Raw genomic sequence first — 142,807 nt, 5'->3', positions numbered from 1 at the left:
TTTTTGGGTCCTAAGTCATGTAAGGGTTTAAATTGAGCTTAACAGCTGTCAGTTTGCCCTGAAAAAGATGCAAGAACAATAAACAAAAACACACAATCTTTTCAGTGCTGAAAAATCAACAAGCATTGTGAATTTTTTATGTTATAGAGTTACGTACTTTGATGAAAGGAGTTTTTGATATATAGTGGTGGCACTGTGGTCTAGCCTCTTGGGCTTGCTGAAAGGTTGGCAGTTCGAATCCCGGCAACGGGGTGAGCTCCTGTTGCTCAGTCCCTGCTCCTGCCAACCTAGCAGTTCGAAAGCACACCACAAAGTGCAAGTAGATAAATAGGTACTGCTCCAGCGGGAAGATAAACGGCGTTTCTGTGCGCTGCTCTGGTTTCACCAGAAGCGGCTGTCATGCTCGCCACATGACCCGGAAAAACTGTCTACAGACAAACGCCAGCTCCCTCGGCCTGTAAAGCGAGATGAGCGCCGCAACCCCAGAGTCGTCTGCAACTGGATTTAACTGTCAGGGGTCCTTTACCTTTACTTTTTTTTTTTTTTTTACATTGGCACTGGGACTGGGTTTGACCTTTCTAAATTCCAGATTTCAGCATGTTTAAACAACAGTGAGGATGCTATCATGGTAAGTTAGGTCAACATGTTGGGAGGCAGGTTGAGGGATGATAAATGTCCATCTTTGGCTATAACAAATCTTTGCCATGTCAGTCTCTGGTCCTTTATACTGACCAAACTGGCTAAGAACCAGAAAGAGCTGGCAAGATATGCCAATTTAAAATAAGGCAAGACTAGGCTGACACAAGGAGGCTCCGAATCATCAGCCAGCACAAAGAATCAGGTTCACCCTCTTCTCCGAAACATGTTTTCTGTTCCCTATATATCCCTTAATTTAATCTTTTGTTAAACATGCCCAAATACTGTGCAACAGTAATAGTCTAATTGGTATTCACACAAACCCAAATTATAGGGCTGGCTGCAGCATGTGGCTTCTTTTTGCCAATGCCGATATTATTTATGTATTGTTTAAAAGGAAAGGGGGGAAAACAAGGAACTATTAATTTTTATACAATAGAGTGAACACTGGCAGTGTCACTTGGACTCCTGCTGGATTTTCTTGAGAATGCTTTCAAAATGTGCAAGCCAAATAAAAAACTGTACAGCTGCCATAAGCTTTGGAGCCAATTAAAATTCTTTTTTAAAAAACCACATACACTAGATACTACAAACATGAATCTTTGTACTGATTAAAGAAATGATTGGCTGGAAGTATTTTGCATTATTTTAAAAGGTGCATTAGCTTCTTGATGAGAATGTTAAGCGATATTATTACGATCTAAATTCCTGTCTTATTTGCATATAAATTTGACAGGCAGGATATGTGCATCCATAGTCTGCACAAGAGCTACATACCATTTTATTTTACTATTTCATTCTAATATTTGCTAAAAGAGGATTATTATTTTTTCCTTTTTAAAGGGATGAGTTGTGAACTGCCAGGGAAATTCAGCATTTTAAGTTTATGTTGCAGTTTATTTAGGTCTGAGTTAACCTTATTGATACTACTCTGTACAGTGGTAACTCTGGTTGCGAACAGGATCCGTTCCGGAGCCCCGTTCGCAACATGAGCAACACATAACTTGAAGTGCCGCATCTGCGCGACGCGATTTGGCGCTTCTGTGCATGTGCGAACCGCCAAACCTGGAAGTAACCCGTTCCAGCACTTCCGGTTTTGGCACGTTCGTGACGAATGCAACCTGAAGCAATCATAACCAGAGGTACGACTGTATTACTTTCATATTGTTATTTTGCAAATGAACCAATCTAATCTAATACGCAAGAGCTGGCTTCCATGTGCCATCACAACTAGACACATTTCAAGTGACATGCTAAAAAGTCAAATCTGCCTGTGGCAGCAAAGGCACACAACCAGTTCCTTATGGGCATGTGTCTGTCTGTATAGGCAAGCCTTTCCACCCACTATCTCATGCCCACTGGTTGTGCAAAAAGGCATTAAGTACCAGTTATTTCAATGGAAATCACATTAAAATGTGAACCAGACTGAATCCGTCTCAGCCATCATAGCCAATGATCGAGGATGATGAGAGTTGACCAACTGATGTGCTAATTGTGTTCATTTCTTTGGCCCCTCCAACAGGATGGCTAGTCTTACTCAGGCTCAAGTACCCTGAACTAGCTGAGGCACAGGATTGCTACTGGTGGTGCATGGTTTGGTCTAGTTATCTTCTCCAAATTATGTAAGAAAGGCATTCTGAGGAGGGGACCAAAGAAAGAAAATGCTGAAGGTGGCATTAAAAAACAACACTTTATGGAGTGAATTAAAAGTTCCCACCTTTTCCCCAACAACCCAGCCTTCCAGGTCATACCAGCTTACCAAGATTTTATAGTAGTAGTAGTAGTAGTAATAATAATAATAATAATAATTTATTATTTATACCCCGCCCATCTGGCTGGGTCTCCCCGGCCACTCTGGGCGGCCTCCAACAAATACTAAAATACAATACAAAGTCACAAATTAAAAACTTCCCTAAACAGGGCTGCCTTCAGGTATTTTCTAAATGACAGGTAGTTGTTTATCTCTCTGACCCCTGATGGGAGGGCGTTCCACAGGGCGGGTGCCACTACCGAGCAGGCCCTCTGTCTGGTTCCCTGTAGCTTTGCTTCTTGCAGTGAGGGAACCGCCAGAAGGCCCTCGGTGCTGGATCTCAGTGTCAGGGCTGAACGATGGGGGTGGAGACGCTCCTTCAGGTATACAGGACCAAGGCCGTTTAGGGCTTTAAAGGTCAACACCAACACTTTGAATTGTGCTCGGAAACGTACTGGGAGCCAATGCAGATCTCTCAGGACCGGTGTTATGTGGTCCCGGCGGCCTCTAGGATAGAGGATATAGGATAGAGTGCAATTGCTGAAACCCAAAAGGAAGAAGACAACTGTTGTAGTCTGCACTAGCCCAGAAGACAAGAATTTAAGGGTGTTTGTTATGTTAGCTTTGTAGCTTTATGCAGTAACATTCCCTCTTCCAAACACCTTTTAACTTTTACCTACTATGAATGTTAGGCAAACAAGACAGGCACAAAAGGAAAAAAAACTGCATGTTGACTGAAGGAAATTGTCATACACATTTCTGTTTGACTTAGTATGTAGTTTTATTTGTTAGTATCCAGTGCTATCATTTTGAGTATGTGGAAAGTTGCCAAGGTGCAATTTTTAAATATTATTTTAAGTATTCTCTCTTTCCGGAGTTGATAAATTTTCAAGTAAAATTCAATGCCATGCTTATTTTCAGTTTCCCTTTAATCACTCACCACCTATCCTTTCAAACACTTTGTTACCCAAATCACAGTTCTTTTGAAATCCACTCCTAAATGTTTGCAGAGACAAAAACTGCATCTTCGGGGTGGGTGGGTGAATACCCATCAATTTACCAGTTGCACCTTGGTTCTTCAAGGTGCCATGGAAAGAGTGCTTATGTGGAGGTGGTACAAGGGTCAGTGAAGAAGTGGGGTGAGGAAGTAGTTTGCCACTTGTTTGTTCATTTGAAGACAATTCCTGCTTGGACTGGGTAGTCTCAACCTGCACCTCTCTGCTGAAATGAACAGAGGCTATGCTATGCTGGGTCCAGTGCTTATTGGATGAGGCTGTAATCCTCTCATTCTATTCTTTGTCTTAAGGACCTGATTGGACAAACTGCTCTGAAGACCACAGGTATATCCGGGAAGAGCGCTGGCCCCTTCAGGTCCTCAATAACTTCTGAGAAATGCAGGCCTCTTAACACAGGTGCGTAAAAGTCTTTGTTCTTAGGTAAGGTTTCCAGAAAACCAAGTGTAGATTAAAGATGGAAAGGGTATGTCTTCCTGTTGTCATAATTGATTGGGAACAGAAAAATATAGAAAGTTAAATATCTCCCAGACTAGAAATATAGTCACTTGCCACTCAAAAACACAGATTGGAAATGGGGGGGTGAGGAATGCTCTGTCACAAATGATGAAGGGTTTATAGAACTGGCTGATAATTTTCTACCCTTTCCAGAAGTGCTTCAGAATATCCAGGGGAATAATATCTGAAAGAGAAGCAAGGGTGCCTTGATTAAAAACTCATCATGCTAAACACCAAACTACCATTGAACACCAAATTAAGCATACTTAAACCTGCTGAAAGAAATCAGTGGGATTAAGTGCATTTCACTCTGTGCTGGGTCATGGCCAAAGATGACACATGATACATACCAGCACCTTTATGAGGAATAAATCAAAGAGTTAGGATTTCATCTTAAGCAATTATGCAAATATTAGGGCATCAGTCTTTAGTTAATTAATTGGTTGGCTCTATCAGCTAGAACATTTTAAATTAAAAAGCGGGTGCCCCCAATATATTGGCCCACAAATTATTATTTTTTAAAATCAAAACAACTATTTAGAAAAACTGTAAATGGGAAGAACTATCTTAGAAGGGAATTCCTCTTAATGTAGGATGGGAGAGGTGGACTCTATGTGGAACGTCAACAAGGACTTTCTTTTCTCTGCCTTGAAGTTCCCACCACTCAGTTTCATTGGATGACTCTGGCTTTAAGTATTATGCAAGAGCGTGAGAAACATCTCTCTATCCAGTTTCTCCACATCATACATCACTTCATATACTGCTATCATGCACCCCTTGTTACCCACCTTTTTCCCCAAAGTAAAAAACCTTGTTGCTGGCTGTGAAGGCTCCCCATAACAGTTCAAGCTTCAGGGCCACCCCAAAATAGGCCCGCCACTGCTCAAACCTTGTAACTTTATATTGCAGAATCGATCAGATGTCTACCAGATATTAACAAGACAAGTCTATATATGTCTACTCAGAAGTAAGTCCCAATGAGTTCAAGAGAATTTGCAACACAATCCTAACTACCACCTATTCAATGGAATTTATCCTCAAGATTAGGATTGCAGCCTATGTTGGGTTTTTTTCACCTTCCATATCTTCTGTGCTGTGTATTATGGTCCTAGTAATTTGCAATTTGATGTTACTGCCTAGGAAATGGAACCATATGTTTGGGCCTGACTAGTTCTAAAGACATTTTAAGCTGGTCACTGTGTGTCTCAATCCCTCCCTCCACTGCCCCAACTCTGCTTGTCCTGGTATAATATGTCAAGAAAAAGAATTACACATTCCCCTTCACCATTTGGTGAGGACAGATGTGAGTCTTCAGGATAATCACTAATAATAAATAATAAGAATACTATACTGCCCTCCATCCAATGATCACAGGGCAGTTTACAAATATATCTGAGGTGATTGTGAGGCATACATAGTATTCACACCATTAAAAAAAAACCAATTTGTCATTCGGTCTTTCTATCCAAAAAGAGGCCTTTGACCCTTGCTGTGAATCTTGCTCTCCTCCATTCTCACTGAAACCTGAAATTGTACCCTCTGTTCTATTACTGCTTTGCTTAGAGATGACAAAGAAAAACACAAGCATCCAAAGCCTTCCCTCTGGAGAATTTGCTTAATGTTGTTTGGATCCCTTAAAGATTTTACTTGGAGGAATTTACTGCTGTCTAACGATTCCCTCTTGGGCATGCAATCAAAGTATAAAAATGTGTCCCAGCTTCCCTTAGATCCCAGCACAAAGGTCAGATTTAAAAGCAGTGTGTGGCATTTAAGACAAAACAAAAATCAACAGACAGTAAGAAACTGCAAAGCAAGAACCAGGGCAGAAACTAGTTTCTTAATGTTTCAAATGGCACTACTGTTGCCTTTTCCTAGACAAAGAGTAAATAATTTATGAATGCAAAAATGAACAATACCCTTAACTTCTCTAGGTGAAACTGCAAGGAAGTAGAAATATAAAATAAACAAGATGATATTTCAGTGGACCAACATCTGTTGGTGTGGGAGTATGCAAAGCTTTGAGTAACAGAGAACGCTAATACTGTCTGAGTGCTATGTAAACAGAGAGCTTGCATAATTTCCCCCTTTCTGCTAGCAAAATGATGATGTTCTCTCAATGAAACTACAATTCTATGCACACTTTCTTGGGAGTAAATCCCACTGAAACCAACAGGATTACTTCAGACTAAAAATTGATGGGCTCAGAATATGTGCTTAACCCCCCCCCCCCCGGTTAATATTATACATCTTAAATCTTGAACACCAGATTAAAATAGACTGGCACATTGATCTAGCACAAGGGTGGGGAAACCTATGACCCTCCAGATGTTGTTGGACTCCCATCCTCCCCAGCCAGCTTGGCCAATGGTCAGGAATGTTCCGAGTTGCAGTTCAGCAACATCTGGAAGGCCACACATACCTCTAGCACATCTGCCTACCAGGCCAGCATAATAAAATCCCTGACATCCACTTAATGATGTGCTCCGGTTTGGTGACAGAGGTTTAAGACACTGAACTATTGAAGGAATTTTCTTTTATGGGGAAATTCCAGATCATTTAATTTTATTCAGTTTGCAGGTGAAACTTTCCCAGCTCCAATAGGACTAAGTTACAGCAGGCTATGGAAAATGCAGATGACCAGCAGAGGGAGTGCAATTGCATGGCATCTTAACAATCTGGAAGGAGCAATGGCCTGGCATAGGGATGGCCAACTTCTTCCCTCTTTGTTAGCACACAGCTGATTGGGAGCCCATTCAATTAGGCCTTCCTGGAGGAAGCAACTATTGGAGCACTATGGTTCCATTCCACTTTAGGAGCTTATGACTCAGACAGGCAGGAACTTTGGAGGCTACGAAGTCCAGAAACTAAGAGGAACGGGCTACAGTCATGTCCTTTACATCCTACTCATCTCAATTTTCCTTTGTGGACAGGATAAAATCATATTGACAGCCAGACACTACACGCTATCTGTAGCCTAGCAAATCTAAAATCCTGGAGGGCTGTTCCATCTGCTCTGAGTGGATTTGCAACTGGAGTCCATTCCTCACATTTTCATTAGTGTCAAAAGCTACCCTCTCTCTACTGGAATTGGCTATCCGGACAGAGTCCCTTTTAAAAAACAAACAAGTAAATAAATAAATAAATAAATAAATACACATAACCGAATACAAATGAAGGAGTCCAGTTACTTTGTTGTGTCCCTAACCCAATGTCAGACTGAAAGAGAAAGTCACATAGGAATTTAAATTATATTTATAAATCTCTTGCATTTTGATAGTGCTTTGAGGACAGCATAAATGAAACAGCAGCATTGTTTCCCACCCTTACCTGACTATTTCCTCCGGATAACAATTGTTAATTGTGTAGATATACTCTTGAAGAAGTGACCCAGCCTCTGCTTTTATCTCCTGAACCTTTTTAAGGCCTCCACTCGTTACAAAAAGGCGCCGTGCTTTGGAATCATGGGGCAGAACCTATTTAAAATGAAGCATATAATTGTAAGAAATTCAGCATTTCTTTGCAAAGGTTATTATCTCCTGTGAAGTTTTAGTATTAAAAACAAAATTGAGGGACACCAAGAGCACGATCTAACAGAACATTCTCCTCTGCAAGCCTCGCTGAGACAAAATGGAGGAGGGAAAGGGAACAACAGCAAAGGCACTTGTTGCCCAGAGAGTGTGAAGAAGAACTGCAGACTCACACTGCTCAGGGCACTTTCATTAACAAGCAGGAGGCACAAAGCAGTTTTTGCACAAATCGATTTGTACACGAATGCAAAACCTGCAATGGTCAGCATGCACATCTGAATTACAAATGCCTCTCTTCTGCTTCCTGTTCCACATTAGCAATCCTGATCCTATGTGCACATTAATAGCAGGAAGAAGGTACAAAGGCAACTTCAGCTTTGCAGATAAAAATTTCCCCAATCGGATGCAAAATATTCTGTTTTTTAAACTTGACATTCTCTTGACTAGCCTTCCCCAACCTAGTGCTGTCCAGATGTTTTCCAGTACTCTAAATCTCCTGTCTCTGGTGGCTGACCATGTTGGCTGGTACTGATGGGAGTTGGAGTCCAACAACATCTGGAAGCATCGGGTTGGAGAAGGCTGCTCTGGACAGAAAGCCCCCATCAGGATCTTAATGTCCTTAGCAGCAATACAACCCATCATTTCGGTAGAAGCTTCTTTAAACTCAAACTGTTTTGTTCTGCTTAGCATGCACTTATACTAGCTTTTCCTCTTGAACTGATTTATGCCGTAACCCTCCTAATAAAATCTTAAAAGCACAAAGGTTATCCTTTATTTCACCTTCGCCTTTGTGATTATTTCTAATAGTTTAAGGTCCACTGAGTATTGACACCAACGTGTATCACTCAACAGAAAGACAGATTCAGCTGAGGCTAGGGGTAAGCTGCAGCATGGAATGTGGCAGGGAATGTATGCCAGAGTTTTTTCGGCCCTGCTTCCCCCCAAAAAGCATCCTTGCCACATAGCAGAGAGCAAGGGACTGCATAGGCGTCGAAAGGGGGAAGCTCTCAAAATAAAGGGTGGCCCTTAAAACAAGAGTGATATGGTAAACTATGGAACAGGGCTCCACTGGACTCTAATAAGTGTGCTGTTTCCAGTGCAGGCTTTCCACTGTGTGTGGAATTTCTCATATTAAGAAACTAGGCCTGTCAAACTCAAGAGATCATGCCATAAACAACTGTAGCTGCTGGAGCCAACTTATTTTGCAAGACTCAGGGCTCATCTATACTTCCATTTGTGTGCTGTGGTGAGAAAGCACAGGTCCGAGTGGTTTTCCCCTTGCCCCACTCCTTTCCAAGGGAAAGCCCACTCTTTAGTAATAGATCAGAGCACATGTTAATCCAGGGGGAACCCCAATTGCCATTTGCTCCGATTGAGCGCTAAAGAGCGGTTTTCTCTGGGGAAAAGGACAAGAGGAAGTGTGGATAAGCGCTCAGAGCTCTATTTGGGTTAAGCAGTCTCAAGTGAAAATCTTGCCCTCATTTCTTTAAAAACTGCAAGAAGAACAAAGAAAAGTGGCTTGATTTCTTTCTTTTACATTTTTAATAATAATAAAAATAGGAAGGGTAAAACATAGTAGACAATATGTTTTTGAGCAATAGCCCTGAAAAGTTACTGCATTATTAATATAAGCAGACAGTTTATTGCAGTAAGATATATAGGGCTGAATTCTATTAGAGTTCCAAAAACTGATGAAGGGAGCCCCTTTTCTTATACATTTATTGGCTTGAGGTTTGCAGAGACAACTAACAAAATATATTGTGGCTGGATTTCTTGTTTCCTGCATTTCCTAACTTCAGTTTATTCTAGAAAAACATTGACTATTCGTTCCATTTGAGGCATAAAACCATGGAGTATGATATAAAAGAAACATGTTAAAGAAGAGGGGACATTGGTTGTCAGGGACTCCAGGGCTTGGCCTAAGGAACTGAACAACCAGAACCTAGACTCAGGAGTTATGCGCAGTGATCTCGGGTTGCAGGGGGTGAAAGACCCATAACTAGTTCTGCAGCAGGGTCCCTATCTCTAGCATCCTATTGGCATGATATGGGAGCTTTTTAGCAACTGAGAAATCTTCCCATTCTTTGTGCTGACTGGAGCCAATCAGAGTGAAAGGAGGGGAGTCAGAATACATCCCTAGTTATTATTTTATAAGATTACTGCACAATCTTAGAAGGGAAAAGGTGGAGCTGTGAGAGGCCATGGCTGAGACTATTATGAAGGGGCCCTGTACTTCTGAATTTGTCACTACACTACTAGTTATGTGAGCATGGGCCTGAGAGGGCAGGTTCGTGCAAACACTGCCCCTTGCACCTGGCAGGCAGTATGAAGCCTATGGATTAGACAGGCCAGCATATATAGCAAACTTATTTCTCCTTCTTCCCTTGGCTTGATCCACAGAGCAAAGCCTTTTTCCTGCTGCACTCTTGGCTGTTCCCAGAAAGTGATTTCAAGGGTCCTCAACAAAACACTCGAGAACTGGATTCAGGTACAGCTGCCTGCACAGATGCACAACAACAAGACCAAAAGCAGCTGTAACAAGCATCCCAACACAGAAAGAAAGCAGCAGCACAGAATGGCCTTTATTCCCCAAGTGTTAAGACCAACCTATGCCACTGTTGTTGTTGTTGTTGTTGTTGTTTGTGTGGAACAGCTGCCCTTGGCCCCGAGAGTGCTAATGTGCTCATCAAGCTACCCAGTTTGGTTTTAGAAATGTTGGCCATGTATGGAGCCTTTAAGAAGTGTAAGCAAATGCTAATTTACCTTACTGAACTGGCCGACTATGTGCTTCAGGATGTTTGGAGGAGCATCATGCAATAAGGGTTCGAGTGCTGGCAGATGAGTGCACTTCTGCAGGATGTTCTTTAAAGCTTTCTTAGTCTATCAAAACACAAAACATTTTCAGTAAGGCATTGGGCTGACAATCATCAAAAAGAAGTTACCAAGTCCGCTTGAAAAAACCCAGCCTTGTGTTATTTCTATAATGCATAAACTTTTAAGTATCCTTTCTAAATCCAGGAATCTTGAAAATGTTTCTTGTGCATCAAGTCTGATTTATTTTGGAAGGCAGTAAGTTTAAAAATAAGCAGATGCACACTTAAAAAAAAAAAAAGCCACAACCTAGTGAACTGTTCTGTGTTCTGTTATATCCCAATGCAATCAATGAGATTTAAACATGTGTATCTTTCAACTTGTGTCAGATTGTGGGTGTTAAGTATTGCAGCCCCAATGGAAATAGAGGAGGAAGACAAGGCACCAACTGAAATGAAAGGCCATGATGTGTAAAACATGTTGTGTAAAACAGGTACCATTTAGTGTAACGTGCAGCCTACAGGTTTGTTCAAATGGATCTTAACTCGGCATGGCATGAGGCAAGGAATTCATTGGCATTTGCTAGCTGCAATATTGTAAAAGTTGTCTAATGCAGATATGACCTAACTGAAATTCTCAAGGTCTGGTCCATGGATCACTGGTAGTCTGCAAGCTCCGTTCAGGTGATCCATGGAAAGGTTAGAGAACAAATGAAAAATACTTGTGCTTAACCCAGCACAATTTGTTTTGGGTTTTTTTTCCTGATGATCAAGGCTGTTTTGATCAGAGACGGATTTATTGGACAGACTAGTAAGGCTCTGATCTAAGACCTACAATTTTCATAATGCAGCCATGGTGCATTTCCTCCCTAGAAATTTGCAATTTAAGGTGGCCAGTCTCAGCAGCCTGGCACCTGTGATTTTCATAATTTGCTGCTGCTTTTGACAATGGATTCAGTGGGGGGGTGTATTAAGTGGTCTGCTGAGACCCCCAGCAATTTTCAAGTGGTCTGAAGTCAGCAAAAAGGTTGAGAGCAGCTGACCTAACGTGTACTTTGTCTCCTGCAACTCTACACATTCAGTATGCATTTCTGTAGTCCAAAATGGATCTTCTGTATCCTGCCGGGATACCTGTCTCTCCCTTGTGACTACCTGAGGCTCTACTAACCTCAAATGTAATTAGATAATGACATGATATTCTATCCTTCTGTACTAATGTTGCAAGTAGATTAAAATGCTACAGTGACTAACAGCTTGTATCCAGCTTCCCATTCAAGGAGTTTTAAAGGCAGACACACCATGGCTGGGTGTTTAAGCCCTTTGTGTGGTTAACTAACATTCACCATTCAATTAAACGAGAATGCTGTATTTGAATTGAGAGACATGAATTCAAAATACATCAAGGAAACAGACAGCCAATCCAAACCATAATTTTAGATGGCTGGGGGAGTGCTGTAGGTCGGCGGTAATAGAGCACGCACACACAAATTTAAGATTCAGGGTTCAATAATAGAATTACAGAATTGTAGAGTTGGATAGGACCTCGAGGGTCATCTAGTCCAACGCCTGTCCACAGCTGTCCCTGGGTGGGTTCAAACTACCAACCTTCTGGTTAACAGCTAGATGCACTGACCCATTGCATCACAGACCAATCCCTAGGTAGTGACTACTGGTCAGATTAGACAGTCCTGCAATAGATATACTAATGGTCTTGTAAGGCAATTCCATATATTCATATATCCTTGTGCCACAACAGTTCAAGCAGCATCATATGCAACACTGAGACCGAGTGACATCACTCTGCTCCTATTTGCCTCTCCCAGCCTTGCTGCACCAATTTGTCAGGGAGGCTTGCACCAATGTTATCAGGATAGACCCACCTACCTAACCCCTCTCTCTATATCCCCTCTCTGCCTTTTGCAATAGACATCTGTATGTACTCAAATTCCCACAAATTATCAGGAATACCTCGTTTTCTAGTCCTTGTTGCTATTTTCAACTTAAAAGTTAGTATGAGTTTCTGGAGATGTCATTCTACAGGTTTTTGCTCCTTCCCGAGGATCTGTGAAAACTTAGAATTTCTGAGAGCGATGGCTGGATGCATCTCTAGTGCCTATCAGATTCTACCAGTCTCCACCCATAAACTCAAACCAGCATTTCTGAAATCAAAACTTGGCAGCACCAGTCAGCACTGAATGACCATCCAACTGTCATTCTAAGCATGTACATGATCACCAAGGGCCAAAATAGATAAATGTGAAATACACAGATATATAGATATATATTTTAAAAAAACTAAATAGCATTGCAGCCAACCCTGCCCATAATCAGGATCTGAACAGTGGCATGGAGGAATGAGATTTTAACTCTGCCCCTGCCCAAGTCCTGCAGTTCCAATTAAAATCCCTCCTTAAGCTGCTATTTGTTGCAAGAGGGGTGGGTCAATAGCTCATACTTGGCATGCAGAAGATTACAGATTAAATAATGAATGTTTTCAGGTAAAAGGGTTATGCAGAAGGTGGTGGGGAAGTTTTCTGCTTGATCCCTGAAGACTGCTGTTAGTCAGAATAAACAATACTGCGCCAGAGGGAGAAAGGATCTGACCAGGCATAAGGCGATTTCCGAAGCTGCCTTTGACATCAGTGGCAACTTCATCCTCCCAGGTGGAATAGTAGCTTCAGGGGAGGGTATTATTCATCAGGATTGCAGTACTGGGGTGGGGTGGGGCGGGTGGGGGTTGATGTCCTCTCCCAGTGTGCCATGGCCTCAATGCTGAGATCCGTGAAATGCATTCACACCTTTCACAAACGGAAAGGCACTGTGCTGGGCACAGTCTGCCATTTCACATACTGCAGCTGCTGACACATATTTTGAACTTCTGGCATATTGTAATAGAGTTACGTTTTTCTTTAAGCAAACACATCCTTGGCTTATTTATAAGACAGGCTACGACAAAGTAAACGAACACAGCATGCGGTAGGTGGAGGAGAGCCTTTTCCAGTGATAAAGCAGGGGTGCGGGGAGAGGACTCAGATCCTTGGTATAGGAGCTGACAAGTTATAAACATATACCTTTTTTTAAGCTGCAAAACACTGGCAAGAATGTGTTGCTCGAGTGCTGATGCAGCAGTGCCAATAGCTGACACCAAGAGGCATGGCCAATGCCCAGCTTTGCAGGGCCAAATGATTTCCCTTGCATTAAACAGACTAGCATCCAGTCCCATGTGCTTTTGCACAGTGCAGCGCAGCATCACAGCTTGTAAACAAGCTTACATATGGATTAGGGTGCAGAGAACTTTCAAATTACCTAAGCATGTAAATGCATCAAGGCCTGGGTTAGTCCCCTCTACCCTGCGGGTGATATGATGCTTACTTGGTCACCAAGAAACTCCTGAGAAAAATGGACAGCCCTGATCTGTACAGATTCCAGCAGTCAGCATGGGCAGGTGGCACTGACCCTCCCCTTCTCCTCCATTGCCCCCTGAAGTGGTGCATGCTGCAAACAGTGATGGCCTGGGCACAGTGTGTCATGCAACCTCAAGACTGGATTACTGCAATGAACTCTATGTTAGGGCTATCCTTGGGACATGGTCTGGGAGCTCCTGCTAGTGCAAAATGCTGTGGATAGGCTGCTGGTGAGGAGAGACTACCATATGTTACCAGGCCAAGTTCAAGGGTCCCATATTAATTTACAAGGGTCTTAACAACTTGGGTCTAGGATACCTTAAGGAACACCTGGTTCCTTATATCCCAGCCCAATCACTGAGATCAGTGAAGGCTCTTGTTAGTGGTCCCCCATGGTTCAGATGCATGGCTTGTGTCCACTAGAAAGCATGCATTCCGTATTATGGGCCTGATTCTGTGGAGATCAGATGCTTGACATAGACCTTTCTATTCCAGCAGGCATTTAAGGAAGTTTCATCTTTTTCTAATTAATTTCAATTTATTCTAGTCACTGTAAGGTTTTTTTCCATTTTATATACACCGCTTAGAAACTTCAGTGGTTATGTAGTATATAAAAAGCTGGAATAAAATGAATAGAAATAATTAGCTACCACAACTGACAGGCAGCTACCCCAAAAAGCAGCTAGAAGCTGTGCTCTGAACAGGTTTATCCCATGCCACAGCCCCAGCTGTGGAAAAGGCCAAGAATATCCAGGAAACCCTTGCTGTAATAAGAGATTTCCCCTCATGGTTCTCCTATGCTTGGAATGAATTATGACTCCTGGTTTCAGAGAGGCATGATTTGTAGCTCCTTGGATGGCTGACCATCTGGGAAGGTATGTGTGCACAAACCTACAGTAGCAAATGGAGCTTAAGAAAGGCAGAGCCAGAAGAGAGAAACAGGAGGGAGGAGGAGAACAGATTGGTGGACTCTTGCTTGTGTGGCTCTGAATGCTTCCTGCATGAGAGTGCAACTTATGCTCTTTGTTACTTTCCATGTGTCACTCTCCAGCCTGCACACTTCTAAGTAAGTTGATTTACACTTTACACTCCCAGCTGCTATCCTCAAAAGGAAGCAAAAACCTAGAGAGGCCCCAAAACTTTCCATGACTCAGACAATATTAGGTCATATCCTGTACAGCAGAAACAGTAAATATGAAAGCTCTGATCTTAACTAAAAAAAATCTTGGAGGTAAGGCCCAATTGGTATGCTACTGAAACACTGGGGGGAGCCACTTCCATATAGCTTCTCTGGCAATGTCCTGGCCTATGCACAAAGCAGAACAAAGGTGGTGGAATCCTGATAGAACAGAATGGGCTGTACCATTTCAGATTACAGGTGGGGGGAATGACATTTCTGAATGTTCTCTGAAATACCATTTTCTGAAGTTTAAAACAAATCACTTTCAAGCAGAAAGCAAGCACAACTGAAGTTTTCTTCCTGGTACACTAGTTTTCCATCTGCAAGGAGTTTTGTTTTCACATAGTCTGAAGTGGTAATCTACTCTTAACACCTCAGGACTCTTACCACCTCATTCTAAGGCATATGTAGTGCACACCAATGGAGGAACAAGATGGCTGAACCAAACAATGTGCTTCCTTTACATGTAAACACCACCTTTGGAGGTCTAGGAGATGCTCACGTCAAAAGAAACTATGTTATGTGGCCCACTCATATTAAAGTTGCATGGGAAGCAGCCATGGGGAAATGGCTCTTCCACTGCTGCACTAATGTATAAATCGGCCATGTCCCACTGAGTGGGTGGGACTGCAACTCAGTAGAAGAGCACCTGGCTCCAGCATCCCTAGTTAAGAGGATAAGGTAGCAGGTGATGCTTGCCTAAGACCCTAGGGAGAAGCTGCCAATCACAACAGACAATACTGGGCCAGATGAGCAAATAAACTGACTTTCTGTAACTACAGCAGGTTCCTATTTCATAGTGATACTTGCTTTCACATATGTAGTTTGAATCACAGCCTATGGGGATGGTATGGTTGAACCAGAAGGTCTCTAAATGAGAATACTGTATTGTACCTTTAAAACAGCCTGGCACATCCACCAATTGTAGTTTGATAAAATGATAAATTGTGCTAACGGATGTATGCAATTTAGCAGCAGCCATCTGGCTTACTATATATTCCCAGGCAGGGTGAGCAAATTGCCACCCATTCCCAGAAATCTACTACTTATTACCTTAGCACCAAACTGGTTGCTAACCCATAATCTAACCTTATTTGTTTTCTAGCCCACCCTTTCTCAAAGTGTCAGGCAAATCTACTTACTTTGACTTGAAGATCTTCTGAACTTTCAGTTGACATATACAGGGAAAGCAACACAGGCAAGACATTTGCTACCGCAACAGCACGGGCGTGTTCCGGAGTGTGTCTCCCAATCTGTCCCAAAGACCAGGCAGCTGCTGCCTTAATATGATCTTCTGGCTCTTCTGACAAGCACACTGCCAGCTGTGGAACCCCCTGTGGTATTAATCAAAAGCACAAAACACTATGAATCCAGGCTGGGTTTGGAGAACCTTGCAAAGATTGCTGGGGAGGGAGGGGACAGAATAAAAAGCTTCTCCCTTTCTCTGTATTTATACATTCTCAACTCAAAGCACCTATGATGACTGTCACTTGCACCATCTGCAAGGATTACTCCTGAACGCTACATATTTAAGCATCAGAAGAATATTAAATCTGCAAATTTCTCCAAGATAAGGGCTGTTAGAGCTGACACATTTATTGCTTTCCAAAGGATTCAGAGAGCAGGTGCCACAGTTCAGGCAGAAAGCAGAAAGCAAAGCTGGCGCTTTTATCAGGCACTGAAATTCCAGGGTTTCAGGTTTCTTTCCCAGGTTTCCTGGAAAGCAACCAAGCACTGCCTCTGTGCCCCCTCTGTTCATTTCAGTAAGACTTGCACGAGGCTGCCACACAAGCCTCACATAAATGAATGGATGGGGGATAGCCATAATGCTTGGAGAGAGCAGGGTTGTTTCTTCCACCAATCCAAGCAGGAATCATTTAGATATTTAGGTCCTTTTTACTTGCTTTTCTTCATTTGCTCCACACAATGCAGTTAAATACAACTAACAAGTTATTATTAATGTGAGCGTTGACCCTTACAGATGTATATTGGAACTTTCATCAGTCAGATTGCCTTTTAGTCCTGAAAATTTTATAATTAGAAAGCTTTGTTTAAAAAAACAAACAAACATCAATACATTCTACTATCCACCAGGAACCATTTGATACATTTTTTAAGGCAGAGGGAAACACAATAGCATCAATATCTATATTGCTCACAATGCAGTGAAATACTACATTTTCTTCCTCACTGTCAGGTTATCTAGCAACCCTCATCTCAGACACAAAAGCTTGCTTAGCAGTCTGGCCATTTCAAATAAAGCAATGCAGGAAAACCAAAATAGAAGAGCATTCACAAGGATTCAAAACAGCAAGTCATTTCATGATGGAACAGAGCATAAATATGTTTCACTTTTTTGCAGCATTTAGTTCCCCACCACCACCACACACACTTTAAATGTACCGCAGCAGGAGCAAAGCAGGTATATGTTTGTTTTATATATTCTTATTTTGAAAAAAATTAAAGTGAGACATCAAATATTTATTCTAAGAAGCCATTTGCCAATTTTGTTTCTACCATTTGGAAAAACTCAATTAGCATCTCATGAAAATGCAAGACTGTGCTAGCAAACTATTCCATAACCTTTCTTAAAACAAAAAACAAAACCCAAGGCCCTGCTATTCCATTGCATTCCAGGCACAATGAGTAAGAGCATAACTCTGGTTATAGAAAACAAATTAATACATTCAAGTGATTTTTATGCTTTAGAAACACAAACACCCTACCTTTAAGTAGACATAGTTACCATATTTCAATGGCATTTTTAACACTGAATTTCTTTGTGATTTCTTTAATGCTCCCCAAATAACTCTGAACATCATTATCTCTATGGTATTTTTAAAAAGAATTATGGAAGTTATTAAATAAACAAAGGCACAATCCAGCCAAATGTAGACACTGATTTCACACACACACACACACACACACTCAAACACATGTGGGGCGGGGAGAGAGTGAGAGAGATAGAGAGAATTAAATATGTGCATAACTCTCCCTTTGAAATCAACGGGATTTAGAAATGTTTAACTCTGGAAGAATTGTGCTAAAAATATTCTTTCTAAATTGGGATTAAACAAACACCTTTTTTCTAAAGATTTTACATATAATCTTTTAAATACAATTTAGAATTTTTATGAATAGGTTATAAAGGTAAAGGTAAAGGGACCCCTCACCATTAGGTCCAGTCGTGTCCAACTCTGGGGTTGCAGTGCTCATCTCACATTACTGGCCAAGGGAGCCGGCGTACAGCTTCCGGGTCATGTGGCCAGCATGACTTAAGCCGCTTCTGGCGAACCAGAGCAGCACACGGAAATGCCGTTTACCTTCCCGCTGGAGCGGTACCTATTTATCTACTTGCACTTTGACATGCTTTCGAACTGCTAGGTGGGCAGGAGCAGGGAACCAGCAATGAGAGCTCACCCTGTCACGGGGTCTCAAACCGCCGAACCTCTGATCAGCAAGCCCTGGGTTTAACCCACAGTGCCACCCGCGTCCCAAATAGGTTATAAGTGGGATACAAAGTTCTATCTTTTGGAAGTAAGAGCCATTGAAACCAGCAAGGCTGGTATCTAATTGTGTTTAGATTACATAATGAAAGAACAATTCCAGTTGAAGTGTGAAATGTTATTTTCATCCCTGTCCTACAGGTCATGAAAAACATCCAAAATGTTTGAATCAGTAGCTAGCCCATATTCAGTTGCTTTTCCAATTGGTTTACAGCAGGGGTCAGCAAACTTTTTCAGCAGGGGGCCGGTCCACTGTCCCTCAGACCTTGGGGGGGGGCAGGACTATATTTTGAAAACAAATATGAACGAATTCCTATGCCCCACAAATAACCCAGAGATGAATTTTAAATAAAAGGACACATTCTACTCATGTAAAAACACACTGATTCCCGGACCGTCCGCAGGCCGGATTTAGAAGTCGATTGGGCTGCATCCGGCCCCCGGGCCTTAGTTAAGGGACCCCTGGTTTACAGTGTCAAGAGGGTACATGAGATTTATGTTTGTTTTGTTTGTTTGTTTGTTTGTTTGTTTGTTTACATTGGGCTGCATCCTATGGCGGCTTTGCCTTAGCAGACAGGGCTTCCAATTGTACAATCCAGATTTTTGCCAACCTCACCTATCCAACATAATCCTCTGCAACATATCCCATACTGTTCTGGAGGGTCCCTGATTCTTCAGAAGCAGCTTTTCAGGTGGAACTTACCATAAGTGGAAAGGGAGTGATAGGCAAAAATTGGGTGTTCCACCTTAACTGAAAGGAAGCATCTTCCACCAAGATAAAACCACCATTGGATGCAAGCCATTCATAGCCCACCTTTCCTTCAAGGGGCTCCAAACAGTGCATGTGGGCTACCTAAGAGATAGTGACTAGCCCAAAGACACCCAATGAGCTTCATGGCTACCAGGGGATCAAAATGTTTATGAAAAACAAACTTGCATTCTTTGTCTTCAGCATCCTCACAAGTCTGATGAACACATTGTTGTGACACCAAGCCTGCACAGCCACGTGCATATGCATCATATTCTCAGAATCTCATTATGATTATAGCAACCAGCAAGAACTAACCTTTGAAATGATCACTGCCATGGCCAGGTTCTCTGAATGAGCTGCCACATAGCCCAGCATCATGATACCAGGAAGTCTAACATTTCCTTTGCAGCAACCAACACAGTCAATGACAGCAGCAACTCCCCCTGCATTCACTATGAGTTGTGAAAGCTGAAAACAGATAAATCAGAAAGGATTTCAAGTAACTGTCAAACAGTGCAGTCAAGCAGTCTATGGCCAAGTGACTCTATCCCTATTGATGATGCACACACATTTTTTTTTAAATCAGCCATTCTATTCATATGGATATAATTGAGCTGAAGAAGCCCCTAGTGGTTAATCAGCCACATTATATGCTAAACAGATGCTTACAGATGTATTCAAATTAGCAAAGTATAATACAATGCAGTCTTCCACTGAAGGGATGGAGAAACTGCGGCCCTCCAAATGTTACTGAACTATAACTCCCATCATCCCTGACTATTGGCCATAGGGCTGAATTCACAATATCAGGAGTGGAACAGGTTCATCATCCCTGTTCTACTGGCCCTAGCAACCAGGGCAAACCCATTTTGCTCCACAGAAATCTTAGGGTGCAGCTGAAGACAAGGAGCTTACTAGTAAGCATTGGGATGTATTGATTTGTAAGTGAACAGCTAGATTTGATTATTCTCGTGGATTCAGAGGTTTTGGTCTTCAGTGGAAGAGCAGTGCTGCACACACAAAAGGGGTGTATATGTAAATACACTGCTACATATGCAACACGCATAAGGAGTTATGGCGTAGGGTGTAAACCACTGTCACCCACAGGCGTATAGATGCCCCTTCTGTTCAAGATATGTGCATAAGCGATGACCTATATGAATATTGGTTCATCTAGGTCAGTGCTGTCTACAGTGACTGGCAGCACTTCTCCAGAGTTTCAGACAGGAATCTTGCCCAGCGCTATCTGGACATGTCAGGAGTTGAACCTGGGATATTTGACATGCAAAGCATATGCTCTACCACTGAGCTATGGAAGTGCTTGGTATACTTCCTAATAAAGAGTAAGGCAAGCCTAAATTTATTTCAGTGGGATTAAGCACATTCAAACATTTAGGACTATGCCTATACAGCGGTACCTCAGGTTACATACGCTTCAGGTTACATACTCCGCTAATCCAGAAATAATGCTTCAGGTTAAGAACTTTGCTTCAGGATAAGAGGATAAGAACAGAAATTGTGCTCTGGTGGCGCAGCGGCAGCAGGAGGTCCCATTAGCTAAAGTGGTGCTTCAGGTTAAGAACAGTTTCAGGTTAAGAACGGACCTCCAGAACGAATTAAGTTCTTAATCCGAGGTACCACTGTACACTAAATGCAGGCCTGTTCACATTCCTGGGTGTCTACATGTGCACTGTGCAGTGTAAAATGTAAACTTTGAAAGTTTCCAGCTCTTATCAAGCAAAGTTTGAAAATTATATTGTCTGTGGAATTAAAGCAGAGCTATGGAAAAAGCTTGTGTGGGAATAGGATCCCGAGGATCCTATTCTTTCTCTCACTGACCTGCTCTTTAGTGTCATCTCTTTCTTGCCACAACTTCTTTCCAAATTATTTTTTTCAAAAAGACATAGCCAATCAGGGATGGGAAGGATTAAGTCAAATTTATCATGGACAAATGAATGAAAAGCTGAACATTCTGAGCACAGAATGAATGCTCTTGGTTCAGCATTCAGAGCCTTGCTTCCTTTTAAAGGGTGAACATTCCCAAGAACCCTGGTAAGCGAAGGTGTGTTGAATCACCACTGGAGTCCTAAGAAAACTGGATGAGGATTATTTAAACTCAATATGTTACTCATTTAGCATTTTTAGTTTTTGATTTTCATCCCCACCTGAAAGGTTCAGCGTTAATCCCAAGAGAGAACTCACTCAATAGTAATCTTGACCTTTAAATTAGCCTAAATATGATCTTGCCCCCCACCCCAAATACTTCCAGAAAATATTCATTGTCTGGCTTTGGCATGTATCCAAGAGGAGGTAATTGGAAAGAGGCCATCAAGAATATGCTTTCATCACACAGACAGAATTGCCAGCTTTAATTTATCACATTGCCACCCTGCCTTTTTTCTAAGGAGCTCAACGTGACATCCACAGAGTTTCTCAATTTTGTATTTACAACAATCCTACCAGGTAGGTTAGGCAATGAGACCAAAAGCCACATATGTGAATTTCACAGCCATCTGGGAGCTTGAACCCAGCTCTCCAAGCATGCATTCTCCTTCTAACTTAAATTATAACAAAACTAGGAGAGGAAACTATAGACATAGCTGTCTGGAACTGTTTAATCCAAGACCTTATAGGTTAAAACCAGCACCTTAAAGTGTGCTTGCAAAGCAAACCAAAAGCCATCAGAGCTTTTGGATCAGTGATGCAATGCGTCCCCAGCAACTGTGTTCTCTTTTTTCAAAACAGTCTCTAAAAGCAGAACACTGTAGCAGTTAGCGAACATGTTTCACCACTGAGAAATGATACTCAACATGGGGTGTAGACAGGATTTATTTTAGAAGGGGCCGGCTTTATGGGGGGTGGGGCAGAATTGAGTTATCTGCGACAGATTTGGTCAGTTAAGTATTTTAATGGCCTACTTGATGGGGGGGGGGGTTGAAGCAGCTACACCCATGATATTCATGGAAGCTTAGCCTGCAGAAATTTACTTAAAGTTCCACTGAAATCCATGGACTTGTACACACATAACTGTGCAGGACTGCATCCTTAATGGATTTTTAAAATATGCTTTCCCAAGAGTCTGCTTATGCTAGTACTTCTCAAGACTATACTCTTATCACAGTGAAGAATCCTTCAAACAGACATTTTTAAAAAACCCATCTGCACATATGTCTGTCTATCTAAAATGAGAGCCTCATCAGAGATCCTTTTCTGGGGTACCCTGCCCATCCTGTTTTGTGGATGGCTAATGGGGAAAGGGTCTTTTCATTGGAGGTGCTCCGATTGCAGAATTCTGTCCCCAGGAAGGCTCACCTCCGGAAGGGTGCCAGGTTTGTAGGGGTTCTGGGCAGTGCTAAGGTTGGGCACCCGCGAACTTACCTGACAGCAGCAGTGGCACAGAAAGCAGTGGAGTGTGGGAGCAACAGAGAAACATCAGGTGAGGCATCTGCAGCTACCACCAGCTTAATTTCCCTAGAAATTTCCCCAGAATGTCTCTGGAGTCTGGACCCCACCTCAGAAGCTGGAGGGATTCTGGGGATATTAATATGGTGGCTACAGCTTCCTCACCTCATGGTTCTTTTGCAGAGTGCTGGGCTGTGCTAATTTTTTTTATATAAGGAAGCTGATGTCAGCAGCAGTGGACCTGGCATTTGCCTCACCATGCTGGGGGCTGACACCAGACCTATTTGCCTGACACCTATACTGATGTCATTTGGGCACCAGGCAAAGAATTTTTAAATTTTATTTTACTTTTTGTTTTGTGTTTTATATTGGTGGGGCTTATGGGTTTCATACTGCTCCTGTTGATTTTACTGTTTTAGTATATTTTAAAACTTGTACATTTTGAATTTATTTTGCCGCATTTCTAAATTTTGTAACTGCCCGCAGAATTTTATGGCAGGGCGGGTTATAAATCCCTCAGATAAATAAATAAAGCCATTTTTTTCCCTATTTCGAGGGCTATTTACCAGAGCAACTCAGCTGAAGACAAATAAATCTGCTTTCCAATATTTAATATCCGCCTCTCCGGCTCGCATTTAAAGTCAAACAAGGGCTGTGCACTGCTTTAATTTTTAACAAGACCAGCCAGCCTGACAAATGAAAGCAAAACAGTGAAACTAATACTGTTCGTTGTTTCAATTTGGCTTCATCATTTGATGCCAATTTTGTTCGCTGAATCGCTTTGGAAAACTAACTGTGTATATGTAGTACACTATCCTTTGAAGAACAAGTATCAACAGGACTCTCTCAAGATCAAATCCTACATCTGAGAAAAGGCCTGGTGAGAAATAAATCCTCAGCACTGGAGCGCAATACCAGATTCATCTACAGAGGCTGCTCCAGCCTGCAACCCAACCAGCCCCTCCCCCTCCCAATCCTCTGCTTCAAATGCATGAGCTTTGAGAAGCAGAGCGAGGACTCCTGTGGAGATTGTGCTTCTGTGGCACAAAGGAAGTTTTGACTACAGCAAGGATTCCCCAAATCCTTCCTCCTCCCCCAGCAGCACCAGAGCTAAGGAAAGCAGCACCTCTCACATTATCCCTGTGGCATCTGGGGGGTTTTCCCTAAAGCCCCAGAGCACCTGAAATAATGAGAATATCGGATTTCAACGTGGGGTTTTGTGGCTTAAATTAATAAAAAGCTCTCAATAATGAGACCCTCGTGTGCTCTAAATGTTCACAAACCACAAGAGGTGGGAGCTCCCCCCCCCCCAGTTTCTTTATAACCTTCTCAGCCTAGTTGATAATATTTGAACACTGGAGGGTTTTTAAGTCAAGTTTTGGAGCATTTTGGGGTATTGAGGTTCCGCAACGTTTGCAGAAGAAATGTAAGGAGTAATGTCCCAAACCTGACATGTGGAGCCCCACTTTTGTTTCAGAGGGAATCTGTGTGAGACAATTATGCAGTATGTGATTCACTGTATTTAGTTCAGTGGAGGTAGATGAATCTCACTCAGTTATCAGTTTATTTTTCACTTTAATTCATCGTCCATGCATTGAGCTTAACTCCGATTTGCTCAAAAACATGATGTAGAATTCAGAGATTTTCACATCAGTATAAAATAAGCATTTTAAAGGTAATGTAAGTATTAGTATCTTGCTAGGGCAGCACATTTAAAAATGGATTTCACACTGATTGGACATCCTGAAGGGGCCACGTCGCAAAAACTGAGGGGCCACAATTCAACGCACCCTGAAACATGCATAAATCTATTGATTTGAGGGATCTTAACAGCACTTATCTGTGCATTGAATGGTGGTTTAAGAAAAAAACGCACTTCATAATTGCCTTCCCTACACTCTCCTTTGTGTCTTAAACGTTAAGAATACTCTCCATAATGAAACCCACAAGCAAGGAAAGCCTATTTTGCCCATTTCCCTATTTGTATTCCAAACACATTCAATAACAGCAACAAACATTTCCTCTTTTTTTCCCCCACCACTGGAAATTCCACAGAGCTTTTCACTTTGCCTAATGACAGAATAATACTGGGAATTTTTAACATTTATTTAAAGTATACACACTAATAACATGACCTTGTATTTGCATTCTCAAGGTTTTACCTCAGGCGTATGCCTTGCTATCTCTCTAATTAGAGTTGCAGCATTTTTCTTGACATATTCATCCGAGTCCTTCAGGCATGTGAGTACAACAGGGAAAATTTCTGCTTCAACCACCATTTCTGCCAGATCCACAGAATGCTTTGCTATCTGGCTGAGAGCTGAGAGCACCTGACGCTGGTAAATAGGAAGGATTGTTTTATAAATGGCTTATTGGGCAAACACTTTACAGAGGCAGAAACACACATATATAGAACAATAAAAAAGAAAGAAAACTTCCTCTCATGCTGTGAAAGAATGAAACCACCCACAACTTTTACAAAACTCACAGTCCTCCTAGTGTAACAGCAACAAACAAAATATAATTCTCAAGAAAAACACATTTACTTAAAGAAAGTCTCATTAAGTTCAGAGGGGTTAGTTTCGAATAAATAAAATATGGAATCAGAGTGGAAGAAAATGCACTCATACTACAAGAAATTCAAAACAGAAGACATGCAGTTTATTGGTCTCAGTTAAAAGCATTACACATGAAGTAAATGCTTTTTTCCTTTTAAGTTACGAAGTACAGACCCCACAATTTCTCATCAGCTGTTATAATTTAAATTTTAATATCTGAAATAACAATATTTTTAATTAAAACTATTTTAATTAAACATGCATGTGGAAACTGCCATTTGCTGTTAATTGGCATAAAATACCATATTATTAAAAAGACAAAGGAAGTTGAGGTCCTTTAAATAACTATCTAGTTTATTGTGTCATGATTTTCTGTAGAAAATAGCTATGAAATTAAACAGTAAAAAGAAAACATATATATTATGAGAAACCTACAGTCCTGTACCAAGTTTCTCAGCTGATTTAGTAGGAACCAAGTACAACTAAAAGAAATGAAACTATAACCAAATGCATGTGCTTAAGAATGCAGAATTGCCATTTTAAGAACACCATTACAACACTTCACACTACATATTAGACCTATTGAATCAATGTTAGGAAGGTTTCAAATGTAAAGAAAATACCACTATACCTTGGACTAGCCCTTGAGATACTTATCAATATGTACTGCTGATTAGAAACCAAATAATCTCAACATTTAAAGGTGAGCGGGTTCACTCCTTTCCCACCAGTTATTTCCACTATGTATACAGAAGTCACATTAAAAGCAGCCGGATCTCTACTTTGTTACCAATAGTCAAGTTAGCATTGTGTCTTTTGGGATAAGAGTCCTTTAGAATCCAACGTTTAGATTAATACATTTTTTTTCTCAACACACCATCACAGCTGAAAATGGGTTCCATGTCGTGGGAAGGGGGAAATAGTTTGAAAAGTACCTTTAGTTTGGCATCGGGGTTCAGGATCATCTGAGCCAAGTGAGCAATTGCCCCGGCATCCACAACCGTCTGTGCTAACTCCGGAGAATGCTTTGAAACATCACTGAGCGCGGAAGCAGCAATCCTTCTCAAAGCAATCTCTGGCTCCTGGATACAGAGGACTAAGAGAGGAATGGCTCCAGCATCCACCACAGCCTGTGACAGTTCTGTTGGTCCAATGAAAGTAATTAAGCGAGTATGGGTGACTGACCCTTGTGCAAGCCATTTTTCACCCTGACAGATACAGCAGGAGGGGGAGAGGGGAGGGTGTACTTCAGTGCCTTGACATCTGCATTTCAAATCAGCCCTCCTAGTTTCATAAACCATGTGGACCAATCCTTGGCTGAAAAGAACACAGGTCAATAGATGGACCTCCATTTACATGTACACATTTGAGGTAGATTAGGCTGAAATGCTTTCGTTACTCTCTGTGTCTGTGTGTGTGTGTGTGTGTGTGTGTGTGTGTGTGTTTAAAAAGAGTAAGCAGATGTCAGCTGTTTAAGCCCTGACTGTTGGGGCACTGATCAATAGGCAAGCAGTTTCTGCACAGCTAACAATAAAGAAAAGCCAAAATGCCAAAACGTGTCCCCCTCTCCCACACAGCTAATTTAGATGGCATTAATCCCCACTCGTATACGAAGCAAAAATATATATATGCCTAAATAAATGCACTCGGTTTTTAAAAAGAAGAAGAAATCTATATATAATAGTATACTCCACTGCAAAATCTGGCTTGCTAATTTTGGGCATCAAAATGCTTGCTTTCTTTCTTTCTTTCTTTCTTTCTTTCTTTCAACAGCGCATTCCTCATCAGTAAACTACCAATAACCGTCTTTCCCTACATTAAATCACTGCAACAGACAGTTGCATTAAGCTGCCATGGCCAGTTGCTTGCATCTTAACCCAAGAACCCACAATTAACTGATATAGTCAGCGTACTGTTATAGCAGAAATTCATTACCCTCCCTCCACATATTTGTCATTAGCTTCAGTACTGAAGTAGAAAATTGCGGGATAGCAAATGCATGGAATAGAACAAGAGCTATTTTTGGAGATGATGAAAAATGAACACAAACCCCATTAATTTCAAATGGGCTATTATAGGTCCTTAAATAAGGTTTTGTTAGGTCCTCTCCTTGTTATGCACATACTCTCTTATCTTTAACATTTAACCTGCCTTACACTGCCATGGCAACAAATAGCTGTTGTAATTCAAGGATTCAACTTTGATTTTGCATTTACAGTCCATCAATCAAAGCCTTCAGTGGAACTTTCCCAATCACCGTGTTATAACCACAAACTTGGATTCTCCACTGATGTGCTTGCTCATGGCATAATTTATATATTTTATTATTATATAGATAGTTACTAAAGAGCACCATTCAGCTAACTGATGGTATTGTATTTTGCACCTATAATGACACAAAAACAGTATTCTTAATTTGCTGTTAAATTTAGTTGACCATAGTTACTGCTCTTATGGGCTGAAGTACGAAAGTCTACTGCACTATATTCAGTTTCGTACTTAAGATCAAATACATAGGTTTTTCAATATGAAGCCTGCATTTTATTTACAACATACTTGACTATAATAGTAACAAATGCATGTGCTGTGTAGTAATTTTGCATTTGTCATAAAACTCAAAATATTTTTCTATTGCCTGATATTGCAATAGATGCATATTAGTCTGTTTGCTTTTATAGCATAACTTACTGAAAAATGCAACATTCTGAACAACCTATCATAGTCTAGTCCTAAGACTTAACAGTGAATGGATGCTGGTAAGGAAAGTTCATAAATAAAACAAAACATTCTACTGAAATATTTTCCCCACTTCTCAGAAACTACATTTTGCATTGAACAAGGAGAAGTAGTAGGTTTGGAACTTAAATATGATACCTATACAACAACGAACCTGAACAATCCAAACAAAAATCTAAAAGGGATCTTAAGCTAATAGGCCAGTGCATTTAATTAACAGGCCTTTGCTTGAATTGTTGCTCTTTTGGTATGTTGCTGTTAAATACCGGTACTATAGGGTTATCTGAAGAGATGTCTGACTTGTGACTTCCCTCTTTTCCCTGTGTGCCAAGCCAACTTGTAGATAAAATATAATGAGTATGATCTCATCTTAATACAGAATATTGAAAATATTCTTGTTTACATTTTCAGATTTGAAGAGCTCTGTCATAAATTTAGGTACATGCATGTTTATGTATAAAAGCTTCTTTTCCCTTTCTCAGAAAATGAATACTATATAGATTTTGCATTGTTTATCACACTCCAGAAACAACACAATTTCACTCCAACACCCACAACCTAGATGAAGAAGGGGGTGGTGGTGGTGGTGGAGGGACTTTAAAAAAAGAATTAGGCTATGGGAATTAATTCTAGTTCCAGGGAAAGGCACAGAAGGGTTCTGAACAAAGAATGTTAAGTTTAAATAAAGGGAGCAGATGTGAGGTGATATGAGGGAAATATATATATTATAAATCAGACTGTATCATTCCCCGTAAGAATGAATTTAGGAGGTCAAATGCCTGTCAGAAAGTGAAATGGGGTCATGCAAGAGTAGGGCAGCAATTTTTTATATATTAAAAACCCTGGCTTTGTAGAAATATATAAATGTGTAAGTTAAAATTTAAAACAAACATTGTCTGATTAGGATCTACAAGCTTCCAGGATGTACATAATGTTTATGTGTCAGTGAAGGAAAAACATGTAATCTGGTCTGGAGGTGGAAGGAGGAAGACGAGCATGTTCAAGCTCTTAAGAATTTATAGTAAAAATCTTGGAGGAGTGGATTAGGCTTAGTATGATCTGTGCTGGGAGGTTAAAAATCTCCCCTCCTTGAAACACACAGGAATTTTCTCTAGAACTTCACCCACTGCTATGTAATGCTCAGGTCTGGAGCTTGCAGTGAACCCTAAACCTGATCCCTCCAATGCTATATAGCACAATAGGGAAGACCTCAATATGGTGGAAATGGGGGAAATGTACAGTATCCTATTCTCCTATTCCCCTCCTGAAAATCTTCCTACTCCCCCACAGCTAAGAATGAGACCACTGTTCCAGGCTGGCTGAGGAGGCACACCAGGAATAGACTGCAACATTTGTTGCAGGTTCCCCTGATTTTATTGTATCAGCAAAACTGTGGCCATCTTGGATTTCCATCTTGCATGCTAAAATCAACATCAGTTAAGAAGATTGGGAAATACATACGAAGATGGTCAAGATGCATCTGGAAACCCCTTAACACCCATTGTAAAGGTCTTCCTTTAAACTCCAAGGTATGCCCTTACTGCCCACTAGGATTCCAGTACCACTGATTGTACTGGTCAGATTTCAGTTTGCATATCGATTGTCCACTGTTAATTGGAGCACTTCAAAAAAGTGGTTTGTGGTTTGGCTCAGCCCCACTAGGTCTGATGTCATTCAGAATCAAAGACTGTGATCCGTATGAGAGAGAGGATTTCCTGATCGGCTGTGTGGTCCATTTTGTTTGCTATGTATTACTGTTTCCATGGACACAAGTTCTCTGCGTGTCTGAATCTACAATTGCTTCATGAGAGGAGAAGAGGCATAGCTCTCTAGAAGCATGCTCTGGTAATTTACGAACTCTTTTTAACAAGTATTTTCCCCTGTCTTCTAGTCTTCACTGTCTAAACTAGGATAGTGTACATGTTAGAAATCTATTCAACATTTCCTTTATTTTCCTATATGTCTGGTTTTTCCTAAATAAATCTTGCTCTCTTTTTTCTTTTTCATAAGTCATTATTTTCCCTCCAGTTTATTCAGGAGCTTTGTTCTGCAAGCTTCCTGTAATTATGAAAACAAATTAGTTCCGATAATTTAGTGGAAGATTTGAAAAATATGGCCAAGGACGTAAGTATAATTCTACACTTAAAAAAAAATCACTTGGTTGTTTCTGGTTTCTAAACATACTTAAAAGGAAGTTGGCAGAGAGGAAACAGGGAGCACAAGTCTCATATATATGGATATTTGCTAGCTATTAGCATATTGTTCTACAAAGTGCTAATTCTAGGCTTGGGAGGGGGATCCTTGGGACACCTTTCTGGGTAGGCCCACCTACTCCTTGCTTCCAGCCCCACTGCCAATTGACATGCCCTCTCCCTCTAAGCCAATTCCACACAACCACCCCAAAGGGAAAGCACAGGATAGGGGATGTTGCTGCTTCACCTCCTCACTCTTGTCTCTGCATAGAATCATAGAATCATAGAGTTGGAAGAGACCACAAGGGCCATCCAGTCCAACCCCCTGCCAAGCAGGAAACACCATCAAAGCATTCCTGACAGATGGCTGTCAAGCCTCTGCTTAAAGACCTCCAAAGGAGACTCCACCACACTCCTTGGTAGCAAATTCCACTGCCGAACAGCTCTCACTGTCAGGAAGTTCTTCCTAATGTTTAGGTGGAGAGGGCTTGGAGAGGGCAGGTGAACAGGCAATGAGAACAAGCAGGAGGAACAGCAGCTCCCCAGGGATCCAGGGATCTGTATTGGGACCGTTAGAGATGTGAAGGCCCACAAAAAAACCGAAAAAAATCAGGGAAAAACAATTTTTTCCTGTTTTTTCCCTGAATCCTTTTTTGTTTTTTTTTCCGAAAAATTGGAAAAATTGGAAAAAATAAAAAATAGGTTATGGAGTGTTTTATTTTAACATGCTGAATGAAATATTTTAAGATAAGGGGTTCAAATATTTTATAAATCACTTCTCAAAAATATGTATGGTATCAGATTATTCTAATTTCTGTGAGGACAAGCAAGTCCTAGGTTACAAACTGAACTCTCTAATGCAAGAACAAGATACATTTCTTCCTTTAGGAGGTGCTGTTGTCACCAGGAAAGAAAAAGGTTTCAGTTTTGTTTTTGCATGCGTGTGGTATGCATTGGTTCTGTTCCTCTTCACTAGGCCTCAAAGTACTGGAAGAAAATATACAGCAACAAAAAGGGCTTGAAAGTATATACTTAATTACAGCTGAGAAAATGATTCTGAATAAATTTCATGCCCATTCATTGAAACTTAGTCCCACTTCCTTCTTCAGTTCTTTTTATTATAATGTTTTTTTAAATACTGTGGAGAGGAAATATGAATAATTGTTACTTCTGGATTTTTTAAAATTGTTTTGTGGCTTTTTTTGTTCCACATAAACTAGTAAATAGTTCAGGAGATTGTTGCTCCATTTGTTACAAATACAAATAAATATTATTTTAAAAGTAAATTCTGTTTGTAATAATTGTTTGGATACACTATATTTTTAATATGCTAGTTGTGATCATTTTATGCCCATTAAAATTGTCCATAGTTATATTTTTGGTTTCTAAAGTAACAGAATGACTTTCAATCTGGAAAAGAAAAAAGAAATGCTAATGCTTTTTTTTCAATTTTTCTGAATTTTTTTTGTTTTTTTCCAAAAAAAACGGTTTTTTCTCCGAGCTTCAAAATTTCCGGAAATTTTACATCTCTAGGGCCCCTGAATGGGGTATGGGCTTTTACAAGCCCCCCAAACCAGATAGATGCTGTCATCATTTAGATGTCAGGTGATTGACAGGTGGCTGGCCCTTGTCCTGTATGGGGGTGGTAGTGGGGAAGATAAGAATCTGGACCACAAACCAGATCCAGTTCTCTACCTCTGCTGTATATTCTACGGTAGCATTAATATTATTTGCGAGTTAGCAGTTTATAAATATTATTGCAAATACATAAATAAATATGGCCTAGAAACTCTATAACAAAGCAGATTTGTGATTATGGGCAGATCCACACCATACATTTAAAGCACTGGACTCCTCTCCAAAGAGTCATGGGAACTGTAATTACGCCTTGACCACAGAGCTACAATCACTAGATACAAGTGGGAGATTTAAGAAGTAGTGCTTGTGGTTTCATTACTGCTTCCCTTAATTCTTCCCTCACTCCTGATTTATATGGCAATTTTTTGAGTGTTCAAATAATTTTGCATGCATTAACTCTGTGTTCCTGCCAACAATTCTGTAAGGTGGGTCAGCACTAATATCCCCATATTCAATTTTAAGGCAAAATTGGAACTGGGGACTCTCTTATCCGTTATGCTGCAACAGCTCTTAACTGCTAACATCGCATCTGAGACATGCTATCCCATGAAGCTACAATGGATGTTGTGTGGCCTGTTACCTGCTTATTTGGCAATAAAGGAGCTGTGACCATGCTGCTTTCTGTGTTCCCTCTGACAGTTGTCACCATGTTAGCACACACAAAAACATTCTCAAATGTTAGGAATGCTGTTACCTGCATTGTGTCTCGCTATATAGCCAAGGGCCCAGGACGCAGCTTCCTTTACTCCAGGGTCAAAATCCTCCAAGCAGATGACCAGCGTGTCTAGTGCTCCACAGTCAACTATCGCCTGGGCTAGCTGGGGAGAATGTTTTCCAACTGCTCGCAATACAAACGCAGCTGCTTTCTTGTAGAAACGCTGCAGAAGCATCAGGGAGAGGAGAATACACTGCAATTATCTGAGGGTTTTTCTAAGGTCTTGCAAGACAGAAAAACTTTGCACTAAATGATTTTATACAAGTTGAGCAATTTGTTCCTATCACACCAGGGCATGAGGGAGGGGCTTTCTGGCATATTTTTCACTGTGAGAATACTGTATATACAAAGGGAGTATATTTGGGAAAGGGCGATAGGTCAGGGGCAGAGTAGCTGCTTTGCATGCAGAAGGTCCCCATTTCAATCCCCAGCATCTCCAGCTGGGCTGGGAGAAACTCCAGTCTAAAATCCTGGAGGGTAGACAATACTGAGTTTGAGGGAAGGCAGATTCCTATGTAGGAAATTTTACAGCATGCTCTTGCGAGGTCTCTAGAGATACATTCGATATGCAGCAGATGACTAAACTGGTCTTTGAACGTCCTAGCAGGTTAGGAAACTTTAAGCTAAAAGTGCAGCCCTGCTTCCCCCAGCATGCTACATTGTGGTTTGCCCTGTAGAAGCCAAGCAGAACTTCTCTCTCCCTTCCCACAAGCCACAGTCATGTCCGTATACTTTATTTCAGTCAAGCAATATGCCCCAAGCAGCAACCCACCTGTGCTTTGAGGGGACTATCCAACAGACTGTTCGTTCTCAGGACCCATCTGTAACTCGGAGTAAAAGTATGAACAAACTGCTGGTTTGAAGTAAAGCACTGGCGGTGTTTTTAAAGGAAAACAGATACTCAGGAGTCAGAAACTCCAGTTCTTTCGTGTGCTGGGGGAGCAAACACAAGCTCCTCCAGACCACTCAACTGGACATCCCGTTTTTTTTGGGGGGGGGGCTGTGCTCTTGCATAAGAGCATGGTGCCCCAAAATGAACATTTTGGGGGTGTCATGCTCTCGAACAGGTCGTGTGACTCACTCATTGAGTGAGCCCCAGAAGATGGGCATTCCAGTTTCTCACTGCAACACATTGGAGGGTATGACTCCTCCCTTCCACCAGTTGTCTAAAATGATGCGTACTGTGGGGGAACCACAAGGCCTCTGGAGGCAAAAGTCCATTTCATGGTTGGGGCCAGTTGTATTGTGCCTGAACCAGGGCAAAGTCACAGCTGACTTCCCCTGTCATCCTGCTATAGAGTCATACCTCAGCTCCCGAACACCATGGGAGTCGAACGTTCCAGCTCCTGAACGATCAAAAACCAGAAGTGAGTGTTCTGGTTTTTGAACGTTCTTTTGGAAGCCAAATGTCCAAAGGGGCTTCAGAGGCCTCTGATTGGCTGCAGGAGCTTCTGTTTCGGAAGTCGAATGGACTTCTGGAATGGATTCGTTCAACTTCCTAGGTACGACTATATTGGAAATCTGTGTGGTAAAAGGTGGACAAGCTCCACCATTTTATCGCAGGCCCATGCAAAGCTTGCTTGAGGTGGGAGTCTTGTTAGAATAAAGTTATGAACTCAAACAAAAAAGCAGCCCATCCTCACGGGGGAACCTGGCCAGCTTAGCCCTCCAAGGCCTGGGGCAAGTGTACCCAGCTACATTCCCCTCTCTGCACAGGCCTGTTTCAACAGATGCATACACAAGAGGTGAGAATGACTAAAAGGATGGAACCCACTTTACAGATTGTGAGGGCTGAACCAGGAAAGCGAGAGGGTGTGATTTTGAGGTTGTGGCACAACTAGGCCTCAGCAAGTCATTAGCACCCCTAAATGATTTGCCTAGCTGCTGTCCATGCACACAAATTGCACAGAATTGTGCAAGGCTTGCATATGAGAGAGATACTATCTAAATAAGACTCCTATTTTAAAAATAATGAGAAATACCATGAGAATGGTCAGTGTGAACAGACCTTGATCTTGAAACAGGAAAAAATAAACCCTGTCAGCAATTGCTGCATGCCAAACACCAATTCTACAAAGACTGGCTATAAAATATTGCAAAATGTTGATGGCTGCTCAGAGGACAACAGTTTAATAGTGCCAGCATTATTATTAGCAAGTACTTGTATGTGCATCAGAGCATACATATTATTACTTTCAAATAATTATGTTTTAAGCAGGAGGCTGTGTTTCAAAGGCTTTTTAATATTGGTTGGTAAAATCTGCAGGGAGGCCCATCTATGCAATTCCCATTCATTTCACTGGTGCCTGCACAGCTAAACTCCCAAAGGACTGCATCCATTATTATTATTCAAAATGAACTACTTCTGAAATAATACACATTGCAAAGAGTCACAGACCCAGGGGCTGATGTCACTGCACCAACATGCTTCACACACTCAGAGCCAGCTCAGGGATAACTTTTTAGCATTGGAGAAAAAATAAGACTAACCAAATTTCACATCAGTGCTGAGACTTTAATAGCTGCCACTCCGCTGCCACATTTTATGCCAAACCATGAAGAAATGCCCAAGTAGCTGGTACTGATGTAAAGTCTGTGCACCCCTTTTTCAGTGTCTGTTTACCATAGAGAGATTTTTAATCTCACCAGCTATCTTCCTAGGGAACCATTTATCTGCGTAGCAAGCAGAAGAAAAGATTCACTTGTGAGAAATTTTGAACAGCTCAGGGCAAAACTGAGCATTTTTGGCAGGGAAAAGATTTTACAGAAAAACAGAAGACAACATAAAATCAGACAATAAACACCAAAGCAGCACACAAATTTAGCTGAAACACTGCAGGGATGTGAGAAATACCATGTTCAGTACTTCATTCATTCTAGAGTATTCTTGGTTCCAAAAGGAAGTTATTAGTTCATTGATAGGAAAATAAGTATAGCCAGAAAGCACAGCTTACATATGGAATTGTGGATTCCAAAGAGGCATCCCTCCTGTCCAACAAAGGAGGGTCCTTGTTTAAAGAAGAAGAGAGCAGGAACAAGCAGGATTCTATGTGTATTGCTATGCAAGCAGCAAAAGGGGGAGGATGAGAAAACCAAGGACTGTACAGGCAAGATGGTAGCTGCCCTGCCTGATGCTTTGCTGGTGATTTTAAAAGACATGGCATCCAACACCAAGTTGCAACCTGGAAACCATAAGACTACAACTCCTATCATCCCTGATTATTGGCCTTACCAACTGGAGCTAATGTGAGTTGAAGTGCAACAAGATCTGGAGGGTGCAAGGCTGGGAAAGATTGTAATAGGTCCTTAAAGTCCCTTTTCTGTCAACTTCATTGAGTTGGTCTTTTAAAAAAGAAATAGCCGGAGGATGCATGTACCCTAGCAATCTGGTGCAAGACCTACAGCATGTCACAAATGCCATGCATGTTGTACACTATTTCAACAAGATCAAAATGAATGAACAACTTGACTATATAATACAATCTATTTATCAGCAAATAGAAAAGTTTTAAAAAATATTTTGCTACTCAAACACAAATACATTTGACATTACAATGCTAGGGGTTTCTAGACTCTCATGTGTTGTGGTATCATTTATGCTACAAAATTTAGTCTTACGTGCATTTTACTAAGTCACCGTTAACAAATAGCTAATTACTGGGGGGTCCCAATTATTTCATTTGTAAAACAGCCTTCTCCATGCCATCACTTCATTAAACAGTTCAGGAAATAAAATTACCAGTAATATACTTCAGCTAATGACCTAAGAATAAAATCTTTTCCCTTTCCTTTTTTTTAAAAGGGTCATTAAATTACAATTATGGACACCTTCTATCAAGAGGAATCAATGAACTAAGCATGTATGTTGTGGCAATGACAAAACATGAATCTACAGAGTCTTATTAAATATCTAATTAAGACAGAATAGTTTTTCATTAAAAAACAATGTATACAATCTATAAAATATACATAACACAGGCACATATATTAAACATAAATATAAGGCAGAAGATTTTAACCCCATATGGCAGTGAGAAAAGATTTTAACCCCATATGGCTTCTTTAAGAAAATAATAGTTCCTTACATTCTGCTCAGCCAATGAATACACGAGCTGCGGAAGAATATCTCCCTTAACTACAGCTTCTGCCAGGTCATCATTATAATTGGCAAGTCTCCCAAGGGCCAAAGCAGCTGTCTGTTGAATATTTGGAACCACATCCAATAGGAGCGGCCTCAGCAGAGCCATTACACCTGAGTTATGAGAAAGGAGGGAAAGTCCACACAGTAATTAGAGAAACGAATCAAATGCTACTTTTAAAAGAGAAAAATAAAATAAAATAAAACACACTGAATGCTAACGTTAAGGAAATCTGCTGCAAGTAAACCTAAGCTCTGTGTTAAGAACCATTCCTGTAGTACACATTTTACCCATCCAAAGTGGGCGACACCATTAGGAATCGGGGAGAAATTCAATTCAGTTCACATTTAAAGGCCAACCTACCTAATTTGCCCTTCTTGAAGCAATATGAGAACCAAAACAATATGAGAACCATCCTCTGAAATCCTTATTTCCTCAGAATTTGTGATGCTTGTCCCCAAACAATGTTTACAAGGATGCATATATTAGGGGAAAGTGTGTGTTAGCATGAATATAATGATAAAAAACAAACAAAAATGCAAAGACACAGTGATCACAAACTATGATACAGTTTTATACTGCTAAATTATTAAACTAATTTTCTGAGATATTCATACTCTACTAATGTGGCTTGTTGATATTGCACAAATGCAGCTGGTGAAGCAAAAGAGACCACCTGATGATGTTCTTGCAGGCTTCCCATAGGCATCTGATTGACCACTGTGAAGTGTAGTGGTTAGAGTGTTGTACTAAGACCAAAGACCAGGATTAACATCTCCACTCAGTCATGAAGCTCACCAGGTGACCTTGAGCCAGTCACACAACTGTTATGAGGAAAAAACAGGGAAGGGGAATAATATGTGCCACCCTGAGCTCCCTGGAGGAAGTGTGGGGTATAAATTGAATAATAAACAAACAAACAAACTCAACCTATACCACATTCTTCAAATCCAGCAAAACTTCCAACCGCTTAAGTCAGCTTTTTAGTCATTATGAAGAACACTTTTTCAGCACAGTCTGTTTGTAGTTTTTCACTGGCCAGTGATTCATTTCTAGAAAAGGAGATGCGCCAGATCTAATCTCTTCCTGTAAAGTCACATTCTGGGACACAGAGACCCGTCACCTAATCTCAGATAAGGTTTCAACTACTCATAGTGAAAGGAGGGCGCCCGTGGGGAAGTTTCCTCCAAAGCAAATGCCACCTTCAGTGTTGGAACTACAGTACTGCAGTCCCAATAATGGGGCAGTCTCCTCCCTTTATTGATGCTACTTGCCTTAGGAAAAGAGTTGAAGAAATCCACACATCACCTCACAAAAATCAGTTTCCACTGGGTACACCACAGTGGTCTGAAATTTGCCTGTGCCCGCTTCCTGCCCATGGCCACCTGGTGGTGTGCAGCTGCTGACACATGCAAAACTCAACTCTTTGGCACACAGCTGCAAATTTCTTGGGGCACCCAAGAAAGGTCACCACTTCCCATGGCTCCTGCTGAACACAACCAGCTGGCTCTGGATAGGGAGCTGCCACGTAGGAATTTCAAACAGCTTTGTGCAATATCAGCTTGAGTGGGTAGACTACTATCCTCTGAGAGAGCCCTTGTCTGAATCTGTTGTTGAATGACAACCTCTATTGTCAATCAGCAAGATGCTCACCCTCCCCTCCCCCAAACACACTGTATTTGAATGACAGGTGTAAGATTTAAAATGTTCAGAAGCAGAAATAACTAACTTAAAATCATTGGGGGCGGGGAAAGAAGAGGATTAGAAAAACTGAGATCTCAAAATGGAGATCTGCATTATCTCAAGAGGATTACAGCTGGTTCTTGTATGAGAAGAGGAGGCTATCTGCTTTTTCTCTGTGGTCGGAACAGAAATGTTTTCATGTGGGAAGAGTTGGCACCATGGTGACTTTCCATGCCAATACTACATTTTTGTCTGGGAATAAGGAGCAATGTCCCATGTGAATTTCACGTCCTAATGTCAGCAGAGCATTATAGGATGGAGTCAAAAGGAAGTAGTAACCACATTGCTCCCAGAATGAAAGTACTGCCCTTTCAAAACAATGTAATTTAATCAGCAATTTTGGTCTTATTGACCTCCGCCTTCTTTTTTTGCTCTAGTCTTTTGTAAAGTAAGCCTGTACTTACCGGCTTACTCAAATAAATTGTATCTGTTTTAAGCATTCCCATCCCACCCATCCAAAAAACATTCCCAGGACAGTTCGTAATAAAATATACAAAATAATGTAAAATACAACAACAACATTCAGTAAAATATTAAGAAAATAATAAAGCACAGGTGTTCTAAGGACACATGTACCCGAAATGCATAAGACTGCACCGTTGTACATTGTTGTAATTAATCTGGAATAAGTATGACATTCCAGTTGTACTCACATGCAAGTCTAAATTCCCACCTTACCCACCCACAAACAAAAGGGTGAGAAAATTTGTCCTTTAATGATTTTAAAGGGCAGTTCATTTGTGTTAACAGTCTTAAATATGAGCCCACCAATTTACCTGAGCTATCTTGCAGCCACTACTCTAAAATAACCTAGTTTACCTAACCACGATGGGCCATGAGCTGCTTAGCAGTTTATGATAAATTACAGGAAACCAATGTAAAATGACTTTGTTCACAGAAAACATGTCAATGGGCTTAGGTAAGGAGCACTAAGCCCTAAACAAAGGTTGTCACTGAACTATCTGGAGATGTTCCAAGGACATGTGAGACCTGTTGTAACATCATGATTTCAGTTTTTTTTTAATGTTAAGCTTCTAGATCTCAGCATTACACTGAATATTTTGAAAACAGAAACAGTGCATGTCTCAAAAAACAAAATTTAAAATTTAAAATAACTAATATCTTATAATTTAATGGGAATTTTAAAAAAATGCAATTCCCTTCATTATCTCAAAAAAGACCTGCAGTTGGTGTCTGTGGTGTGCAAATATGTTTAATTCAAACTGATAAATGAATTAATTAATTAAAGGGCATATGATCAATAAAAATAATTTAATTGGTTGTGCAGACCTAGTTAATTTAGGAAACCTAAAAACAGAATAGTACTCACCTCATCTCACTGTGGTGATAACAGTATTTGAAATATCTAAATGATTTTTAAAAGGTGGTCTAATTCTGTATAGAAACATATGCAAATATGTTTCAATTACATCAAAGAAGAAATGCAAATACCCATTTTAAAAATTCCATTGTGCGGTCCAAAACTTAAGTATGTGTCGTATCAGCCCATCAGAATGTCCTAAAGGAATAACACCACATTGTGCTACATATATGAGAAACAACTTAACTGGGGAACAACCTCTATAATCTGTTCCCTTCGGGTAGCAATTATAAGCAACCCTCAGCGACTCTTGTTTATTTATATACTTAATTACAGTAGCTCTCATAGCACTTGTGCTGAGTCAAAGCTAGACAATGGCACAGTCCCTGTGTAAAAGATTTAGCATATGCCTCCTGTGTGATGCAAGGTTTTTTGAAGCAGTATGTTCCGTAGATAAGTGAAACTATCCAGAGAAAATACCAGGTACCAAAATTACTCAATGGTAGTGTTCAGCCACAGTTTGACACGTACTTCTGATTTTCTTTTTATTAAAAAAAAAAAAAACCCTACTGAGCAGGAAAAAATAAGTCACTTGAATGAAAATAACAAATATGAACTAAAGCTTGAGTTTATGTGCATAATCAAGTGCCATGATAGCAATTTATGAAGTTATGAACAGTATGAAATCTTTCTCTCTCTGTCATAACACAGGAACTCAGGTCACCCAATGAAGTCAATTTACAGTAGATTCAGGGCAGAAAAAAGAAAATGCTTCTTCACACTACACATAATAAACTTAGAGAATTCACACACACACACACACACACCAAATATATGATGATGGCCGTTGGATTAAATGACTTTTGAAATGATTAAACAAAACTCCTGGCGGCTGGGCCTATCAACAACTAGCTAAATATAATCTCCATCTACAAACGCCGAAAACCCGGAAGTGTTCCAGTTTTTGAACGTTTTTTGGAAGCCGAACGTCTGATGTAGCTGTTGTCTATTGTTTCCAGGGTGCCTGCACCAATCAGAAGCCACACCTTGGTTTTCGAACGTTTCGGAAGTCGAACGGACTTCCAGAATAGATTATGTTCGAGAACCAAGCTACCACTGTACTGAATCAGACCACTGGTCCTTCTAGCTCAGTATTATCTACACTGACTGTCACCTTCTGCATGCAAAGTGGAAGGGTATTCTGTATTCTGAGAGTAATCTTATATTCTCAGGAGGAGGATAAAATCCCAGTGGCACTTGTGGACTCTAAGAAACAGGGGGCTCTAAAACTCCCCTACGGTTGATTGGGGGAAGAGAGTATAGAGATAGTTTCAGAGAGATTAAATGCAAGCAAGGATACGCTGCTGGAAATGTGCCTGCAATCAGTGCTGACTGGCTCAGAAGAGATACTTCACCACCCCCATTTTAAAAGGCCTGGCCACCAGCTGCCTGTAATGATGCATATTGAGACCAAACCTCCAGATCTGAAACTGCCAAAAGGATATAGATATTCTTAAAAGGCAATGCCTGAAAGAAAATATTAAATGCAGAAACAGACCTGGAACATAAATCACAGCAAGGCAGAAATAAAAAGTTGATGGGCAAATTGCTTGCCAATATTTTAGCAGAATTTTCATTAGAAGAAGTGCTTCTCCCCACCCCCACGCCACCTCCATGTCGGGACCTGAGCATCCAACATCTGCAGCCTTTCATCGGGCTGAAGAGTAGCACTCCCAAGAGAACACAAGGGAAAGTCTACATAGGAGGATAAGGTGGCAAAAGTGCTTCTAAACTAAAGGCATCACATTCTCCCACATACGACATAATGCTCCCCCCAAGAGGAGCTCTTTCCTTGAAGGCTGCATGCATGCCGTTGCCAGCTGTGCAACACGGAGACATTCAGCAAGGATGCCTGCTTTTACTGCCGCAATGGGATGGGAGATGACTTGCTGACTTTTCACCGCTACAAAGCAAAGGAACTAGACTACCTTTCCTTCAGGTGTTGACAACTCCACACAAATGAAATGGTCAAAATTGATCCCCAAAGCCTTTTTTAATCATTATTCAAATTACAGGGGGGACAGTAATTTTGTGGTGCCCTCCCAGCTACCATTTTTAGAAGGTGGGGTATGATTTAGCTAATACTGAGAGGAGGGACAGGGGATGGAATATGGATTTCACTAAAGTGCCCCCTCCTTTACTCCTAGAATTCAAGCATTGGTTTTATTCACTGTGGTTCTGCCAGAAATGACAGTGTGCTAGGGATTAAGCCACAGCTGAGGATCTTCCCCTGGAAACTTAGCAAAGACCAAACCTGAACACTGGGCCGGGAAGGGGGGGGTGAGACTTAAATCAACATTGGGGTTATTTAAATTCCCATGTTGTATTGTGGCATGTTGACTCATATTTTACTTACAGATTTGAATCTTCGTTTTAGTATAGCAGCCTGCCCAAACCTCTAGGGATAGGTGGGCAAGTAGTCTAGAACAGTAGATTGATAAAGGAATATATAGATAATCAGTCTTCCCCCTTCCTCTTCCTCTTCCTTCTGTAACATGGAACCCAAACCACATAGAAAGGATCTCTGCATATGTTTGCATTTACTGTAAAAGTGCAGAGACCTGTCTGTGCACGGCAACTGGAGGCAACTTGGGCTATTCTATTTTTAAATTCGGTTAGTACCATATATCTGTTATCACAACTGCCAACTGTTACTGAAGGAGCAGAACAGATCCACAGCAGGATCCAAGATTAGTATCCCAAGAAACATAGCAGAGAATCCAATTGCCTGTGCAGTGCAGCTTCGAAACTGATGGGCAGTAAATTTTACTCAGAGTAGACCCACTGAAATTAATGGACCTAACATAGTCACATTCATTAATTTCAGCAGGACTACTTGGAGTAAAACTTAGTTGAATACTGCGTATATATTTATTGCGCTTATATTTTTTTATTACTTCTCCAAGGAGCTCAAGGTAGCCTACATGGTTTTCCCCCTCCTCAATTAATCCCCACAACAAGACTATGAGGCTGGTTAGGCTGCAACAATGACTGACCCAAAGTCATCCAGTGAGCTTCGTGGCTAAGGGGGGATTTGAACCCTGGTTTCCCAGGTTCTACACTCTGACCTCTACACCACACTTGGCTCTCAGTATTGTTACACCGCCTTTCTGAAAATTACCAAGGTGGCATAGGCAGATCAAGGTCAAATAAAAGCATTACAGTGAACAACAACATCACAGAAAAATTAAAAGGTCAAATTTAAAACATGTGCCTATACCTTTTCTAAAAACAGTTGAACTCCAAATAAACATGCTGGTCTCTTTCTCACTGGGGATAGTCGTGTTCCAGCCCCTACACCAAATGATTGGTTCGTTGTACTCTTGTGCTGGGATTCCTTTATTTGATAATGAGCACATCAGCACACCATTTTATATCCTACTTCCAATCTTAAGGGAAACCAAAACAACAGTGACAAGCCCAAGAGAGGGAAGAACCAGCAGACTTGGGGAAAACCCCAAGGTTTTCAGAAGCACCAAAAAAAAAAAAAGTATGGGGGGAAAACCTAAAGGAGGGGAATCCCGAAACAACCCAGTGAGGGACTATACACACTCAGTGGGGACAAAATGTGTACTGATTGCTGGGGGAAAACAGAAACCAAATGCTAAGAAAGAAGAGCTAAAAAGGGAGGAAGAGACAAACAGATATAAAAAAGCTTAGACAGACCAATCTCATTGTCTGGATATGTCATTTTCTGGCTCACACTGAGAAGCTATTTTTACATGTCCTCAGGGATGGAAATGAGAGCTGCCTATGGTAATTGACGGAGAAATTCAATATTTTAATATAGCTACGATTGGGCACCAGTGTGTCCACGCCACACACACACACACACAGAGCAGCAGCAAAGAGAAGACTTCCCACTCTTTCTAACACAGTTCTTATTTAGTACAGAATATTAAAAGAATGCTACAAATTCCAAGCAAATGCAATTCATGGTCCATTTTCCAAAATGGCTTATGACAGACAAGTAATGTGTAGTTTACGCTGCATACTAGGCTCTGACTGGTTCACAACAGCCCTGCAGTGTTGTCCAGTGATATTAGATCCCCTACTGCTCATGGGGAGTTGAACAGAAGCTGAGAGATTGTAACAACCCTTGCTTTTGTTCCCCACACTGCAGGCTGGGCAGTAGTAAACAACAACTCTCCAGTATAACTCACTGCTTTACTCCTATCATTGAAAGTAGCTTACAGCAGCCCAGCAACGTAGCCCAGTGTGAACACTGCAGGGCAGAAATGAGGCTAAGGCTGTCTTGCACTTCCCATCATGAGTCTCACATATCTCTCAGGTTGCAGCAAAGGTCATTCTACTTACATTGCCCTCCCTCCAAGCCAAATCAAGCACTCAACTGCATGCCACAACCTTAAGCTGTACTGAATGGATGCAGACTGGTTACACTTTTTAAATGTTCAAAAACTTTTTTTTTTTGCAGATGGTTTAAAACCCAAGTTAAAGCACTCTCTTTCTTGATAGTAATTTCTGCTTGTTTTCAATCCCCTCAGCCACAGGATCAGGTCACACACACACACACACCAGGGACACAATACAACATTTTGTTGTGTGGCCCTACTTGTTGCCTCTGATAATGAAGTTCCAAGGACTTCGACAAAGCTGAGGATGTTAAAAGAGGCCAGAGACCATCTTGGCTGTGAGCCCTGGAAGATCTGCTCCCTGCCTTTCTGGCCTGACAGACTGACTCCTGCTACAAAAGCTGCTAGACAATTCTTGTGGTATTGTTTAGGCTGTTTTGTTGGGGGTTGTTGTTGTTAACTTATGCATATTCATTTTTAGATATTATTAGGATTTATGTGGAAATGATTTCAATTTGACTGTGTACTTTTTGATGTGGTTTATTTTTTGTTTATGGCTTTTGTTACGTTTGTAATATGTAAAGCTTATCACCTTGTAAGCCATCTTGAGCATGGTTTTAACTATGGAAAGGCAGCATACAAATAAAATGAACATGATGATGTTTTATTCCTCCTGTAGCCAAAGCAACAAAAACCACACACAAGAGGGATGTATCAGCAGACTGGGAGGGGGGGGACATCAAGGGTTTGTAGGAAGAAGAAGAAGAAGCCTCAAAAATTGGTTCAGTCAGGTCTGAACATGTTCAGTGGCCCAGTGGGGAACAGAAAACTGGGTGAAGAGGGGAATGGAATGGAGGAGAGCATGGCTGGCAGGCTGAAAAGCTGAAGAGGACCATGGCACTCCATCTTGTTAATGTTAAAGCAAATTCAACTGAAAAACCAGTATATTAGATTAGAATTGGGTCTTATGCAACCATGCACTTCAGGTATGTATCGGTAAGACAGCACAGATTTATTCTGTTATGGGGTAAGCTCTGGTTCCAAATTAATCATGGATGACCCCCATGCTGTGCTCAGGCTCCCCTCCCTCTCCCAGTGCATGGTATGCTTATCTGATTTAATGCTTACCTGGCACTTTGATATAACCACTTTGATATAGGGTGTGTGTTTTAGCTTATATACAGTCATACCTCGTGTTGCGTATGCTCCGTGTTGCGTACGTTCGAGTTACGCACCTCTGCGACCCAGAAGTCCTCCGCAGAGCGCACGCGACACACAGGTGTGCAGAAGCGCAAAACCCCACCAACTTCCAGGGTTTTTTTTGTTCATTTTTGTTACATACGCCTGGGTTACGTGGCGCGACCCGCAACAGATCACGTACGTAACACGGGGTACCACTGTACTGCTCCAGGCGACAGAACAGGAAATGATTTCATGACTGTTAGAAGGCCAGTCAATCTGCACAACCAGCAGAATCAGGGGCGTGCCTTCCACTAGGCTAGGCGAGGAGGCAACCTTAGGTAGTAGCAGCGAGGTGTTGGCAGTTGTTTTATGTGCCACGTGGCCTACTCTGCACCAGCTGCTGCCCTCAGGTGCAACTGAAGACACGCTCCCATCACTAGCATTTCATTAAGATTCAATTGCCAATTTGCCTGCCATGGAAATGGGGGTGAAGGTGCATCTCCCCTGCCTCAGGCAGCAAAATATATTGGGCCAACCCTGGGAAGAGGCAGTTGCTCCTGAGCTCAGTTCTCTTGGTTGTATGGGAAAGCTCTTAGTGATAGATAAGCTGATAGCAGAAGGAGATAATCACAATTAGAAGGATTTCAGTGATGGTGTGCACTATTTTCAGGGCTGGAACAAAGGTTCTTTTTAGAGAAACAGTTTTTTCAAGTTTAAATTTTTTTCATTGTTATTTCTACACTGGATATTGCACCCTTAAATCGTGATTTGCTGTTATTGAAGAAAACACCTTCATTATGTTTTTTTTATTTAAAAAAAACTCCTCAATGAAGGTTACACACATTACAGTCTTGTTCTGAAACCTCTTATCCACAAGAGTATAATGCACAAAATTATAGCATTTTAAGTTAGGTTCTTACACTAGGTTATAAAGGTGACAGCTATTTGGGGGGGGGTTGTCACCTTCAAAGCCCATCTTAAGAACATATCTTAACATGCTATAATTTTAACACAAAACCCATTGATATGAAAATGTGTTTCTTTCTTCTTCCTTTTCCCAGGGCACTTCGTGATAAAAGCTCAATTTGAAAAGATACATCTTACAAAACTGAAGAGACATATTACCAGCTCAAGAATTTTTGTAAGCTTACTGATATGGGGGGCAAAAAGAACTAGGGTAGGAATTTACTAACAACAGGGTAAATGTTGATAGTAGGAAAACGGAAGGATTGGTTGGGGAAATCCTGAAAGGTTGCAAAATGCATAAACTCACAAAATTTGCATGGTTGACTTATGGCAGACAAAAGATGAAAGGATTTCAGGAGTTAGTAGCTTCAACTGATTAAATTTATGAAAGTCAGATATAAGTTGAATATTGACAAATATATAATGAACATGAAAGGGTCCAAGAGCTCTTACATCGCTCTTGTAAGTCATCCTCTATATGCAGGGATTTTTTTATTATTTTGTATTGAGGAGTATTCAATCATGTCAGCTGCTGTTTGTGAATACTATGCCATGAATAGTCAATATGGAAGAAATCAAGCACGTGAGATTTCACTCACACACACAAGGCTGCAAGTACAAATCATGTCACTATTTATAAACTACAGAACAGATCACCTAAATTAAAAGAACGTGCATTTTTATATTTGGTGAAGTTCTTAGGGTTGTTTTAGCATCACCATCGTATGAATGTGGGGGTTTTTCAGAAGTAGCCCGGCCCCCACTATATTCAGGGACATGGGACTGTAGCCTAGCAGAACAATCCGATGCATATTTACTTGGAAGTAAGTCCTAAGGGGACATGGGTGGTGCTGTGGTCTAAACCACAGAGCCTAGGGCTTGCCGATCAGAAGGTCAGCGGTTCGAATCCCTGCAAGGGGGTGAGCTCCCGTTGTTCGGTCCCTGCTCCTGCCCACCTAGCAGTTCGAAAGCATGTCAAAGTGCAAGTAGATAAATAGGTACTGCTCCGGCGGGAAGGTAAACGGCGTTTCCGTGCGCTGCACTGGTTCGCCAGAAGCGGCTTAGTCATGCTGGCCACATGACCCGGAAGCCGTACGCCAGCTCCCTCGGCCTATAGAGCAAGATGAGCGCGCAACCCCAGAGTCGTCCGCGACAAGGGTCCCTTTATCTTTACCTTTTTAAGTCCTATTACATTCAATGGTGCTTTGTCTCTAGTAACTGTGATTAGACTTGCAGTTCAAAACTAAAAATATTAAAATTTAAATAGTTCACACTCCAAGTAACATTTCTGTAATCTGGCCTGGGAGGGAGGGCAGTAAGTGACTCCTGCTACGAAAGCTGAGGCTGCTGAACACACTCTTGGGCTGGGGTATTGTTTAGGAGGTATGAGGGAACCATTGCTGCTATTAATATTTTAAAAACTGCATTCTTATTCTTATTTTAGATTTTTTATTATTTATTTTATTATTATTATTATTTATTATTTATGTTAAAATTGTGCAATTTGATTGTGAATTTTTTATGTTTTACTTATTGTTTATGGCTACTTTCGTTTTACTGTAATTATGCACGCTTTTTTCATGTTTCACCTAGAGCATGATTTGAACTATGGAAAGGCAGCATACAAATAACATGTGTGTGTGTGTGTGTGTGTGTGTGTGTGTGTATGTAAACTTTGGCAACCAAGTTTTGGACTATATGTTTTAAAGTTATTATTAAATTAAATTAAAAACCAACATAAAACTTTTATTTGTGTCACAGTGATGTCTTCTTCTCCAGATATAACATTTGCTTGTCTGGGAAAACTCGTATTTTTAGAAAAGCAGCATTGTAAAATTCTGAACACAGTTTGTTTACTCTGCTGCTTCAAGTAGCACCTTGAGAAGGCAATTGTTAAGTACTGTACAATTAATACCTGTTTTATATCCTCCTCTTCTAACAGCAATGCCTAGAATAGGAAGACTTAGCACTCAGTGGTGAATTGCAGTCCCCACCCCTGCTCTGTCTTTCATTACTTGAAATAGTTTGCAAACAGCTTGTAAATAGTCACACATGTGGGGAGTTCCCTTGGTGCAATGTGTGGCTATATGAAGCAAATATTTCAGCTGACTTTAATGGATAGACATATGTCTTACCTGCTCATTTTATTGGACCATATTTAAGCTATCTAAAAAGGAAGGGGACTTCAAAGTATCAGACTGCTCTCGGTTCTATGGTAAGATAAACAAAAGGGTTTATGCGTATATATATTTATTCTGAAGCACTGCTTTTTGTTGTTTGTCTGTTTACCTGCATTCTGAAGAGTCTCAATATTTTGTGGCCTAGTAGCAAGTTCTGCAACAGTCTGAACAAACTGTGTTCGGGCTCTTTGATACTGCTCAAAGACTGCAAAGAAGGAAGAAGGCAGAATAAGTGCATTTCAATAAGGGCTTCCTATCACAAGCTTTCACACATTAGATACAGGCCCAGATAAGCAGGAAATGTATTGTGACACCTTATAGTCTATAGACCAAAGAAAAAATTATGACACAAGCTGTCCTGAGCAAGAAGCAAAGGCTGTATTCCGAACCCTACTTACCTGTGAGATAGCCCCACTGAATTCAACAAAACCTATTCTCATCATACATAAAGTTTATGACTCAATAAGGCTTACGGATTAATGGGGGGAGGGGGTAGGAAACCAAATTACAACAGTACGTAATAGAATAAAATATAAAAACAGACAATTCATGACAATCCTGCATAGGTCTACTCAGAAGTAAACTCCAGTGAGTTCAGTAGCAAATACTCCTAGGAGGATTACTGTTTTGTCCTGTGTACACATTACCAGGAATACTCAGAAAGTCTCATTTAATTCAATGAGCTTTACTCGCAGGTAAATGGAAGATTCTGTTGCGTGGGCACGCTTCCCCCCCCCCTTTCCTTTCCTTTTCAAGAAACTGTAGGCTAAAGCTCAGAAACCCCCAATACACAAAACCCAGCCTTAGAAATACCTTGCAAGACCTGCCTCTGACTCATGGCTCTTGCTGGTCACCCACTTCCGAGAGCCTCGGCAGCGTCCCCGCGGGGTGGTCTCTCGCCCCCTGGATCCCCCTGCGGCCTTGAGGGGCTCTTGCTTCTCCGCTTCGCCTCTCCACTCAGAAACCCGAGCGGCTCTTGCAGCTCCACCTGCCCCTCGGGCTCCGCAGCCTATGCTCCGCGCTTCCCCCGGGGCCTTTTCAGTTTGGGCCGCAGTGTGTATCCTTCTCCTTGGCAACCGAACGGAAGCCGGCGCCATCAAGGGGCGGGAAGGAGGCCGCGGCCTGCGCCTCATTGTGACATCAGGCGGGCGCGGAGCGAGAGGGCAGGCCAGCCGGCGGCGCCTTTGCGCTAGGCTCTCGCGCGGAAGGGCCGGCGCAACGGGATCCTAACGCAGCGTTCCTTGAGCCCTTTTTCTCCCCCTCCCTCTGCGCTTCTCCAGCTCGTTGGGAAAGGCCGCCAGGCGACGTCCTTGCCGCTTGGATCTACCAAAAGAAAGTCTCTCCCTGCTGAGGTGCGGTTGGTGCGATCCTTCTTGGGCGTACTTTACTCTGCACTAAGTACACCTGATCGTTGCACCTGAAGCAAGTGCGAGTCAGTGCTTGCCATTAAGGCCAATGGGAGGAGCTTGAACATAGGAACGGGGGGAATCTTATTATGGAAGACTCATAGTGATGTGCCTTTACTACGCTAATCCGGCTCGTCTGCGTTTGGAGACCTTGCTGCGCACTCTGCCCAGTGTGGTTCGCGCGCGGGTTTCTGCCCCCAGCTCCTTGCAACGAGATCCTCAGCCCCTCTTGGCTTCCTCCTCCTCGGAAGTGTCTTTGTCCTCATTTAAAAACAAAGCAGTGCCTTAAAAATGGCTTGTACTCGGAGCAGCCCTGGAAGGTAGGTCATTCTTCTAGGCGGGTTTCAAATGAAAGATAGCGATTTCCCCTAGTCAGTGACCTGGCAACCGCTAAGCCGCTTTACAGCGCAATCCTAACCATGTCTCCTCCGAAGTCAGTCCTATTGGATTCAACAGGGTTTACTTACTGCCCGGTAAGTAGAGTTAGGATTCCAGACTTGGTCCTGTTTAAGTTCAGCTCTCTTTCCTTCCTAATACTGTGGTTCATTGTTGCGTGGATGCGATCCCCAGACCAGTTAAACCGAAGCTTTTTGCTTTGATCGTGTCCTTCGTGTGTCGAAGGGCTAGATGAACAAAACTGCAATAAAATAATAAAAATGAACATCGACTTTGTTTTACCCATTCCCTTTTCTCCATTTCCCTTGTTTTCTTCTCTCTCCCCTCACGCACAAAAAGCTCTCTCCACGTTTAGCAGTCACCTCTATGTATTCAGTGAATGAAACCAAGGTGCTCGCTATTAAACTTTTTGTAACTTTTTAATGAGCTTCCTATAGCAGATACACAATACCGTGCTGGGCTTGAGCTAGATGCGGAGTTTAAAGTAAACGCTCTTGTCGCGAATCGACAGAGCATTGGCCTCTCCCTGGGGACGGTAGTTTATTTCTAACATAGCTACAGTTCCCAGCACCCTTAACAAACTAGTTTCCTGGATTTTTTTTTCCTTTTTAACTTTATGTTGTGTACACAGTGTCAGACTATCGAAAAAGATTCCCCACAACCCGAAACTCAGTTTCCTATGTTCCTCTCCTCTCCGCAGCCAAAAATCCTTAAAAAACAAACCAACCTCTAATGAATGAGTTTCTGTTCCTTCCAAGGATTTAAGCTAATAACACGGTTGTCCTTCTGAGTTTAATTTTAATTTTCCATTTATGTTGTGGATACTCCCCCGCCCCCATATGTGACATGAAAGAGAAAGGAAAGCTCAGTAAAAGAGCTTAGGCGGCAAGCCTTGCAAACTCTGTTGCCATTGTCACGCGAGGGCCACTTCACACGTTGTGCAGGAGGGAAGCGTGTCCGACCACAATCACCCATGCAGAGCTTTACATTCCCCGCCCCCCGCACTCAGGAACGTGTCTTGATAGAAGAACTACTCCGTGTGCATGACACCTGCGTTTTCTTTCTGAATTGTGCCTGGCGGGTGTCGCTGTTGAAAAAGTGGAGTCTGTAATGCCAGCCTGCTGGAAGCAGGATGACGAGCCGCACATCCAAACCAAAAGTGGCTCCTGCCTAGTCAAATCCTCTGAGCCAAAGTTTCTGACGCTAGCTGATCCTCTTCCAGCACTGGAATGAATGCCTTTGGGGTTCACATGCACCCCGCTCTCCGGATCTTGGGAATGTGAACCGTCCTTGAAAGCAGCGTGGCTTCTCCCTTCGCCTACGCTCAACTGGAATAGATAACACTCATATCTTTCATATCCCTGTCCTGCCCAGATACTTGCTCGAATGACATTGTTTGTTCCTTATGGGCTTCCAAGCTTCAGGGTGTGGAGTTGAGATCGGTTATAGCTGGCCGCTTGCGCCCCCCTCCCGCAAAAAAACCCTCCATGGGACTGTATTAATGTTTTTGTGTAAGCTCTGTATCACCGCGTAACCTTGCCAAATGCAGTACAATTTATCATATCTTTAACTCGCCCCGGTCGCCTTTCCATGGTAGTGACTCTCCCTGAAATAAATAGGCAGCTCGCAGCTGCATTAGACGGATTCAGAGTCTGTTGGTCTGCCTTGTTCAGCATTGTCGACACTGACTGGCAGCGGCTCTCCTGAGTTTCAAATGGGATTGTTTTCCCCAGCAGCACTTGGGAGATGCTAGCAATTGAACCTTGGACTTTCCCCTCCCCATCAGCGTGTAGTCTGCCCCTGAGCCACACTCTCCTGTTTCAGAGCAGGAGGCCGAGAGGATGTCAAATAAGGTCAAGCAGGCCGGGCGTCCGGGGAGCTGAGCAGAAAGATTTGAAGTTGGACTTCTGAGCCAAAGCCTCGCACTGTCTGATTCCTCTCGTTGGCTCGTATATTCGGGAAAGAATCTGAGAGGTGGTGGGTGGAGTTTTCCCCCTTATGAAAGCATACAAAACATCCGGTTCGTATTTCACACGTAGGACTTCCCTCGCCCCCCGCCAAAGTCCCTAGATTTAGCTGAAATCGAACCGTCAGGTAGAACATTCTTTCATTCCACTACCAATGATAACCTACAAAAGAAAAGACCTACTATCTGAAGAAGTGTGCATGCACATTAAAGCTCATACCAAGAACAAACTTAGCTGGTCTCTAAAGTGCTACTACTGGAAGGATTTTTTATTATTTTTGTTTTGTTTTGTTTTGACTACACCTCTCCTCTTATTCCTACCTGAGACTCAGGTGTCCCTGCAAAACGCCACTGCGGCGCCTTTTGCCCTGCACTAGTGTTATAAGCGTCACGTGGCAGGGCGAGAGTTTATCAAAAGTTTGAAAAATAAGAGGGTGTGCTTCTTTTCAGCCACCAAAGATCTGCCCTGTGCTAAGGAATGCGGGGCCTGCAGGCTGCAGCAGCCACGTAGGATCGAGGTCTGTTTGCAGGGGAGGAAAACTCCCCCTGTAGTCCGATGCCGGATCCCGATTTAAAGGCTGCAATCTTATGCCCACTGAGTAATCCCCATTATGTGCTTCTGAGTAAATAATGCCCAGGGTCTGCACTGCACCCAGTCGGATCCACAGTAAAGCATAGCGGTAGGAGAGAGACATCCCCGCCCACTTAGCTATTCAAAGTGTGGATAGGCTGCTTTCAGATCTTGCAATGGATTTTCCTGTCTGGCTGGGGTGGTTGGTGGCTTGATCTCGGCGACAACCCGCTTCTGCATTGGCGACGGAGGCCGCTAGGCGTGATCTGAGCGGCCTGCTCTTAGCGACGCCGCGCCCGGCTCAACCCGGCAGTGAAGGCCCTGCAGGCGAGAGACAGGATCGGCCCGCCAGCCTGGCTTTCCGGGGAAGGAAGCACAAAAGGCGCCCCCGGCCCCCCGAGCAACCGCACAGCCCCACCTGCAGCTCCGAACTCCGATCGATCCTCGTGGAGCCCGACCCCGCTGCACGTTTCCTCGGAAGCAAGTCCCAGCTAACCCCGAGGGACTTACTCCCGGGTAAGCGAACCTAGGATTCCCGCTGCAGTGAGGAGGAGCCTGTGGCTGGTTTTGCAGCAAACGGCAAACCTCTTAACTTAAGAGACTCGGAACAGGGCAAGTCTAACCCTCTCTACTCGGAAGTGACAGGTAGGTAGTTCTGTTGAATTCAGTGGTGTTTACTCTCAGGAAATACTGGAAGGGTCTCGTTTGGCATTTTAAGGATCGCAGCCCCGCACGATTCCTTCGATCAACCCGACGGAATAATTTTCTCTCTGCTGGTCAAGAAATTCGGGGATAACAACATAAAAATCCCCCCGGAAAAGTAAAACCCATCTTGGAAGTTCAGAGTCTACCGCAAGGCGAGTCCCGAGTTGCCTTTGGCGGGCAATGCGCATGCGCAGGGCGGAAGGATGCCTTTCATATTTAATAAAATCGCTTTCACTTCCCCGAGGACGTGACGCGTCACATACCCAGCTGGTCCCGAGCGCCTTGGCAAGCACGGCTGCGTCGGATGGGGGACGAGTCCCTTGGCCAAAATGGACTGCGTCAGTTGCGTTGTTTTAAGAGCAATCTCAGGAATAAGACTTCCACATGCACAAACACACAAGTTGTAGTAAAAATTGACTTTTTGCATTAAAAAGTAATGCTGCTGCTGACATTTAGGACAAAAGCAATGATACATTTAAAGATATATTTGCACCATATATTTAAAGCACATGGCTCCCCCCCCCCATAAAAAAAGAATATTGGGAACTGCAGTTCACCGAGAGTGCTGGGAATTGTAGCTCTGAGAATAGTAAAGACATTTCCCAGATGTGGTGTGGGGAGACGTGTGTTTTAAATGCATGGTGTGCGCGCAGCTCTATCACCTATTTTATGGAATTAAAAAGCTGCCATCCGATGCAGCATTGCTTCCAAATAATACCGGGGTCGCTTTTATAAGCGTGCACCTGTTATTTGTCAGCCTGATGAAGTTCGATGCCATTATTCCCGAATAGCTGCTCTTAAAGTAGATGTCTGAGTAAATAGCTGGAAGGTTGCTGCAGCCAAGTCCATAAATCAGTTAAACGAATCAGTATCTGGATTAGACAGGTCCAACAGAGAACGCGGTCCCTGTTTCTGGGCTTGATTCTCAGTAATTTGTGGAACTCGTTTCCAAATTAATGTGGTGTCCCTCCACTAATTCAAGTTCTCACGCTCAACTGCCTGGGAGAGCAGTTAATTTATTGGCCATGTTCTTAGGTGAAGGTTATCATTCTTGTTCGTCATTTAATCTAGTAAGAATAGGCCAGTTTAAAATGCAAGTGCAAATATTGGTGTGGTTGTGCGTAGAGGGTAAGAAACAAATGCAAGACTTGAACGTCAATCCGATATACTTGGAAATGAACTCTCCCAAGGACGTGGAAACAGGATCTGTCTATGAAAGGAAGGGAATTGTGCAACATGTCACAACAGATCTGGATAACCTATTTCTAAATAATGTTCTTCACTGAAGACAGCTCTTAAGTTCCCACGCACTCCATCATTAACACAGGGAATAGGTGCAAGAAAAATAATTAACATCTATGAGGTTTCTTCCCACGGTGGGGGCCCCACCAGGCCAAAGCATTTTAACTCTCATTTGTTCCAACGGGGGGAGTCTTAATCTTGAATCCTGTACTCAGTTTTCCTGAGAGTCCCAAATGGCGCTTACTTTTGGGTGACATGCATAGGATTGCACCGTTAAGAATGTCCAATTCTCCTATTTACATAATTGGGCTTATTTAGAAATCCCTTACTGTATGCTTAGGATAGGAGAGGTGTAGGTGGGGGGGGGGCAGCCCGTGACGCTACTACTGTGACAAACTCTGATCCACAATTTAGTAGACTAAGTGATGTAATAAAAGTACTCATGTAGCATAAAAGAAATAAAAAGTTAGGTGAAAAAAATATCGGATGAATCCTAACATCAGCAGCACGCTCTGAAAGTTTCACAGCTATTCTAATTACATTATATATTTGCTAATAACTTTTTATAATAACACCTCAGTGTTTAATCTACTTAGTCCAGCCTCTGAGTATTTCAAACTACCAGAACATAAGCCCACAGTTTGAACACTTTTAAACATTTTCACTATAGATAAGAACTTGCTTTGTGTAAATCTCAGGCAAAGTTACTTATCCTTTGAGGTTGAATGTTCCCACTCCTCCAGCATCACGCTTGTACTGTTTAGAAGTCAAAGGAATTCTAAATATATGGAGAGGCAATTTTCACACCCAGATCATAAACGCTTTGCCTGGAAATAAAAAGTCCTCCCCTTGATTCTCAGGGACACTTCTAAAAAGTTTTTGGAAGGATGTGTCGCAACGGGTTGCCGGCGATGTTCTCCGTTCATATTGCCTTCGTATGCAAATAAAGAAGGCTCAAATTAGCCGCGTTCTCTTGCCAGACTGTGGCAGGCTGCGTTTCGGTTTCAAAAAAAGGATTAACTGTTTCTTTCTCGACAAAGAAAAGGGGACATGAAACTGGTCTCACGAGGAAAGAGATGGATAATACCGCAAACAACAGCAGAACGGGACAAAATCCCTTGCTCCCAAAGCAAACACTGTGAAGCGAAGTTCCATCGAAGTGAATGGGTCCGGCGCCCATTATTGTAAGAGGAATCACACACGTGTGGTACTTGTGCGTTGGTCCGCGCGCACACAACTTGCTCACAACCTTTCTCCCGGAGACTCCTTTGCTTAACCTCAAGCAGTGATGGAGAACCTTTTCCTATGTCTTTCCTGCTCATCTTTTGTGTTTGATATTTCTGAAGGATTTTGACGGTGGGTGTGTCCCTTGGTAACAACTCACCAAGGAATTCATTTTCATTATTAAAGGTCCTAGATCTTAAGCGCACAAGCTTTGCTCCCTAAATCCAGCTGAGTGAGAGGAGTCTGTTTGCGTGCCTTTGATATTCAGATAGGGACACTCTCAAAGCACTCTCATAAAGAGGATTATAATTTATCGTGATTCCAAACGTGTTTACTCGGTAGTAAGTCATTTCGATTTCGACGAGACTTATTCACGAGGAAGGACGGTTAGGATCGTAGTCAATGTGTTCCAGGCTGGATTACTAAGAATGAGTTTCCGGGTTAAGCATGCCCTGGTGAAAGACCTTGGTCAAATGGAGCCCGATCAACAAACATGACTGGGTTTAAATCAATCCTTAAATCGCCTTCATTCCAGCAGAACAACTTAATGTGTGGTGGGACATTAATCAACTTTTAATTCGAACGCTTGTACTGTTTAGAAGTCCAAGGAATTCTAAATATATGGAAAAGATTAACGCCAACTCTTTCTGTGAGTCTCACACTGGCCTTGAAAATCACAATTAGAACGTGATAAATGAAATCCAACCGCACTCATCTTTACAACAGCCCTGTAAGGTATGCTCCTTTTATTCCCAAATCTCATAAGGCGATCTGGGGAATCGGACAGCAGCACCTAGTCTCAGACTTATCTACTTACTAGTAAGGGCAGAGTTGAGATTTGAACCTGTGAACAATTGGATAACAGCTCGTTGATTTGCCCGGGCATATCCAAGAACAAGAGCGTAGGAACACAATAGTTTAAGCACTTGACCTTTCACTTAATTCCAGTGGAAATGGAGCCAATGGGTGTACATCCAAATTCGTCAGTTGGATAGGGTTGCACTGTTCTACCCTTATGAGAATTGCTCCGGTCGGCGATTCACTCTCTGAATTGATATACAGTCAATCCGTGGGAATTTTAATTGCTTCAGACTTAAAGCAATTGGCAAAGTGGCAGGAGAACAAAATAGGAAGAGTGCCGTTTAAGCATGTTCTAGATCATCATGCTCGTTCCGTTTATGTCACTGGGATTGATCTGCTTTTAATATGGGACTCAATTTCGGATTGGCTGTTGAATGCTGAGCAGAAAGGAAGAACCACAGACTTTGCTAAGTTTACAGCCCCTCTGCTGCTGTTCTCAATTCTGGAGCAACCAACACACTTTCTACATACACAAGCCAGACTCTATACAGGGGTAAGACTCTGCTTTGGTTAATTCGAGCGACTATTCCTGGATTTCATAACAGATCATCAAATTCCTGCCCACCCATAAGCAGGCACTGAAAGGCTGAGAAAAACCGACGTTTTAACCAGCACGATGGTGAGTAGAACCAGATTGCTAAAGAATTGGTTAATCCGAATTTAGGAGGTTCCGAGCAAGCTTTAGGGTTCTGCTCTGTTTTTAATTATTTTCGAGTCGTGCCCAGCTGGACTGGCTGTGGTGGGAAGCCCAATATTCCAGCCTGCTCACCAGGCTGGCTTTAGGAAACATTAACTCTCCTTAACATTTATATAGCGCTTAAGGGTGTGCAAAGCACGCCACACGCTTCTCAAGCAGGACAACACCACCGTCCCCATATAGCTGAGGTTGAAATAACCGTGACATGCCGTAAACCCATGTGGTGAAGTAAAAACTGAACTGGTGGTCTCCTTGGTTGCACCCAGGCAAAGTAATCCGAAGTTTCTATCATTCCAAAGTAAGTTCAGTGCCGTTTGTTCTCCAAATAAGTGGGCTTAACATTGCAGCTTTAGTGTGGGCGCACACAGAGAAACGCGCACAGATTAAGGGGTCTGACGTGTGCAGTCCAATTTAAAGTGGTCAATGAGCTAGCTGTGAATCTCTCGGAAATATCTGCAGCAATATCTTGCCTTGAGTCATTAAAAAGCAGTAGCTGTGATGTGGTGGGGGGGTAGGAAAAGCAGATGGCGTTTTATTCTGTTCAGCCCACAGTTGGAAAGAAACTTTGATTACCTTTTGGTGTTTTTATTCCTACCGCACTATGTGGCTACAGTCCCCGGGTCCAATCATGTGTTCTTTCTGGAAAATATTTGTTTATTTTAAAAAATGCATCACTTGATTGCAAACAACAACTCTCAAAGCAGTTTGTGAAATTGTGTGGACAGATGGGGAATTATTTCCCTAAAATTCCTAGAAAGGGGCGTCTATGTTATTGGACCTCTGCTCCCTTCACACCTATCCTGTATTATTATTATTATTATTATTATTATTATTATTATTATTATTCCCTCTTTCCTCTAAGGAGCTCAATATGACATGGTTCTCTTCCTCCCCATTTAATCCCCACAACAACCCTGAAAGGTAGATTAGACTGAGGGTGAGTGACTGGCCCAATGTCACTCAGTGGGCTACAGAGGCAAGTGGGTATTTGAACCCTTGTCCAGCACTCCAGCCGCTGCTCCCCACTGCTTGTACACACGCATGGCCAATGGGCAGCGATGGTGGAAGTTGCAGCCCAACCACCGCTGACCGAGAAAAACGTGGGTTGCCTATCAGGCCTCCTAACATGCTTGTTTATCTGTATCTGTCTGTGTTGGCGAGCAGTTAACACAGAGAAGCGGTCAGCCCGAATCACGAGCATCTTGAGTCGGCTTATTTGACTTTCAGGCAGCTTGCAATATAGATCAAAGCTTTTAAAAAATGCACTTCACCTCGAAATAAGCGCTGCTGAAACGTAGGGGCTGACTCTCAAGTAAAAGTGCTTGCCATCCGAATCGCTTCACTGGGAGCTGGTGGATGGTTTGCGTTGGGTGTCAACTTGGCACGAACCCAATAATTTGTTTCTTTGCTTAAAACAAGGACACTCGACTTTGCCACCGAGATGAGCCTCCCCCGACCCGCCTAAAGCGGCTTATGCGCCAATACTGAGTGGAAAGATGGGGTAGAAATTATTCGAAGGAAGCCAGTTTGGATACATGCTTGAATCGAACTCCACGAGTCCTGGATTGAAGTCCTTCCACTGAGTGCCTTACAGAATGGCAGCCTGTGTCGTGTGCTTTGGGTACTGTTGCTGCTCTGGTTTCCCCCCCAAAAAACCACCAACAATAAAGTCCGTCCCCCCGGTTGTTGGTGCATCCGAGCCAAGAAGGTCATTGTTTTGCATTCGCTGAGGTAGATGCAACGTGCCTGGCAGGATGCGCAATTTCTACAGCGCTGATTGAGATGCTCAGTTATTCTTCCCTACATCTTCTCTGGCTTAGACATAAGTCCTGGCTGGCCTTGACTCCTCTGCTGAGTCACTCTTTGATTATAATGACTAGGCATTAGCTGCATGTGTAGAGTACGTGTGTATATATCATCATTTGGCATAACTGGAACGGTGCGAGCTTCGTCTGGATTGTCCTTCTGGCATTCTTGCGAGGAAGAAAAGCATCTCTGTCAACGCAAGAAGAATTGCAGCTTGGAAGAAGGCATAGCCAAGGAGGTCATGACCGGCTGGCGTTGGGCGAGCTCAGAGCAGGGGTCGGCAGATTTCCCATCTGCAGGACTTATTTCTTTTTATTAGACCGCTTCCCAGACATCAGCTGGAGAAAAAGGCAAAATAGTGGCTTAGGAAGGGTGCTGGGAAGGGAGGGGGCCAGGTCCAAGATGTAGGAGAAGACGACATCTCAGCCAGGACGTTGGTTTTCAGCAGCAGTGACTGAGCTTCCAATCCTTCCACACAAAACTCCATTCCTGGTTTCCCCCCAAGCTTTATTTGTTTTAGTAGCCTTGGGTTTTGTTGTTGTTGTTTTGTTGTTGTTTTGTTGTTTTTAGGGGAGGGGGAATTTGTTGCTCTTGTTAAATAATTGGTAATAGCCTTGGAGGTCTATTGCAAGTCACTCAGAAATCTGCCAGTAGATTATTTATTATTATTATTAAATTATTTGTATTCCGCCCATCTGACTGGGTTGCCCCAGCCACTCTAAGGTCTCTTAGATTCCCGATGTACTAGAGCCGTCTGTCTGTCTGACTTTCCTGCTGACCGCCCAGACTAGATGGACTTAGTAAAACACCCCACGCATTTCTCCATAGGCAAAGGAGATCGGAAGCTGAATTTAAGTGTGTTGTGGAGGCAAATCAGGCGTATTTCAGCGCTTCGAAATAAATATGAACCGGATCAGGGTGTCAGGCGCGTAAATTCAGCGCTTCGACTGAACTGCGTTGTACAGATCGAGGTGTTCGTGTGATGGTACCCAACCCAATTCACCCAGCTGGGGAAGCAGAATCACTTGTTGCCGTTTCTTTTGAAGTTAAACCTCGCTAGATCCGTATGCAGTAATGGACGAGGACTGTGCATTTAAAAGCTGGACACGATCCAGTCTAGATTCAGCCCTACTGGTTTTAATGGGCAAGTGGTTAAAACTCTGCCATTTGCATCGGAGGGATTTAACGCGGAGATTAAGTTAAGACCCCTTTGTTTTACTTTCGAGTAAACCTGCTTAGGATGGGGTGTTGGTGACCTTAATTTGGGCTGTTAGTGAGCAAGTTCTTGCTATTAGCAACTAACTACAAACTGTTTAGTAAACTCGTCGCCGGAAGGGGGAAGAAACACCCATTGGTCTGTTGATGAGTTATAGGAAACGAAAGTACTGGGTGGGGGGGAGGAAGAGATAGTTGTCTGTGGTGCTGCAATGTTTATTATAACAACAAGCAAGCGGTGAACCATATTGGACTTCAAGCTCCAGTTTCAAAGGGTGACAGTGACGCGTCCGATAATGACGCTTCCAGGGAAGGCGAAGCTGGACGGCGTTTATTAAAGGACTATCTGACCCGGATCTCTGAAAGTGCTGGACTGTTACAAGTTTAACCAGCAGTAAGCCCTTACTCAGCAGTAAGCCCTGTTGAATTCAATGGGGCTTACTCCCAGGTAAGTGGGGTTAGGATCTCAGCCTAAAACTAATAAACATACTGCACAACAATCCTTCGCTCTTGCATTTATTTGGATTTAACCTGCGTTCAGTGGTTCTTAGTCCTGAGTGAAGGTGCAACCTCCACGTGTCTATTCAGAAGTAAGTTTCATTAAGTTGCGTGTGCATAGGATTCCCACCTTACTTACTTTGAAGTCAGTCCCACTGAAACTAAGGAGGTTTACTTCCTAGTAAATTAGGTCAAAAGTGTGTTCAGTTCCCTAAGATGACATTGTGTGTAGGGTTTATTTTTATTTTATTTTATGCCTTTTAATACTTTGATTCTACAAACTGACGCTCCCAATGCTCTTTCAGAGCCGAACAACGCAGTCCTATTCCTTAATACCATTGAGCTCAAGGGAGCTTGGCCTGGAGGTTTGGGTTGCGTTGACCTGCAAAACAATGGGAGAATGGTTCTATTTTCAGGACTTTGCAGCCGAAGTCAGCTTTCCTTTTACACATGGGCCTCTATCGACGTTCTATTTATAAATTCACAGTGAGTTTGCCCGTTTATTTTAAGCCCGTGTCAGTGGGTTCAAGGTAATCTTGGAAACACCAATTTCTAAGACACGGGAGTTGCAGTAAAAAAGTATTGCGGCGCTTGGCCTTCCTTCCAAATCCACGTGTTTGGGCTTGGCGTACAAAAACGACCAGAGATTACCATGGGATTTGCCTCCACATAATGTGTTGACGATCAAGGCGGCTGACAACACTTTACAAGCAATTTATTTTTTAGTACTGTAGACAGATTTATGTGTGTATGTTTCAGAACGGCTGGCTTTTCGGAGCCTTAAGATGCCAGTTGGCTTCTGTGATGGTTTCTGTAAACAAAGGACTGTAAAGGTACAATCCGGTCCTCAACCTATTTGAAGACATCAAGGCCGCAAACCTGGGCATTAACCCCACCACTGAGCACTGCGCGGCTTTTGATTAGGTATGCCTACTGCAACATTGCATGGGGTGGTTGCTGTAACAGTGCATGTCTACCCAGAAGTTCAATGGATACAGTGGGATGTACTCTCAGGTAAGCGGGTAGGGTTCTCATCCTGAAAGTAAACCAAGTCGCCATTTGATACTTGACAATTCCAGCCGATGATTCAGGTCGTACTAAATTTAAGGCGATATGGACACAGCAAGACTATGCATTATTTTTCCGAAATAAATAAAGACATCAATAAGCAATTGTTTATTCATAAGTAAGCCCCATAGCGTTCCATGAGCCTTACTCCCTGGTGTTTAGGATTCCTAAGGCGTGCTCAGGATTTCGCCTTTTCTATAGAAGGAAGCTCCCCTGAGATGGGGGGGGGGGGGCTCTTCCCGCGAAGTAAACGGCTATTGGACATTCCCTGCCGTTTTCAAAGGTTTCTCTTCCAAGAGACTACGCTCTCTGTCGCGCGAGATGGTTGCCAACAGGGCATTCCTGCGATGATCGTGCGAGTAAGGGGAAGGAGTCAGAACCTAGTAGCTCCGATTTGGACCGTCCTGGTTCCGTTCCACCAAAGGCAGAAGACGCCCCTGCAGAGCCGCAGGAGGGAATCAGCCCGTGGTAACCACGGGATGGCAGCTCGCTGCATTCACAGCGTCCTCAGAGGGACACCCTACGTTTCTGCAAAGGGGATATTTGAGGAGGGGAGGCTGCCTCTCCGGAGGAAAGAAGAGAAGGGGATTCAGTTGCTCCCTCAGGATCCAAGAAGGCTGATTTACAAGAGTGTGATCGACCGACCTTTTCTTCCTTAGCCTTTACCGCATCCATCCATCCATCCATCCATCCTGTTGGCTATGCACAGAAGACAATGCCAAAAGGGATTTCTCTCTCCCTACACGTAACCAAAGGCCCCCTTCCAGCCCCCAGCCCCCTCCCCCGTCGCTTGACCGGAGGATACCGGGGAACAATGAGGTGGCGGAGGCAGAGGCGCAGGGCTGGGGCAGAAACGAAGCGGGAGCGAGCAAGCCGCAGCCACAGCAGCAGCAGCCGCAAATCGCTGGTGTGGTTGCTACTAGCAACACAGCGGGCCGGAGCACCTAAGCGGGGAGGTGGGGGGGGGAGAGACGGGGGGGAGGGAGGCGAGGAGGGCTGTGGGCCAGCCGGGCTCTGCTCCCAGAAGCCCCTCGCCCGGCGCAGGGGAGGGGGTCTCCAGCCCCAGGGCAGCGCCTCCGCCTTCCCCAGGATGGCTGCGGCTGGACAGACAGTCGCTGCTGCTGGATCCAATATGCTCCTTCTCGCGGCTCCGCCGGGTAGACAATGACGAGCAAGATGGCAGATAGGAGAGGGGGGTACGTGGGTGTCTCTTCCTGTGCCCCCCCCCCATCTTCCTCACTGGCAGGGCGGAAAGGGACCGTGTCCTCTTGGCACAAGAAGACCACACCTCAGCGGGGTCCTTTTAGCGTGGGAAAAGGTCGAGGTTGGTGCAAGCCCTCCTCCTATTAAGGGTTCCTTCAAAGGAAGGTCGTCCTGCTGGGCTCCAGGGGGTAAGGAAGGGTGCTTGGGATTTCGGCCCAAAAGTATGTGCGTTGAGTTAATGTCCTTGCCGCTGCTGGAACAGATTTCTCTAGACCAGTATCTTCTTCCCAGCAGAGGCCAGCCATATTCTTCCAAGACGCTGGCCAAGCAAAGAGTGAGGACCACAACCTATCTTAGTTGTTTGTCCCTATTATCACCCGCTGCTCAAGAGGTATACTGCCTCTGCCTGTGGAGGTTCTATTCAACTATCATAGCCAAATGCCGTTTGCTGGGCCTATCATCACCATTAGCCATGCTGGCTGAGACTGAGGGGAGTTGGAGTAGGACAATATCTGAAGAGACAAGGGCTAACCTCTTTCAGCAAGACAAAAACATTTTTCGCGCACAATCTCCCCTTCCCACATAAGCGCGCCTTGAGGAGGGACCTTGATCCGGGTCAGTTAACTCCTGATTTTAGTGGTCTGTGAATTGTAACCAGAGCTACACCTTACTAAGCGCTCAGAACTCATATCCTTTGTTTTCCATTCTAAATACACTTACTAGGGAGTGAGCTTCATGGACTGTAGTGACTGAGACTTCTAAGGTGATCATAAGAATAGGCCTATCTTACAGGGCTGTTATAAAGATCCTTGAACTATAACAATACGTTTAAATATAATTGAACCCCTAAACACACTGTTTCAAATACGAAGTACAAGCCGTTACAGTAAAGCCCCAAAACCTCTCCACCAACTGATTGACGGGAGGTTCTGAAAGGTGAAATCGTTGAGGGGAGGTGGACAATTTGTTTAATTTGTTCATTAATTTTATTTTAGTTAGATAGCCTCTAGGGGTAAGCCGCCCTCACAAGGCGGCTTACAATAAGAGAAGCAAAACCATCAAGATAATATATCTCCAGAAGTCGGTTTTTATTATTTCAGGACATATTGGCGAAATTCCTTTGCTCATAAGGGAGCCCATGAGTGCACCGGGTGAGGCCTTAGCCCAGGCTCTGTCGGCCCCCCGTACCCACACCTCTCTCCTTACTGTTTACCATGGGCGTAGCCAAGGGGGGTCAGAGAGGGTCAGCTGCCCCCTAAATCAATAAAAATCAATAAAAAGTACATAGCTAACTAAGGTTCTGCCTCCCCCCCCCACAAAAATCCTGGCTACGCCCATGCTGCTTCCCTTTTGTATCCAGCCTTTCTAACAAATGGGGCTGAAATGGTGGCGTGTGTATTTTACTTTTGTACTTCTAAGCTGATTTGAATGTTTGTTAGAAAGGCATCGGTGCTGAAAATAAAGCAAGTCACAGAGCCATTTTATACACGTCTGCTCAATGTAACTCTTATTTAATCTCATAGGTATTAATTCTCAGGAAAGCGAATACAGGATTGCACCCTAAATAAATAAAGGAAGACCCTCGGTAGACCTCAGGAGGAGAGAAACCAAGGCGAGAAGCAGAGCCCGTTACTCTGCCGATTTACTCGGAAGTAATGCCAGTTGAGTCCAGTGGGACATAGTCCCTAGGCCTAGAAGTTTGCACAGAGTTGCAGAAGTGTAGCATTTTGGAAGGCTCGCCCGGATCCACATTCCCACCTCGCCGGTCTGGGAGGCTCGCGTAGCCCCTAAGGAGGCCAGGAGGCCGCTTTGCTGCTCCCTGCTCCTCCACCCGACGCGGATCCTACTTGCCATTTACAGCGAGGCCCAACAGAGAAGTGGTGAAAGTTCAAAACGTCAGCGCTGAAGGAAATGTCACTGATGGCTCCTCTCCGCAAAAGGTCAAAACCTGAGAAGAAAAGAGCATTTCCCTCCATCCTGGGACTGCTAGCCGTTTCCCTTCAACAACGCCGAGCTCTTCGAAAGCTACAAACAATGTTCTGGTTATGAATGCTGTTTCTGTCCACCCTTACCTTTCGGGGTATTGCCATGCCTTCATTTTTTTTAAATCTTCACAACAACCCTGTGAGGTTGTTTAGGCTGAGAGACTGGGAATAGCCCAACAGCAGCCAATCAAATTTCTGACCGAGGAGGGGATTCGCTCGAGGTCTTTAGCCCAATATGCTGTCCACGACACCCCACCGGATTTTGGTATAGCCACCATGCCCTATTGAAATCGGATGGGACTGAGCTCCAATGGATGGATTTAGCACCAGCGTGGTAACCCCGGCTCTGTACAGTTTTAATATACTGTTTATTCTACTAGGGTGGCCACCTTTAATTATGTTGCCAACTAAGCTCCGCCTTCTGAAATTTGCAATTATGAAAGGCGGAAGGACGGTCGACTCTTTTCCATCTGATCGCCCTCGGCTCCCCGCCCGCAGATTTAAGGCTGGCCACCCGCCCAGCCTCTCCTGTAGTAGGCTACCACCAACGGATCGAAATACAATAGGAAAAGTGATCCGCGTTGCTTCTTCACATCTTCAAGCCGGGAAAAGATTCTCGCCTTGACTTCCCGCGCAAGAACCATCCAGAAGAGGATGCAGAAAGGATCCTCTTCTTCAAAAAGTCTGGGAGCTGTAGCCCTGACAGGGTTCCGGGCCTAAGCAGTGCCCCCACTCAAGGATACACTCTAGCCTAATGGTTAGACTCTAATTCGTTAGAGTGTTGGACCTGGGAGACCAGGGTTTGCCTATCTGCTCAGCCATGAAGCACACTTGGGTGCCCTTGGGCCAGTCACCATCTCTTAACCCAACCTCCCTCACAGGAATGTTGTGAGGATGAAATGGGGAGGAGCAGAAGAACCATGTGACCACCTCGAGCTCCTTGGAAGAAAAAAGGTGGTATATAAATGTATAAATAAATAAAATAAAATGAATTCTTAACTTTACAGGTCCGTTTGCTTCAACTGGGTCTCAACAAAGAGCTCAGGAACCCACCTTTGGCTGGAGCGGGTTCTCGGGCAGCGCAGCGCCGGAGCAGTTAATGCGTTCCCAGGGGATGCTTAGCAAAGTGACGGACCCGCGTTGTCCCTCGCGAAGGCGATGCGCCTCTGAGCAGCTCCAAACGCCGAAAGACCGCAGCTCTTTTCCTTCCCAACTGGGAGCGGGGAGAATTTCCTGGCAGACGAAGCAGGAAACTTCCTGGGCTTTTCCTGAGTTTTTGAAGCGCTTCTAGATAACCTGAAGGCAGGAAGGCTGAAGCAAGCCAGGAGATCTAGAGCTGATGTTTTGACCCCGCGCAAATTTGTTCTCGACGGACAGATTTCCCTCCTCCCCTTTCACCAGGGCGACCTTTATTGCCTTCTCCTCTCAGATCCTAAACCTAAGTCGGAAGAGAATTCGGCTGGGGGTAGGAGGGAAAATGCTAGCACAGTATGGCTAGGTTTCAGAGAATAATGAAATTATTAATTAATAGTAATAATACCTAAATATGTGTGCCTGGTGCCCTGTGTGCCTGACGGACCAACGTGGTTTTAATTTAGAACAAGGGTTTCTGCCAAAAGTTGTTCCCCAGGTGGAGGGAAATTTGCTTGCAACTGGGTGGAATAGTAGGAATGCCATAATTTTCGCGCCCCTTTGCAGCTACGGGGGAGTAATATATTGAGCTGAGTCTTGGCAGATCGGAGAGGTGAGGCGTTTGTGGGCCTCCAGGCGCTGATGGACACCAGCTCCCATCAGCCCCGGCCAGCATGGCCAATGGTCAGCGCTGATGAGACTTGTAGTCCAGCAACATCCGGAGGGCCACGCGTTCCTCCTCCTCGGTCCTGCACTCCGAGAGGGAAAAGAAAAGGTTGCTATGACTGAAGGGACCGTACTCCACGGGAAGGTAACGTGTGCCTGCCTTGCTTGTCAGCGGGAGATGCCTCAGCTCACCGCGAAAAGGGAGATGATCCTGGCAGCCTAAGGTGGGTGGCAAAGCTGTGCAAGCCGGAAGCGGCCACCATTCTTTGGAAGGGGCGAGAGAATAATAGCTAAAAGGCAGATCTGTTCGTAGAAGGAAGGGGGTGGAGAGAAAGAGAATTGCTTGTCTCCCAAACAAACACAGCTTATTTGTCCACGGTCGTAGCTTTTGCCTGTGTCAGCAATTGCTAAATAGGGTTTCTTGTCGAAGCCATCCTTGCAGCAGAGACTCCCGTTTCCTTGAAGCATCGGTGCTGATTTTAGAGGCACAATTACTTTAGCAGGGCAGCTCTAGAGATGCCGATGGAGGAGCTGACTCCCAAGGAGCCGCGCACAGGATCGCTCCCTGGCCCTCTTTCCTAAGTGAAGCTTATACTGCAATGCTAAAGACAGTTACTCAGAAGTAAATTCCATTGGACACAGCGGCCTTGCTCCTTAGTAAATTTATTTGGAATGGTAGAATCATCATCATCATAATCTGGCAGGCCCTAGTCTATACTTCGAATTCAAACCCGGGTTTAACCTTACCCCCTTCTCTTTACACGTGAGAATTCTGACTCGGCCACATCTCCTCTTGTCTTGTATGAGTTGTAAAACCTCGAATCTCCACTGGAACGGTTGCTGTTGCTTTAAAGTTTAACCTCATTTCTCAATCCGGATTGGTTTGAGAAGCGGAGTTGGCTTCAAGCGGAGCTGGCTTCATTTATAAGGCAGCAGGGTGGGGGGAAGCCTGGCGGGATGACATAGCTGCTAGAAAAGCAGAATCCACCCCACTGTCTGCCCTCTCTGATTATATATCTCCCCGGGCCGCCTCTCAAGCCTCCCCCATCCCACCCCGGGTCTGCTTCCCGCCAGGCAGCAGCGCGTCGATCCGGTTCCGAAATTTGGCGGCGGGAGGGCGCCCAATGGGGGCGGAGAGCTGGGCTGCGGCGGCGGAGTGCGCAGGCGCAAGATGGCTCCTGCTTCTCGGAGGCGCTTCGGGGCCGTCGGCGCGGAGGTAGAGCGGCTGAGCTGCCTTCTCGGACCCGAGGGAGGCGGGGAAGGGGAGCGAGCGGCCGTCGGCAAGTCGGCAGAGGCCGCGGGCATTTCTTTCTCGAGCTCCCTTCTTCGCACGCCTGGAAAAGCGAAAAGTAGAGTCAAGGACCTGGGGAGCCCCGGCATGGGCGTAGCCAGTGGGGGGGGCAGAGAGGGGCAGCTGTACCCCGCTAAATCAATAAAAATCAATAAGAATACATAGCAAACTGAGGTTCTGTCCCCCCTCAAAGATCCTGGCTACGCCCAGGAGCCCCGGGGAGCCTCTCCAAAGCGTGGCTCTTTTGCAAAGCGAACTGGGGAGCAACAACAACAACAACAGGAAGGGGATCCCTGGAGAGAATCCGTTTCTTTCCCATTCGGTGGAAATGCCTCTTGTGCCTCCTCCTCCTCCAGCTGCTGCTGCTGCTTCATCCAGCGGGAAAAGAAAGGGCGACTAGGCTTGCAATCCTATGCACACTTGGATAGGGCGCACTTTTGGAAGCACAGCGCTATGGTTCAGTTGCAGCGCAAGCCTAACCATACCTGCTCAAAAGTAAATGCTGCTTAATTCAATGGGGTTTACTCCCTTGGTGAGTGGAGCAAACAGCCTTTTTGCCTTTTTATTGCGTTCGTTCCTGGTTCCTTCCCGTTCCTTTGATGTCTCCTTCCTTCCTTTGGCCATCTTCGCCTTTTCTTCTCTCTCAAAAATAATAATAAATAGAGCCCGGATCCCCTTTTCCTCTCCTGGGCTTGTTTGCAGCGCAGGTGGTTGCGGCCCACCTTTGAGCCAGTGTGGTGTAGTGGTTAAGAGCGATAGACTCGTAATCTGGGGAACCGGGTTCGTGTCTCCCCTCCTCCACATGCTGGGTGACCTTGGGCTAGTCACACTTCTTTGAAGTATCTCAGCCCTACTCACCTCACAGAGTGTTTGTTGTGGGGGAGGAAGGGAAAGGAGAATGTTAGCCGCTTTGAGACTCCTTCGGGTAGTGATAAAGCGGGATATCAAATCCAAACTCTTCTTCTTCTCCCTCCCGGGCCTTTTGCTGGAGGATAGCGGCTGAGTGTTGGCACCGCAAGGTCCAGCGGGGTCGGGGGATGCGACTGGGACGCAAAGAAGCGTTCCGAGATGAGGGAGGACGCACAGTTCTTGCTTGCTGGATTAAGTGCCTTTTGGAAGCACACGGCTTGAAGCCGCCTCCTGCTCCGTTTCAGACGGCAATCCGCGCGGGGAACTGAAAAGAGACAGGGAGAAGGTAATATTAAAATAAACAGCTTGCGTGTACTCGGAAGTAACTTCTGTAGAATTCATTAACTCCCAGGTAAGCAGCCTGAAGGCATCCAGCATAGGAGCGAGTTTGCGTTGCGAATTGACAGCGCAAAAGAGAGAGACTTTGCAACTGTCTTCGCGGAGCAGATGTTTGAAGCTCACTAAAGAGTGAAACTGTCCGAAGGTTGGCAGAAGCAGCAGCTAAGTGGCCTCGCTGAGTTTGCCCTGGATGCTGGCATAAGACTCAGAAAGCCGAATTCCTGCCCGGGTTCGGCTGGTGGCTGAACTCGGAACTGCAAGCAAAGTGAACTCCTTTTTCCGTGCGGAAAGCGAGTTCATAGGTGGTGGCTAGAATTTGGGAAAGGAACGCAAATAACGCACGAAGGAGAGAACTCGTGTACGTGGGTGAGGGGTGGATCAACAAGATTCAAGGATCCCAGTGGCGAGCTATATAAAGAATCGCAGATACAGGAACTCTTTCACAGATCCACCTTCTAAAGTGAATTGTAAATCCTCGCCGGAGAGAATCTCCTCCATGTAAACGGAGTGGGTGGGGAAAAATCTGGACAATTCGGATAGGACAGCCGCACGGATCGCCGAAAGAAGAGAACGATGCAGAAGCATCCGCGAAGGGAGGGGGAATGTTGCGCGTATTCTCTCTGGCGGTTAGTTCTCCAGCCGGTCTGATGATTAATAAGCAGCTCTCTGCTTGCTTTTCCGGATCTATCGGAAAAGCTCCGCGTTACTGTCCAAGTGGGACGCTAGCTAAAAGCCTGGCCGGTGCGATGCCGTGGAGGCTGAGTCCCAATCCGAAGGGGTGATGGTGCTAATGCAGCCTTGTAACATTGCAGCCCAATATCGGAGGAAGCAAACTCTCTTTCTCAAGTGAAACCTATTTGTGTTTCGTAGGACAGATTCTTCTTCCTAGTTTATAAAGTGCGTTTAATGTGCGGTCTTCATAGTTCTTGCAATAACCACGCCGATCTTCAAACGACCAGATCTTTGCTGCGCCTATTTTACGGAGAAAAATAAGACGTCGCCAGACAGTCAAGGTTGAAGCTTAAGGTCCAAAAAAGAGGGCAGAGGCTCCAGGCCTGCAAGTCCTAAGTTCTGAGCAGTATGGCCTGCGGCCCCCACTGAACACGGAGGTGTGGGGCTTGGTTTGGTCTTTACTCATTAGTGAAGTGAAATAGGCTACACTCTGCTCATGTTCAAAAACACTTAGATAAGATACACGGTTCAGGGCTGGCTTCCTTTCCCTCTCTGAATATTGTGCAGTACTGATGCCTTCCAAGCTAACGTGCGTTACTGTGCTTCAGTGCGAAAGGTTTACTCAGAGTAAAACCAGCCCTCCGTTTTGGGAAAGCCAGAAATGAACTGCGCAGCCGCTTTTCGCTTTTAGAGCTCTCTCCGCTTGGAAACCTTTTGTATGTAGGGCAAGTCAGCGTGCAATTCCCTTTGCTTCTTGGATTCCCTTTTAAACTATTATTACTCCCAACAGTTTAACACAGCATTGGAGTTTGTATTCAGATAAGATGGCTTACAGGGCCACCAGATTCATGTCTGCTCAGTAGAAAGTCCCACTGAGTTCAATGGGGTTTACTCTGAGGTAAGTGAGGATAGGACTGCAGGTCTTGGACAAGGGTAAAGTTATACTGCACCTTACCAGGTATAAACAAGCCCCCCCCCTTTCCCATCACCTGCGTTTTGGGACGTCTAGAGAAAACCTTGGGAAATCCAAGTAGATTAATAATAGGCTTTGATGGAAAGTAGCGCGATCCTAACCGCTACTAATAAAATTAATCTCATCCTGTTTGTGTTATTATTATTATTATTATACCTCCCTTCATCGGAAGATCACAAGGCGGATTACAATATCAAATGGGAGTTCCTCGTGATCGCTCTTAGGACCCGGGAGGCAGCAGTAATCACCTGTTTTTACAGCCATCTCCACAATTATTAAAAGGAAGAACAACTAAGAGGCTTGTGACGACTTAAAAGCCTAGCACACTTATTGTGCCACAATGAGCTTTTGTGGAACAGAATCCACTTCATCCACTTGCCGACGTTACTCCACGAAAGTTTATAGCTTATTATGCCATAATAAAAACTTTGAAGTCTTCCTCTTAGACTCTCTCCGTCGGTGTTTCAGCAACCATCACGAACAGGCACCCATCTGGAAATCCTTTCAAACCCGTGTTCTTTTTCTTAAGGTGTACTCACAGTATAAAAGGAAGATTAAATGTTCAGCATGACTCCAGTAACCCGGCGAGAGTGCAGGTTCAGGCAATGACCCTCAAAGCACTGCGATGGAAGCACATTTCATTGAAATGATGGGACTCGCTCCCAGTTAAACGTGCTTGTCTGGTGGATGCAATCAACCCACCAGTATCAGTTCAGGTTCAAAACATAGCAGCGTTTGCCCTGATTAAAAAGGAACCAAATTGCGCAAACTTGATTTGATTTAACTGCAGTTCAGAACTTTGGGTTTTCAACATTGGCGTTTATGATAATTATTCCATCTTTTTATAGTTGGTTGGAGTCATATATTTTTTGACCTTTTTTTTTCTCCTTTGAAAACCGTCAGTTGAGGATTTTCTCAGAACTAATCCAAAGCAGGAAAGACTTGTTATAACACAGCTGCTTTAATTCCTTTCACTGTTAGTGAGATGGAATTCTGACAGAAGCGGCTAATGCAGCCTATTGACTGTATGTCAGTTAATTCATGTGCATAAATCTAGATCTAACCTACCTCTCTAAGATACTTCATTGTGAAACAATAAGGGAACAGGGATGTGTGTATCTATGTGTTTTCCCTGGAAGCTGTTCTGATTCATGAGAGGAACCCCATTCTCTCAAACTGTATTTTATATCATCATTGGAAATACGCATTTTCCCCTTTTAGAATCTCTTTTTGGATTGGTTTGATCTGCCCAACTAAAAAATTATTCGACTACCTAAAACTGAATTTGTGCTTGTGACTACGTCTATCACGAAAAAAGAATTAGTCTGAAAGAGACATTACTTCAAAGTAGGCCTATATATATCACATTTACATTAGCAACTGAAGGACTGCAATCGCTCACAACCCAATCCAAACTACTTTTACCAGGAAAGAAGGAAGGAAGTCCCTTTGCTTTCCATTGATCTTTCAGCAAAGTAACAGTGTGATCCTATGAAGGCTCTATGGCGCTATCTCCCAGGAAAACGGGTGTATAGGACTGCAAGCTCCATAGCCTGCAAGTTCCATTTAGTTAAGCCGAATGTTAAGCTTTAAATGTTAAATCCGGTGAACGTGATCTCCGGATCTCTTTTTGGAGACACTCAAAAATTAATAATACCCTTAAACATTGACAATATAACGTCACAAGAAGTAGCAATGGGGTATATGCAAAAGTAATGATTTAATGACCGTAAGCAAGACAAAGCAATAGAATTTGTGCTTCTTTCGCAGACTGGAGACAATGAAATGTTTAGCTACAATTTCCCCGTACAAACATGAAAACAATAGTCATATAGGATAACCACCCTCACGAATGCGTAACTGGTGAGTGAAGAACACACACACACACACACACACAAAGTTTGACCAAACGCAAAGCACAAACTGAAAAGTATTAGGGGCTCTTCACAACGCTTAACTTTTTAAACAGTCCTTCTTTTCCCAAACGCAACGCCTTCAGAGGCCCGCATTGAAGAAGGGATTCCCCGCAGCTTACTGGAGATATCAGAGTACCTGTTCATTTTTAATCAAATTAGTACTGTACCATATACATACATACAGATATATATATATATATATATTAAAACAAATTTAGATTAAAAGCCTTCATCCAGCAACTTGCTGATTTCTTAAGAAAGAACAACTTAATCAAATAGATTCCCGCATATCTTATGGCTTCTTGTGTGATTTCCTGTGCTTTTTTATATTCTAAGGGTGGAAACACAAACCCATCACACCAAATAATAAAATTTAATGAAATAGTTAATGCGCCCTCGTGTTCCTGGCGTCGCCTCCCGCTCTCCTGAATCCTTTCCCACTGCACCGTTGGAACAATAAATCACATTCTGTAAAAAGTAAGAAATGAAATGAAATACTACTTGGAACAAGACAAAGCCCGTAAAACCCTTTCGAGATGGCCAATTGCTTCCGGGTTAACCGCGGTTTGAGCTTGCTCCCTGCGACCCTGCAGCCTTCAGGCGTCACTAGGGGGGAAAGCTGGTATCTGCTTCGTCAGCAAGGAGCTAAGGAGTCACCAAGGGTCGAGCTAGCCAGGAAAAAGGAATCATCGCGTCGAGAGTGCGAGAAACACAATATTCTCTTTATAACATTTATAAATATATCATACAATACTGCTTCCTGTTTTGTCAAATAAGAACATGGCAATGTTGCACAAATGCAAAATGCCACCTGATTCTTACCCTCCAAAAAGTGTGACCCCCCTCGTTTGTTTTTCCTTCTTCAAACAAGCCAGTAAAATAAAGGGCAATACCCGCCTTCAGGCATACAGGTTGTAAAATGTGAAATAGTATATATATTTTCTTGTTCTGTGGTTTTTTCATTTCTCTCTCCCCCCCTTTCCCCCCTTATCCCAGTCTTAAATCCTTTCTGTGCTGCAGTAGGCAAGTTATGGGTGAAACACATTTAAAAAGAAAGAAAAGAAAAGAAAATCAAACTGGCTAATAAAGCAGGAAATTGTTGTTCACAGTGACATGGCTACATAGATGCATAGTTCTTCTATGCATTTCCCCCCCCCCCCCCCTCGAATCCGGTTTTGTTGAGGAATATTAAGATGTGGTGTGGTGGGGAAATCCACTTGCTTACTGCAGTTTTACAAAACCGTGAAATAACGATTAACAACGGAGGAGATCTTGAACGTAGAAGTTAGTCTGGATTAGCAAAAACTAGATCCCATTATTGATATGCATCCATTTCCCATAGAATCCTGTCCAAACCACGAAGGATGTGGCAAAAACCAAAAACATTCCTCTTCCTCTATAGTTTCTCCGGGTTTATACCTTGTTTCGCGTTGCTAGTCCTTAAGAAACACCCCTCCTCCTCCTCCTCCTCCTCCTCCTCCTCCTCCTCCTTTTAAATCCACCGTCCATAGGAGACGCTCATAGCTCAAGTCCCCCTGTTTTAACAACATCCAAGTTTCGTTTTAATATCCAAAAGTTCCCATATCTAAGGTTCGTGTGGGAGGTTTCGCTTATCATTCCTCTCACTTCTTAAAGCAACTCGGAGGACAGTCACACGAGGGAATAGCATCTATAAAGCTGAGCGGCACGGAGAGAAGGAGACGGGGACAGGACAGGACAGCTCTAAAAGAGACGGTGGAGCTTTCGTAGTCCCAGAGGCGCTCGGCGCGTCAGCCCGAAGACGTGGCAGAAGAGCCGTTGACGGAGGCTTTCCTGGCTCTGTTGCTGAAGGAGGAGGAGGGGTGGTGGTTGCTGCCGCTGGTTCCGTTCATAGTACTAGAGATGTGAGGGAACTGGGGGTGCGGGGACTGCACCGGGGTGCCGGGGCTGAGCAAGCAGGAGGAAGTGGACGGGGTGCCGCCTCCCGCTGGGCTGCTCGCCTTCTCGCTCCCAGAGTCACTTTCCAGCTCCCCGCTGTGGTTCAGCCCATCCTGCTGGTGGCAGCCGATCTTCATCCTCTTGCAAGTTGGTCGCACCCGGTACTTCAAAGGGAGGGGGCCGTTCTGCAATAAGAAATAAAAAAATAAAATAAGAGGAGGACGTCCTCAAACTAGGCGCTTCTTCCCCATCGCTCCGCCACCTCGCTCAAGGCAGGAGCTTCCAAGCCGACCCCCCCCCCCCGTGCACTATTTACCCTTCTCCAAGTGTAAATATAGGCAATATCCATGAGCGTGTAGTAGTCCTTCAAGGGCTCCTCTTCGTACATGACGTCGATCTACGGGAAGGGATGCAATTGAGCTTCGTTTTACATGGGTGGGGAGGAAGCAACGGCATCAACATGCACGCCAAATAAATATCCACCTGGCTCCAAATTTAAACGACACTGTAAGACTTAAGCCCGTTGACCCAAATAAACCAAAGATTTAAATCCAGGTACTTAGACTTACATTTGTTGGGATGAAGGAATTTATCTTTCCTGAGTCCTGGGCTTTCGTGGGATTGCTGATCGGCCCTTAAGGAGCCAATACTTCAAGTCTTTTATTTAAGAGTTTTAGTAACTGCTCTCTCTCTCTCTCTCTCTCTCTCTCTCTCTCTCTCTCTATATATATATATATATATATATATATATATATATATACACACCCAGACGCAAAAGCCATTAGGCAAAGGCTTATTGAGCACCTTAGCATGAAAAAGACTGTCTAAAATGCTGCGCAGACTCTGATCTTCAAGGACAAAGCAACCTATGATCTGACAGCACAGAGCAAAACACTGGGGGATATTTATCTGATTCTCCAGTTTCTGAAAATAGAGGACTACATTAACAGCTTGTTTTATGTATATAAACCAAAGCAAACCACTAGCTTACATGGTACACTGTGTTGCTTAGTAAGTTTGTGGGCCACAAAGTTTGTGGCAATACATTTTAAAGTAAAAAGCATTCATTTAAATTAAATGCCAGGAGCCCAGATTTTACTGGAAGTTCTACCACTATCACCCCTTTAATAAACAAAAAATGTACCTGAAAAGTATTGGGTATGTCCATTTTGCTCCTGAGAAACTTTCTCAGATGCATTACAGTCATAGCTGCAGGGCAGCGCAAATATCTTTTGTCATTCACCTGGTAAGGGTGTTTGATTGAGGGGGAAAAATAATGCATACAGTTAAGAATTCAGTGTAAATGTAGTAGAGATACATAAGCATAGCTGGAAACTAGAAGCTAATTGCTAAATCAAAATAACAAAAATGCAGAACAGTTAATAAGGAGAGTCAAAATGTTGTAACATACATTTTCCAGGGTTTATTTGCAATATATGACATGTTCCCTTCTCAAAGAAAAATTTCGGGTAAAGAAAACTAGAAGGAAACAAAAGTTTTTGGACCATCAATCAATTCCCTTTTAATTTTAGTTGCCAAGAAGAAACAATAAATGTCTGTACAATAGCTCCCTGCAGTGTTAATTTCTTTAGGGGGAATAAAAATAACTATTAATCTAGCTGTGGCAAACAAATAATCTAAACTACTTTCTAAAGAAGGGGTCTGGTAAATTCCAAAGAAAGTAAAAGTTATTTACCTCCTCTTTGGGTTTCTCTTTCTCTTTATTTCCTTTCCGTTCCAGTCTGGGAAGAAGAGTGATACAATTATAACAAAGAACAGCTATCTAAGAATGTGCAGATAAAAGTAAATTATTGTGTTCACAACTTGCCTATTTTGATCAAAGAACTCTATGGATAAGCTTATTATCTCATCATCTGTTATAATCCTTTTGTCTTCATCTGCAACTTCGCCCCTGTCTTCATTAGAGCCATTGGCAGCTGCACAGAAATTTCCACAGTCATTTACATCTTTAAATTCGAATGAGAACAAACCCCATCAAGAGGGGAATCTCTCTCACAGCTAAGATTACTTCTGCAAATACTGAGATAACTCTCTGTAGCATGTATTAAAAACCTTTAAATTAATTATGCCGTATTTTGTCACTGAAATGTTAGGGGAATAATAGATGGGGAAATGTTTTAACAACCTTAGCTTTTGAGTAAGAGGACAGTTTTATGTCTACAAAATAAAGATATTGAAGCTTTTACCATCAGCAGACGGATGAGCAGCATAAAAGTCTCTTCTTCTTTTCATCTCATCTGAGTGGGAACACACATTTGTCATTTAGTATACAGTACTCTGGCTTTCACACAAGATAGTGCTTGTGGTGGTCACTTGATATAAGAAGGGCTTACTTACTTTTGAAAAGACCTGGCACTAACTTGTAGACAATGTCTTGGAGAGTTTTATCAGATCTGAAATATAAAAATCCCAGGACACTCTAATTAAAATCCAAACGGCACCTCACTTTCCAAAGCAAAAAAAGAGTATTTTCTAACAGATTCAAATGGTCAGTCCAAATTCCCAAATTTAAAAATGGTTTAGACAGAAGTCTTTTACACCAGATACAGTAGGTGGGGAACAATTCTGTCTACAGAAACCTACTTGCCACAGTGTTACTCTACTGTCTAAAACGCATGCAGCTAATCAAGAGATGCCATCCCTAAACAGCAAAGGGTGATTCAGCTAAATCAGGAGGACTTTTGAAATGAATCTAACTTTTGCCTTTCTCCACCAGCACAATATATGAGGGGGTGGGTTGGCTGGAACTGACAATAATTTGCAGTTTGGTCAGGCAAGGCAAGAATAAAGTGCGTAACGTAAACATATAAGAAGCTGGAGTTTGGAGGGAATTCAAGGAGCGACAGGACTTAAATGCCAGCTCCACCTTCACACATGAACTTCAGTTTGCAAAATGACATCTCCAGCCAGATCCCAACATGTGATGAAGAGGTGGCAATCCAAATAAGCGCGCAAGCGTCGCTAGGCTCTTATCATCACCTAAAATGAAACACAGCAGTTCAGTTGTCTCTCGCCTACCTTATATTTAAAAGGGGTCTGGTTTTGTGAACTTGGACATCGCAAATAGGGCAATACTTGCTGGTCTCCAAGTAGCGCACGATACACGTCTTACAAACTATAAGAATATATAGAGAGAGAAAAGAAGAGGCAAGATTTTGATCAGCGGTCAAGGCGAGGTTTCCAGCTATTAAAAGAAGTAACGAGACTTTTCTAAACCCGGAGCCACGAAGCAAGGGTAACCATTACAGTATTTGGATAGGGGGCAAAATCACGAAGGAGCTGCAAAGAGCCGGAGGGAGTCACTTAAAGATACGGTATATAGGGCATGTTTACAAGACTATGGAGCCACTGGCAACCGCACGTAAATGGGAGCAGACCTTTATTGGGAGGGATCAGAGGCTGGCCCAGAGCCTTTTTCTGCGTCCTTGGAGGGCTAAGGGTACGTGTGAAGCCGGACGGTACTTACATGAGTGCAGACACTCGATGATGGTGGTTGCATCGATGAAGTACCCTCCGCAGATCACGCACATGAGGTGGGGGTTTAGCTCGGTGATTTTGATGCGGGTGGTGCGATGCATTTTTGCAGCTCTGAAAGGCATACACACACACAAACAAACAAACAGGAGGGCCGTTTAAGTGCGGGAGGGAAGCGTCTCCGAGGCGCACACAACCTCCACTCCCCCTTCTGACCCCTCCTTGCTTTCAAGGCAGCCCCCTGCCTCTCGCTCGCCCCTCCTCAAGGAGAAGAAGAAGAAACCTCGGAAATGTAACTCGGAAGGCGGCTGCGGCGGGAAGCTGCCAAGGCAGGAACTGAAATGCAAAGCGGGAGGCCCGGGCGCAGGGAAGTGCTTGCCGGGGGCCACCCTCGCGGTCTGCGCCGGGCGGGGGCTGCTGTTCTGCCCAGTGCCCACCTGCCAGCCTGGCCTGGCGCAGCGGCGGGTCCTGGAAAGGCGGCGGCGCCGGGGCTTCTCGGGGCCCTTCTCCCGCGGCGGGCCAGACACCTCGGTGGCGCTTGCCAGAGCTGAGGATCGCGGCCGGGGGAGAGGCGAGGAGGACGAGGAGGAGGCGCCGGATCCCGGTGCAGCTGCGGACGCTGCCCTGGGCATTTCCGGCGAGGGGGGAGGAGGGGAGGGGAGGGGGCGGAGGAGGAGGAGGAGGAGGAGGAGGAGGAGGAGGAAGAAGAAGAAGAAGAAGAAGAAAGAAGAAGTGGGGAGAGGGAGGGGGTTGCTCGCCCGCCCGCCTGGGGGCTCGCCTTGCACCTTGGCACTGGGGCCGCTGGGCGAGGCTGGGCAAGGCGAAGCGGGCAGGAGAGGATCGGGCCGCGGCGGAACTAGGCTCCGCCGCCGCCGCCGCTTCTCCCGCGTCGCCTGGCTCCGCTTGCCTCGCTGCCGCCAGCCCAACAGGCTCGGGACGGCGGCGCCTTCGGAACCGCGCTATGGAGGGGGTTGCTATAGCAACTTACACTTACACTTGGCATCCTGCCACCGCCCGGAGCGCAGCACCAGGAGGAGGAGGGGGAGGGGAGGGGGGGAGAGAAAGAGGGAATAGAAGGGGGTGGCGGAGAAAGGAAAGAAGGAAAGAGGGAGAGAGAGAAAGTGCGCCCAGGAAGGTGGCCCGAGAGAGTCCTGCGAGCAGCGAGGGTCTAGGTGTGCCGCAGAGGAGGTGGGGAAGTGGGTGGGCAGAAAAGAGGACACGGGTGTGTGTATGGGGGGCGGGGTGCAGCTTCAGGAAAGGCGCAGGGGGCGTGGCGGGGGCCGGGAAAGGGGGTCCTTTCCTCTCCTTCCCCTCCGCCGCCAAGGGGCCGGGCAGGAGGCCAACAGCGGCGCTGGAGGGGGAGGCCTCGGGGGCGGCCTGAGCCAGCGCCGGGGTGTGCGCCAGGCCGAGTAGAGAGGCTCCTCCCGGCCCTTTCGGCAGCTCCTCGCAGGGGCCTCCATCCACGTCGACTCAGCCCGGGTAAGGAAGCGGCAGCGGCTCAGCCTCCGGTTTCCTGCCCTCTCCAACGAGCCGTGTCTGCGCCGGGACTGGGCTCAAAGTTGGACCGTTTCTGGCGGGGACGGGCGGCAGCCCACGCATCTGAATCCACACCTCGTCCCAGACCAGCACAGCGGCCGGAGTGTCATTTCCAGAGGTTGCTGAACTAGAGCAATTTACGGTGCCACCAGCTCCAGAGATAGCCGGGCAGGAGGGAAAGGCGCCTGCCGCCCCGGAGCCCAGGTTAAGGTTCCTGATCTTAGCAGATGCCCTCGCAACCAAGGCGAAAACCTTCCCTGCAAAGAGCCCGCAATCCCAGCCGAACTTGTCCAAGGAAAGAGCAAAAGCCCTCGCGGTGCGCGGAGGAAGGAGGAGATGGGACTGGCAGCAGCAGAGACAACCTGAGCAAGCAAGCAGCTCCTTCTCTGGGGAGAGGGAGGCAAACACTGTACCAGGGGAAAATGTTTCTCTTACTTACTTACACACACACACACACACACACACACACACACACACTCCCCAAAGGGAAGAAGGCCCGGGGCAGAGGCGCTAGCCTTGGCCTTAAACTCGAGGGTGGCAGCGAGGCTGGGCGCTCCCACGCATAGTGTGCGGGTTTTCCAAGATCTCTCTAACAGTATCAACAAAGAAGCAGCCTGGAGTTTTTGGATCTCGCCAGCCTCGGCTCTTGGCTTCTTGCCTGCGATTTCCCTCCATGCCCTCAGCCAGGAGGAAGACTCCTTCTTGAAGTGACCTGAACAAGTCTCTCCTGCCCTCCTTTTATTCGTGAAGGAAACCCTAAATATCTCACAACTGAGGCGAGTAGGTGGTTCTTTTAATCGGCCTCCTTATAATTCCTCTCCAGCACTGAGACCCACCGAAGCAGCCCAATCTTTCGGAAGAGACGAACATGTTTTATTTCACAAAAGACTCCCTAACTGAAAGAAAACTCCCAACAGCCGTGAAGCTTGCCTGGTCGAAGCTCTTTCCCTTAACCGCATATTATTTATGACCCAAGTTAGCCTTCTTCCCCAGGGCATGGTCGAAGCTGTCTCTGAAATCCGGGGTCTGAAAATCAGCAAACTGAACCGAAGAACAACAGTGAAAGACGCCAGCCAGCACACACGTGTGCACACGCACCCCCCCCTTCTGTTCACACACAGTTTGCACTGCGCGCGTAAACATAAAGAGCATTTCGCTCCCAAACGCGCCAATTCCTCCTCCAGGAGTGGAGCTTCAACTTCTCATTCCCTGCCCCCTCCTAATGTTAAGATCGGCGCGCATACAGTCAAGAAACGCTGACCTTTAACACGAGCGAATATATTTTATTCCCGGCGCTCTCTCTTTCGCCAGGCACGTCTTCAACCGTGCAAACAAGGGGAGGGTGAAGCTTGCTATGACAGCCAGCTTGGAGGCCATGCGCGGGTTACCTCAAAATACAGGGGCAAGCCCTAGTTATGAAGGCTCACGGCACCCTGTGAAAAGGGAGCGGAGTCGACCCAAAGACCAGGTAAGCCTCGATGGAGCAGGGCTGCACCCTTTGCACCAACAGCCACACAGGCAGATAGCCCTTCCTTCACCCGCCATGTATTTGAGACCTTAGAATTCTTACAACAGACCTAAATCCTGATGGCGATCAATCAATCGATTGAAAAACCGATTCTGGAAGGCATGTATGCCCACATGTGTTGCTAATAAGATACGTGCTCCCTCTTCCCAATATCTGGCTGAAATCCATCTTGAAGTGCGGGAGGGAAGCGGCTTCCAGGGAAGAAATTAATGTGCTCGGTGGCAAAAATCCTCCTCCTTTAGAGCCAAGCTCCTAAAAGTAGCAAATAGGACTCTCCTGCTGGTCTCCTGCTACCACAAAACCTGGTTCCTTCCCAGCCAGCGCGGTGTCCAAACTTGTTAAAGGTTAAAAGGCTACACACAGAACCCGCCAACTTCCAGCAAAAGTCTTCCCTTACACATACGAACGCATCCCATTCTCCTCCCGCCCCATATTATATTTCCAGAGAGTGTTCCTCGTCCTTGGAGGGTCATTTCCAAACAAACTCTCCCCCGATACTTATCTGCGTCTTGTGCTCCTGAGTTCTGGAGGCAAGAAAAATGTAACGAACGCCATGGAGGTGTTCTGACCACATGTCTGTCTCTCCCAAGTTTGGGGTCAGAGGGGGATTTTACCCGTAGGATTTGATGGCACCGACTTATTTCCTACCAAACATGCAACCAGCAAGAGCTGAACTCTTTTTGCCAGGACTATCCTGTCAAGCTAGGTTAGGCCAAGCTAGGTTAGGTGGACGTGTGTTCCGTTTCTCGCGCCAGGAGCAAACCCATCACACCTCGCATACTAGCAAGTCGTTGCCACTAAACTTGCCTTGACCCAGCTTGGAAGGACTGCGGGACAAGGGGCTAGAAAATCAGTTAGATAAAAAGAAAGCCGCGCTGGAAGATCCTGCAAGTCCCATCACCTCACCTTCCCCAAATATCTTCAGTCTTCACACTGCAAACTCGCATTAACGCAGAAACCTCTCTGCCCCCGAATTTAATTTCCCAGCTTTGCCCTCCCGTCCCCAAAGCGAAGAAACTTTAACACTTTACGCACACAGGAGAAAAAGCGCCCAACCGCAAGCTGAGCGAGAACCGCCATCTTACGAGCCACCCAGTCCCACACTGGGGTCTGCCAAACTTAAGTTAATAAAATTCCTCGGAGAGCCCTCCTGAGCGCGACGAGCCCCCCGGCGGGATCGCCCCCTCGGGGTGGACCCATCCCTATAAGATGGGTGCTCTGCGGGGCTCCTGAAACCCCCTGCGAGGCGCTTCTAAGCGAGGCAGCCGCCGTCCCCTGACCTAGGCAGCGCCAGGTTTCATGCACCGTCCGCGTTCAATCGAAATCTGCATTTAAACAAAGGAGCCCCAGACAGATTGGTGAGCAGGGGCTGAAAATAGAAATATCCTCCTGCGGGGCCATGTGCCCAGGAAGGGGCTAGCAGCGAGCCGAGGGAGGAAAGGAACCGAAATCCGCCGGAGGGGGGGCGTCGCCCGAGCCAGTGCACGGGCCGCCGCCGCCGCCGCCGCGCCTCTCGGGGTCCCTGCGCGGAGGGAGCGGGCGGGCGAGGACGCGCGGGCGCGGAGGCAGGAGAGCGCGGAGATGGGGCAGCCTGTCAGCGCTTTCCCCACACCGAGAGCCCGGGGACACCTAGCAAGGCTGGCGCCCCTTCGCAGCCCTCCGAAACCGCCTCCCAGGCCCAGCCGCCCCCCGGCCCCCAGCGGGCAGCCGCGCCCGGGGATACGTACCCGCGAGAAGGAGCCGGCGGGCGACGATCCGAACCGCCCCGAAAGACAATGAAAGTTAAAAGTCGTTCAGCAGAAAATGAATGTGAGCCAAGCGGCCATCTTGAAATGAACTGCAGACGCTGTCAATTGCAATGAGCGTAGAGCTGCTGCCGCCGCCGTGCTCAGCTCAGCTCATGCTCGCTCCCCCGCAGCCGGGCTCCTCTCCGCCACGGAGCCCCCCTCCCTCGCCCTCGGATCCCTGCGCCGCCCCAGCAGTTGGCTCTGCCTCCCCCCCCCGCCGCAGCCCTCGCTCTCCCTCGCCTCCTCTCTTTCTGCCTCTCCCCACCTCCTTCTGAATGCGTAGCTCCAGTGCTGGGATCTCAAAATCTTTCTAATCCGGATGGTTTGCCTCTCCTCCTCCGCCAGCCCATTGTCTCTTGCGCTCTTTTCTTCCTCGGCTTCCCCCCCACCCCTTCACCCACTCGCCTCGCAATCTCTTTCCCCCTCTGCTGTGCTTTTTTTTTCGGCCCCTCGGAGAGGGAGGCTCTTCCTCCCTCCCTCCTTCCCACTCCTCCTCCTTTTTTCCCTTTAGGGGGAAAAAAAATAATTGTGATTATTTCATAGTTGTGGAGGGAGCCAGGGGAGAGGAGGGAGAGTGGCGGGCGAGGAGGGGGCTGCTGGCTGCTGCTGCTGGTGGTAGAAAATGCAACGCTGAAAGGCACACAGTGGAAACTGACACCGTCCCCAAAATGGCTCAGAGTTCGCCCGCCCCGCCAGGATCACGTGGGGCTCCTCATTCCTTAAGGGTGGCCTGGGAATTAGTGTCGGTGTAGTCGGAGCCCGTCAGCCTCTCTGTGACCCAATCCCGCGGCTCGGCCGCCTCCCCCTCCCCGCGCGCCACCCTCCCCTCCCCTCCCCCTCTCCGCACTCCGCCTGGTCCTCCGCCTCCCTCCGCTCCACACACACTTCGCCGAGTCCTCCTTTTCTCCACCGCGCTCACGCTGCTGCTGCTGCTGCTGAGCTGCCGCTGCCGCTGCCGCCTGTTCCACCTCCCCCCCCTCTCTCACACACAAAATGTATTATTCATTTTCTTCACCCCGAACACACCCACTCCACGCTTATAGTCGCTTTGCCTGTTCTTTCTCGTTTCCCCACATTTTGTACACCCTGACACTTCACGCGCACAATCCCTCTCTCTTTTCTTCTGGCTTAACTGCAACACACACAAACCTCTTTTTATCTGCCCCCCCCATCGCCTCTTTATTTTCTATATTTGCTCCTTCTCTGACCGACCTCTATCTACTTAGCGTGTGTGTGTGTGTATTATATATATATGTTTCCCACCCGCCCCCCGCCCCAGGGCACAATAAACTGAAGGTTGCCACCTTTTGACTTGGTCCATTCCCCTCATCTAAACTATTCCGCTCTTTGCGCCTGCTGCCACCTCTCCCTCTTCACGCGACGGTGGCCCCAACTCCGCAGCCTACCATTTTAATACCTGGAGGCGCCGGTGGCACCCAAAGCAAGGTCCCCTTGTCCTCGAAGCGTCTCGTCTAGTGGCTTCCCTCCCGCGCGCACAAGACACGACGCTCCTCCGCGGTCGTTGCCCCACAGCCTTCCTTGGATCGCGTCGTGTGCCCGCGTCCAAAATTCCCCCCTGCTCCTCCCAAGCTGCTGTGGGCAAGACCTTTGGCAGAAAGCAGCCAGGAACAGGGACCTTTGGCAACACGGCAGGAGACTTGCGCAGCAAAGGCGTTTCAGGTGTCGTTGGGTGCAACGTGCGGCCAAGGCGAACTACCCCCGGAGCTGGGTCTCTGTGCTTCCTCCTCTGCCCCTCGTTTTCTTATATTTTCCCGCCTTGGCATCCCATTCACGCGTCGTCGGTAGACACGCTGCCTCTCTTCGGTGCGTCCCAACACTCTTCCCGCCCTGCGCATCCCCATCCTCCCCACGCGACCCCCGTTTGCTCCGCCTCGTATTTCCTATCCAGCGCCCCCAGCCAGTTTTTGCTTCCTTTTGCCTTCCACTTTTACCATTCTCGTCTCACGATTTTCCACTCCTGTCTCTGTCTCTTCCTTTCCTTCTAAGGACCCGATCCCGATTTCCTTCATTTATTTCGGTTCTCCTCTCACGCGGCTTTGACTTCGCCAACCCCGCGCCTTTTTTGCCCACCCAAAGTGCCCTCGCTGACTATCGCAGACTCCTCAACCCTCGTCCTGGGCTTTTCTCCCTCCACAACCCCAATTGAGATTCCTCAGATGCACGAGGACTCCCCCCCTTGGTTTCATCTCTTATTTTCTTTAACGTGCTTAAACACAAGAGCGCAAAAGAGCGCTCCTGACCCCGCAGCCCCGCGAAACCACCCATTTCCCCTTGATTGGCGAACGGTCTTCCTGGCGCTGAACACGCAGCCTCGTTTCCCGCCTTTCTTCGTCGTATCAATTCCCTTCGCCACACCAGCTCTGCCACCTCACGTTTCGTCACAGGCGATAAATATGATCGCATTTAGGCAACAAATGTTTTCCAGGTACGGACACACGAACACCCACCCAACCACCCCTTCCCTACCACAATTTTGCCTCCCTTCCCCCACCCTGTCGCTGCCTCGCAGGCATTCCTCGTCACACTTCCCCCGCTTCCCTCGCTGTCTCGCGCGCAGCTCACACAATTTCCTTCCACAGATCGCAGCGGCAGAATCCCACCTAATGGCGCGCCCTGGGGCCAGGCAGCCCGGCGCTGCGGGTGGATGCGTGGGCGGGGGAGGAGGAGAAGGGCGCGTTCTACACGAGGCTCTCCAGGGAACCAACTCGAAAATAGGCACCCCTCGCCTCAGCCGCGTCTTCTGGCCAAGGAACAGTTGCACTCTTCACAACAGTGAACGTTGCTTGAGAACAAAACGCAGCGCAAGGCGCTCCTTTCCCCGAGGGTGGTCGGTCGATCGGTCGCGGCGTGTGTGGATCCTTCCATCCCACAGGCGATCCTTTTAAGGCTGGACATTCAGAAGAAACGCAGCCATCAAAAAGGAGCTGGGAAGAGAACGCCCGCCCCCCCCCCCACTTCGCCGTACACTTTCCAAAGAGAGACGGACGGGTGTCGTGCGGAGACTGGCACACCCGGGAGACGTCGGAGGGGACATTCCTAACCGGGTTCGTGGCTTGTGCTGTTTGCCACGCCTAGGAAAGAGCCACGCTCTGGTCCTCCTCGGCCAAGCGCCCAAAACACACGCACACAAACACACGGAGTAGACAACCTGGGGCAGCACCCTCCTCGCCACAATTCGACCCGTTCGCGTGTGTTATTTCTGATGCCATGTTGCCAACCCTGTCTCCCTCTCTACAGGACGCAGGGAAATGGAAGGCTAGAGAGCATATCGGATTCTCCTCCACGCCGTGATTATAATGGGAAGCGAATAGTAACCCGCGTAGAGGCATTCATTTATTTTAAATAAATAAATAAATTATAATTAAAAATAGCTCTCAGATTCCACCAGGGATAGAGAGACGGACCCTGGCGTAACCACAGCACCGGACCATTAAGCCGAGGAACTTGACCCACCCGCGGATTCTCTTCCCAGTGCTAAACCCAGAGCTTGGAAGTTTAGGGTCGGGGTGTAAAACAGGCTGGGAAACGAGGGGCGCCGGCTTCACTCAGTCGTGGATCGGGTGCCTCCCATTACAAGCTCACTTCCTCCCCATCCCGCCCTAATAATAGTAATAGTTAAATAAATAAATAAATAAATAAATAAATAAATAAATAAATAAATAAATAAATAAATAAATAAATAAATATCCCAACGATAAACGGTGTGAACCAAAAGGGATGGGAGAATGTTTGCTTGGTTTACCAAAATCTCTTCTCTCCAAGCCGCCTGAAGGCAGATAAAAGGACCCGTTTCCGCGTGCGACCCTCCTCCGAATAAGAAATGTGGAAGAGTCTAAGCCCGGAGGTGAAGACAGCGTCTTCGGTACTTTGCCACCATGAATGCGGACAAGATACAACTTATGGGGAGGGATCTCTTCAGGTAGACTCACCACGTCTAGCTCCAGAAGACTTCGGGGGGTGGGGGAGAGAATTCACTATGGGATACGTAACCCATTAAGGAGCACAAGTGTCACTTTTATAGCAGCAAAATTTGGACTAAAGGGGTGGGTTTCTCTTCCTCCCTCCCACTTCCCAACGTACCTTTTATGGCTTGCGAAATGGGTGTTTTGCATTTTGAGATTTCCAATGCAGGGTGGGGGCTTCATTATCCTAAACTGAACACTCCAGGTTCTTATGGACTTGGTACAGAAAAAGCTGGTCTATTTCTTTGTCACTCCCCAACAAAGAGTAGCAAACGCGTGTTTTCCGTTTCAGGTGGGCAGTTTCGTCTTGCCCTTTCTACGATGGTATAAAGAGCCCAAGGAAGATGAAAGGAAAAACGGGAACTCGGATTATGGACCTTGCTGTAAACCAGAGCTGTCTCGCTACCCATTTCCCAGCCGGGGTGTATAATTACCAACTAGGAAAGCTTCTGCCCACGTTGTAAGATGGGGGCGAGGGTGGGGTTGTTTTTTTGTTTGTTTTAGGTTGTGGAAACAATGCTGGTCACATTCCATCTATAGCCATTCAACTGCATTGAAGTGAAAAGAAACCCACTGGTGCAATTAAGGGCACTCCAGCTATTGTCTATCTACATAAACCACTGAATATTTAAGCAAGTAAATCCGGGTCAAAACAGATGAAGGCATGACAGTTTCGTTTCGCGTGTGAATCACCAACTTATTTATTTATTTTTCAAAAAGCTGCAACATGACTTCACCAAAATGAGACTCAAGACGACTGACTACTTAATTGCAACACAATGAAGGCCTCCTTAGGTTCAGAGCTTCACAGCCCTTCAAAGTGATCTTTGATGGTGAGAAGGTTACTCTTCGAATGTTGACTCCATAGTGGGGACCCTCAGGAGAATCCAACCATTCCTCCAGTCCCCCAATCAACACACATTATTATTGATAGATGTGGCACACAAAATAGATCAACTATTGCTTTTGCTCTGTTTTTATTAGAGGTTAGAAATGGGAAATAAAGCCTTGTTTTTAAAGACAGGACAAGACTGAGCAGTGAACAGATATTTAACAAGGGGACAGAAAAAAAGAAGAAGACAATTATCTGGTTACCTAACAAATAAACATTTCCCCATTAGACATGATACTAAAAATGCTATAGTCTTGACTGTACATACATACAAAACATGAAACATTGGCTAGAAAGTAGGCATTCCATTTCAGTACAGCCAATGCTTTATCAAAATCCCATCAAATGAAGTAAGAACAAGGAGTAATCATATTACTGTTCAAAGATGAAACTGTTAGGAAACAATTTCTTTTTCTTCTTGGATCCATTAGACTGCCAAGGTCTGCAGTTACAGCTGAGTTGTTCTCTCTAGGCTTTTAGCTGCATCTTTTAGTTTCCCAACTAAATCCTAAAACATGAAGTAAGAACTTTAGAAAAGAAATAATTTGTTGTACATAGTGGGGGTTACTTGAACATATTAGTTCTGTGAATGTTGTCTACAAAGGTGATCAAGTTTACATCTGGAAAACTTTGTGTAACACTTTGAGAAGAATGCCTAAAGGTCAGCTATTTTATATCTAAGAAACATTCAGCAGTTCTGTCATATTTTAGTTAAGGGTAGATACTGAACATTCTTAACAGAAATGTTGTGCTAATAACAGAATTTTTTAAATGAAAGTGCTTTGATTAATATAGAGCAGAATATAAATGACTGTAATAAATTAAATAAAAAGTATGAAAAGACAGAGACAACTTCGCTATCTTTCTTGCTGTTTAATATAACAATTAAATTAATTCACCAACTTTTCCAGTTGCAGTCCTAAATATATTTACTTATATGCAATGGATGAAAATTTCAATTTAATAAGAAATGTAAAACTATTTTTTTTATTTTAACATAATTCCCAGGATTAACCTGTAACCCTTTTCTTTTGCTCAACTTCTCGATCTTTACCTAATTTTACACTTTTTAAAGCTTGGGTTAGGTTTTGTTTATTTTTGACTTGCTGTAGTCAATGCGAACTTCTTAATATAAAGAGCTCAGTTTACCATCCTTGAACAATTTACATAAACACAATTTAGCCAAAGTCAATGCAAGTTGCACTCTTTATATTAATGCACAGTGTATAGTTGCAGAAAGTGAATTTCCTCTCAGGTATTACATTCGAAACAGTTCCCTCCAACCCCCTTAAAATGTGATTCCAAGATCATAGCTACTATGTGGGTTAATCTGAAATCTTAATTTGGTAAGGTACATAATCAAACCATTATACAGTAACATATTTAATCAAAACAAAAGGAAAAAAAATTCCTTAGCACCTTAGAGACCAACTAAGTTTAATCAACACACTTTTTGCAAACTTTAGTTTGGGTGGATTCCTGATAGAAAATTTCATTCCGACACCTGAAATGGTCACACCCGCACAAACATGATATGAAGAAATACCTGTAATTGCTCCATTGAACAACTAAAATTAATGTCCGGTTGAGATCTTGAGTCATTGTTCTAAAGGAACAAAAATCCCAAATGTTAGAAGTTTAACACCTGGCAAAACCTAAAGTAATATTTAATTCAGTGGCGGTGAGGGAAATGCAGTACCTCAACATTTAAGGTCATCAGATAAGCAGGGCGATAATTTTTATGAAGTTGATTAGTCTAAAGTAATAAGGCAAGAGGAAAAAAATGTATCAGAATTTAGCAAATAAAGAAACCAGAATAAAGCAGTACCCTTATTAAATTACCTTGATCTGATATTCCAAACGCCAACAGACATCAGTTATATGCAGTGGACATCTGCCTATACTGAAGAACACAATCATCATTTTCTTATTAGGTTATACTATGCTAAATGAAAAAGCTGTTGCACACATTTCAGGCATAAAAAGGTGACTGTTTTATGCATACATCAACAGTGTATTTCAAAAATGGGTTAAGGGGGCAAATTACCTCAACTTGTTAACTTGTGCCTATGTTTTCGCCACTGTATCCATTTCAGTAGCCTCTTATATTAACTTTAAAGGTGCATTCAAAGTTAATAGCAAAACTCTAGCCATATAGCTCTGATGTATTCAATGGGGCTTACTCCCTAGTAAGTTTGTTTCAGTTTGCAACCTTAAAGTAATAAAACAACCTCCTTTGACATACCTTCCCAATAGGATTTCCAAGGTATCTTTATTTTTCTGCAAAGAAGAGAAAAAAAGTTTGCCATCTTCTACAGAATAAATAAAATATGAATATGGGAATAAAAAATAAAATAGGCTTGAAAAACCTGGTATTCGGTGCAAAATTGTTCAATTCTTTCTTTGTCAAACTTACAGTCTTCTAAATAAGTACTAAAAGGGAAACCAAAAGGATGTGTTAGCCTAAATGCCAGTACAACTCAAGCAGGAAGATTTACAGCAATGGCTGGTGTTAAAAAACAAACTAAAACACCTCACACCCTGTGAAGGGCTTTAAAATGAGAGTACCTTATGGCAGATTTGTCAGCTTTTTGCTTTCCAGCTTCTACTATACAAGTTGCAGCAGCTGCATGACAATATTTTAATACTGCTGGATCAATATGTTCCAAGTCTGGATGATCTAAAAAATAAATGAAATTTCAAAGATGGTATAACTTCAGGGGAATGTTATTTTAAACAGAGAGAGACTAAAAACTTTCCATGCAACCATACTTAGCATAGCCCAGTTTTAACAGTTGGGAAAGTATAATACATTTCATATTGGCATATTGGCAATACTTAAAGCACACAGCTATAAAGATATTGACTGAAGGGTTGGTTTCCCTCATTCATAAAGAGCCACAACAAACGAAGAGGCAATCTCAGCTCTCTTTTAAAATGCCTTTCCACAAGACTCAAACCTAAGTTGTTTCCAGCATAAGTTTCTCTGGAATTATCCCATCAGGCTCATAACTTGGCATGTTATCCAGAAGAAACGGATTTTGTGCATTTTCTAAAAACGGTGTGCTGGTTTTCCTCCTTCCCAGAGTTTTTTTATTTTGTTTCAATATGCAATCCATTACTGGAATTTCTTGGCAAGCATCGAGTTATAAAACAAATGTAAATTGCAGAATTTATTTCTATAAATAAAAAAATCGCAATGCTTTTGGATGTTGCATTCATACAATGAGGGGGGCACCTGCCCCCCTATAAATTGCCAAATGCACCCGTGGAAGAGATGGAGAAAACCTTTCATAGGGCTGAGTTCTAAATCAAGGTCAGTTTAAAAAAACAACACACACACACAACCAAGCCATATGCCTTTCTAACCATTCTACCCCGAATACCGCGCGTCCCTTCAGAAGTACCGTAACTACAAACCCTTCTGGCCACAACATTTCTAACTTTTCCTTCTCCTTCTTCTTCTCCTCGCCAAGCCCCGTTTGAGTAAACAGAGCTGCTATTCGGCAACTGCAGTTCAAGCTAGTTCCTACCGGAGGCCGCGCGTTTTGAAGGCGAGCGACTACATGGCAGCGAGCAGAGCGGCTCAAACAAACGCCTTCCTTCATCGGCTAAGCGAAAGCGGCCGGCCCAACGTCAACAACCAGATCCCCCTTGGCCAGCAGGCAACTGCCGGTCACCTCACCGATCGAGGGTTTCCCGCACGGAAACAGGCCAGGAAAACAACAACAATAATCACCACCACCATCATCATAATGATCATCATCATCATAATAACCATAATAATAGAATGCAGTTTCAGAGCTGCATTAAAGAACAATGACGTTAAAAGAAAGCACTAATCGTGCACAGCCCAGAGAGCCTTGATCGTGAGGTTACAGCACGGAGCCTTCATAAAATAAACCAACCCGTTTAGAAGCCTAACCTTTGCAAATAATAATAATAATAATGACGCCGCTAATCCTAGGGATTGCAGTAAATAACTCGCCGGGGGAGGGAAGGGGGGGAAAGGGAAGTGGTGGCTGTGAAAATAAACCGACATCAACTTAACGGAGGAGGGGAACCGACATCCAGCACAAAGCTCCCTCGGCAAAGAGGCTTTTAGGCCAGAAGCGAGCGAGAGGAGCGTTGCTTATTTTCTGCAAGGAAATGACAGCCGCCGGGAAATGGAGGAGAGTTGCAACAATAACAGAATGAAACAAAGAGAGAGAGAGACTGACTGACTGACTGCAGGACGTGGGCGGCTGCCTTTCTCGGCAAAGCAGAAAGCACTTCCTGAGTTTCAGGGGAAGCGGCCGAGGGTGCTGGAGCTGCGGGCAGCAACCAGCCCTAACAATGCGCCGGGGCTGCGGGGAGAGAAGCCGAGGGAAGAGCCACCAACCCCGGCCGGCCTGGTTCTCTCTCCCTCTCCGGTTCCCCAGGCTTCAACAGCTGCAGCCGCCCTGCATTTTCCCTCCCCGGCGCCTGAGCTCTTGCTCCTCCCGGAGCAGCAGCACTTACCTAGCGCGGCCTGGCCGCCGAGCAAGGCGCCGAAGGCCGCCTGCAGCAGAGCCTCGTAGGCTCTGGGGGAGAAGCAGCCGCGCTCGGCCAGGAGCTGCAGCCCGCCCTGCACAGACTCCGACAGCTCCATTGTGAGCCGCGCGGTGACCTTCGACACGCCGCCCACGTGATCCCTGCGCTCAGCTGATCCCGCGGCGAGAGGAGAGCTAGAGCTGCTGCGGTGGCGGCTGTTGATTTCAGCCCCGAGCCTGCGAGGAAGGAGGCGGTGCTGCTGCTGCTGCTGCTGCCGCCTTCGCCGTTGTTGCTCTGGTGGCTGCGAGTTCAACGTCCACTTCCTCTTTCCTTCTTTCTCTCTTTCTCTCCAGGCAGTCCTACCTTGAGTATAAACTCCCTTTCTTGTAACTCAACCACCATCACCTTCCTTTCATTTTATTTTGTGCTCGCTTTGCTTTGCATTTCATACACAGTAAAGGAAAGGGCCAGCCGCCTCCTCCGCCTCCTTTTATTTCTGGCTGGTGGTGTTGGGGTACCTCGGTTATATTTTGCTAACGCACATCGAACCGTTTTCAGGTTTTATTTCATGGCTAAGGAAACTGGCCCCACACGGTAGTTGTTTGTAAAAGGTGGCTTTGGACGTTAACCTCCCTCCCTCCCTCCTTCTCTCTCCTCTCCTTCCTATTCAGAACAATAAAAACTTCTTAAGGAATTGCATAGATACTGCAAAGTCAATAATGACAACTTTATCGTTTATTATATAATCCTCATTTCCCCCTGCATTCTAGCTTTAAAGCAACACAGTGTTGTTGCTTAAAAAAAAATAGTATTCTTTATTCATCTATAGCTATGCTGATACATTTATATAATTTGCAAAAGCATTTTAGTGGTAACTGTTAAAAATGTTGCTCTTAATATTTTTTATGATAGAAAATGCCATTTTTTGTGTTTTATAAGTCACTGACTGCAGTTTCATTAGTTTCTGCAGAGTAGATTCTTAAAATTAAAGGTCAGGGCATTTTTGTAGATGGCCTATTGCTAAAGTAGGAAGGGGAAAGGGGAAGTTTCATAATATTTTATTATATATTTATTATATAATTTATGAGTCACCTAACAAAGATATTCTCTAGGCAACAGCAGAATAAACAAAGTTAAAGAGAATTTGGTAAAAAAAAAATTCAGCTCTAGTTCAGCAATAAGATCCAGCCATAAAGTCCAACTCAGCATAAGAAAGTGACAAATTTTGGAAACATTTAAGTTGACAGTCTCTTCTCCCCCATTTTATTGTTCTTGACCCTATGGGGAAATTGCTAAGAAAACATAATATTAATATTAATAATAATAGATTGGTTAAAGAAGAAGTCATGACCTAACTTCACAATGAAAACATTTGCTCTCTTTTTTTTGTTGGAGTTTGACTCATAGGGTGATGGATTGTGTTAACAGCCTGAACACCAGCCAAATTGATTCTGCGAAGTTACAATTGGATTTTGTGAGCGATTTATAATTTCTACATTTATTACAAGTCACTTGGCTACTTGAGGACATGTCACTTTCCTTGTTACAGATAACTGAACTCATTCAATAGCAGCCTACTGAAGAATATTGGGGTAAAAGCCTTTTGGAAGTTGTATCTTTAAAATCAAACTGGAGTTGCAAAGCACATGTTTGTCATGCATATGTGAATATGACTTTTTGTTTTCTATATTCACATCAGTAACATGTAAAAACAAATGGCACCAGCCTATTAATATTACTCATGCACAAAAGACTGTAACTCTGTGCCTTTGGGAGTAAGTTCCATTGAATGTCCTGGAAATTCTAAGTAAATATATATAGGGTTAGGGTTTTGGATGGAAATGACATTTCCCCTGACTTAGTGAGAAGCCTCCAATTTGTTTGAAGTGACAATGCACCCCGCAACAAGATGTAAACCCTCCCCTTAAAAAAAAATAGTGTTACATGCGCTGGCATTGTTGTGTTTAGAATGTCATGCACATTGATGGTGATGTAACAACATATATATCATTTGTATAATTTCAGGGGGCGGTGGCGTGTAAGCTATTCATGCCAATGAATAGTTTTGCATAAAAATTGAATGGCAGTAATACTCTAAACATAAATAAGATTGGCACCCATTTTATTTTCAGTTTGGTGTCATGTTAAAACCTGGTTATTTGCCCATGCTTTTAGTATGCCTATTTGTTAATTTCGCTGCTTAAATTGTAGTGAACACTGCTTGTGTTTTAAGATTATTTATTGTTTTTCTACAACTGAACAGTACTTGGGTTCACCTGAGTGCTTGGATAGAGGGTGAGTTCTTAATTATTCAATGATTGTTAATTATTAAAAACTGACTTTCATTAGGCACTCTCTTCTCAGTTGTTGTTGTTGTTGTTTAATGATGAAGGAAATGAAAAGGTACATAAAAAATCATTAGGCAACTGATTAATGGTCTGAAAAAGAACCTGAAAGTTAACTGGATAAAACTTCTAACTATCCACAATTGTGTTTCAGAATGCAAAGAACCATAGTGAGGCTCCCCCCTTCTAAACAGAGGAAGGAGCAAAGCAGGATTCCAGTGTCTAAAGCAGCAGAATTGCAAAGACGTTCTACTAGTTGATTGATCGGCTCTCTTTTAATCAATTATTCACAATTTTAAAATTAATCATATCTAACCTGTATGTATTACCAAAATGTCATCATAGGTGCTTTTTGAGATGGTGAAATAAGCATAACTTACAACTGAATACACAAAGATAGTCATACTACTTTTTGCTCCAAGGACAGAGCATCTTTTTCATTTCCTATTGTTACCCACAACTACCAAAAGAGCCTGTTAACACCCCTCCATACAAATGTGTGCTCTTAACTCTCAGCAACACTGATTTATCAGTTAACACATGCTGTCCTTCTAATATCAAATCATGCACATTCATAAAGTGAAATGAGGGGTAGAGAGGCCTCATATTTTATTAATATGGGCTGGGATCCAAATAACCCTTCGGTCTTCACACCAAGGTCTTCTGTTATTTCTAAAAGTTTATTCTTTGGGCAGATGCTTGCCACAAGCACCCTGAGATGAAATTTCCATGTCACATCAGGAGGTGGTGTTGGAGAAAAAAACCCAGTAACTCCAATGCCCTCTTGGGCTCATGGAGCTTTGGTTCCTGAGTTTTTGGAATCTGGTTGTCATTTATTAACATCATGCATCAGAATGTCTGCACTGTAGCCGGAACCTTCTGCTGTAGAAGTCTGCCACAAATGGTACTTCTTCCAAAGTAGCCTCCCAGTCTATCATTTTCTCTCTCTCGTGTGATCTCTTTTGAAAAGGCACACCCAAATAGGACAAGGTGCAACAGCACTAGCCTTCCAAAGGTATTCATATAGGCTCACCTTTATTACTGTAGTAAGCTACACCCCTGGTAGTAAACATACAGGTAGCTGTCAATTTTTCCCTTTTCTTGCAAGGAATCCTATTCGGAATAAGGGAATTTCCCTTTAAAAAAAGGAAAAGTTGACAGCTATGGTAGTAAAGCATATTTGTGTTTGCTTTATTGGAACTTTAATTTGTTGGAAGAGGGAAAATAACAACATATGGATTGTTAGAGAGACTACATACACAGACAAAGGTAGTAATTAGGACTATTTTACCTGTTACATATGTATATGTTTATCTCATATTTCTGTAACCCTTGGCACATCTTCCCCAGTAATAATCGAACCTTCCCCATACACATTCACTTCCTTTTTAATCTAAAACGTGATGATTTTAAATCAGCAACTGGTAAATAAATAGTAGCTGCCGTTTTGCTTGTCAAGTGATATTCTACTACTATTTTTTCACTTGCTACCTTTTGTTGGCAGGTTAGGGTCTTCTGTCAAGAGACTCTAGCTGGGAAGCTGCTCAAAAGTAATTATTTCCACCGAAACCTGAAAGCTGTAATTAACTAGGCAGCAGTGCTTTCCTGATTAACAGAAAGAAAGAAGTGCCAGTACTCATATATTGATAAAAGTGCCGTGGTTGCCAGCACAAAATGGCTGCCATGAGCAGCTAAAAAAGCAGCGACAGTATTCCATACTGGTGAATACTGTCACCCAAAAAAGCCCTACTGGGGAGTAAGCCCTATTTAACTGAATGGGACTTTGTTCTGAGTAAGCATGCACAGGACTGTACTGTAAAAGAATGCTTTACAGTATAAGCCTCAGAGTGACCAGCTAATGGAGTTGTATAGTATACTGGAAACTGCATTTCTTGTTATTTCTCCTCTTCAAAACACACTTAATGTATTATCAACTGCGGGTACAGCATCATCAGTTCATGATGGAAGTCAGTGAGAGGTTTAGTTGGCTGAGAATTGTAACAATTAATAGTGCTCTTTTTAGTTAATTAAACCATGGCAATATTACTGTCGCCTCTGAAAACACCACATTCATTAGATGCCTGTTCATCCAGGCCTTTGGTCAAATGGTTCTATTTCCTCCTGCTCAGCATTGCTGTTCTGTGGTGCTTTCAAATTCTGCTCTGTGATTTTATCTTATGATTTTAAAATAAATTGTACTCATTTTATTTGTACCATCTTTGTAATCTACCCTGGGATCATTTGATGAAGGGCAGGTTATATGTGCAAATAAAAATAATAAATAAAGATACTGGAAGTTTGAAATAAAGGTGCTATGAATGTTCAGCAGAGGTGCAGCTCACCATAGCAATTGTTAATGAGATTAGTGCCTACTGAAAAGTTATATTTTCATTTCTTTAAAGAAACCTGAGCACTCCTTCCCTAACACTTTTCTAGACAAGGCCAAACAAATTATCTCACCCTGCAAGGACTGCCTGTTTCCCCCTCCTTTGTCCTGAGCAGAGACAACCCAGCCAGTTAAGCATTTTAAGTAAGAGAATATTTTATTGTTCCCAGTCACCCATGAAGGATCTGTTGCTTTCAAACCTCACTATTTATTATTATTTTTTGAACCGCGATGGGGCCACCAAAAAATATAATTCAAGTTACTCTGTGTCTCTTCATTTCCCATTATGCCATTGCTAATGATCACTGACTGGATGTACCAAAGGGAGTGTTTGTAATTAAGATCCAGCCTCCTCACCATAGCATCAACAAGAAAACATGCTTCTCAACTGCAGGATCATCTGTCCCTTAATACCCCGTGCATAAAATGCAGCATGTACAAACACACACACACAGAGAGAGAACAGTGTGTTTTGCTAATAATGATTTCAAGAAGCAAAATCTGCCGTGCGTCTTGAAGCAGTATTTTTGTTTTGATACCTTGCCATCAAAGTGAAAAGTCTGAAGGGTAATGACCTCTGATGCCCTCAACCCACACATCACGGTCAGTTTTATTTTTTACTCTGCCAGAAGAAAGTAGCAGAAGAACAGAGAAGGACATCAGAAAGGAAAATAAAAATATCACTAGCTCAGTCTCCCTCTAATAAGTACTGTATCTCTCTTGTGTATGCATGAAGGAAAACAATGTATTTAAAGAATTGGGGGGGGGGGGAGGAAATAGAAAAAAAAAACCGGTGGTAGAAATGTTATGTTTACAAAGCAAAGCACAGAGTGGACAAAACTGATGGTGTATAAATTACCTCATATTATCCTGTGTAAAGTACATTTTAAATTTTACCAGGCCCAACATTTCAGTTCAGCATCCTTTCTTTTTAACTGAAAGATCAAAGTCAGTTCCTACCATACAGAGAAGTCTAAAAAAAACACCATATTTGTTCTTGAGTAGGTTTTCTGAAAAGGGCATATTGAGGGACAAAAGCTCACAAAGGAAATACTGTACAATTCAAATATAAATTACTTGATTAGTTTGACTAATTGCCACAACCTAACAAAAAGCCTTAGCTTAATAACTAAATGCATAGGACATGTTGCATTAAATCCAAACGCCCCCCTCCCCATTTTATTGCAACAAAGCTCAGGAATTAGAATAAAACTATTAAAAAATGTATTTACTTAAACAAGAAAACAAAACCTGGAACAGAATTAAGGGAGAGGGGGGAAAAAAGGAAAACGCTTTATAGACATTTTCTGCAAAACTCTTAGTGATGTCAATAGCAGTTTAATTTGACTGATGAAACGTTGTATAGCCTCTCTTCTTTGGTAGGAATTCCCTTTCTCTCTCTATTTTACTTGTAAAAAGGAAAGCAAGAAAAATAGACCTTGTTGTGTGCTGCTGTCCTAGTGACTTCAAGCATAGCTAAACAAAACAAAAAACCCCAAACGCCACAGCCTATGAACAAATAAAATGGCCCAGAAAATGTTCTGCATTTACTCTTTCCTTTACAACTTGCACATAGAATAAGAAACTAAATACATCCATGGATAAAACTATTATTTGCTGCTCTTTTTAGATGGGGTGGGGTGGGGGTGGGGTGAGGGTTGGCACTGAGAAATGTGTATCAAGTATAGAATGCAGCGTTCATTTAAATAAATAAATCTGCCACTATACGTAATGGGGATTTCCTACAATAGAACTATTTTGCAATTAAGTGGAATACCAGTGAAGAAAATCCATGCAAGATACATTGCTTTTTAAACTTTAAACTTTGTTTGTTTTTTAATCAGATTTCACTTTGATGGCTTCATATTTTATTTCTCTTTATCAATGAAGTTCCCATCTAGATCTATTTGCTCTACATTTCCTACTCTGAAGAAGTCCATCTGCTTGAACAAGAGTGAAAATATGCCAGAAGGGCATATATGAGTTAGGGGCTTTTAAATCATTCTGTTTAGCTGTTTGATTTTTAATCCTTTCAAGAAATGCAACAAAACAAAAGAAAAGAAAAGAAAAGAAAAGAAGCCTTACTGGGAAATGACACACTTTAAAAACTTCAGTGGTATTTTTAAAACATTACAATGGAAATTCAAGCTCCCCGCCAATTCACTTAAAATATTGAATCAAATTTTAAAGATTTATTTTAAGATCAGTTCCAGGCAACAGAGGTCTGTTCAAATAAGAGACACAGAGACAAGAGTATAAAGCTGAGGTCTTTAAAATAAGTAGTTTTAATTAGAAGTATTGTGCACTATTAAAATGCAATATCTAATTAATATATTTGGGCTTTATTCACTTTCACAGGCATCAAAACTGCTGCAGTACTGTTAACAGAAAGATGAAACAGGTACAGATGGATTCCAAGATTCCTTGAAAGGTCTGAAACAAGACATTTTAACTGATCAAAAGGTGTGGTTCCCACAAGATAGCAGCCAGAAATTCAATCAGTGTCTAATAGAAGGCAGTGCTGAGATTTTCCCTTTCACATATTTTAATAGTCGTTAGAATTGGGGTTTGCTGGGACATTTGGGAACTTATATGTACTGTATATGCAAAAATACAAATAATATTTACTGAATAATGTAATGCAGCTCACAGAACAATAGATCAATTTTGTGTGTGTACATTTTAAATATACATTTTTCTGCTAATCAGCACAATCTTATTATGTTGTGTCCCCAGTTGTTGAGTTTCTTCTACCTTGGTTATGTAAAATTCTTGTTCCCATTTAGCACTCTCTTAATTAAAATATATATATATATATAAAGTACCTCTGCATTTACAGAACAGTAGCAGTGAGGCCTGTAAATAACACCTGCCTTTAATTGACAGGAGAGAAATGCATAATACATTAACACCACTGTTTAAGTTTTATACAAAATTTAAATTTACAGCAGGCAGAGAAGCCAGATTTAATAAGAACAATGTTTGTTCTTAATTTCTATCTCTTTTATATCTGCATTTAACCATATCTTTTGAACGCATATTCCTCATTCATATCAACTGCCACAATGTGACAAATATTGAATAATCCATATAATATATTGTAAGGGCAATGACCATTTTTATTTGCAAGCAGAATGCATCTCCGAAAATAATCCCTCAACCCTACCTAAATATTCTCCACATGTATAAAAGTTTCTGAATTAGTGGTGAAACATTGCTATACTGTAATATATTCCCTACATGTAGGTTTCCGGGTACTGAGTTTTACTGAGAGACGACGTGACAGTTGTCAATGTTTTAAAACCATCTGGTGTTTTGCATTCATACTTCATTGCTGACAAGATAAAACTTTGGAAAGGTATGCAGAGCTCTTCTGCATTCTGAGGGTTATGGCAAACAGCCATACCATCTTTCCCTAAATACTAGGAGTGTACATATACGAAGGGGGTTTTGAAGATAACATTTAGCAGGCAAATCTTAAAGGGAACAGAGCAACATGTTTGTGACCTGAGTGTTTGCCATGGTACTAAACTGTGATTTAGCGTAAGGCCAAGCTGGTAAAATACCGGTAGTTTGTGTTTGTATAACAAACAGAAACTTGTTTTCCTTAACTCTGGTTCTAGTCAGCCTTTTTAGCAAGCCACAGAAGGAGTGATCCAGGAAATGTAGCAAGGTTTTCTCCAGTCTATTCAAGAGTGCACAGTCAGTGAAGATGCTTTTCAAAGGACCATGTAACTGAACAATAATTCTGTATTGTCATTGGGTTTTTTATATCAGTTGTATTTTATGATGCATTGAGGTTTTAAACTTGCATTGCTTTTATATGTTAGAAGCCACCATTTAGGTTTGACCCTAAAAGGTGGCCGGCATATACCGGTATTTTAAATAAAGAATACATGAATTAACTTAGGTGAGGTATAATGTAAAATGGTTTATGGTTCAAAGCAGCATCAATGCAATAATTCTAACCAAACTTTTAGATGTGTGTAACGCCGGGGAAGGGGTGGGAATGGGAACAGAAAGATCAGAACCTCAATTATTATGCCTCATCTAATGGAAAATGCTACGTTTTTCAGTGCGATACACTTGCCTGATGAAAAGTATATACCGAGAGATGCTTTCCCAAAACTTATTTTATTTTTGATTGTTGGTTATGTAAATGGGAATTCCACACTTTCTGGCCTAGCAGTAGTGAGAAGGGGCCACCTCTACCATTAGACAGAGTGAGGCGGTAGCCTCAGACAGCAAATTTTGTGTATCGCAGACAGCAGCAAATGTTTTGTTATTTAACACATTATTGTTGCATTTTGCTGTCAGAGAGCTGAGGGGAGAGAGGGAGGGTTATGTCTAAGGTGCCAGAATAAATGGGTTGACCTTGTGAATAGCATGTATCCTGATTTAGGAGGGAGAGCAGCATTTGTAACTCTGTATAAGGCAGCAAAATGCCTTGGGCTGGGCTGTAGTAATAGGATGGCTAACAACATTGCATGAAGAAGCAGGAGGGACTCTGCCCAACAATATGGAGCCGTGACTTTAAAAAGGCACACAGAGCACATCTAAACAGCTAAACAAGTCCTAAGTCTCAGGTACCTTTTATCCATAAAAAGAACTGCTTTAATTCTAAGGGCAATCACATAACCCAGGTCCTGCCTGCAATATACAGGATTCTTTGTGAACAGATACAATTTCCCACTCAAGAAAGATGCTTCTAATATACTGTACATTTTAAAGCCTAGTGTTTTCCACTAAAAACAACAAATAAATAGATTTGTTTGAAGAAATCTGCTTCACATCAACCCAATTTCTACAGCAGAAATATGAAGAGCGAGAATCTGTGAAACAGCAACTAGATATTAGGGAACAGATGCACAAGTAGCCTTGAGAGGAGTCTCACATAGATCTAGATTGCTGATTTTCACATGGCCGAAGTCACCAAGCACAAAATGTGGTTTGCAGTTCAACTTGCTATTAAATGGTAATTATTAAGCAAAAACCCACGTGGAATCTGAACTGCAAATTGCCTATACTCCTTAAAATATCAGTTCCCTTGCATGTTTTGTTTTATTCTAGGCTTACTTGATTACCTCCAGTAGATGTCTGATAAGATAAAAACACTATATACTGAGATATATATGGAGGCAAAGTGGGGGAGAGAATGCATTTCTGTTAAGAAATTACTCAAATCAAAACATCCATTGCAACTCGTAGAAATAACACTGGAGGAAATGTGAACACAATTGTGCTCTGCCTAACAGCATTAACCATGTGTAATGAACATGAAAAAAGTGTGTAGGCACAATCCATTAAGACATTTTGCTGTGTAAATTGGTGCAAGGGCAGTGTGTGTGTGTGTGTGAGATATGAGAATGTTCTGGTGGATTGTGCTTTCACTTAATTATCACATTCTCTCTGTCCCCCTTAAATACTGTAAAAAAAAAAGATTGATTATTTGAGATTATTTACCTGCACATAAACTTAATTTTTTTGTATGGAATATTCACGTTTGCATAAACCCACCACCGTATCAAAACAAAACACATCCCTGCCTGGTGACTGAGCTGCAGCTGTTTATTCATGTTGGGGAATATGCTGCAGAATTGGCAGTAATGTGTCAAAATAATGACTAGAACCTAAGATGATCACTGAAGGAAAATGCATTCTGACGACTTCTATTCCTTAGTACCTAAAGCATTATAAATGGGTAATATAAGGCAAATACAGATTTGCAGAATTTATAATTCCTAGAAGCGGAGCGGTCAAGACATCTTTCAACAATAGTGATGAAATATTGCAAGAACTCAGACAGGTCATGAGTGAGTGGTGGGAAAGCTTCATCTACAAAGATATGACGTTAAATTTAACTTTCAAGTAGGGGGAACCTGATGATCAGCAGCCGATAACAGCAATGATAGGGAAAGGGGGAAAATAGGGTGGATAAATTAATTGATATGTAACTAAACAAGATGCATCTGAACTGGGGAAGTCTATGTGAATTCTTGTATAAGGATGAAAATATGATCTGTAAATATAAAACTGGAAAAAATCCATAAACAATAAAAAAGAAATGTTGCAATAATTTTGGAGGACAGTAGAAACTTTATTATTTGCACAATTTCCCTTAGTTTTCTGTTTTGTAAAACAGTCATTTTGAGAAGTATTCTAAGGATTTAGGAAGTGAACTTAGCTATTATCAGTGCTGCAAAAGGACTAGATTCTTAAAGCAACATCTTCATCTGCTGTTATATATTTTCACATATTTGTTCCTATCTACTGCACCACAATGTAAAAGATTAGCAAATAAGCACATTTTCTGAGGTGTGCTACTAAAATGTCTGATGAAGCAGAAAGAAGTCCACAAAGGTTTATATGCCAGAATAAATATAGTTATTGTTTAAGGTGCCACAATAATAGTTTTTGTTTTTGCTGCAAAAGGCTAACTCAACTACCCTTCGGTAAAATATATGAGTATTTTTGGTTTGACTGATTTCACATGGTTATTGAGGTATCCGGCTGAACCCATCAGATTCATGTTAAGATCATCATTTTGCCTTCAAATGTATAAAATCTAAGTATTTTGTTTCAAGCCAATGTTGAACAACATCGTGACTGGGCCCAGTGAACAATTAATTTATTATACACATATATATTTAACTCTGCATCTTTATTATAGTGATTATTTCCATGATTCCAAATATTGTCCTTGGGCGATTCAAAATATATATGCATTGATGAATTTGCTCTTCTAATCTTGGTGATGACGACCACGGTTATTCTAATAATGAGACAGATATTCAACCTCTATGTGTGTAAGTAATGATAGTTTCTCTTGGTGACCCGAAGTAGCCTACAATTCCAAATTGTTGTTGGAAAACGTATGATTCAATTGCGAATAAGATCAGATCTATGGATTAATTTACTCGGTTGCATTAAATTTGTTCCATTCTATTTGCTTTATGCTTTTCTGTTTCTGTTGCCTAATAATGTTTTTGTGTGTCCCCCCCCCCCCGAATTATGATTATTGTTCATGATCATTTGCTTTCCTTGGATTAAAACTGTGGACTTTTCAAGATATTTTAATTGGTGCTGGTCATCATAATAGGCTACCTGATGACTGACATCATTATTGCAAACAATATATGTGTCTCTCACTGGATCTGCAAGGCATATTTAAAATAATTGCTGAAAGATAAATTATCTGTGTTCTTTACTCCAGAGAACTATTATTTTTATTCCAGAAACTTTTAAAATATCACCTGTTTTTAAATAGGAACAGGATCCAGGGAACAGAAAAAACTTGTTTCTTCAGTCTCCTCCCACCCGCAATATATATTTATTGTTTATTTGCAGTCATTTTTCCAGATACAGATCTTGGTGTTATATTACACATGGAATACACCAAAATAACAATACAACCGTAACAGTATAGTAGTGCACAGCTATTGTCTGATTAGATAGGAAAAGCTATATGCTTAGGGGGTCACATGCAAACAATGACACTATTCTGAAGCTTGTTAGGAATGACTTAACCGAGGAGATGCCTAGGTAATAAGTCCAGCCAGAAAGTTTTCTGAGTGGTTGGATGTGTTACAACACATCTCTGTCCAGTTATGTAATGCAAAAAGCAGTTCCATGTGTCTGTAAATTTATCTCTCTTGCTCTTGCCTCTCATAACATGATGCCTTTGAGTCTGTTTCCTCTTTAATTTATTGTTGACATTAAGGAAACTTTTAAAATGTAAAGAACTGAAAATTTACCCCATCAGCATTTGAGGCTGGGAGTGTCTATATAGGATGATTTATGAGTTGCAATTCCATTTCCAGCTTAGTGCAGAACAGCAATGAAAACACCCGTTTTCAATATGTAATAGTACCTTCTATAGAACTTTTGCTGTACAAAGATAACATGGTTTTGTTTTTTGTTTGTTTTTTTAAGAAGATACAATACTCTATGCCAGACACCCCCAAACTCGGCCCTCCAGATGTTTTGGGACTACAATTCCCATCATCCTTGACCACTGGTACTGTTAGCTAGGGATGGTGGGAGTTGTAGTCCCAAAACATCTGGAGGGCCGAGTTTGGGGGTGCCTGCTCTATGCCTTCCTTTCCTTCTTTATCCTAATATTGTTTGCAAAATAATAATAAAAATACATGAACAATGGGTGTGGAAAATTGAAAGGACTACAAGCTTGGGCTTCAACCCCAACTCCTGGCTAGCAGCCAAGGAGCTGGATGGAGCATCGTAGCCACCACTACATCTCCAGCCCTCCTGCTTGCGTTGGTCGGGGTGGAAGGTAGGGAGGCAAGGGGGAACATCATATTTGCTGATGCAGTGAAGGGACCTGGCTCAGGTCCATTGACATCTCATGACAGCAGCACTGATGGCTCAGGACCTAGTGGACACTGCACTGGCTCGGCTCAGCCCCCTCCCTGAAATGCCTCATTTCATGGGCTCCCACCAGATAGTGCCAGCAGAAATGCCACCAAGCTCAGCTTCCACCCACCATTTGAGCAGGTGCATTGGGGCACTCCTTGCTGGGGCCAGGCAGGGCTGGGTAGAGGGACACCTACAAACCCCCTAGAGCACAGTGGATGGATGGTGGTGGTTAGCTGCTCTGTTAGATGACTTGAAGAAGAATTAGACAAATTTGTTGAGATTAGGCTATCATTTGCTATACGTCACGCCAGCCAAACTGTCTTGTATGGAGGTCTAAGGCCGGCCCTATCATTAGGCAGCATGAAGCAGCCATCTCAGGCTGCAGATACGAGGAGCTGCAGAGCTGTGGCAATGAGTTGGAAGACTGAGCTATGTGTGTGCCCTGTGACCCTAAATTTACTTGCAGTGACCAAGGACACTGTCCCATCACCAGCGCTGAAGGAAGATGCAATTGTTTTGTTTGGTTGGGGCTTCTGTGCATAGAATTTGGAGCAGGGATCTTGGCTGTCTCAGGTGGCAAAAATGTCTCGTGCTAGTCATGTTGGATGCAGAATCTCTCAAAAAGCCCAGCACTGAGGATAGGCAACATAGGAGAACTACTGCATCCAAGTCTTGCTTATGAGCTTCCCAGAAGCAGCAGGCTGTTTGCTGTCGGAAACAGATCAAATTAGATGGCTCTGGCAGGGCACCTACAGGCCACAGATTTCACAACTGATGTGACCTCAAATAGTTGCTGTTTTTCTTCTTCCTTTGTCCCCCAGCAGGTACACTAAGAGTGACTTTTAGCAAATGTCACTACATTTAGCTAAAGATTGATGACTGATTGTGCAATTGTTTCAGCATATGAGCTACAACTGTGGCTGGATTTTAGAGCATATGGGTCCCCAGTACACTATTTGCAACATTTCAGAAATAGGCTGCACATAATGGGTGGATCTGAGAGCAGGAAAGTTTGTGGTGAATAGACTATGGCTGTGATCCAAAGACCATTTGCTACATAGAGCTGCTGTTTTGTTTCACAAATATCTAGCACAAGTATCTTAAATAAGCAAAACAGGGCTGCATATATATATTTAAAATACAGTGGTACCTCAGGTTACATATGCTTCAGGTTACAGACTCCGCTAACCCAGAAATAACGCTTCAGGTTAAGAACTTTGCTTCAGGATAAGAACAGAAAATGTGCTCTGGTGGCGCAGCGGCAGCGGGAGGTCCCATTAGCTAAAGTGGTGCTTCAAGTTAAGAACAGTTTCAGGTTAAGAACGGACCTCCGGAATTAATTAAGTACGTAACCAGAGGTACCACTTTACAGGTATTTGCATTTCCCCCACAGCTTTAAGTGATTTTATAGGGTTACTTTTCCTTTGTATATTTACTGTGGTTAGTCACCTTGAGGCTCAAGCAATAATGCAGGATACACTTCATAATATATTAATGAAACACAGAATTCTGCAACCTGTATAAAGGATGCAAATTTGACAAATGAGAAGAGTTCTGCTGGACCATCAAGTCCAGTTTTCTGTTCCCAGAATGGAGTGCCAGATGCCTATGGGAAGTCCAGAAGCAGAACATGAGTGCAATAGCAATATAATATAATATAATATAATATAATATAATATAATATAATAATAACACTCTCCTGCTCTGTCCCACAGCATACTGCCTCAGAAACCAGAATACATATACAGCTGTCATGAGCCTGTAGGACTCTTCTTCCATTCTCATCCATATCTGCTTCCCCACTCAGTTTGTGGCCCAAACCATTGTTGGAGGAGATCCCTTGGAACTGTAGCTGAGAAGGTGCAAAATGAGCAAAGCTAAACACTTGGTGCAATGTTGCACAATGTTGGAACCAGGGGCACCTTGAATGACTGCTACCAACCCTCCAGGTACAAAAATGTGCAGATGTCTCCAGTCTGCAACAGAGCGGTGGTAAATGATGTTCAGAAATGGGTATCTCACCTGCTCACATTTAATTGTGCTGCGCTATTATGAGAGAAACAAGGGAAAGGCTTAAAGCTGAGCAGACCTGCAAAGGCTTCAGGCTTTCTAAAGGTAGGAAAGGCTTATTCAGTAAAAAAAATAAAAATACTCGGGTCTCCTCCTCCAAAGAAGCTGTGAATGCAGCACGCAAATCAGCAGTGCGCAAGGACATAGAAGCAGAAAGAAAGGAGACCGACAGCAGCTGGAATAGAAAAGGGAATATGTAGGCAGGCAGGCAGAAAAGAGGGAGCAAGAGCAAAGAACAAAGAAGTGAGGAATGCCGAAGGGAGAGACAAAGAAACAGGAAATATAGGAGCGGAGAGGAGACGGAGGCTGGTGCGGGGAGGGGGAGGAAAAAAAAGGTGATAGACATGCAAGGAGACACAAAACACGAATGAGAGACATGCGGGAGAAAGCCGAATAAGCACAATTTGTATTAGAAAATGGTAATATTCATTAGATGTGCCTGGATTTATTCTAGCAGGTAAGCCTGAGCTGCTTCTTAGCCACAAATCTCAGGATACTTCTGTTTTAGATAGATCCTGTGGTCCTTTATCTGCCATCTCTTTGTTTCTGCGGCTGGCTTTGGGTCCTTTCTATTTATCCTGTGGGCCCCTCCCACGCACAACATAATGCCCCTGATCTTTTGGCTCCTCCAGGAACCTTTTTTTATTGAGCATGGGTCCTAATTTGCTTGCACAAAGCTTACTTGGAGGTTAGATTATACCTGGTCTTTATGAAGGATTCCTTCTCATTTCTTTGTGGGGCTGTTGTAGGACAATGGGCATTCATCCTGCATTCTTCCTGTTTCACCTCTGGGGTTGCTTTTACATGTTCCTGTTCCTCATTTGTTAATCCAACAATTTTCAGTGCATTTCCTCATCATCTTAACCACTGAAAGTCTGTTTCTTTTATAAAGTGAATTTTTTTGTGGTAGGGTGAAAAAGTGCTTTATTCTACTTTAATTGTGCAAACCTGATGTTCCAGCATGCATTTGAATCCATCCCATAAAATGTGGGAGTTGCGCCGCTCCAGAATATACAAAATAAAACATTTTTGCTTCAGAAACACTGGATAAACCACAGCCCAGGACTAGCTAAATTTCCAAACTGATCCAGTTTTATCTTCAATTTTTAAAAATGGAACGGTCAGTATTCTAGTCCTGTTTGAGAACACCCCACCTACAAATATCTAAAAAAAAACTCTGCTTCAATTCCTGCTACCTTGTACTGTATTGCTTTATACTGTAAAGTTTTGTTTTGTAATAGCCTAAGGACCAAAACCAAACATATATCTATTTCATTTACAGGTGGGTTTCATTGTTACCCACCACCACCCATTCATTTCAAACAAGGCCCAAAAAAGAAAGTTTGGAGATATGAGCACAAATTGAAGAAGAAAGGAAGAAAATGCAACTATCATGCTATTCTACTGAGCACTGCAGTCAAATCTTTTATTTCAAGCAGTTTTGGATTAAACAAATAAAACTGCCAATATCATAATGCTGCTATACAAACCTGTGGTTAGACTGCACTTGGAATCATAGAATTGTAGAGTTGGAAGAGACCATGAGGGTCATTTAGTCCAACCCCCTGCAATGTAGGAATCTTTTGCCCAGCATGGAGCTCGAACCTACAACCCTAAGATTAAGCATCTCATGGTCTACTGACTATACTACATGTAGTTCTGGTCAACCATGCACACTTACCTGGGAGTAAGTCCTATTGAACTCAGGACTTCACTGTTGCTATTTTTACCTGTTCTCAATGGCCTTTAATGTACCAGTAATTTCATAAGGAAGTGGGCTTTGACCACAGGGAACCACAGAATTCAGAACGGCAATGATTAAATGTGTCAGTCAGATGCTCTCCACCTTCCCCTTCCCATTCCCCCAACCCTTTTGCTTCTTTTCTCCCAGCCAAATGAGTGGTGGCAGTTCAGGGTGAAAGCCAGAAGTTCAGGGTGAAAGAAGAACTGCCAGCACAAAGTGGGCTCTGCTTCCCGTTTATCATTCTGTGCTTCATTCATCTTGCTGTGCTGAGCTGTTGTAATGGCATTGTTTGCATAAATGCACAGGGCTTTAAATCTCCATCTTTGGACTAGTGCTGCTGTAATACCTTCCCGTTATCTGTGGGTATATTAATATTGCACCTTTGCATTGTATTCCCTTGGGAGTGCATTTTATCACAGGCATACTTTGCTTCTGTATAGCTATTAAATAACTCTGGAGATATTGATTATAGTACTATGAGCTGCTTCGCCATTAAGAATTTTAAAGGCCTGTGACCAAAATATAAACAGACTTTATAGCTGGCTTGTTCTTCTAAGAGTATCTGTGCTTGCTGCTAGATGCAGAAACTCTCAGTATAACCATGATGTAAATAGATTATCAGTGTTTCAGACAATACTGATTAGTGTTCCTTATTTCCCTGATGGATAGAGAGCCAAAGTCTAGTGGGGCTCTGTCCCAAAGCAGTAAATTTTCAACATTCACAGAAGGCCCATGCCTTCTGCTCATGTGATTAGAGGCGAATAACAACATCTGAGAGAAAGATCGAGATCCTTAAGAAGCAACCAACAGTCAGAAGGACCAAAGGCAGGTCCACATAGCTCAGGATAGGCAGAAGGTCAACTTCCAAGGGTGGTGGTGAGGGAACATGCACTTAGGCATGCAGGAACCTCATTGGTGAGACAAATCATTCAGATGGAAGATTATGCTCTGAAGCTGAGGTTTTGTAAAGTTTAGTGGAGCCATATTAGATGCCAAGTCATCTTGTATTGCAACTTAGATGATGTCTTTGAAAACATAATGCAGTCAATATGAATTGTGTCAGGAATGTGGTGCAGGGCAGAGCACGGATTGTGCCAGAGCCTGGTTAGCTTCTAGGATTTCTAATTCAAGGCTCAAGATATGTATCCAAGCAAACAGAGATCAAGTTCCCCGGCAGATTTATAGGGTTGCATTACTTTAGATGTGGAGGTGTGTGCTGGAGCATCTAGCATTCATTTTTGTAAACATGTAGCTGGGCGCAAACGATCAGGTTGAGAAGTTGGAAACCAAGCAAGCACACAGGCAGTCACCATCTCAAAGAGTTGTAATGGAACTGGTTGGTTGGAATCCATGATGTGGTTCTATACTGGATGCATGGAAAGTTCTCACATGGGAAAAATGCTTAGGTGTCAAGTTAGGTGTCAAGATGGGTGGTCTGAGGTTTATCCACAGACTTGTAAGACAATTAAAGCAGGCCAGAAACAGACAGAGTTTAGTTTATGTCTGAGCCCCAAGTTGCTCAGACTGAGGAGCCAGCCAGGCCTAAGTGGACACATTTCTGTATCCAAGAAGGATTCTATTGACTCCTTCTGTCAGCTGATCCATCCTGAGCTGCTTTCTACAAACCAACCAACCAAGCAATCAACCAACCAACCCATTCCACCTCTGGCGATTTGCATTGGTAACACAGATGCACAACAGAGCAGTGCTCAACAACTCCTCATCTGATTAGTGTTTTAACTTATTTTAATATTTCATTTTAATATTTTTGTAGCTTGCTTTGGCACAGCAAACATGGTGCTTGCTGAGTCCTATAGGAAGAACATGCCACCTTTTCAGATATATGAACTGGCCCTCAGTTTCTGAAATCTCACCTATTATGTTCTATTAAGATGCATTTCCCAGCTGACTGAACTAGCTTTTCTCCAGAATGGATGAGGGTAAGCATTGTCTGGAGGGCAAAGCTGGCTGGGAGGGAAGTCTAAGTTGCCTCGGAGCACTCCATTGCCAGTCTGATCCTTCGCACACTGTCTGCATTTTGCCTGCCAAATCTATCTCTGCTCATTCTGCAGGCATGCTAGAATAACTTATTACGACACTGTACTTCCAAATACTATATTAATTTCCTGACTCTGTACAGTAATATCTTACAGCTGGTTTGAATAAACATTCCAAACTGATGCATTTCTTCTTCTTCTTCTTCTTCTTCTTCTTCTTCTTCTTCTTCTTCTAGAAGAAAATAAAAAAGGCAATGCCAAAGACATTTTGTTTTTATTTAGTGCTTACTGTCATTGCATTTGACACCAGATATAAAAAGAACAGCTTCTAAATGGTAATTACTCTTCAGACATTTATTCGCTTTAACTGTTGGGTTGCATGTTTGGTGGGGGACGTTGTTAGCATAATGCTAAACAGAAAGAGGATGAGAGGGAGGGAGGGAGGGAGGGAGAGACAAAAGGTAATTGGTTCATGGTATTAATTTTCATGAGTTATTGCACAGTTTGGTCTCACTAAAATGTCATTGTTATTTTTTCATATTTCAAATAAAATATGTCTGTATTTTTTTTATCCAAAGCAGGATCTGTTTATGGAACTCGAGTTGCTTCTGACATTATCATGCTGATATAAAAATATGGGTCTGATGATGCAAAGGCTAACCAAATAAACAGGTCTGTGTGTGCCAGCCCTTTGTGGAAACATATTGCTCCAGGTATCATTGGCATTTTGACTGACAGCTAATTTGTTTTTTAATACTCTATGAAAAGAAGAAGATCTAAGTTAAAGTTGCCATCTAAGACACAAGCTCATGGCGAGGGTAGGGATACAGGATCGGTATCAGGAAACCCCCTGTGTCAAGCTTTGTTTCAATAACCAAATTTCAGACATATGCACCAAAAGGGAATTTTGTGGGCCTATTCAGAGGTAATGGCAGCACAGCACTGCTAGGAAGAACTGGCTTCATGGGATCATTGGGAAACTGCAGGATATCTCAGGGTAGTCTTGAGAAGCCTGGTCCTTACAACACAAGACAGCGGGCAAATTCCCTCCTGAGCAACCTTTTGAGGGCCACATGCTAGTGTTGAATAGAGCAAGAGGCAAAAATGGGTGGGACAGCAAATGTAAATGGTTATAGCCTTAGGAACTCCTGACCAGATACCAACTATTACACCTCTGGACTAGGTGATACCAGAAGATGTTTTGCTGGGATGAACTCACTGACCCCGGTTACCTGGTTTTGATTGTTCTTTTCCTCTGCTCCCACTTCCAGTGGACTCAGCTTGGTAAAGCCTTGCTGTGGCTGAGGGAACTCTCTTCTTCTTACTTTGTTTGTGGGTCTACCCTGATGTTAAGGACACACACACCCTGCCCCTGTGTCCATAAGGAAGTCAGTAACGCTTCCACACACAATCTTTTCAGTTCCAAACTGCAATTATTCCCCTTCCCTTCCTTGAAACCAAAGTAGCCCACTGCTCAGTCTCTCATTTCATCATTGCCGGCCTCCTAACACTAGGGAAAATTTCACATTTAACCAGTAAAATTGGCGTCCTGTTGTTCTTCAATAAAACTCCATTTCTGGAAAAGTTCTGTTCATGCGTCTCTTGTTTTCCGAGTAACTTATGAAGACACTCCACTGCCTAAACTAAATGTTCTGAAGTTACTCATCATGCTGTTCTTCTTTGTATTTGGAAAACGTGCTAGTTTCTGGGCAGTTTGTCCCCTGAGGGAGTAGAGCCAGGATCACAGAGGTAAAATAAGGAATTAGATTCCCTCCAGTTATTCAAGTCACATTTAAGCTACAAGTTATTCATGTTCCAGAAGGGCTTATTCCCTTAACACTGAGAAGTAGTCTGTAGACATCTTCATAGACATGTGTGCTGAGCAAGCATGGTAACAACTGGCTTCCAGTTATTTCTGGGCCTAACTTCGGCTGCTAGTCAAAGTTCTCATTTGACCTTTAAAGTCCTTTAGATCTTAGGCTAACTGAAGGACTGCCAGTCTCCATATGTGCCTACAAGTATGCTAAGATATTCAACAGAGGGCAGGTCCCCCCGCCAGCTGGCTACCAGGGAAATGATCTTCGTAGTGGCCGCACCTTGATTGTGGAATGCTGTCCCCAAAGAGATCCATCTGGCACCTTCCTTGTTGTCCTTTCAGCATCAGGCAAAGAGCTTTGTATTTATCCAGGCCTTTTCGACCTAATTTTAGAGATGATTATTTTTAGATAACTTTTAATATCTTGCTGCCTTTTGGTTTTTATGGGATATGTTGTTGTTGTTGTTGTTGTTGTTGTTGTTGTTGTTGTTGTTGTTGCTGCTGCTGCTGCTGCTGCTGCTGCTGCTGCTGCTGCATTTAAAATACAACATTAAAAACAGTTTATAGCAAATTACTATCACAGGAATGGGGGGAGGGGGATTCTAAAGTATTCACCTCAAGAGTCAAAGGTCAGTGTAAAGAAGTTCGTCTTCAGCATATGACAAAAACTGTATACTGAAGTGCCAGACACACTTTTTCAGGGAAGGCATTCCACAGCTTAGGAGCTGCCATAGAGAATACCCTCTCCTGATCCATCACCACTGCTTGAGCTTCTGAGGGTGGTAGGACTACCAAGAGGGCTCTTTCTGTTGATCTGAACACGCAAGAGGGTCTGTGGCTTTCAGATATTTTAGTTGATTGAGTGGATTTACAAAAACAATGTAAGCACAAACAATGCATTTTCTTCTTATGTAAACCAGAGTTTCTATGGGTTCTGGAGATACTTTCCTCCACCCCGTCTTCCATTAGCAATTGGAGGCAAGTAAGTTCAAAAGGCAACATTTTATTGGCTTTTATTGGCTAGTTACTGGGGAGCTGCTGGATCTATGTGCAGCTCCCCTGTGTGGTTAGCAACAAAACTGCAGGTGGCAGCTTCACAATTAATGCACCACTAAGCTCTGGACTGACTCTGCCAACCCAGGTTGGCCACTAGCCATTGGATCTTCCTGGATGGGAAAGAGTGTGAAGGGTTTCTTGCTCCAGTTGAGCCTTGCTTGAGCAACATGGTCTTCCAGAGTTCTGGTATCCATGGTTATGTTTTGGTTCTAACTTTTGGCTTGTCTCCTAAGAAGAAGAGAAGAAGAAGAGTTGGATTTGATATCCCGCTTTATCACTACCCGAAGGAGTCTGAAAGCAGCTAACATTCTCCTTTCCCTTCCTCCCCCACAACAAACACTCTGTGAGGTGAGTGGGGCTGAGAGACTTCAAAGAAGTGTGACTAGCCCAAGTTCACCCAGCAGCTGCATGTGGAGGAGCGGGGACGCGAACCCGGTTCACCAGATTACGAGTCTACCACTCTTAACCTCTACACCACACTGCCCATTGGTCTTGACTTGCTATTCAGTCCTCCTGACTACTGAGTGGCTCCACTATGGCTTCTAATTCTTGGCTTCTGGCTCATCCCAGACTGCTGCCCACAGCCCTGTCCTACCATATTACTAGGGGTAGCTGCAAGAGCACAGAAGCAGGCAGTGCATTAAAACTGGAGCCTCCTCTGTCCTGAAGACATCTTCTTAGGAATTGACTGATGGCAATTCCACTAAGGGTAAGCATCAACTCTTCTTCTGCTAACTCCTCCTCATGTTTTTTCCCAAGCTGCCCTTGTCCAGTGACCCATCTCCGCCATATGGAGATGTCATACCCTCCAACATTTCTGTGATGAAAATAGGGACATCCTATTCCATAAGAATATATATTTTTAATTATTTATACCCCACCCACCTGACTGGGTTCCCCCAGCCACTCTGGGTGGCTTCCAACATATATGAAAAGCACAATAAAACCTTAAACATTCAAAAACTTCCCTATACAGGGCTTCCTTCAGATATCTTCTAAAGTTATAGTCACTTATCTCCTTGGCTCGGGGGGGGGGTGTCACATAACTCCATACCCTCCAACATTTCTCCAATCAAAATAGGGACATCATAAGGAAAAGTGGGACATTCCAGGATCAAATCAGAAACTGGGGCGGCTTCTGTAAATCTTGGGCTGTCCCTGGAAAATAGGGACACTTGGAGGGTCTGGGATATGTGATGATGAGAGAGCTGTGGTGGGTTGAGGCCTTTATTCTCTTTAAGCAAACAGTTCTCCAGGCAGTGTGGTTTGAGCCAGTGCTGGGGCAATCAATACTACTACTGCTCTTCTTCTTCTTCTTCTTCTTCTTCTTCTTCTTCTTCTTCTTCTTCTTCTTCTTCTTCTTCCGCCCATCTGACTGGTTTGCCCAAGCCACTCTGGGCAGCTTCCAACAAATTTAAACATCAAACACTGTAAAACATCAGACATAAAAACATGCCTATACTGAGTTGCCTTCAGATGTCTTCTAAAAGTCAGTTCTTTTAACGCTGTTCAGTCATTTCTCAGTATCTGGGCTGGATGATGGAGGTGGAGATGCTCCTTCAGGTATACAGGGCCCATGGGCATAGTCAGGAGGGTGCAGGGGGGAAGCTGCCCCCTCTAAATCAAATCAAATCAAAACAAACAAACAAATAAACAAACTTAACCAAGCGACCAATTGTGTCACAGATTACTCGGTTCTCCCCCCTCCAACATAAAGCCTGTCCCCCTAAAATAAATCCTGGCCAAAGTTGTCTCAGGTTGCTAAAGTACGATACCCTTCTCTCCCCAGAGAAGGATAGTTTCCAGGTCGTAGGGCATTCCAGTCTCCATTCTCTTTTCTTGGGACAGAGGTCTGCACCCCTGAGCTTCATTTGCAAAGGGAAGGATTCTATGCCTTCACACTTTGCTTCCAAACCAGCGGTCCTCAGTCCCTGGCTGGGAATCTAAACTAAGGTTACCAGCTTTTTTTCAATGATTCCAGGGACACTTTTCAACTTCCTACCAAATAGATGGGGACGCAGGTGGCGTTGTGGTCTAAACCATAGAGCCTAGGGCTTGCTGATCAGAAGGTCGGCAGTTCAAATCCCCACGACGGGGTGAGCTCCCGTTGCTTGGTCCCAGCTCCTGCCAACCTAGCAGTTTGAAAGCACGTCAAAATGCAAGTAGATAAATAGGTACTGCTCTGGCGGGAACGTAAACAATGTTTCCATGCACTGCTCTGGTTTCGCCAGAAGCGGCTTAGTCATGCTGGCCACATGACCTGGAAGCTGTCTGCGGACAAATGCCAGCTCCTCGGCCAGTAAAGCGAGATGAGCGCTGCAACCCCAGAGTTGTCCGCGACTGGACTTAATGGACAGGGGTCCCTTTACCTTTACCTTTTTACTAAATAGATGGATTTTGTCAGGGGACTGATTTGTAAATCCAGGGACATCTGGTAACCTTAATCTAAACACCCACTTCCCTGCCACCTCAAAGGCCGGCCTGAGGATCTCTCTCTCTTTCTCTTCCCACTTCATTTATATCTTATTGCATTGATATCCCACTTTTCCTCTAAGGAGCTCAAAGTGGTGTGCATGGTTCTCTTCCTCCCCGTTTTACCTTCACAACAACCCTGTGAGGCAGGCTCGGCTGAGAGACTGTGACTGCCTGGTCCAAGGTCACGCAGTGAGCTTCTCGGCTGAGCAGGGGGAAGCCATGTTCTTTAAATGTAGGGTATGTCACCTGAAATGCAAAGTCTGGATGGCCTGCAGTCTCTTCCCTTTTCCCTCCTCACTGACCTAAAATGGATTTTTCTCTCCATCTCTTTTGGTATTTGGCACAACATCTCCCACACAGCCAGGTGAGTACCAAGTTAATTGGTATAATTATTGCCTATTATTACATACAACAATTCTGTTATTGAGTGAGTTTTAATAGCATGCTTTGTTTTTGCTATTTTTTCGGGGCTTTAGTTTATTACTTCCCCCCCTTGGTCATTTGAAAGTTGGAAAAGATTATTCTAAAGACTTATGATTTGTGGGGGTTGTGGTTCCAAACGAATTATTTAGATCATGTATAGATCTTTTACAGATAAAGAGCAGCCTACCCATTGAGCTCAATATATACAAAATAATTCCCAGCTTGAGTTCTGGCCTAGTTTAGGGAGAGACAATGTTGTTGGAAGAGAGAACCAATGTTTTTAGGAGTGAAGGCAACCTAGCTTCTATTAATTCTATGTGGAAGCTTGAACTGTGAGTATTATTGACATATCACTGTTTAAAATAATTTTCATTCCTGAAACAGATCCTTGTAATATGGTAGGACAGGGCTGTGGGCAGCAGTCTGGGATGAGCCAGAAGCCAAGAATTAGAAGCCACAGTGGAACCACTCAGTAGTCAGGAGGACTGAATAGCAAGTCAAGACCAATGGGCAGTGTGGTGTAGTGGTTAAGAGTGGGAGACTCGTAATCTGGTGAACCGGGTTCGCGTCTCCGCTCCTCCACATGCAGCTGCTGGGTGACCTTGGGCTAGTCACACTTCTTTGAAGTCTCTCAGCCCCACTCACCTCACAGAGTGTTTGTTGTCGGGGAGGAAGGGAAAGGAGAATGTTAGCCGCTTTAAGACTCCTTCGGGTAGTGATAAAGCGGGATATCAATCCAAACTCCTCCTCCTCCTCCTCCTCCTCCTCCTCCTCCTCCTCCTCCTCCTCCTCTTCTTCTTCTTCTTCTTCTTCTTCATCTGAGGAACCTGCGAAGTAATTTGTATTAGTGCTGGGCTGTGCCATGCTTTTGAAATCCCAAAGCAGCTGAGGTGCTTTTAATGTTATTATTACTTTTACTCTGGATAAAACCTGTTTCCCCCCCTCTGCTTCTCCTCACACTGGATATGTTTTCATCTGCTGTTGTGATCTGCTGTAGCAGGTGAAAAAATACCTTTAGTTTTACATGTACATCCTGATATTAATGGTTTTGAAAACTTGGGCTTGGATCCAATGTGCCATTCATAATAACTTCAGTCTCTTGAGTTTTTGTGCTCAACTTCTCAGATTCTCCTAGGTTTAGAGCACATACTTACCAAAAAGAAAAAGAAAAAGCCAGAATGGCCACTTAAGAATGTCTTCAGCGCACTTTCTCTATTGCAGAGTAGATTCAGGTAATGATAATTGCGCTGCACATTGTGAGCATAATTGTAGGAGCCAGAACTCCTCTGCAGACCCAACCCCTCTTTTCTGTTGAAACACCAATCAGCACCACTGGTTTCCATGCATGCCTCTTATTTAACTGAAAATAAAGCTACCAATTACTAACATGAGTTTGGCCAAACTGCGAGAGGCAGTGAAGGATAGGCGTGCCTGGCGTGCTCTGGTCCATGGGGTCACGAAGAGTCGGACACGACTGAACGACTGAACAACAACAAAGCTACCAATATCATAATGCTGTTACATAAATCTATGGCGTGACTGCATTCGGAATACTGTGTGAAGTTCTGGTCGCCTCACCTCAAAAAGGATATTGTGGAACTGCAGAAGCTTCAGGAAAAGGGTAACCAAAATAATCAAGGGGATGAGGAAAGGTTGCAGTGTTTGAGACTTTTTATTTTAGAGAAAAAGCGAGTAAGAGATGACACGATAGATTTTATGAAATTATGCATGGCGTGAAAAAGGTGGACAGAGAAAATCCCTCTCCTTACCTCATAATACTAGAACTTGTGGAAGCTAAAGGAAGATTCAGGACATATAAAGGAAAGAATTTCTCCATGCAGCACATTACTGAACTGTGGCACTTGCTCCCACTGGAGGCAGTGATGGACAGGAGCTTAGATAGCTTTGAAAGAGGGTTGGGCAAATTCATGGAGGACAAGGCTATCCACAGCTACTAGCCGTTATGGCTACCGTATTTACTCGAATATAATGTGCACCTCTTTTTTTTTGCCAAATTACGTCACGGAAATTAGGGTGCACATCAGATTTGATGGTGCATTACATTCGAGTAAATACGTTATATTCTATATTCACTGTCAGAAGCGATATGCCTCTGAATACCAGCTGCTGGGAATTGCACATGGGCAGAGTGCTGTTGGAAGAGAATGGTAGGAAATCGAGATTTTTTTTTACCATGCTTGCTTTCCTCTTCCATCCTCATTCTTACCCCCCCCCCTTGACATCATGTTTGTTAGATTGTGAGTCAAAGAGCAGGGATTGTCATATCTTTTCACATCTGTCCAGCACTTAGGAAATTGCAGGCACTTTATAAATGTTTCATCCTCATCATCATCATTCTGTAATGTTTGCTACATAACAGGGGGAAGATGGAAAGGGTGGGTCTTTTATTGCTAAAAACATCAGTAAGAAGAAATAATTTTAAAAGGAGCAATGTAAGATCAAAATATAGAGCATCTGATCCCCAAAGCAGCATGTTTTTAATATTACGCCTAGATATCTTTGAAACATTACAAAAAAACTTTTTTAAAAAACCTTGCTTGACCAGAGATTATAGACATTAGTTTAAAAAGTGAACATTGATGTGGAAGTGTGGAGAACTGAACTTAAGTTTGGAAAAATGAGAAACTGAGGGAAACTGGAATTGACAGATTCATCCATCCACAATTATCTATAATTGAAATAAGTCTACACAGTTGACCTCCACTTGGAAGAAATCAGACAGAGCAACCATTTGTCATTAATTTAACACAAATCTCTCTCTTCCTCTCCACTTATTTCCATTCTGCAGTGTAAAAAATAATAATATGGTAACAATGTTCTGCACACACACCCAAAAACCTTCTGAATTAGAGTATTGACACTAGTTTTATTCTAAACTCACATTTAGAATTGTGAGGGCCAGTCGTGTGTGTGTGTGTGTGTGTGTGTGTGTGTGTGTGTAGGAGGGCTATTTGGTTGCGGTGAGTTGATTTTAAATGTCATTGGTTTAACCTCCTCAGAAGGAATAAAAATATGAGGAGCCAGAACAGAATCTGAGTAGAGGGTTGTTTTCCAGTTTACTTGAGAGCTTTTGCTATTTGCTTCACATACCAAATACACAAATATCCATTAGCTCCACCCCAAAGCAACAAGTTCAGCCAGGCTATTTCCCTGAAAAAGCAAGATACCATCCTCTGCCATGGTGCAGATGAGGAAGGGCCATGGCTCAGTGACAGAGCATCTTTTTTGCATGTAGAAGCATTCAATCCTTGGCATCTCCAGGCGGGGCTGGGAGACACCCCTGTCTGAAATCCCGGAGAGCCACTTCCAGTCAAAATAGTGGCGGGGGCTATTGGTTTGTTTTGGTTTTGCTCTTGTTTTAATTATGTGGCTTCCTGTTTAAGAATTATTCAGTTTACAAACTCCACAAAACCGGAAATAGTGTTTTGGTTTGAGAACTTTACCTCAGTCTAAGAACGGAATCCGAATGGTGGAAGGGCACCGGCAGTGGGAGGCCTCATTAGGGAAAGCACGCCTTGGTTTAAGAACGGACTTCCGGAACGGATTAAATTCATAAACCAAGGTACCACTGTATTTTCATGCTGTGAACTGCCCTGAGGCAAATTTAATAAATATCAATAAATAAATGAATAGACAACATTGAGCTAGATGAGCAGAGACATTCCTAAGCTCCCTTGCATCCTTGGCAAGGAGCTGTATTGGTGCTCCCCCCCCCCGAGTCCTGTGACTCCGAGCCACTCGGCAGCAGAGTGGGGAGGCGTGATTTTTGTGCCCCCTCCCGGCCTGTGTCTTTGGCATGGGCCAACCTGGCCAACCCCTAGGTACGCCCCTCTAGATGAGCCAAGGGTATATAATTTGTGACTTCTTTTGTTCCTACATCAGGCTCCCTCTCCTAATCTCTCAGACCCCATCCTTTAGCAGCAGCTGGCAAGGTTTCACCTCAGATTCTTGAAGTCTGAGACTTAAAAGGTCTGGCAATCCCCATTCTAAAGCCTGAAACCTTTGAATAGCAAGGTTATCACAATAATTTCTTTCCCTCAAGCTGTAGTTTAACCCTCACAGAATTACAGTTCCCAGCAACCCCTAGCAAACCTCAGTGCCCAGAATTATTTGTGGGTAAGAATGTGGGAAGTGGGGACAATGTATGGTTGAAGAGACTGAATGAAATCTGGTGGGATTGTGGCACCTCAGTGTGGTTTGGGGAAAGTCAATGGCACTCTTGTTACCTGATTCATTGGCAATGAGATCGGCTCTTCTTAATTTTAAAGGAGACGGACTCTGGCAGAGAAACCCATACATTTTAGTCCATTTGTGCTTTTTTTATTAGTAAAGTAAAAAGTCTGTGAAATTCAGACCTTTTATTGGGCCCTTCAGTTTATGCAGTTTGGGGAGGTAATTATTTTAAGAATAATTGCTCAAGATGTTACCTGAGGCAAGTCATATAAACAGAACTACATGCTCAGTGCCATATTGTCCCAATACCACTGGCAGTAGGAAGCTTTAAAATCTCTTGCTTACTCAGAATTCCTGTGGCTTAGCATTCATTATCGGTGCCAGAGGGGAATGAATGGCAAAGGGAGCAAAGAAACAAATGCTGTTAAACTGGGGTAAGTATTAAATGCAACAATCTAAAAGTAAACACGATTAACCTGAAATTTTGATCATATCAAAGTTATCTTAGACTCTGGAGACTGACTGCCGGTTAGAGTTGACAATACTCGGCTTCAGTGCTTTTTTTCCGGGGAACGCAAGGGTACACATACCCCTAAACATTTTGTGAATCTAACGGGAGAAGAAACTAAAAATTTAAATTTTTTTAGTTTCTTCTCTAGCATGGTGAATTGTGAGTTCCCTTGCTACCCCTGATGGCTGCCTCATTTCCTGCCATGGTGTTTCTGAGTCTCAGACAGAAGCGAGCGTTTAATGTGTGAAGTAGGAGTCGGAATCTAGCGTGGTGATTGGTCAGCTTCATTGTTACCACCTCCAATGGCGGCTTCATTTCCTTTGCCAGTGATTTTCTTGAGTCAAAATGAGAGTATCCCTAAACATTTTTTTAGGGGGGGGAAACCCCTGCCAGTGTGGTGTAGTGGTTAACAGCGATAGACTCGTAATCTGGGGAACTGGGTTTGTGTCTCCGCTCCTCCACATGCAGCTGCTGGGTGACCTTGGGATAGTCACACTTCTCTGAAGTCTCTCAGCCTCACTCCCCTCACAGAGTGTTTGTTGAGGGGGAGGAAGAGAAAGGAGAATGTTAGCCGCTTTGAGACTCCTTCGGGTAGTGATAAAACGGGATATCAAATCCAAACTCTTCTTCTTCTTCTGCTTGGCTTGATGGACAAATTGTTATTTTTTATGTTATTGTGTATGGCTTTATATTTTTAAAAGATAAAGCACTTTTTTACCGCTGCAGTTTGGCACAAGTTAAATGCAAATTAACAAAATGTCTTCTTAAAAAGAGTCATTAAACATTTACAAATTTTGTTAGTACATTGTAATGGAAATGCAGAAGACCTTTGTCTTGTGAGGAGTTACTGGTGAAAGTTAACGGTTCCTCTTATGCCCATACCTTCGTGTGTGTGTGTGTGTGTGTGTGTGGGACCCTTTAGTTAGCCAACCTCATTTCTTATTTTGCGTTCAGACACCTACTGATAAAATGGCTAGTTTCTTATCTATTGCTTAGTCACAGGGAGCTCTTTGCAGAATTCAAGGTCAGCCACCTGTTAAAGGAGCCTGGTATCATGTAATCTCTAAGAATGTTTGTTTGAAAAATATAAAAGGGGTTGGAGACTCACCTCCATGTAGGTTGCATTTTTCTTTGCTCTTTGCTCTATGCTTTGTTTTCTCATCCTGCCTGTAAACACACACACGTTTATCAAGGAACAGACCTGGTATGCTGTTTGCCTTGTTTTAATCCAAAAAGAACGCCTGATCTTGGCAGAACAAACATAAGCTTTTGTGAACCATAGTCCACTTCATCAGATGCATCGGTTGTCAATTGTCATGCACACTGATATAAAGGAAAGGAAAATGTAAAGGTTGGAGTTAAATGGCAATGGAATACAAAAAATGCAGTCTGTGATCAGGGCAGTTGCCATTATTGAGCAGAGTGAGAGGGATGCCTTAGGCAGTGGATACTGGTATGTGTGTGGTGGCAGCAGCCCCCCTGCCATTGCTTCATTGCCTAAGCTATCCTGCCCTACACCGCCTGAACTTGCTTCCCTCAGGTGTCATGGAGGACACTGACTGCCATCAGCACACATCTACCTGGCAAGGGAAAGGGTTCTACAGGCTGCACAAACAAGGGCCCAGTTTCCCCACTCTGGATTTAAAGCAGGGGTAGGCAACCTAAGGCCCATGCGCTAAACCTGTGCAGCGAGGCGTAGGGACTCGCTTCCATGGTGCCAGAAATTGCGTCTGCGCAGACGCAGATGCCGGAAATCGTGTCTGCGCAGATGCAGACGCCGGAAATTGCGGCCGCACACACTCATGCACACGTGCGATCTAGCCCATGGAGGGATCTCCACTGGAGTGAACCGGCCCAGGCGAGGTAAACCTTGGCGACCCCTGATTTAAAGTTTCTGTGCAGTAAAATGGGAGTCAAAGGAAAGATGACAGGACTTCTGGACTCGAGCCACAAATCAACACTACTACATCAGGAAAGTTGTTGTTATAAGGCATAAGCCATACAGTGAAACCACTAAAAGCAGTTGGACACTCCAACTTCCATCTGCCCCAACCAGTTTTTATATGGCTCACTGAAGGGTTCTATGAACTGTTGGAAATCTGCTTTAAATGGCCAAACACATTGGCTGTCTGCTTGTGAAAAGCTGCCCAGCTGCAGGCACCACCATTTGCAGGATTAGGCTTTCTACACACTACAGAGAACCGTCACAGATTCAGACCAGAAGCATAGGCACTGAAACATGCCCAACTCAGTAAAGGAAAGGATTACAAGCCTATGCTGCTGAAGATACTTAAGGTGGGTACTGTTGTTCTATTTCAGTGTACACCACCCAGCTGCACACACAAAAACCCTCTTTCTTTTCTTTTCTTTTCTTTTCTTTTCTTTTTGCATCTCAAAACATTTATTTAGGAGCTAACATTGCAGTTGACACCTGTATTTTCCCTCCACCTTGTGGTACTGTGCGAAGGTGAGAAGTAGCAGTAGCTAAACAAGCTGTTGAGGTTGAATGAAGAAATTGGCTTTGAGGTAGGCCTACGTGACAACTAGTAGGGGAACTTGGCCTTGGTAAAAAGGCAAAAATATATAAATATATCCACTCTAAATATCACAAAAACCATTTAACACTACAGTAGTTCAGGTGGGGCAACAGTCAACATCAGGTAAACTGCAGACAAGAGCCATTTTAACACTGCTGTAAATCTTCCAGGTTCCTTTATCTGACCCTGCTGCCAGTACGAATATAGAGGCGCTGCAGTGGTTGGTTTAAGGGTTGTGCACTGGAGCATGTCAGGGAGGAGCTCTTGTTCATCCCACACTCTCCATCTACTGCTACACGTTGCTCAGAGCAGCCACACCAGGAAGAACTTTACCTTCTAGGAGTTCCAAGCTGGCACCACCTCCAGTGCTAACATGACTAACTTTATCCTCAGTGTTCTATTTGGCACAGCATGTAGCAGTGTCTCCACCACCAATGATGGTGATGGTGCCTTTGGATGTAACTTCCACATCTTTATCCATCACAGCTTTGGTTCCTTGAGAAAACTTGTCCCACTCAAAGACACCAACTAGACCGTGTTCCACACAGTCAGCTTGGCCCTGCCCACAGCTTCCACAAACAGCTTAATGCTTTCAGGACAATCCAAACCCATCCATCCATCCATCAGGGATCCCAGAGGCCACAGTAGCTTCTCCCGTGTTAGCATTCTCATCAAATTTATCTGCAGTGATGAAGTCAACAGGCAAAGTGATGCGTACACCATTCTTCTCTGCTTTTGTCATCAGGTCCCTGACCATTTTTGATCAGTCCTGTCAAGTATCCCGTTTCCCCCGGGAATCTCCCTTATTTCAAGCAGTTTCCCGCTGCTATCCCTTATTTTTCATATCCCTTTAATTTCCCGTTTTTTCAAAGGAAGCAGCTGCTCTCCCTCCCCCTGCTGGCCAGGGACTGGGAAGACCTCGCCTCCTTGCAGCCTCAAAGCAAGCGGGAGCCATTTCCCGCTCTTACAGGCATCGTAGCCCATGGGCAGCATTTCCAAAATACAGTAAGCCTACTGCGCGCGTTCACACCAGTGCCGCCCACTTTTGCTTCTGGCTCCGCCCACCACTGCCATGTGACTGTCCCCAGGATAGATGAGGCTGCTGATCCCTTCTTTTCAAATCCGAAACTTGACAGCTATGTTTTTGATCCTTCTTCATCATACAAAGAGTTGCCAATCTTCGTGTTTTTGAGCACTTTAAGGAAGGTAAAAGCCATTCCACCACCGATAATCATCTCATTGACTTGATCCAGCATGCTTTTGATCAGCTGAATCTTATCCTGAACTTTAGCGCCTCCCAGGATTGCTAGGAAGGGTCGCTCTTGGTTCTCTAGAGCTCTTGCAAAATACTCCAGTTCTTTCTTCATCAGGAAACCAGCAGCTTTGTGAGGCAGATTGGCACCTACCATGGAACTGTGAGCTCTGTGTGCAGTTCCAAAAGCATCATTAATATAAACATCTCCAAGTTTAGAAAGAGACACTCTGAAAGCATCCACCTTTGCAGAATCGGCCTTGATCATGTTCCCTGAAGCGTCCTTTCCCTTCCCTTCCTCTTCTACATGGAATCGGAGGTTTTCCAGAAGAATGACTGAGGCAGTTGCAGGATTAGCGCAAGCAGCTTCCACCTCTGCACCCACGTACTCATTCAGGAACGTGACATCCCTGCTTAGCAAAGCTTTGAGCTCTGCTGCTACTGGTTTCAAGGAGTATTTGTCGGGCATAGGAACCCCATCAGGCCGGTCCAGGCAACTCATCAGCACCACAGACTTGGCTCCATTATCCAAGCAATGCCTGATGCTTGGGACAGCTGCCTTGATTCTTTGGTTGTTGGTTACTTTGTTGTCCTTCATTGGAACATTGAATTCAACCCACATGACCATGCACTTGCCCTTCACGTCCACTTTGTCCAGGGTGAGCTTGGTGGAGAGAGACATTTTCGCAGCAGGAGCAAACAGAATGCAACCGCTTCCTCGTTCGCCGGCAGCCACAAACCTCTTTCTATATATCAAGGACTGTAGCTCAGCTATGCCAAGACAGCCTTAAACCATGAGATGCATTTGGTTTGTAGCTAAGCATGTGCTCTGCTAGATCAGATCTATACAAAAGATTGGTTTTGTGCAGCACATTTACTGTTAAAGTTAGAATAATATTCATAGCGCATCCAGGCAATCTATGGGAACAGGAAGTGGCATATTCCCTCCCACCCGCAAGTTGTACAATTTAAAGAAATGTAGGGTCTTTTTAAAATGAGTGCTGGATGCATTAAAAATGCATCTCTCTACCATGCAGGAAAGTCTCGTTAAAGTGATGCAAGCTTCAAAACATTAATTTTGCAGGGCTTCTGCAACCTTGCATTGCTGTTTATGGGTCTAAGAAACAGATGTATTTATTGTTTAACTGGGCCAGTGTTTGTGTGTGTTTTGCAGATAAGAAATACTATACTTACTATGCTGTGTATTGCTTCTATAATAAGAGGGGTTTAGCATATGTTCATATCTGTGTATGTTTTAACTGAGTTTTCTTTTTATAAAAAAGCATTGGTTTTATTTTTAAAGAACCTGCATTCGGGAAATGGTCAGGGAACATCTGATGCTGAAGAAAATATATTGGTTTCCTTCATCTCCCTTCTATCACTTGGCAATAACTTCAGTTGATTGCATTGTCTAGGCCTTGGGTATTGCAGCTGTAGGATTAGATCCCAAGCACACTTACATGGAAATAAGTTGTTACTGGGGAGTGCAGCTTCACTGTCATTTTAAGCTTGCTCCAGCACCTTGACTCCAAATCTCCATTTTCTCCTTTATATGTGTAATCAGAGATATATGGGGAAGGGTCATAGCTGCATGGCAGAATATCTCATGTTTTGCATGCAGAAGGTCCTAGAATCAATCCCTGGCATCTCTAATTAGGGATTGGGAATGTCTGTTGCCTGGAATCCTGGAGAGCCACTGACCGTCCGTGCAGGCAGTACTAAGCTAAATGGATCAATACTCTGACTCAGTATAAAGTAGTTTTCTATGTTCCTATACATGGATAAGGACAGGGGTCAGCAAACCTTTTCAGCCAGGGGCTGGTCCACTGTCCCTCAGACCTTGTGGGGGGCCGGACTATATTTTGAAAAAAAATATGAACGAATTCCTATGCCCCACAAATAACCCAGAGATGCATTTTAAATAAAAGCACACATTTTACCCATGTAAAAACACGCTGATTCCCTGACCATCCGCAGGCCAGATTTAGAAGGCGATTGGGCCGCATCTGGCCCCCAGGCCTTAGTTTGGGGACCCCTGGATTAGAACATGCAGTAAAAAGGGACCATTAAAATTAAAAGGACTTTGCTTCAAATAAATGCTTTCAGAACTGAGATCCAGAAAAGAATAAGTTTGATTTTTCTCTCTGTGTTTGGCTGTTAACAATTATATATTTTAATGGATGATTAAATTTTTTTAACAAGGGCAGCCATGTTTGTAGCTAAGGGGGGAAAGTGCCAAAGTTCACAGACAAGTAAATACCTTTATGAGGACTAATCAAAAAAATTTGATTAGTTATTTATCCAACAGTGGATTTTATTTTATTTTATAATCATCTAAATAGTTACAAAATGTCAGCAGGGAAACCATGTACAATCATCTTCTTCCAAACGATTTAAAATATTATAAAAAAGAGCAAATGGGAACTCTGAAAACCTGGAAGTACTAAATGCATAAAGAAAGCAATTGTTTCGAAGTTTTGCAATGCTGTTACAGCATTTTAAAGGCCAGTTAAGGGTGGAATGGCAAGAAGAGCAGACCAATAACATTTTTAAAATAAGCCATATGTGGTCATATGTGTGTGTGTTTTAATGTTTTGAAGTTCCAGTAGGCGAAAGTTTCCAGTGGCATTAGGGAATAAAGTCTACTCCTTAACAATATGTGCTGGAAGGAGAAGGTGGGATGGGGTGGGGTAGAAACAGCAAGTTGTAACACTTTGTAGTAGGGAATGTGACAAAATGTTAAAAAGTGAGAATGGGAGTATTAGGGGTGTATGTGTTAAAGCAAGAGCTGGTACCCTAAACTTATGGAGGTTGCAATTCCCACCCTACTGACCTGGGAGTAAGCCCCACTGAATTCTGTAGGAGTTATTTATGAGTAGACATGGTTAGGGTTGTGCATAATGAATTGATTTGTTAACTTCAGATTTTAAAAAGCGACCTTTTGTTTGAGATAAGTCACATTGAGATAGTCACTGACGCTTCCAGTGGCAGTACAATGGGCATAAATCAGAGCTGGGGGCAATCTGCTTGACATTTAAAGCTTCATCAGAAACAAACTATCCACCAAAGGGACATTGCTGATCTGCATATCTGCAATTATAACAGATGCCTGCAGTCAAGGTTTTGGTCCATCAATACCTATGCGCAAAATGTGACTCCTGCCAGCCCTGTTTATATCCAGCATGGCCATAATTCCTCCTCAACCCCACTCTTTCTCCCTTCCCCTGCTCTTTCCTCTGTGATAGGCACATGAACTATTGGCAATGTGTGAGGACAAAGGCAATATAATTTAAGACATAGGCAGCTTCATTACCATTATACTTTGAGGATCACTATGAATTTTGAGTCACCCTTTTGCAGACAGGCTAGATTTATTCTGCACTGGCCTTGAAAGCTATTGTGGTCAGGTATGCAGAGTGGACTGGGAGAGCCTTGATTCTGAAGCTATCCACTGCAATAACTGTCTAGAACCGAGACTCTAAGGTCATGTACACGTTACTGGCTTAAAACACAGCCAGGTCATTTTCCCTGTTTCAAGTCACCTTCGCATGCTGTTGTACACACCACAGAGCGGGGCAAGGATGTCCTCATACACATCACATTACCTGTTTGGTTTCCCTGCCCCTGCAACACCCCCACTCACATTCCTGAAGTGCAGACCCTCCAAGTGTCCTTATTTTCCAGGGACAGCCCTGGATTTACAGAAGCCACCCCAGTTTCTGATTTGATCCCGGAATGTCCCACTTTTCCTTAGGACGTCTCTATTTTCATTGGAGAAATGTTGGAGTGTATGGAAGCGGTCGTTAGCGCATGTGCAATGGCTGCATGAAATGTACATGCCTCAGCTTAAAAATGAAGTGAAGTTTTCCTTTTTGATTGAAGCTGGTTTCAGGAGAAACACATCAAACAGCAGATTATTTCTCAAGAAACTACTGGATAGCTCTGCACTGCAGGCAATGTTGTATGTGCATGGATTCATATGCCAGCAGGAAGAGTTTGTTGGAGCCAGAGTAAATGGTAATGTGTACACAGCTTAGGATGGACTAAGGAAAACAGCTGTCAGTGTCTCTCAGACATTCTTTTTTTTAAAAGATATGTCTGAAAATGTAAAATCTGAATTGGACAGAGAGTTCTCAAAAAACACATATATCCTCAACTACAAATTGGTATAAAAGTCCTGAACAGATTTACTTAGAGGTTTAAATGCCTCTGGGTTTTAATGAGATGTGGCTCCACTTACAGTAAGTCCATTTAGGATTTCAGACTTCATCTGGGTAATTTCTTCTATCTTCTCCCACCTTCATCCAAAAAAGTGATTAGCCCTATGAGAAACTTTTCTCCAATCTGCTTTCGGAAAGGTTTTGTGTGTGTGAATGAGGAAAGAAGCACTGATTCCAAGTGCCTCCTTCCCTCACTCCCACTCCTGCCCCAGGAAACAGAAAATCAGCATGGAGAAGTCTCGAGTTCCTAGCCTTGATCATCACTGTTATGTGAGCTCAGAAGCATTCTTCAGGGTCTGTAGTTCTCTAGGTTGGGGCCAATATGTGGTGTAAAGAGGATCCATATATATGAGAAACAAAGGCATGGCTGTTTCGTTAATGCTGTGCTTAATTTGCATTGACAGCAGCAAATTGGCCTTAGCAACAGAATGCCCACGTACACAGTAAAATCCAGATTTCTCCCAATTATTCATTTATTTTTGTAAAAAAAAGTCCCTGAAATGCAAAAGATTGAATGTAATTGGGTTGCCAAACTTTGGTTCATACAAGGACATTGTCACACAGCATTCCTGAGCTAGTTGTGCCAGGGCCCTGTAGATAGGACAGGTAGAGGCAGGTGTTGGCAAGCTGGAGCCTTGAATCTTGAGACTCTATATCTCTGGAGAGCCTTCTTCACCAAGCAAAAAACCCCATTGAATATGTTTAAAGAAGGATCCCTTTCCCCTCTAGTTTCACCTGCCTTGTGGCCAGGTTGACTGCCTGAATACAACAACTGAATGTTTTCCTTTCACTGTATACGGAATCTCTGGTCATGTATCTGTGTTGTGTAGAATATGTGCAGACTGACCCTGCGAGCATTTAATCCAAAGACAATCTCATTGAGTTCTATGCTGCTTATTCTCAATTCAATGTGAATAAGGTTACATCCACACTCTACATGTGGTGTTACTTTAACTGCCATGGCTTCCCCCAAAGAATCCTGGAAACTGTAGCTTGTTAAGGGAGCTGACATCACAGTCCTGGCATCTTCAGCACACTTCAGTTCCCATAATTCTCCATGCCTGTTAAGGTGGTAAAAGAGTGCTTCAAATGTATGGTGTGGCTGTAATCTAGGATTTAAACCTTCTATGCACCAGTGTGGTATAAGTGGAAAAGGATTTAAGCTTCACATCCACCATTAAGCCTTGAAGTTCCCTGGGCTGGTTTTGGGCTGGTCACAAACTCTCAACCTAATCTACCTCACAGGGTTGTTGTGAGGGTAAAGGGAATAGAAGGAGAAGCATGTGTGTTACCTTAAGTGGCTTGGAGGAAAGGGAAGAGGAAGAAAAATGCAATATCATTATTGTCGTAATCATAATGTGGATCCAGAATTGGCCTTCACAGTCACTTACAAACTCACTCACTGTTAAGACTTTGTTCATGGAAGACAATCTTACTCAGCTCTGAGTGACTGCCAAAGAAGAAGAATCATCATCATCATAACCAACACATTGCGGAAGTGGAGAGCATGGAACATTATGCTGTGTACCCACTATACTTTTAAAGCACATTCAAAACACACTGTTTCCCTCAAAGAATTCTGGGCCCTGTAGTTTTCTCCTCACAGAGTTACAAGTCCCAGCAACCCTTAACAAACTATAACGCCCAGAATTCTTTTGAGGGAATTGGTGTACTTTGAATGTGCTTTAAAGGGATGGTATGTACACAGAAAGGGCTCTTTGTAAAAGCAGTACAAGGCACAGATGCAAATCCTGAAAGAAAACCCTAGCAGCCCCTTCTCGTGCCGCCCCTTTGCCTGGCTGTCCCTGGTCTGGCTCCATTGGCACATGCAGGTGGTTTTTCTACACGGTTAATTTACAGCCGAGTCTCTGCCTGATACTTAAGCTGAAATCATTAACATGTGTCCTGGGCATTACCTGAATGGAAAAGCAAGTTCCCAAGTTGTTTTGCTCCGGCAACTGCCCTGTTTCGATTACAAATCCCCCTCCAGGCACAAAGTGAGCTGGACACCTAGGGTGAAGCTAAAGAGTTATTTGTTCCCTAGGTGGACACTAATGAATGGCTGCAGTGCTGCCCTGAACAAGGGGGTCCCCAGTATTAAAAGTTTAATAGAAAGCCTTTGGAAGCCAGAGGCTGAGAGGGAAAGAAGGGGCGGCGAGGGAGAGAAGCAAAGTAAATCACTGAGAGCCTTTTCAGTGGACCATCCAGGAGGAAGCAGTTGGGGCATTGCAAGGAGCTACATCCCCCGTGCCCCACTCTCTCTCAACCAGGCATCACAGAGACTTTGACAGAAAATTGTCAGCTCCTTTCCATGGAAAGAAAAACAGTGAAAGAAACAAGTCTGTTGGCTTGTTGAAAGCTAATCACTTGAAAGTCTTCTCATTCCTTCAACTGGTTTCCTTTCCCCCCTTCCTTCCTTCTATCTTTTTGCCTCTGCATTTTTCTTTTAGAAAAGTGTCCTTTGCTATTTGCTCTCTTAATTCCAATCCTTCCAGGCTCAGCAGCTCAATAAAGACACATTCCAGAAGGGCAGCCGTGTTAATCGGTGACAGTCAGAAGAGGAAGCGGATAAAAGAGAGTCTCGTGGCATCATAAACACTAACAGATTTATTGTGGCATAAGCTTTCGTGGACTAGGACCCACCCGGGAATGGTGTTCCATGTCTCTGGCTTATAAAAACTTAGGCCACAAGATCAGTTAATTGCCAAGGCAGTGATGGCTGGTATCCATTGGTGCTGGTAGGGTCAAAGGCAGGAGGTAGAGTCAGAGCCAATGACAAGCAGAGCCAATTGATTCTAGTTTTGTCTCTATTACGCTCCCTGTGGGGTTCTACAAAGGTAATACCATTATTGTTTTATTGTTATTTATTAAATTTGAACACCGCCCTACGTCCGAAGATCACTCAGCGGTTCAAAACATAAAAATACAAAATGAGAACACAAAATACATAATAAAGCAAAAACAAACCAATAACCCGTCTCCCACAAACACATTTAAAAGGCCATAGAATGTTAATCAGCCAAAGACCTGTATTTTTTATTATGTATTTTTATTATGTATGCTTTATTAGTCTCATTACCATGAGACCAAGGAGGAGGAAGCTAGCAGCCAGGGCACCTCCTAGACTGGCTATAAGGGGAAAAAAGGCATTCAGGCAAGCAGGGACTGGCAGTCATAGCTTCCCCCAAATAATTTCTGTGATCTGAAGTTTGTTAAGGCTGCTGAGAAGAAGAAGAAGAAGAAGAAGAAGAAGAAGAAGAAGAAGAAGAAGAAGAAGAAGAAGAAGAGGAGTTTGGATTTGATATCCTGCTTTTCACTACCCGAAGGAGTCTCAAAGCGGCTAACATTCTCCTTTCCCTTCCTCCCCCACAACAAACACTCTGTGGGGTGAGTGGGGCTGAGAGACTTCAGAGAAGTGTGACTAGCCCAAGGTCACCCAGCAGCTGCATGTGGAGGAGTGGAGACGCGAACCCGGTTCCCCAGATAACGAGTCTACCGCTCTTAACCACTACACCACACTGGCACTACATCAACAACTGCTGAGAGTTGTTAGGAGACCCCTATTCCCCTCACAGAGCTACAATTCCCAGCGTTCTCTGTGAAGAGGGATTGATTGCCAAACCACTCTGGAAATTGTAGGTGCACACTTCTACAAGGGGTGTGGGTCTGCTGGAACAGCAGAGGTGGTGTTGAGATCTCAGCAATGGGATGGGGGGGGGTCAGCTGATGTGGATCTTCCTCTTCCAGTTGTCCAGCGTCCCCTCCCACCTGGCTGACACCCTCCTCCCTTGGTAGGGAATCTCACTGCTCCATGAATGGGGCAGGACAGGGAACCAAAGGGACTGTCTCCCTTTTCCAGACCTAAAGGCAGAGCATCCTTTCTGTCAGACTGCTTCCTGCCTATTGTGCCTTTTGCACCTTCCTCCTTTCTTAGCAGACAGCAACTCTGGTGTCCTGTACCAAGAAGGCTCTGTCTCATGGTAGAACCAACCAAACTTTTCAAAGGTGATGGGAGAGGCTGTTGATAGCAACTTAAAAACAGATATAAAAGAAGAATTCCTTGGATACCCAAATCCAGGTTTTGGGCAAGTATTTTTTGGTGAGAGAACCCCGGCAGAGATTTAACATCGCAAAATACGCAGAAAAGTAAAGTGTGGAAATGTAGGCTGTTAGACCTTTAAAAGACGCCCTTTATAAAGTGAATTATAGGTTTCCCTCTTCCCCTAGCATAGCAAAAGACAACATGTTTGGTAAGTTAAGAAATGGTTTACTTACAAACTCTTTTCTATATAGCATTCAGAAAAAACTGCACAGGCATTAAAACTTGGTGAAAGTTCCTAAATTATTGGTATGAGAACTCAAGAGTAACTTGTGTGAGCCATGTGATCTGAACTGGAGCAACTAGCTCAGATGTCCTCACATGATGACCTTCTCAGGTGGACTGGAGGGGAAGAAAGACTTGATTACCCAGTCCCTCCCAAGGTGAGTTAAGCCTGGCAGGACAGCTTACTCTATGGTCTTAACCCCTTCATGCATTAATATGATCTTAACTCATTCATGCATGCATGTTGGTTATATGAGGCTGGTTATTCCACAGTTGTAGTGGAATATCTCAATGGGCAGGCAAGTTACCGGTAATCTTCCCCTTGCCCTGCTCTCTTCTAGTTATGCATGTCCTTCTTCCAGCACAGACAAATATATACTCTAGTCCTACAGTTCACTTACCTTGCGAGTAAGTCCCACTGACCTCACTGGGGCTAACATATGAATAAACATGCATAGATAGACTTGCACTACCAAAAGGCAGCCAGAGAGGGGTGGAATAAAGGCACTGCCCCATGACCACTAACCAGAGTGACCTTCATCTTACATGAACCAGTCTCCAAAATTCCATCACCAGATGACATACTGCCACCCTCTTACTTCGCAGCTGTATCTAGTTGCCAGATGGTGACCGCAGCACAATAAATCCAAGACAGCATCAGAGGGGCCAGAGGCAAACCTGATACAGGTCTGGATCTCATCTTACATCAAAGTTAAGCCATGAAGGCACTTGTACTCCCTGTTACTTCTTGCAGTGTGCAGAAAGGGACTCTGGAGCAAGGCAGGCAGACTCCAGATGTGTGTGGAGCACATACTTATCTATCCACACAAGGGAGAATAATGGGCTGCTTTTTCACAGGTCACAAGAAGCACTGGGAAACAGGTGCACAAGTCACTCTTACATTTACTTTTTGAAGCTTCTTGCAATGCCTGAAGCAGCATGCACAGCCCTGGAAGAATGGCTTTGGCAGCCAGGGGTATTTCCAGAGGGTCACTTAATTTGCAAGTGGGTCATTGGGATATCATAAACAGGTTGTCCGCAACCATTTTGGTTTTGTGTGTTTTCTCTTATTGGATTCCCACGCAAAAGGGTTAGTCCACAGTAAAGGGGGCAGGGAATAAGGACTAACAGAATGATTGGAAACTAACTGTGGAAAGCACTTGGATTTTGTTTTGTTGCTGAGTTGATATTTCTGCCCAGATACTCTGAAAAGGCCTCACGTTGGGGAAATCAGGCCTGAGTTACTGCTTAGGTGGCTAGTCAGCTAGCTACCTGTAGTAGGCACAGAAGTATTGCTATTTCTCTAGGGATTTTTTCATCCGTGGCCACCAAAAGAAGAAAAAGAGCCACTATTATTATGAATATAGTGAGTAAAACTGTAAAAAAGGGTAATTTATTTTTTCAGGTCACTTTAAGCACAGTTCATTTTTCAGCTCAACAACTTTGGGTGGGTGCTCCCCCTAAAAAAAGGGGGGAGTTCCGGCACCTCTTTTTCTAGAAAATAACCTCTAAACTAAGTTATCTATTTATTTCACCCTTTAACAATAAGCACCCAATCCTACTGTACTCATCATCATAAGCACAGAATAAACAAACTCTTACTACTTACCGCAAGCAAATAAACATGTTTCCTTATTGCTGCCTGGGTGGAGAACACAACAGAAAGTGAAAATCTAAGGGGTCATGTCTAACTGTAGCCCATAGTACAACATTCTAATATTTAGTCTTTAAGGGTCATGTTACTATACAGACTTTTTTTCCAGGACCACAAGTAATTATGGGGTGATTGCGATCAGGAAAAAAATAATCGCCATCAGCGAAAGTCTTGAGAGATGCAGGCTTTTGGGGACTCCTCCCTGCTTGGCAGGGGGTTGGACTGGATGGCCCTTGTGGTCTCTTCCAACTCTATGATTCTATGATTCTTCTGTTGCACACTTGCCTTGTCTTATTCATTGAATTTTTCAGAGGGTCCTGTTTTTAATTGGCTGCTGTTCTTAAAACAAGCTGTCACTCTTTAAATGGAAGCTGCCATTGTCTATCATGCCACAAATTAAAAAGAATTTAAAAAAAAACAACCTAGGCAGGGGTAAAGCACAGCTTCATTGCCACACCATGGCTACAAGTGTGCATTTAAAGCACATTTAAATATCCTCCCCCAAAGTATGGGAACCATAGTTTGCTTGATGTGCTGGGAATTGTAGCTCTGCAGCTGCCAGAATTCTTTGAGGAAAGCTATGTTATTTTACATGTACGGTGTGGATGTAGGAGAGCAAATAGTGTATCAACTCTGCATCCCAAGTGGCAAACTCAGTTACTCTGATAGTAACCCAGCCCAGGGCAGGGATTCCAGAGAAAGCAAAAGACAACACAAGGCAGAGGGGCTGGAGATGCATCTGTGCCTACCCAAACTTCACCAAGAACCAATAGTTATCCTGCACAGCAGAGAGAGTTTTAATAGCATCTCCCACTAAAGTCCTGCTGGCTTGAGAATTAGCCTGCTCCTCTGGAGTTAAATGGGGTGCGCTTTGCAGTTTTCACTTTCCCAGTAAATGTCTATTGCAGTCTTATAGCTTGCTCCTTCGCATGTGGTCTTGGCTTTTTAATAGTCTTTCTGCAGCATAGCAATTTATTTAAGAAAAGAAAGACAATTTATGAAAAGAGGGGAAAAAAGGACTGGGCCTCATCGCTGTGTACTAATCCTCCGGTCTGAATGTATAAATAATAATACTTCGTTGTCGGAAACGACCTTAGATATTGCAAGTGCTATGTTTAGGTACCGCTAGATCAGCTCAGTTTGCAAGGCAGCTTTTCGCAGGTGTCTCTGTGGCGCAATCGGTTAGCGCGTTCGGCTGTTAACCGAAAGGTTGGTGGTTCGAGCCCACCCAGGGACGGTTTCTGTTTTACTCTGCTAGCCGTCACAATTATAATACTTCGTTTTATCTGCGTACAAGGAGTCGCAGAGGGAGGGGGGAGGAGGAAGAGCAGGGGAGGGGTGCGCGGCGACGGGGCAAACAGCTGCGTCACGTGCATTCCCGATATGCGGCGGGTTGGGCGAGGAGACGCACCAGGGGAGAGAGGCAGACTGGACCGCAGCAGGCCTGCTCTGCCGCAGGTCTAAGGGCCACAGAAGTCCCCCCACCCCACCCCGTGCCTCTTCCATGCAACACCCGTGTGCAAAATGGATGCGTACATAGGGAGCTAGAGAAGAAGCTGCGATTGCACTGCTGGCTCCCTCCAGAGCAAACCTTCGGCGTGGAAGCTGGCGCTCGCCTGCCTTTGCAGCTCCCCGGGGAAGGGCCCCGCAAGGGGGGCTCCCGCTCCCGGGCCCTGCTCTTCCGAGGGCGCTTGGTCGCAGGAGCCACCGCTCCTCCCTCGCTCCCTCCCGTGCCTGCTCTTTCTGCCCCACAGAATCTGGGACGTTTTCTTCCACGCCCTGCTCTGCAGTCGCCTCCCGCGATTGCAGGCAGGAGAGAGAGGGACCCTCTACCCGGCAGATGCTGCTACTTCTTAGGCAGACCTTTATTCCACCCCTTTGCAGCAAACGGTCCCTCCGGGTTGCTGTGGCGGTCTCGGTCGTCCAGCATTTATTTACCACCTTCCTCGGTGTTGGCTAGCCGCTAGAGAACGAAAGGAAACCCCCGGAGCAGACGGTCCTTTCTCAGCCCAATCCTCCTCCTCCTCCCCACCCCCTTTGAATGCATGGCGACGTTAATAATTATTGGCATATTGATCCAAGTGGAGAGAGCTGCGTTTAGGCGAGGGTCGCTCCGCTGCGCCCGAGCTCGGCTGCAGCCCCGTCACGCAGGCAATTGATTCTCATTACAGCGATCGTGCAACTAATCAGCTGCAGGGTTCTGTGGGGCATGTCGCGTGTCATAGGATACGCGCGCGCGTGTCTAGAGAGGGAGGGAGGCGGAGCAAGAAGTGGGTGCCAAGAGGAAGAACACTTATATAACAGGATCGATAGGAAAACGGAGCCAAATTCGCGTTCAGTTTCGTTCTCCCCCCCCTCCCCCAATTCCGGTTTGCTGCTGCTGCTGCTATTGACTGCCTCCTCCAGGAGAAGTTGGGATCCCGGCTGCACTTTGCACAACGAAGCTGCAGTTATTTTTCAGGCCAATCGGCCACCCCTCCCCCCCCCCCACTTTTCTTTCCTTCTTTAGCAAAAAGTTGGTAATAGCACAATTCTATGCGTGTCCACTCTGATGTAAGGCCCCTAACTTCAGTTGCACTGTAAACGTTGCGAGAATTGTAGGTGTCCCTGCAAAGAGTGAGGCAGCTCCGTCTACATTTTGCAAGCTTTTATTCCTCCCCACCCCCAGTATTCTTTCATTTCGCAAAAAAAGGGGGGATGCGGAAAGTATTGTCTTTTCTGGCCCTCTCCATTCCTTTGGCCAATTTAAAATTGCACTCCATGGTTTGTTTGTTTTTTGGCTTGGGATGAAGACGTGACTGAGTTCCACATTCGCATAACATCCCATTTATGCCCAGGGGTTTTTATTCTTCAAACTTTTCAACCCGTGCAAAGTAAGGCTGTTATTTCGCTCAGGAAAAAAATGCATAATTTAAGAAAATTATCGGAATTCCCAATACAAATCCACTTTACTTTTCTTCCTGTTTTATTTAAAATAATAACACTGAAAAGGAAGTCGAAAGGACAACAGTTACAAGTCTTTAAAAGGCTCGATCTCTCATAGTTTCAACTTCCTATTTTTTATATTAAATTTGTTCTCTAAAAACATTCTTTGTAGGGGAAACTCCCCCTTTAAATCAGAGGTTAGTTTTGTTTCCATTCCTTCCTTCCCTTTTTATGCGCCTTTTTCACCTTGGAGAAGAACTATACTGTCAGCGCACAAAATGTTTTTTAAAGTGTCTGTTTTCATAAAATTCCAAGTAAGTGGAAGGATAATGATTAACCCATGCATCCAGTCAGAGACATTTTATATTTCAAAAGAGTCACCGAATAGTTTTGACACAAGCTTTCATGGACGACTGTCTTCTTAACCAACGTACAGCTGCAATGTGTATAGTCCAAGGAATAGGTCTGGCTTTCAGATCCCACAAGACTCTTTGTGGCTTTTGGCGGCGCAACAGAGTAGCTCTGGATTTTGAATCGCCCTATCACGCTCACGTGTTAATTTAAATAATGGGGCAAGTGTTTGGCACCGCAGAAAGGTCGTATGAGACTTAACGAAGCACCACTGTGTTCAATGAGATTTACTCCCATGTCTGCATATAGGTTTGCTTCTCCCATTGAAATCCGCTGGACTTAAGAGTAGCTTAAGGGTCCGAGGCTGCAAACCTATGCTTACATGGGAGTAAGTCTCATTGAACACAGGGTTTGCTTCCGAGTAAACATGTATATGATTGTGTTGTGAATTGCTGAACTTTGGCAGCATCTTGCCCTTGTAGTTGTGCAGTAGCCTACCATAATAAAGGTATCTTTATTATATAACGTGTTTAGTTACTATGTTGCATTACTCAACACAAAAAGCTAGAACTAGCTTCTAAGTCTCTTCGTGACGAATAGAAAAGTAGTTGGGTGCTTGCATGGGGAAGCAATTTATTTTTCATATTGATATCCTCCATCTCCCCAATCCCACCCCTCTCAAATCAATTTTTAAAATAATAATTAAAAAAAAACATCGATTTTGATGGAACGGGTTTTACTCTCAATGAAGAATGTAAAATGAAAATTCTAAACTTTTGAGGTTTTCTGTTACTCCTTTAGTAACAAGAGTACATTTAAAATGTCTGTGTAATGCTGGTATTGTGAAGTGGAAAATTCTCCACCCATTGTCTGCATTATAAAAAATAATGGGATAAGCGGTTTTAAATCCAGTTGATTTCAACCGGACTTTAACATACTTCTCAGAATCATAGGGACCCAGGAAACTGATTTGTACCGAGGCAGATACAAATCAGGGTCCATCTAGATTCAGTATTATCTACACTGACCGGCAGTGGCTCTGTAAGGTTTTAGAAGAGTCTTTTCTCCAGATCTACCTGGAGACAGCAGGGATTGAACCTGGCACCTTCGGTACAGAAAACAAGTATTTTGCCGCTGAACCACTGTGGGCCTCCGTTTAGTATCTGCTCATAGTTTATCTGAAGTTGATGGAAGATATATGTGCCATTGCAGTGTGTATACGTACACATACAGATATGTTTAATGCTAATTAAAATATTTTTAAAATTGCAGTTACAAGGCAAAATGCTATGGATCCCCGCTTTCTCGGTCCCCTCTTGTTGGATTTTAAAGGGATATGACCTCCCTCACCGCAGTGTGACTTGTGACTTGGCAGATGAAATCGCCATCCCCCCCCCCCCGCCGCCGCCTGGGTGTGTGTGTCAAAATTGAGTTTGGGGGAAAGGTGTTGAGCTATATCTACTGTATATTTATGTAAGTAAAGTGATTTAAAAAGCAAGTTTCAGGTAAAAACACAAAAGAAAGCCCATCTTTCCACCTGACATTTGACCAGTGTGCGGATGCGAGGGTCCCCATTTATTTCCACTGCTACCCACCATCCAGGTGGTTTTCCTCCATCCACCCACCCTCTCGCCTCCCTTCTTCTTTCACCTGCCTAGGAATCCTATCCCCATGCGCCAGCTTCCAGTTATTTGTGAATTGTCTTGCAAGTCATCTTCTGCTGTCACCGCAAACGCAGAAGGCGTTTGCAAGTGTCCTGGATCGCCAGGCAGCAACCCAAACTGCTTCCAGGGACGAGCATGGCAGTCGCTCACGAAGAAAACTCGCCGGGAGAGGATTCGCTTAAGGAAGCTTTCGCCCTTCGCCGCTCCCAACCTGGCGCCCCCAGAAGTGTCGAGTCACGATTCCCATCGGCTCCACTGAACACATGCACATTGGGCAACACCCCGAGGAAGAAGCCCTCTCCCCAAAGCCCCACATCTCAGCCTCGGGTCAAGAGACTCCAGAAGGCTGTGTTGTTCATTGAGAGCAAGATATCATATGCGATCAGGACTGCGTGTGGGTATATATATGCTGGGGATGCGTACAGGGACCCAACACAGCGAGGAGCGAGTCAGGCTTCCGGGGGGAAAGGTACTGAAGTGGGCTCTTTCCCCCATTGCTCACTTCGCTTCCTTTATTGGTCTACCCAAAAAGGCGCACGGGAGCACTGGAACTGGGTGGTGTCATCAGCTCCCTGGAAAATCTCATTTACAGTATTTATTTTTTTGCTCTGGGTAGCTTTATTAAAGCTTCATGTGTCGCTGTTGGAAATGTGGCTAGCCATTTTAAAATGGCTTTTTTATTGCTTGTGTTGCTGTTATTTGGTGGTATTAACAAGCAGAGTTATAAGGTGGTCCACCTGTCCTGCTTCCAACACCAGCAAGCCACACTATTCCTCCATTGGCTGTTTTCATTCTCATAATGCAGCTATATCAGGTTAATATAATGATTAAGTGGGTTCATATGCCTGCAAGTTTCAGAACATGGGAAACAGCTATAATAAAAGGGTGCAGATAATAGCCATCTTGAATATTATAATCCATCCCTTTCCAGGGCAGTTATACATAAATCCTGGCTGGAATTAAACTTAACGTTTCTGTTTCCCTGTTACCAACACTGTACTAAGAAATAGCACTTTGGGTGGATTTAATTAAATGAGGAAGTAAGTGAAGGTTAGTTGAGTTTCATAGTTTCTGAAGGCTCTTGATCTAGAATGTGAAAACAGGCCTTTTATGTAGGGGGGAAGGTTGTTTAAATAGGAGCCACAATGTAGTATTCCGTGGGGCCCGAGACAACAAGCTCACAGGTTACATTACTCAGAAGGAGTTTGCTCAGTTCAAATTCTTTCCACTTTTTGCTTGTTACTGTTTTACTTTCCTTGGATCAGTGCCCTCTTTGAATAAACTTGGCAGAATGACTTAAAGAAAAATCCAAACGACAGCTTCAAGAGACAGTACTGGATGCCTAGAGGCTGCCTTAGATATGGTGCACCAGTACCACAGTAATTCTTTCAGTTACTGATACTGCCCTTGCAAACTTGAAAAAAGTAAACAGGACCAGTGCAAGCCTCCCAGTTATGCAGGACAGCTGTTTTTCCATTCAGTTTTTTCTGATGAAGAATTCTGTGCTACCTGGAAGTTTTTGTATCCTGTCACCAAGTTGCTCTTTCAGAAACCAGTTGTGGAACTTGATTCTAGGTAAATGGTCCATGAGATTGAGTGAGCAGGAACTACAAAGTAATTGGGAGGTTATAATACATCATTTGCAAAAGGAAACATTGATTCCTTGCTCTTATAGGGATGTCTGACATTTCATTCTAAGGATACAAGCAGTGCTTTGTAGATTGAGAACAAACCTATGAAGTAATTTGGAGAACATGAGGTTGATGGGAGAGGACTTGGCTGAGCTGTAGGAATGCTTTAAGGTTCAGTGGGGAAGGCCTTGAAACTCAAAGGTCGTGGATTTTTAAATGTTGCCAAGTTAATAGTTTGGAACTGAGAGT

At 43.6% G+C, this 142,807-nt stretch overlaps 3 protein-coding genes, 1 non-coding gene and 1 pseudogene across 7 annotated transcripts; 1 reads left to right on the top strand and 4 right to left on the bottom strand.

The window, feature by feature from the left end:
* Positions 1-3,148: 3,148 nt before the first annotated feature.
* On the bottom strand, positions 3,149-49,383 carry SPAG6 (sperm associated antigen 6). 2 transcript variants are annotated; one of them, XM_033165352.1, is made up of 11 exons: positions 49,034-49,380; positions 48,330-48,425; positions 36,402-36,568; positions 32,296-32,479; positions 25,971-26,176; positions 24,640-24,813; positions 19,391-19,543; positions 15,961-16,152; positions 10,188-10,304; positions 7,225-7,370; positions 3,149-4,081 (listed from the first exon to the last, which is right to left on the bottom strand). In XM_033165352.1, the coding sequence occupies exons 1-11, from the start codon at positions 49,056-49,058 to the stop codon at positions 4,015-4,017; spliced, it is 1,527 nt and encodes a 508-aa protein (XP_033021243.1). In that variant the 5' UTR covers positions 49,059-49,380; the 3' UTR covers positions 3,149-4,014. The 2 variants fall into 2 exon arrangements, with proteins under 2 accessions (XP_033021243.1, XP_033021244.1); XM_033165353.1 differs by lacking the exon at positions 24,640-24,813 and having other exon boundaries at positions 49,034-49,383.
* A 25,050-nt stretch (positions 49,384-74,433) lies between these two features.
* On the bottom strand, positions 74,434-83,653 carry BMI1 (BMI1 proto-oncogene, polycomb ring finger). 3 transcript variants are annotated; one of them, XM_033165060.1, is made up of 10 exons: positions 83,164-83,438; positions 78,365-78,486; positions 77,917-78,013; positions 77,236-77,291; positions 77,085-77,135; positions 76,706-76,814; positions 76,574-76,619; positions 76,022-76,120; positions 75,194-75,274; positions 74,434-75,062 (listed from the first exon to the last, which is right to left on the bottom strand). In XM_033165060.1, exons 2-10 carry the CDS (start codon positions 78,474-78,476, stop codon positions 74,730-74,732), a joined length of 984 nt encoding a protein of 327 aa, XP_033020951.1. In that variant the 5' UTR covers positions 78,477-78,486; positions 83,164-83,438; the 3' UTR covers positions 74,434-74,729. The 3 variants fall into 3 exon arrangements, with proteins under 3 accessions (XP_033020951.1, XP_033020954.1, XP_033020953.1); XM_033165063.1 differs by lacking the exon at positions 83,164-83,438 and adding an exon at positions 83,629-83,653 and having other exon boundaries at positions 74,730-75,062; XM_033165062.1 differs by lacking the exon at positions 83,164-83,438 and adding an exon at positions 83,489-83,618 and having other exon boundaries at positions 74,730-75,062.
* Positions 83,654-87,882: 4,229 nt separating this feature from the next.
* COMMD3 (COMM domain containing 3) lies at positions 87,883-92,822 on the bottom strand. The gene is made up of 8 exons (XM_033165064.1): positions 92,599-92,822; positions 90,667-90,778; positions 90,468-90,531; positions 90,344-90,378; positions 89,941-90,001; positions 89,798-89,854; positions 89,645-89,704; positions 87,883-88,606 (listed from the first exon to the last, which is right to left on the bottom strand). The coding sequence occupies exons 1-8, from the start codon at positions 92,726-92,728 to the stop codon at positions 88,547-88,549; spliced, it is 579 nt and encodes a 192-aa protein (XP_033020955.1). The 5' UTR covers positions 92,729-92,822; the 3' UTR covers positions 87,883-88,546.
* Positions 92,823-124,822: 32,000 nt separating this feature from the next.
* Positions 124,823-126,517, bottom strand: LOC117055821 (annotated as a pseudogene).
* A 10,633-nt stretch (positions 126,518-137,150) lies between these two features.
* TRNAN-GUU lies at positions 137,151-137,224 on the top strand. The gene has a single exon. It is a non-coding gene; the product is annotated as a tRNA-Asn (tRNA).
* The last annotated feature ends 5,583 nt before the right edge of the window (positions 137,225-142,807 follow it).

This window comes from Lacerta agilis, chromosome 12, assembly GCF_009819535.1.
Source record: "Lacerta agilis isolate rLacAgi1 chromosome 12, rLacAgi1.pri, whole genome shotgun sequence".
Lineage (NCBI taxonomy): Eukaryota > Metazoa > Chordata > Lepidosauria > Squamata > Lacertidae > Lacerta > Lacerta agilis.
Note: the sequence above shows the minus strand (reverse complement) of the source record. Positions and strands in the feature narration are given on the sequence as shown.

Bases quoted from the DNA above. Each gene is read 5' to 3' on its own strand.
- SPAG6 (XM_033165352.1), bottom strand. From the start codon at position 49,058: ATGAGTCAGAGGCAGGTCTTGCAAG. The intron at 24,814-25,970 runs GTACTTTTCAAA...CCTATTTACCAG, and splicing joins ACCCCGATGCCAAACTAAAG to CGTCAGGTGCTCTCAGCTCT. The intron at 4,082-7,224 runs GTAAGGGTGGGA...CTTCTCTTTCAG, and splicing joins TATCCGGAGGAAATAGTCAG to ATATTATTCCCCTGGATATT.
- BMI1 (XM_033165063.1), bottom strand. From the start codon at position 78,476: ATGCATCGCACCACCCGCATCAAAATCACCGAGCTAAACCCCCACCTC. The intron at 78,014-78,364 runs GTAAGTACCGTC...ATATTCTTATAG, and splicing joins CATCGAGTGTCTGCACTCAT to TTTGTAAGACGTGTATCGTG. The intron at 76,815-77,084 runs GTAAAAGCTTCA...ATTTCTGTGCAG, and splicing joins TGCTCATCCGTCTGCTGATG to CTGCCAATGGCTCTAATGAA.
- COMMD3 (XM_033165064.1), bottom strand. From the start codon at position 92,728: ATGGAGCTGTCGGAGTCTGTGCAGGGCGGGCTGCAGCTCCTGGCCGAG. The intron at 89,855-89,940 runs GTAATTTAATAA...TTATTACTTTAG, and splicing joins GTTTGGAATATCAGATCAAG to ACTAATCAACTTCATAAAAA. The intron at 88,607-89,644 runs GTATTTCTTCAT...TTCATGTTTTAG, and splicing joins GTTCAATGGAGCAATTACAG to GATTTAGTTGGGAAACTAAA.